The sequence below is a fragment of the Crotalus tigris genome, unplaced genomic scaffold (assembly GCF_016545835.1).
Source record: "Crotalus tigris isolate CLP2741 ecotype Arizona unplaced genomic scaffold, ASM1654583v1 scf7180000018725.1201236, whole genome shotgun sequence".
Lineage (NCBI taxonomy): Eukaryota > Metazoa > Chordata > Lepidosauria > Squamata > Viperidae > Crotalus > Crotalus tigris.
The window spans coordinates 164,998-309,176 of record NW_024097169.1 but is presented as its reverse complement, the minus strand read 5'-3'; positions in this window follow the sequence as shown (position 1 = coordinate 309,176).

Below are 144,179 nucleotides of genomic sequence, written 5' to 3'. Positions count from 1 at the left end.
GAGGCTGTCCATTCCCTGAACCCCATTCTGTGTTCGGGCTCGTGTGGGTTTCTGTACTTTCCCAAAACTCAGGTGTTCCCTGATTTGTGCTAGGGTTGTTGTAGTCGGGACTTGGTTCCCGACTAACTCTATGATGTTTGACCCCCTGTAGGATTTGAGAGGTAAGGTCAGGCACAACCTTGGGAATTGTGTGCCAGATTCTCGTGCGGGGAAATGTCTTGTTGAGATGCCCTCCGGGTATCCTCCGTTGCTGGAGCTGCTGGGATGTGTGTGAAAGTGAGTATGCCCCCGGGGTGACTCCCGGGTGAATGAGGCAGTGAGGCGTTGTGTGGAAGCTCCATGTAACTTTCTTTTCGGAGCAAATTGCATAAACCTATGGGACGAGCCGTTTGTGGCTCGCCTCATTGGAGATGGGCAGTAGTAGCTCTTAGCCCGTCCCTTTGCTCCAAAGGGTCCAGCTCCCCCCCTGGAAAAGACCCAGGAGTCTCATCTGAAAGGTCCCGCCTAGGGCGGAGTTGGTCGATGTGCCGACGCAGGACACGACCATTGTCCAGGGCTACCTCGTAGGAGAGAGGACCTGTGACCCTGGAAATAGAAGCGGGGACCCATGTATGACCAGGCCCGTAATTGCGAGCCCAAACCGGGCACCCACAAGTAGTTGTCTAGGTGCCCTAGGATGTGAGGTAGATGAAGGCAGTCTGTCCGGATGCAACCGGTCAAGCTTCGTAGTAAGTTTGCGCCCCCAGCGAAGTTCAGCTGGGCTTCTCCCTGTAGAAGTGGACGGTGTGGTGCGGTAAGAAAGGAGAAAGTCAGACAACCTGTGATGCCAGTCCCCATAGGTGAGTCTTTTCAAGGCGTCCTTTGTGATGCGGACCATGCGTTCAGCCATACCGTTGGTGGACGGGTGGAAGGGTGCAGACGTGGCATGACACATCATGTTAGCCTGTAAGAAAGCTTGGAATTCGGAGGAAGTAAATTGAGGGCCGTTGGTCGGACACAAAGGAATTCTGGCAGCAGGTGCCAGCAAAAAAATCCCCCTCCAGTACCGGAATAGTCTTTGCGTGGTGGTGGACTGGAGAAGGCACAACCTCAAGCCTTTTGAATGGCTGGTCAACAAGGACCAAGAAGAAACTGGCCTGAAAGGGTCCGCGTAGTCAATGTTCCACCCTAGAACCATGGGGACTGGTTTCATCCAAGCTATGACAGGAGCATTGGGGCATCTTGGCGGATCGTTGTCCCAGGTGGCATGCGTGTACCTTAGCCTCAATATCTTTATCTAAAGCAGGCCACACAAGTGGCTCGCGTGCAAGGAGCTATACGAACAATGCCAGGATGACCCTCGTGGAGGGATTCTACGACCCTAGTCCTCATTGAGGTGGGAATGACAACTCTGTTTCCCCAAAGCAGACAACCCTGAGAAAGGGACAGTTCGTTCCTTTTGGACCAGAAACTCTGAAACTCAGGACTAGGGCAGTGCTCAGGCCACCCGGACAGGACCCAGGAGCGGACACGTGAACGTGTGTGATCTGTACCCGTTTCAGCGGGAACATCCCTGGCACTAAGAGGGAGCTCGGGCAAGGCTTGGATTGATAGAATGTTGACAGCTGGCGCGGGGTCAGCTTCTACTACTGGCAGAGGCAACCTACTGAGGCCATCAGCATGGCCCATTTCTTTCCCAGGCTTGTGGCGTAATGAAAAATCATATGCAGACAAAAAAATAGACCACCTAAGCATTCTAGCGGAAATGATGTGGGGAGTCTGCTTACGTGTGGTAACCAGTCCCAGCAGAGGCTTATGGTCAGTGAAGACCGTGAAATGCCTGCCATATAGAAAATCGTGGAATTTTTTAATTCCAGCAACAACAGCCAGAGCCTCCCTGTCTATCTGAGCGTAGTTGCGCTCGGCAGAAGACAGTGTCCTGGAGTAGTATGCAATAGGAACCTGAGTTCCATCAGACCTGAGGTGACTCAGGACAGCTCCAACCCCGTAGGGGGACGCATCACAAGCGATGCACACAGGAAGAGACTCGTTGAAATGTGCAAGAACAATGTTAGAATGTGAGCAAGGCCTGGACTTCTTTAAAGCAAGCCTCATGCGCTTGTGACCACAGCCACACAGCCTGTTTGTCTAGTAGCCTGTGAAGAGGCTCAGCTACACTAGCTTTATGTGGAAGAAAAGAATTGTAGAAATTCAGGAGGCCTAGAAAGGCCTGAAGTTCGGCCTTAGACTGTGGCCTGGGTGCATCTAAAATAGCAGGTAGTTTGGATTCAGCAGGATGAATCCCAGCAGCATCAATTTTGAATCCCAGAAATTCAGTAGAAGGCACCCCACTCTGGCATTTGTCTTTTCTGAGCTTGAGGCCTGATTTCCTGAATCTTAACAGGACAGCCCTAAGCCTTTCAGCTAGAATGTGTGTGGAGTCTACTGCAATCAAGACATCGTCAAAGTAGGGGCAGACCCCTGGTATACCTCGTAGTGTGTTTTCCATAACGCTTTGGAAAATCCCAGGAGCGACATTCACTCCAAACTGTAGCCTTTTTACTTTTAAAGGCACCCTTCGGGTCACAATGCGTCTGAGATATGCAGCATCATCATCAACAGCAGATGTTGATATGCCTTGAGCTAGGTCAAGCTTGTTGCAAAAAACACGACCCCCTTGAGAGAGGCCAGAATGTGACTGACCACAGGAACAGGAGAGGCATGTTGCTGCAATGCCTTATTGAGTGTGCATTTGTAATCAGCACAAATGCGAATGTCCCCATTTGCCTTTAGAGGCGTGACAATGGGGGTCTCCCACGGGCTGGAATCAACAGGTTCTAGGATTCCCTGTTGGATTAGTTTGTCTAGTTCAGTGTCAATCTTACTTTGTAAAGCAAAAGGGACCCTTCTTGCTTTAATCCTAATGGGAGTGACAGTGGGGTCTAGCTTTAAGGACACAGGTGGTCCTTTGAATGTGCCCAGCTGGGGGCTGAAAACATCTGCAAATTCTTTGCAGACTTCCTGTAGGTCGAGTGTTTGAAGCTAGTGAGTCCTGTGACCGTGTATCCACAGGCCTCAACCAATTGAGTCCTATGAGAATCGTTCGTTCACCCCCTATAACTATTAAGGTCTATTGAGACCTTCAAAACTTCTTGTATGCACGTAAAGGTGTGGACTCCCCTTAACACACACTCTTGAGTTCTGAAGATCTGGTAATTACATATATCAGAAGACTTAACTTGCCTGAGACCCATTATGAACGAAATCTTCCTAAAGTATGCAATGAAATGATGGAAAGGGCAGACCCTGTGTCTAGTTCCATAGATAATGGAACCCCTTGTAGCTTCACGTTGAGTGACAGCTTTTTCTTCATGGGCTTGTGTGTGCCTGTCCTACAGATGCTTCTTCGCAAAGCGCAAAAACCTACCCTATTCTGGCTGGGGAATCTGGTACCCTTCAGGCGTTCTTCTTGGGGTTGTGCCTTTCGTCGGCCCAGGCACACAGCTGCAATGTGCCCTTGTTTACCGCATGCCCGGCAGGTAGTGGAGCGGAACTTGCAGTCGGATCTCCTGTGGCGACCTCCACAGCCGATGCACTTGAGCGGAGCCGAAGAGCTTCCCTTCTGGTTCTCTTCCCTCGCGGGGTGTAGACGGTCGACTTCCTCGTCCGGATCCTCCTCGGAGTTTCATCGGACGTCTTCCTGGTGCACGGACGCACCCTCTGCACTGTTTCTGATCGGCCGCATGTTTTGGACGGCGCCGCCTGCTGCTTCTTCTGCGGTGACTTCCCTTAAGGCGTCTTGGAAGGATAATTCTTCCTTTGCGAAAAGTCTCTGTTGTAGCTCGTGATGCCTTAACCCGCACACGAATCGGTCCCTCAGTCGTTCCTCGAGGTCCTTGAATTCGCAGGGCTTGGCGGCCTTCCGTAATGCAGCGATGTATTCCTTGGCTGACTCACCGGACCGTTGATCTCTTTGTTCGAAGGTGTGGCGCCATGAGATAACGGACACCCTGGGGTTGAAGTGCTCCTTCAGCAGCTTCTTCAGGTCTGCGTAGCTTACAGACTCTACTGGGACAGGTGCTGCAAGGTTTTCTGCGATTTCGAAGGCGTCTTGGCCGCAAACGCAAAGCAGGGTGGCGGCCTTCAAGCTATCTTCCCTCACTTGGTTTGCCTTGAAGTAGTTCTCCATTCTGGAGACGTAGGACTCCCACCGCTCTGGATGTGAGACGTCGAATTCCGAAAGCCTTCCGATTTTCGCCATCTTCGGATCTTCAGGAGACGGGTCTATCAGCCAGCCTACCACCGAATGCGCACCGGATTGGCGGGCAGCTGCCGAGTCGACGCCGTTCCTCTTTCGCCGCTCAGGACTCCTTGGGTAAGCTTACACTTCTTCCTTTCCAGGTAGTGCAAGGCATCCCATCCTCGTCGCCAGTGTTGAGTCCGTGGCGGGAAAACAGACACGAGAAGCAGCTGGAGTTCTCATTTTCATTTATTCAGCGTTCAGCTTACAGGAAGATGGCTTCAGCCTCGCCCAAACGCCTCGCAGCCTCTTATATAGGCAACTCCCGGGTAAATGGGTTACTTTTCCCGTGCCAGCACCCGCGCATGCGCACGGCGCTGGCGACAGCCTGTCTGGTCCCGGGCAGCTTTGCACCTGCCCGGGACTGCCTGCAAACGCCCGAGCCGTTTGCAAAGGCTCGGGACATAACACTAGTACTATAATCTGCAGAAATTAGTAAGAATTTGTGATGGTAATAGGAACATTGATGAATGGACACACTGTGATAACTTGATGTAATTGCTTTCCAGTACATGCAATAGAAGAGAAATGGGGAATGGAAAAGAGTTGGATTGGATGGTTTGGATTGCAAATTAAATATAGCTTTAAGATCAAGGGATGTGGCTTTCTTGCATGTGCCATTGAGTTCTAAGAACAAGTCGATAATCCATGAAGTTAAAAAAAAGCATATGAAACTTTGAATAAAAACTTTCTTTGCCTGTATCCCACATACCTTTAAACATCTTTGTTTACACATTATTTTTGAAATGATTGCTGATCAATTTATTAATTGTAATTTCTTGTTCCAACTCCCTGAGATCTTGTTTTCAAGACTATTCTTAATTGTGGGCATGTTTGGAATTCATTTTATCAATAAGGCTATTGCTTCTGCTGCTGTTTTTGTTTGTTCATTAGCCTTTTGGAGCTTATCCTTGGAAGGGAAAGGGAGGATAGATTGAACAAACAAGCTCTCCCTTTAAATAAAAACTGGGTCTCAGCTGGAGCTATTGAGGCAGTTCATTAATTAAAATCACCATTGGCTTCTTAATTTTTATAGAGCAACAGTGCAAAGTCTGCATTGCTGCTGCAAATGAATGGCTGTTGACCCAATAAATAATTGTGGTTTAGAATGCTGAAACCCTAGTAATCAAACAACACTTATACAATTCTGATTGGGATATTCTTACCATCTGAAGCCTGATATATGTGAAACAGAGATCATTTGGATTTTAGGATTGGAATTCCCTTGCTGTCTAAAACTAAAAAAAAAAAAATCATTACTTTTTTCAAGAGTACCCAGTCTCAGGAGGATGAAAGCAAGTTAAATTAAATTGAGGCAAGATGGAGAGTCCGTTGATAACTAGGAAACTAGATTTTGAGATCAAAGTTCAACCTGTTCTGGATGGCATTTGTAATCCCCTGAAACAGGAGGTCCATGGATACTAGATTCAAAGCTGGCAGCCATAAGTACACTCATGATTATTCTTGAATTATGGAGTTCTTTTACAACCAAGCTCAGGGAACATCAAGGACTCCACAGTTCAACTCTGAGCTACACATATTATCTTCTATTGCTTAAATCAGTCAGATTTGGTAACACCTTGATTACATACTTTACTATTATTATATACTTAATCTGGCACTATCCATGAAAAATGTCTGGAAGTTGCCGTTGGTGTAAATAAAAGCAATCAAGCTATTTCCATATGTTATTTCCATATGCAATGTACAGGAGTCAAGTATTACTTATATGGAAAAATATATATTGGCTACCAATTGTTTACGGGAACAAATTTTAAAAAACTAAGCTCAATACATAACTGCTCAAGAGGCATCCTTTCCTAAGTATTAAAACACCTGGAAGAGCCGTCTGATGATGGCCAGTTTGTTAAAAGCTTACCTGCTAAGTATGCAGAAGATGGATTTTTCCTGCGTCATTCTCAAGCTATGGAATACCTGCTATCAAGAGTTGCATCAAGGTCTCATATTGTCTTTGGTTAAGATCTGCAATTTTAGTATCACTTTTGCTAGTCCTTTAACTGTTTGTTCATTTTGGCTTAGACTTCTATATTTTTCCATTTTATATTTCTATCATTGTCATCCACTTTGAATACTCATTTGAGTAGAAAGAGAGATTATTTAAAAAAAATCAAAACATCATTATCTTCATCATAATCTTTTGGGAATTTAAGCATAACCATCATTTTGTCAAGCAAATTGCTTCAGTAATTGAGATTGCAGCATCTTTTTTTTTTTTTGAGCCATTGCTTTTCGATGTGAATGCCTGCTGAACTTTCTCTTTTCTTGTTTTTCAAATACAATAAGGAATAGCTTTTTATTGTCACTGGTGTTTTCTATATTTTCCCAGACACAGTGTCAAAAGTTAAGCCCAAAATAGTACAATTTCCTGCTCCAGAAACCTTCAGCCTTGATAATAATTTGGCTTGTCCCAATCAAAAGAAGTGATTTGTTGGCTTTTATCTGTTTCTAAAGCTCTTCTGTGTTGAGTGAATAGTGCTAGTGAGTTCAGTGCTTTATCGAACAGACAAGAGAACAGGATTGGTAAATCTGTTACTCCTGTTGAAAACAGCTCCAGGCATGACTAGGAGACAATCTTGGATATATTTGATGAACATGGTTTGTAAGGAGAGATTCTATTTATGTCAAAAGATCTGAAACCTAGAGAAACATTGAAATTATGTTGCCTACCTTTATGGTACCATAAAAGAGAATTTAGAAAAGATCTTCCAGTTTTTTAAAGAGAAAGTCTCACCTTAGTGATTAAGAGTGGAAATGGATGAGCTCTGAATAACTTACTGTCACTAATTAATATATAGGGGGAACTTCGAGGCTTTGTCTCCCTTCTAATTATGCATGTTTGCATGTATAATGTATGTATAGCCCTCCAGCTAGAGAACAGTCTCCTAAATCACAACACAAGTCTATCCTAATGTGAATTAGCTAATCACTACCTGTAGTTCAGTAACAATAATAATACTTATGAAAGATTCAATAGGGGGATATAAAAACCAAGTCCAGTCTAAACATCTGATGACTATAACCAACCATAACAACAAAAACAACAATAAGCTTTAAGAACAATTTATTACATGTAACCCTAAAACTTCAGCATCTGCATTTGTTATATGTAGAAATTATGAAAAATAAACATGTTTTCACTTAGAAAATTATGTATATTTACATCTATTTTTTCTCTATTCATGAAGAACTGTCAGGTGCAAGAAACCAGGAGCTAGGATAGAGTTCAAAAGTATTACAAGTTTATTTCATGCTACCTATATACAAGATTCTGATCTACTAGTGATGAAGTCAAATTGGTGATCGATAAGATTGGAATTCATGGGGGGGGGGGAGGGAGGAGGGCTGGACTTAGGTCCAGGTAGCAATTCCAAACTGATTTAACTCCACCCTTGGGTTCAGCCTAGTTATCTCCTACAAAAGACAAAAAAGCAGACCTATCTTTTAGAAATACACCAAAATAAATAGGCTGTACCTTTTAGATATTAATTTTAAATTGAAGTCCAATGGATAGGAGGCATCACTGGTAAATCTGATAACTGGGGGATAATTTGTATTGTAACAAACAGTTTCAGAAACCATTTCTTCAGTGACAAAGGAACTTCAAATTTCTAGTATCCTGAATAATAGATATTTTTTTCAAAAATCCTTTTCAAATAGGAGAGTTTTTCATGCAACCATGTTACTACTACTACTACTACTACTACTACTACTACTACTAATAATAATAATAATAATAATAATAATAATAATAATAATAATGTGTAGCATTGTATACTAAAAATCAGTGGCTAGAAAATTTATTCATTTGCAGGTTAATTACCTGAATGGCAATAAAACAAATTTCAAAACATACTATGGTGCTACTGTTTTCAACTTTGTAAGCTTTTGATTTAGAAAAACTATACATTAGAATAACATATCAGTCATTTTTTTAACAAAAGCCATAGATTTTGTTTTAAGACATTATGCTTACTTATAGACCATAACATTTTTTCCATTTTTTCCTGTTACTTCCAACAATAGAAATGTACCAGGAAGGAAAGTAAAAATGTAGTGATTATAACCTCAGTCATCAAGAAAAATGAGAAATTGGTATCTGAGTAAACCTTTAAAGATTTAATGAATTCAGAAAAAAAAATGCTTCCAGCATCAGGTGACCTTTTCTAAAAATGACAGGAGTCAGAACATTCTTTAAATTAAATGAATTGGGAGATGTCTGGGAAATCCCTTTAATAGGCCAGAGTGCCAGACTGACTACATTTGTCTGAACATTTGAGAGATTTAATTTGCAAAGGCTGACATTCTCAGGAGACAATGCCAGAGCTCTTCAAAAATATTAAAGGATTGCTTGTCATTTTGAATGGCTTAATTTATAGCTCAGCAACTGATGAACTTGACAGAATACTTAGCAGATCCCATATTTAATAAATAACTCAAGATGTAAACAAAGAGAGAGAGAACTACTTCTAAATTGTTTCTGCCAAATAATGCAGCAAATAACCAAGGACAGATCATAATAAGAATGAAGCATTATGTATAGATCTGAATTCATGCAATTAGTAAGTCCCTTTCCCCAACAATTAACAGTTTTAAAAAAAACTTTCCAGTTTACAAACCTCCCAGTAGTCAAGAGGAAGAAGGAAGAATTTACATTTTTGTCCAGAAATTTTGTTATGGGAAACATAACAAAAAGAGTCTTATGGGAAAGCCTCTCGGAAGTCTTGTAGTTGCAGCAGTCCTAAAAAGGAATCCATTTATCAATTCTTATTTAATGTTTATTCCTTCTATCATAGCTCTCTAAGAGAGTTACAATCATTTAAAAGACACAGTGTTAATAATAAGCAATATAAATGGTACAATATTTTTATAAAAAGAAAGAAGTAAGTTGCTGGTTTGTTATTGGCTCTACTCTGTGAAGGAGTTGAAATTGAAAGAACAGGCTATTGTTTGAACTCAGTGGCAATAGTGAACCCAGGTAACTGCTAAAAAAATGGGAGGACTCTAAACAGTATTGTCCATGACCATAACAATAGATAGGTATAAAATGCCACTTCCACAGATAAAAGACTGTCTGTGATTCCTTTATGATGCAGACGTGGTTGAAATAAATGTAAGAGTTGAAACTGACAATTTGCAGTTTGTGGTTTTCTGCTCTAATCATGGCTTTTCAGGTATTTTTATAAAACTATCTGCTCAAAGGCTATGTCCTAGAATCTCTGCCTACAAACCTCTTAAATCAAATATCATTCTGGATGAAGCCTCCCAGGTAAATAAGCTGTAACAAAAATTTCCTCTGTGCTATGTTCATACAACTTTTTAAATCTGAGTACTGAATTAATCTGAATCAATATCTTGAATCATACCCAAACAACGTAGGGTTATTATCCCTTAGGTTAAACTACCAGGTTAACTTCAGACTAGCAAAACTGAACACTGATAAGGCTAAGGTTGTTAGGTGAATACAATTTATTATTGATATGGTTATGTTAATTTGAAATCTGCCTGGTTATAAACTCACAAGGTTTATCAACCTTGGCATCATTAAGGTGGATGGAATTCTGGGAGTTGAAGTCCATCCATCTTAAATTTTCCAAGATTGAGAAACATTGGTATAGAGCACGGGTGTCAAACTCACCACGTCATGTGACGTGTCATGATGTATTTAACTTTTTTTACATTGCCAGAGCTGGGGTGGGTGCAGCCTCTGTATGATGCAACCGGCCCATGGGCTGGCAGTTTGACACCCCTGATATAGAGACATCTCAACATTGGACCATAATGAAAAGATACCTACACTATTAACTAGAATTCCAATTATTTAGGTGCTGACTTCTTCTCCTGTTAGGCAACACATTTCATTAAATACCACTTAAGAAACCAGTTGATTCATTAGCACATAATAAACATTTTGAAAATGAGCAGTTTGCTTTAATTTTAAAATATTTTTAAAGGGCTATCAAAATACACCGATATCTCAATATGATATTTAAAACCCCACATTTTGGCTGATTAAATTAACATAATATCTCTAAAATAAATTATCTGCTTGATTTTCAAAACAATAGATTCCTACAGAATGACACAGGACCTTTAAAGTGAAAGTTATCTATGATTATCAGGACATAATGGGCAAAATTTAAAAAAAAAACAAATTCCTAAATAGGCTCCTTTAGTATGAGCTAATGAACTAAGATTTCCCACCATAAAAGTCCTGCATTCAGTGAGTTGGAAAATGGTCTGATTCACTCAAAATTAGCTTGAATATGCCTAGTAGCCAAAATCTAAATCTTGATTCAGAAACCCAAAAGAGCAGCTGTGCAATCTCAGGAATGGAATAGATGCTTTAATAAGTAGAAAACTGATGCTACCTTTATCCCCTGGCCTTCAGATCCAAAGTATTGCACAGCTGAAATGCAAAAATGCTGTAGTGGTATGTGAGAAAGACCTTGAGAAAAATGCTGCCTAGGGAAAAGTCAAACAAGAGAGGACATAGAGTGGACATAATAAAGAAATAATCTGGATATTTTTTACTGTTTTTAATTGTTTTAAAATGTTGTTAGTGTTTTTAATTATAATATATTTTTAATTGAAAGCCACCCAGAATCATTGATTGAGATGGGCAACTATATAGAAATTGAATGAATGAAGAAATGAATGAGAGAATGAGTGAATTAATGAATAGTCCTCAGCTAGATAATGGGTGGACAAACAGGCTCAGAAGTGACCTCAGCACCACACTATTTTCTTATGCTATAAAGGAGATGAGAGATTTCTAGTTTCAGGCTTGGAAGATTTTCTTAATATAACCCTACAACAAAATAGATTTCACTCATCTAGTCATGTTTCCTGGTCTGCCTTGGAAGGCTGACATCAATTTTGCAACTTTTAAAGTACAAATCTCCCTCTGTTTCCTATAGCCTGAGAAGCTTCATCTCATCTCTCACATATCATTGTATCTTCATAGCTGCCATTGAAAATCAACAGATTATTCCCTCTTATTTGTGAAAAGATTTGAATGACCTCTGAATGTTTAAATGTTCATTCTGTGGACATGAGGCCTGCTAAACAGCAACAGATACATATATTTCCCCACTATGCCGTAGAAACTAGCTGACATAGCCAATGGGAAGAGCAGCAATTGGCTAGTTTTGTCATTGACAGATGGCTTGATTGTGCTAACTATTCTCATTGATGAGAGCATCACTTTGTTTGCTCAGTTAACAGAGTCTCAGTTACCAAGACTCTACTTTTACATCTCCCCCCCCCATTATCAGAAGACTACTTGATAATCTAGTAAATCTTCCCACAGCCCTCTTTTCTTTTAAATGATGTTTTGTGGGCTCTCCTAACCTGCAGAAAAAATATTGATGTATTTTACAAGAGTTCAAATGATGGAAATTCAAAATATTATATTTATAAAATAAGAAAAAAAGGTACTTATTTAGTTGATGCATCTTGTTTTGGATATTTCTAATTCAAGAGAAAAGCAACTGGAACACAAGAACAATCTGTACGCTACAAAAACTTGTTGGCATAATGTGAAGAGTGAAAATCTGGCAGCTACATGCCTTATTGTTTCATCTTGTCATTAGAGTAAGGGGTGGGGGTGGGGGAGATGAGGCGTCAAATGGGTTAGTTAGAGAAATTAAACTTCTCCAGTTCTGCAGATCTTTGTTGAGAAAAAGTTGTATGGAAACTTTTCAAGAACATTCTAACTGCTGTGAAGAAGATAGTAGACAGTTCTGAAAACAATGAGAATATGTTTACATGAACTGCGTGGATATCTGGGAGGATGGCTGGGAATGTCATTGTTATATGCTTTGGTTAGATGTCTTGGGATTTTAGAGTTAGTTTTCCTTCGTCTATACCATGCCATGAATTCAATAAACCAGTAAGAGTTTCAGAAATGAAAGAAATCCTGGACTTTATTTGGATATTCAAGCTGGAGATTGACACATAACCTTTAACTTTTGTGAAATGGTGCATCATAGGGCAACAATTTTTGAACCAAGGTACCACAAATGGGCTAATAACAGAATGCATCCAAAACCCAGTACCCATGATTCCCAACAGAATGAAATTTGGGCAAGCTGAAGCTGCTTTGGTACTACTGATTGCTGCTGTGCTGGTGCTGTAGTCATGTGATCTCCATTTTCAACATTTCATGAAAGTTTCCTGGCCAGTTTCACAGTCCCTTGACTCTCATGCACTCTTCGCAACTGATGTAGCAAATCTTGTACACATCTACATACCATTCCTGTCCACCACCCAGACACCCATTTGCATTATCCAGCAGCAACCACTTACTTGCCTACTGGTCTTGGGCTTGCAGTTTCCTGCTTGCCTCTCCACACTTTCTCTCTCCAAGCTTCTCATAAGCAAAGTGAATGGGTAAACTGGCAGTAATTCAGGAAAGGGAAAGGGAAAGGGAAAGGAAATGGGAAAGGGGAAGGGGAAGGGGAGGGGGGGAGGAGGAAAGGAAAGGAAAAGGAATGGTTTCTAGACCAAACTGGCTCATATAAAGACACTAGAAGGGGGATGTCTAATATAAACATCACCACTCCCCAAAAACATTTTATCTGTTGAAAACTACCCAGAGCTGTGCATTTGAAATGGGCAGCTATATAAATCAAACTTTTAAATAAATAACTACTGTTTTTTTCCCCTCACAATTATTGAAAACTAGTGCCTATTTTTGAGGCCACAGCACTTGCATGTCTGTGTGTTTACCCATCCGATTTCTCTCACCATTTTATCTTGGCATAGCAAACCCCAGCTGAATTGTTGCTGTGACAATGGATTGTATGTGGCATTCCCTGACTGAAAAGTTGGATTGCTGAGCCCAACCAATTAATCACTGGCTGAGTCGGAAAGCAGAAGGAGACAAAGGATTGTCAGCAGTGATGTTCCTTGAATATTTGTTTATTTATTGCTAGTGCAAAGTTCACAGTTACCTGTAAAAGAATTTGAAATCCATCTGGTTGATGTGGACATGTTAAGCATCTTGATTTATCTGACAAGGATTGTGTTAGCAGAACCAGAGCTGTAATATCTAGCAGATCTTTCCAGTTCAATATAGTACAGCTTGAGAGGCAAGTGCAGAGCTTTACAATCTGCCACCGATGTAATCAATAGTTATTGGCATACTATCAGTCCCGAAATTGTATGAATTAGTTTAGATCATTTTGGCTCATCTGAAACATTTGGACTTTACTTTAGACATCCCATTTTAATCCCCACTTTGTGCTACTGCATTCATTAGTTTGCTTAGCTGCCTTCTAATTTGAATGAAGTATTGGTACTGTTGAAAGGTCACTGAGGTAATAAAAACTGGTTTTATCGAAGTGCACCTGGTGAAATTCCTTTTTTCTTTAACAGTGTAAAACGGCTCTTTCATTTTACTGCAAGCATCAATGGAATAATGTACAGGTAGTCCTCGACTTACAACAATTCATTTAATGACCGTTCAAAGTTACAACAGCATTGAAAAAAGTGACTTATGACCGTTTTTCACAGTTACAACCTTTGTAGCATTTCCCCATGATCAAAATTCAAATACTTGGCAATTGGTTCATACTAACATCCATAGCTGTGTCCCAAGGTTATCCCTTTTCAAATCTTTTGACAAGCAAAGTCAATGGGGAAGCCAGATGGGTTAGTAAGTTATCAACCGCAATCGTTCACTTAGCAACTGTGGCAAGAAAGGTCATAAAATGGGGACAAAACCATTTAACAAATATCTCACTTAACAGCAGAAATTTTGGGCTCAATTGCGGTCATAAGTCCAGGACTACCTGTACCTTAATACTCTCTTACAGATGACACTATGGCTGAAGTAAGTTCTCCTTGATCTGAAATATTTCTCAGGACATTAATAGTTCATGATGTCTGACATTCAATTTTATTCTCTATAAAATTATTTACAGTTCATATGTCACTTCCCAAGCTATACTATACCTTCACCTTAGAGCACTCTTGTGAAGGAAGCACACTTGTGAAATGGAAATTGTCCCAAATTCTACACATAAAGGAAGCACCATTGAAAGTACACACTTCAGTATTTTATTTTTTTTATTTAAAACTATAAAGTGAACCTGTTCATGAATTATCCAGAATGTTTACTTTTGTAAATGTGATTCCTCTATATACTCTTATTTATTACAACATTGACTGGGGAAAAAAAGTAAAAGCTCTAAGGGAGGAAAATAATTCCCTTGTTGAAAGGATACCATGAGAAAAAAAGTTTGCAGAGGACTTCACTGAATATTCTTCATAGTCTTCAGAAGCCACAGATAAGCACTTATTTCACTGAGGTTTTAAGTTTATTTGAATTTTTAGCTAGTTTTTAAAACAGTTTTATACTGATCTGTAGTTTGCATCTTTTTTCCTCTGTCAGCCATTTTGAAAATCAAATAGATGGAGAGATGAACATATATATATAAATGAATATATAAATTAAAAATTATCCTTCCTTCAGATACTGGCCTGAATATTCTTTTCTTTCTACATCCAGATCCTGTTTGGGAGTTTGGCACTGAAACCAAATTTGATTTCTCCTGGTATCAAGCTAGCAAATTTTAAGACTTCACTCTGCCCTATACAGTTCTTATCTCTAAATATGAGATATTTTATCCCTTCTTTCTTCCTCCAATTTGATTTTCCCACTTCTGCAACTTAGCCACCCTTTAGAATGTTACATTTATGTGAAACGATTTTGAAACTCAAATTGCAAATGTTCATTTAAAAATATGTCCTAGTCCTAATGGAATTTAAGACCTTCCTGGAAAAAAAGTTTTTAAATAAAATTATAAAGAAGACTTCCAAATTTGCCTAAGTGTAAAAGTATCATGATATCTGATACATTCTGATACATCCATACATACAACTGATACATTCATTTTTTTTTACAACCCTGTCATCCCTTTTTATCAGGTTGGAGTCAAGGTGACTGAATGGAGCTGAGCATTTACTGGCAGGCTGCCCTTCCTGATACCTATTTGAAGTTCGCAGCAGATACTTACTGTTTGCGTCCTGATAGAGAAACTTCTATTGCTGCCTAGGATTGAACTCTCAGCTTCCTGAATGCGAAGGAAGCGTCTTCACTGCTAGGCCAACTGATATATCCAATACTACAGAAATATTTAACACAAGCATCTCACACACATACACACACACATAGATTAGTAGCATTTCATCAGCAACCCTTTAGTTCCATTGGTTGCTCTGTTATGATGCTGTGTCACCTTTTTTTTCATTTTATATTTTCTGCTATATATCTTTTAATGTTATATAGGGTTTTGGGGATTATCGTTTATTTGTTTGTTTTTGTTCCTGTACATCATTCAGCCTTAGAAATATAGTTAATATATAATAAATAAAACAACTATATCAGTTGCAGGCTCTAGATAACATTATTTGATTTACTGATTAAATGTAGTTATCATGCCATAAATGATGTTACTGTCCTTTTGTTTTAGTAGACTGTCATAAGTTGTCATGCAGAGGAAAATCTTTTGCATCAAAACAGTTTTACTGTTCATTGGGACTTTATACCTATCCAACTATTCATCTTAACAGATGATGTTTATTTTGACTATTTTCAGCCCAACACACTTCCAACAGAAAGTAAAGCCAAGCAATCTAACAAAATTCAGATAAAAAATAGCATTTTCTTAATAGCGAAGTGAGTTTCAGGTATATGCAGATTGTTGGAATCTGCTTTAATATTTCTGCTTGATACTGTGTATTGTAGCATTTGACAAAGTGTCAAAATAATCACAGAAGCTCACCAAAGTAAAGTTGACCTTTAAATACCTGGATGACCATATGTATCCAGTTCTCATTAAGCAATTTGTTTAATACACCTCCATCTAGATGTTTAAATTGAAGTATTGATTGCATAGTAATGCTCATTTAGACTAATAGGAACTCTACTGATTAAAAGTTGAAAATTGTTGGGCCTGAATTTTATCTATTGTTTTCTATATCTAATAAATTTTACCTACCATATTTTGGGCTGTTACTTTTCTACAGTTCATTATTATAAATATTAGTCCTTCTGAATTGTAATGCATTGCTAGGGATGTTTTAAAAGATATCTATACAATCTCTCATATGTGATCTTCTCCAGTTTAAATTATTTCACTTTTGTCATATAATTATGTAGATCAAGGAGGTGATGCTGTGTCATAAACAGCCCACATGAAATAAAATGACATAGCAAATGATGGATAACTTCCCAAGATTCCGAGCTAAGTTTGTTACAGAAAAACCAGGGTAAAAAGTTGAAGTTAAAATTTAATATGTTCAAACACATTCTCCTGCAAGATTAATCAATTAGTTCCTTGTCCTGTCAATCTGTTAAATATATTTTCACTGGGTAAAATTAATGTCGTTCTCTACAGAAAAGCTAAAGAGGGAGCTATTGACTAAGAAAGATGTGGTAATGTTGGAAATAAAAGCCTTCAGCAACATGGGATGAAAAGGCCTGAATATCTTACTGTTAGTGATCAATTAAGACTATTTACTTGGCTCTGTGAATGACTGGAATTCAGTGAACTACTCATGGCCAAAAAAAGGTGAAACTTTTGACATTAACATTTTACCTCCTTTAGGGAGTAACTTGTTTTTGTTTTTTGAGGGGGTTTGGCACTGGAGGGAAGAACTCTTAAATGAAAACCCACTGTTCTTTTGTTTACAGAAAAATGGTGGTTACAGGTGGTTGCTTAATCTTTTCAACAAATTTAAATTTCTTTCTGGCCTTTGATCTACTTACTTGCTCATAGATATCAAGATTAAATGTTAGTAAACATAAATGGGTATTGTCAGTGCTTTTTTTCTAAAATAAAAAATAAAATGGTGCTGGAACTCACACACATTATACAACCCGCCTTGCCTACCCTACAAGGTTCCATTCAAAAAAGGTGCCGGAACTCCGTTCTAGGCGTTCTATGAGAAAAAAAGCCCTGGGTATTATGGATAGAATCTTGTGGTGTTCTTATACTTGAAAAAATAAATATTGGAACAGAATTTAATCATTTTTAATTTTACTTCTTTAAAACCTAAGTGAAATATAACCCGTTCTTGGAGATTTAAAAATCACTCCTTAATCCTTTTGAACCCTCTATTTGTTGATTTACAGTAGTTGTGGATATTTCTGGTATTAGAATAGGAAATGTGTGACCTTGCTTATTCTCTTGGAGTTTTCAGTGCTTTTCACCACCATTGATAATGAGTTCTGCTTTGTTTTTTGTTTTGTTTTGTTTTTTTATAGACTCAATGAGTCTGGGAATTTATGAAATGGTTGGACTATTTTTACCTGCAGAGTCATTTCCAGAACTTAATAGTAAAGGATTATTTCTCAGCACCTTAATACATGATGCATGAGAGCCTGCAGGTTTCTCTCTTAACTATTTTTTAAAAGCAAATTACTAGTAGGTTCTTAAGTTCAAAGTCTGCACTCTCCTCTTGAAGGTTTGAATAAAAAGTAACATATAGCAGTTAATAAAAGTCAAAAGTCATAATTTGGGAGAGCTCTCAAACAGAAAGAGAAGGAAGGAAGGAAGGAAGGAAGGAAGGAAGGAAGGAAGGAAGGAAGGAAGGAAGGAAGGAAGGAAGGAAGTTTTTTTTGTTTCTCTGTTTAGATGTAGGAGGGAGGGAGGAGGAATAGGGAGGAACTCCTGCACCATCTTCCCAACCAACATTGCCTCCCCCATGCTTCCCTTGATCCACGCTATCCCCCTGTGAAACTTCTGTGACCTGTATAACACCTCTTGCACATCCCCGCACATCCTCCTAGAATAGAAACCCCCTTGCATCTTCCCCAACCCATGACACTACCACTGTACACTCTCACACATCCTTTCTGCTCTGCAACCTCCCTGTTCATACCTTACCCTGATCACCCTCCCTTTCCCCACACTGCCCCCACATTCTGTCAATATAGATGTTTATGTTAAAGCTAATATGTGCATTTATCTAAAATAACATTCTAAAAATAATTCAAATGTGAAGGCAATTTTAGTTCATGTCATCATTTTTGGATGGTGATTTTCCCGGACCAAATATTTATTTATAAATGACCATAACATAATTTAATGCAAAATATGTTCTAACACAAAAACACCAAATGTCATATATTATTAAATAATATGCTACATAAATATTCAATCATATATTATTCTGCACTTTGTTAATTATATATAATTAGAGAATATAACAGCATTCTCTAAATTGAGCAATGTTTTGTTTATGTTTAATAAAGATTTATCATGGGATAAATAATGTGCAATCATTATTTCATACTTTATTTCTTCAGTTGTTTGCATATTTCTATAATTATAATAAAAAAAGATTTGTAATTACTTGGTTTAGAATTCTGTTTTGTCTACATCATAGGAAGATTCAGGTTTATTTCATTTTCAGTTGTGGCAGATAGAAAGAACATTGGTGGCTAATGGTGCCCTTTCCAATTGCATGGACACAAGGTGACTTACAGTATCTATGTCATGAAGAAGAGAGATACATACTGTGCAGTAACAACCCAGGTCAGAGTGTGTGGTTTTTTTTTGGGGGGGGTGACAGTATTATTGGACATACATTATACATGGTTGTTATCTTCACTCTATCACAATATTGAGTGTGTCAAGTTGATGAACTCTATTAAAGTTCTCCTGCCAAGTATGATTACAAAATGAAGCTCTGTACAAAAAAATAATATTTTTATTATAAATCTTTTGGTCCATCAAGTTCTGGATACATAATTCGATTTGTCCACTTGAGATATCTGATTGGAGCAGATATCCCAAGTGGACAAATCAAATTATGTTCTTCAGCCTTTGCATTCAGCCATAACTTATTCTGATGTTACAGTTAGTTTCTCAGGGAAAGAAAACCTTACTATAGTAATCTGCTATAATAAGTGTGATGAACTTCTATAATCAGAAAAAAAAATAAAGAACAATGATGGTAATATATGTAGTATGAAAAAGTAAGCATTGTACTGACAGATAAGTCTCAGAACAAAATAACAAATGAAGAATGAATTTAAGGAAAAAATATATTTCCTTATTCACTATTCCTTTAGGTCAGAGGGTCTTCTGGCCCTTTTATGACTTGTGAACTTCAACTCACAGAATTCCTCAGCCAGCATGCCTCAGTTTGAAGACCCCTGCTTTAGGTAAAATACAGCCATGGAGAAAGGTCTACCCAGTTGCCAAGGTAAGAAAAAAAGCTGTTTCATTTTGAGAAAGCACAAACTAGCCAAACATGAATCTAATATGGGATTTTTTTTATTTTTTATTTTTTGCAATATATTGCAAAATCTAAAATTTGGGACAGTCTTTTTTAAAAATATCATTTTTTCCCACTTAAAATACTTCATTATTTGTTTGATTCACTTCTAGGCTTCTTTTCATTTATGTTCCTGAAAATATGAAATGTACTAGGCTTTAAGAAATACAGGGAAAGTATTTTTCTCCCCTAGAATAACCTCATAAAATCTAGTTCTGAAGATGAGAATTTATTTTCTAAGGATAAATCCTAAATGAAAAGTATTTAATTTTGACCATTAATTTCATTAATTTGAATTGTAGGTGCTTTAAATATTTTTACAGCTGTATTATTTTTTTTATTCAAAACTTAACTGTAATGGACTTTGTTCTAGTATGTAAAATGATTCACATGTAATCATAATGTTATTCCCATCTGTGGTAAGCATAGAAAGGTTGTAAGACTTAGTAAGCAAAGGAAATTAAAAACATGAATAGAATAGAATAACAGAATTGGAAGGAACCCTGGAGGTCTTCTAGTCCAACCCCCTACTTAGGCAGGAAACCCTATAACATTTCAAATAAATGGTTGTTCAATCTCTTTTTGAAAACTTTCAGTGTTGGGGCATTCACAGCTTCTGAAGGCAAGTTGTTCCACTGATTAATTATTCTAAATGTAGAACCTTATTTTTTTTTTACCATTGAATTTTGTTTTGTTAGATAACACCCAATATTCAAGTCTGTCAAGATCCTCTGTATCTTAAGCCTGTCTTCTGGAGTTTTGGCTATTCCTGCCAGCTTGGTGTCATCTGCAAATATGATGAGTTCCCCATCTATCCTCTTATCCAAATCATTGATAAAGATGTTGAAGAGTAGTAGGCCCAAAACAGAGCCTGGGGGTACCCAACTGCACACTTCCCTCCACGTTGATGCAGTTCCATTGAGGACCACACACTGAGTATGGCTGGTCAGCCAGCTATGAATCCATCCGGTGGTGATGCTGTCTAATCACATTTTTCTATCTTATCAAGTAGTAGGCTGTGATCTACTTTATCAAATGCCTTACTGAAGTGCAAGTAAATTATATCCACAGCATTCCTCTGATCCACTAATTTTGTCACCTGGTCAAAGAATGCAATAAGATTTGTCTGGCATGATCTATTTTTGACAAACCCATGTTGGCTTTTAGTAATGACTTTTGGTTTGCCTCTAGGTGTTCATTGCTTGATTATCTTTTCCAGAATCTTCCCAGATATTGATGTCAGGCTGATAGGTCTGTAGTTTCCTGGATCTATTATTTTTCCTTTCTTGAAGATGAACAAACATAAGATGAACAAACAGCTAAAACTAATTTACACCAATATTGTTCATTTTCTATCTCCATAGTTCTGTATGCTTCCAAATCATCCTTCATATATTGCTTTTTCTTCAAAATTCTTACCTGCCTCTTGAAAGATCTCATCAACTCCATCCAACTCTGGCTTTCTCTTTTTCTCAATTCATTCACTCTTCTTCAATTTTTTTAAACTTTGTTCAATGAAATGTTTGTGCTGATTACTCATTTCTGTATTCAGATGGTATTAATTCACCACCCATTTATTCTTGATTCTATATCTACCTGCTTCTACATACATGCCTCATAAGCAAACCCAGACCTACAGCAATCTATATTTCACCTGATATCCCCAGCTCTTACTTCAATAAAAAATAATGCTCAGGTAAACATGTCATTTCCACTTTCAACAAACATCTGTTCCTTGAGACAAAACCACTTACGGTACTATTTATTACATTTCTTCCAGCATTTGCACATCCTTTTCTCATTTTCGCAACATTATTAAAAATTCTATCTTAGCATATAAATTCATCCATTCTTTGTTTTGCAATATGCGTGTAACTTGCAATTGTTCTATCTATATTTCTTATGAAATAAAAGTATCTTGGTCTTTGAAATTCTAACTTGTAAATACTTACTCTTTTAATCATGTAATCTATATAAAATTTATAAGAAATTTTTTTTGTTCTTAGCCATCAATATAGTATCATTTATTTCATTCATGTTTTTAACTAACAATTTATGATTAATTTTACATTTCTAACAAAATTTGCACACCGTCATCCAATTTTCCCAATGTTATTAAAAATTCTACCTTAACACATAAATTAATCCAGTCTTTATTTTGCAATATATGTGTAACTTGCAATTGTTCAATCTATATTTCTTATGAAGTGGAAGTATCTTGGTCTTTGAAATACTAACTTGTAAATACTTCATTCTTTAATCATGTAATCTATATAAAGTTGTTGGAAGCTCTTTGGATTCTTAGCCAGCATATAGTATCATCCGCATATTAAAGTTCATTTATAAATTCATGTCTCTAACCAACATATTTATGTGCTGCTGTCCATATTTCTTACACATTTTTCCACAAATACTTAACAAAACAAGAGGACACCATACACTATTTTTTTACTCTCTACTCAAGGATGAACCATTTGATAAGCATTCTATTGATTCTCTCACATGTTTTACTTTCACCATATACCACTTTTATGACATTCACCAAGCAACCTTCGGATCAATAGACTTCCTTCTCAGATTTATACATTTCTACATATCTTCCTGAAGATAAAATAGGCTACACCTCAGCAAAACCACCCTGCATTCCCCAAGTTTTGCAGATTCCCAACTCTTGTACCTTACGCAAAATTCTAATAAACAATTCATACTCTACAATCTAGTACCCTACAGAGCACAACTTTGTGTTTATAATGGTGCCCTGACTTTAAAAGCTGTTCAGTCTATGTTCCTGAAAGCCATAATTTGTCTCCTTGCTCAAATTTAAATGTCCTTGTTTGGCTAGAGTTTGATTGCATGTCTCTTGAGGTCTGCCTGAGACTTTCTCATTTCAGGTTTTGCCTGAAACAAATCCTTTGGGTGATTCTCTGGTTCACCACACTCTATTGAAAAAGTTTTCCTTGACCCTAAGGAAATAATGAATTGATTCTGATCTGACGTATTGTTACCTCTCGTGCCTGACAATATTGCCTCTCAGCCTAGATAAATCTTTAATAAAACCTAAGCAGGGAAATTGGGATTTAGACCTAGAAAATGACAGGGCCAAAATTATCCATCTCTATTATACTGCAATCAGATTCAGAATGTTGCACTCCCCCCCCCCCCGAAAACACATCTCCAGCTCTTCCATTATTGCTATTCATTTGAGTATAATGTTTCGAGTATAACTATTATCAACCTAGGGATTCCTACATTCTAACAACCAAAATGATACCAATTTATTCTTCTGACATATATTTCACCCTTTGGTTCACAATTAAATCTATACTTTCATTTCCCTGACCTTAGCCGTGATGATGCAGTAGTTTGAAAGCAGTATTGCAGATTAACTCTGCCCACTGCCAGGAGTTCGATCCTGACTACCTCAAGGTTGACTCGGTCTTCCATTCTTCTGAGATCAATAAAATGAGAACTCAAATTGTTGGGGACAATATGCTGACACTGTAAACAGATTAGAAAGGGCTATAAAGTAGTATGAAGTGTTATATAAGTGATATTGCTACTGCTATTCATCAATTTTACTCTATAAGATCACACATTTTTTCATTCAGATTATTATCTCCCTCTTTTTTCTTAGTTTCACTAAACTGCAACATCTCTATTTCCCCTCTTGCTTTCATTTCATTAATTTATTTACAATCATTGCCATTTATTTTTCTTGTATTTCAAGTAGCAATATTTGACATGTTGTAGTTAACAACAGATAACCCTGCAGATATTGACTTCCCTCACCCATCATGAATTGGTCAGTCTAGGCTTTTATATAGGCTTTAATACAATTATAATGATATAATTATCTATTAGTTGGATAATAAAGATACAGGTTAGACTACCAGACTTAGTTATAGTGCAGCATTCTTAGCAGTGGTCCAAAAGCAGAATGCCATAAAACAATACAAGCCAAAGCTGGTGCTGCAAACTTTCTCTTGCTAATGCAACTAACTTCAACTATCTGCAAGCTCTAACTTCATCTTATCACAGCACTTAGGAAAAGAGCCAGCTCTTCCTGGATGATCAAGAACATGGGGCCTGGTCAATCTCCAGAGGACAGATGTTCCATATTTTGATCAGTAGAGTTGTTTCAATCCTGTTTAATTGAACAATATAACAAATACCACCAAAGCATAGCTTTCTGATACTACTAATCTGGAAATAATATAAAGACCTTCCTGTAAACCAGCCTCATGTTACCCACATTCCAACAGAAATGTCCTAGAGGGAGAGGTACGTAAGAAGCCAAGATAACAACACAAATTCCTATCCCTTTTGTATGTTACATCAACATTGTATGCATATATAATTGTGCAATCATGTTTTCAGTCTTCTGTTTTTTGGGCATCCCTATATGCCAGGATAGTGTAATAGTTAAGCTGCTGATTATAATTCTTAATCTATTTTTACTGGGTTTCTTTGAACCAATGATTTGTCTCAGTCCAACATATCTCACTGGGCTTTTCTTGTAAAGATCAAAAGAAGCAATATCCCAATTTAAGGCACCTTAAACTCTTGAAGGAAAAGCAAAATATCAATCAATTAATTACCCAATCAAATCAAATCAATAAATAAAATATTACCAACTAAGAAGTGCATGCAGTCCACCGATACACACTAAGGATGCATATAAAAATGATGGAAATGTCTCAGTAGGTTAAAGCTATCACACCTCTTAATAATATTAATGGATGGTAACATGTTGCAATTGTCTCTTTTAACGAGACAGCTACTAACCACATTAAAAAAGTGATCAATTTCACCAGTTTTGTTTGAATTGTCTGGTTCAAAAAGTGTTGATTGATTTTACTCAGGAATAGGCTAGCATGAGTTATTATCACATGCTTTGCAGACACTGTACAGTTTCACCCTAACAAAATTTCTGTGTAATATAGATAATATACTGACTTCTCATTAAAGAAATTCATGGTTTTAAAAAAAGATTTGTCATAAAATTAGAAAAAAAAAGAATACTCAGTAGAAGTAATAAATTCAGAGTGTGGGCTTCTTCACAAAAAAGCTAAAGTTAGACTAGAAATTTGAAATTATAACTTCATGTTAATATAACAGAGGTGTTTTAGTTACAAGTGTACCAAATATATAGTGTTCTGTAGATAACAATCAATCCTAATTTATACAACAATCTAATGACTTCAGGAATTTATGAATGTATTTAATATAGAAGATGCTAATTCAACAACCTATTTTGCATGTTTATAGTAGGTGTGCTGCAGAAGGGCATAACAAACAGATGGAGCTTCCTTGCATATAGAAGCTTTTCCAGTTTAATCAAAGCTATAGTATCTGAATTCCAAAGTTCAAAAATGGGATCTGTGCATAGAGCTAGGTTTAGGTTTTGTGTATTTCTTTGCTGCCAATTAGTTGTCTAGATTTTTGCATCTTAACATGGTGCACCTAAGTTTAATGCAACAGAGAAGTGGCTGATCTGCTTGCTTTTACATATAGATGCTAGTTTCCATCAATATGTAATGAGCTATATTTCATATGAGCCAATTATATTTAATGTATAATTTAAGAATTACGATTGTAATTGTAAAATTTAATACAATGTAACATTCCTTCCATGTTGCAAATCAAATAACAGATACACAATATGCCAGTTGGATTTACCTAATGTCCCAGCCCTAAAATCACGTCTTTTAAAGCCTTATGGAAGGATATCAGCTTTTGGACCATGGCAACCTACTATGTCAATAAAGAGACCCTGTCTCATATACACCATGTTGCAGTAATCCAAACAGCAAGTGATTAAGGTATAAGTGACCATGATGAAGGCTGCCCATTGAGAAATATGTGCAATTGGTACATAAGATGAACTTGTGTAATGGATTTAGTCAAGGATGCCACCTTCTGTTCAAGCACAGCCTGTAAATCCAAGAGAACCCCTATGTATACACCAACTTTAGCTGAGCGAGCTCAACCAATTTAAAGTTAAAAATGGAAAGTCTCATCTTGGGGAGACCTCAAAGTCCATAGCCACTCAATTTTACCAGAGTTGAGCCAAAATTTTACAAGCCCTACCCACTGAGAAAGAGCCATAATACAACACTTGGCCAACTTGAAACAGAAATGTAGAATTGGGTATTATTAGTATACTCATGTAGATGTTCAATAGAAGCAGAAATAAAAAAGAATCCTGCAGCATCATGCAAAGTCTAGAGCTAGCTCTATCCTCTCCCATCTATACCAAATGGAACCAGTCCTAGAGAAGGAAGGAGAACCACTATAGCACACATGTCACACTTTTAATCTTCTCAACTATCCAGAGAATATCATGATAGATGGTATCTAAAGATGCTAAAAAATCAAACACAAAACAGGAATGTAAGCTTTCCCTTGGAATTACTAGGGAATATAATGTGGTGTCTGCATTTGCTCTGCTAAGTTTGCCCCAAATCAAAAAGAAATAAAAAGCAAGGTTGGGCAACCCAATAAAACAAAAGGCATTGATGGTCTCATCTTATCCTTGATTATTAAAAAGAAATATCATAGAATTCTATGGATATATTATCAGCTACAGTAATTGAGTACAGGATTTCCATTTTAATATGGCCGAAATTGTTGCATAGGAGAGATACATTGTAGGTCTATGAAATGGAGAATTTTGCATGCACTAAACATCATTTAGATTTGATTCTATTTAAGAAATGTATTTAATAATTATATAGGATGCCCCAATCTGCCACACAAATGAGTAATTTTATTCATTTTAATTGTCCTATTTGTTTTAATCATCACTTTTTAAACGCTGTTTAAAAAGAGACATTAGATTGTTGTTTTTATTAAAAAATGCTTCATGCTTCTCTTGCCATGTCAGCTAGGCTTGAGGAAGAGTCTTTGACTCAAATTAAGTTCTAAAGCCAAATATAACAAATCAACATTATGATAACGGTGTTTATTTGTCCAGGATAGACAAACAGATGCAGAGAGACCTGGCAACACTTTTTGTGACAAGAGCGTCAGGGGCATGATGATCATCTCCTTCAAGGGAGACTTTTTCTTCTCCCTCTCCAACTCCTAGCAGCTTTTATATTTCTAGGAATAATTTACAGATCTACAAAAGGCAGGATTTAAGAAATAAATGCTGTGAAGGCCATCACAGCTCTAGAATTATGCGGGGTGGCGATGATAGCATGAGGGTGTTAATTTAGGAGGCACTAAAAAGCATTAAAATGTATAAATAACTTTGTAATTTGCTCATGGGGTAATTTCTTATGGTGTCAGCATTGACCATGGGTCCAGATACTGATTGTCACAGGTACTATCGATATACAGGACTAACAATATCTTTATCTTAGTATTCCGAGGCTGTATTGAACAGCATAGCATTATCGTTAAAGCTAGTGTCTTGACCCTTCAATGGCTTATTTATAACAGCCATTGCAAGGTTTAAAGGAATAGCATTTGGAATTCAGGCTGCCCATCTGTATTCTGCTGTCAAGTGTAGCTTTGTACTCTTGTGCTGAATGAATGCAAACTCATGCCACATACACTGCTGGTTCAAGTCTCTGGAGTACTTAAGATGACCATAAGCCAAAGCTGTTCTTCTGCTGTTAATTTCTCTATTTCCATGGCTCAGCCTTTGCCTGTTCTTTATTTCCCCTTCCAGAATTTCTGACTTCCAAAGCAAGAACCCAGCCACGCATTAAGTTTTAATGTTGGCTACAATTTGTGATTTTTGCTTTGGTGCCACATTCTTCTTTGTAACATTTTCTTTCCCCTTTCCCTGGTTGCTCTCGGGGAATGATACTGGAAGATTGGCTGTGACAGCAAAAGGAGCTATTCTTTAAGCAGCACTTTGCATGAAATACATTGCCATTTTAGCTAGGGGTGTGCAGGTTTCTTGTGTCCAGGGCTGCTGTAAATATTCCCTTGGGAGCTTGTCTAATTCAATAACATAGTAGTTGCCTCCCTGAAAAATGCGAGACTGTATTGTTTTCCAAATTGATCTATCTTTATTGGGCTTACAAACATTTAAACTCACTGCTGTCTCAACATAATCTTAATTGATCTAGGTAATCTTTCTCTGCTCTTAGCATTTTGGTTTTCTGTTTTAAAAAAGTAGCTTGAAAGATGGAAGGAAAAGGAAGCAAATGGAAGGAAATCTTTTTGAGTGAAGTGGCATAAGAAGGGCAGAGGCATCCTCAGAGGAGGACCCCCCCAAAAATCAAGATGGTTTCATGACCATGTGATTGAAAGCCTGCCACTGTTTATGTACATGACACTGTGACATATATACATAACATATTTGCTTCGGAAGAAAGGCCATGTGGTAGACCTCATCAGTTAAGGAACTTTGATTGGTGGGAACAAGGGGAAGAGCTTTTTCAGCTGTGGCTCCCACCCTCTGGAACATTGTGCCCCTTGAGATGAGATCTGCCCCACTCTGTTGGCTTTCCAGAAAGGCCTTAAAACCTGGCTTTGCTGACTGGGCCCAAAACCAATCAGTCCTAGAGGAGATCAACCCTGACTGCTCTTTAGAAGGCCAGATTCTGAAGCTGAAACTCAAGTACTTTGGCCACCTAATGAGAAGGAAGGACTCACTGGAGAAGATTGAAGGCAATAGAACAGTGGTTCTCAACCTTCCTAATGCCGCGACCCTTTAATACATTCCTCATGTTGTGGTGACCCCCAACCATAAAATTATTCCAGGGTCATGTGATCACCTTTTGCAACCTTTGCAGGCAAAGTTAGTGGGGAAACCAGATTCACTGAACAACCATGTTACTAATTTAATCTCTCTCCCTCTTTCTTTCTCTCACTCCCTCTCTTTCTCTCTTTCTCCCTTTCTCTTTCCCTCTCTCCCTTTCTTTCTCCCTCCCTCTCTCTTTCTCTCTCCCTCTTTCTCTCCCTCTTTCTCCCTTTCTTTCTCTCTCTCCCTGTCTCCCTGTCTTCCTTTCTCTCTCCCTCTCTCTCGTTCTCTTTCTCTCTCTCTCTCCATCTGTCTCCATCTTTTTCTCTCTCCCTCTTTCTCCCTCTCCTCTTTCTCTCTCTCCCTCTCTCTTTCTCTCTCTGCCTCTCTCTATTTCTCTTTCCCTCTTTCTCTCCCTCTCTCTATTTCTCTCCCCCTCTCAAAGATCCTTAAAATCCTTAAAAGTTATGCTTGGGTGGAAGACTTTTTCTTTTACAGATGGGGTGGGTGGGCCTGACATTCGCGGGCAGGCAGGACCCCACCTGCTGAGCTGCCGCCTCCCCATCACCCTCCACGCCAGCCGGCTCCCTTGCCAGACCTCCCAGCTGACAAGTGCAAGTTTGGGGGTTGCCAGCTGACGGGCGCAGAGTTTGGCACTGCAGCAGCCTCCCCTTCACCTTCCTCACTGGCCAAAGCGTTGCCGGACATTCGAGCTGAAGGGCACAGGTCCGGGGGTCGTCAGCTGATAGGCACAGGAAGCTCCCAGCCGCCTGCTTCTTAGGCTGGAGCAGTTGCCAGGGCTTGCATGGTCGCTGGCGGCAGGGAGCGAGTCAGCAGCCATTGGGGACCATGCCAGCGGTCCTGTGCCATTGAGGCTTGAGGCACAGAGGTGTGGTGCCATGGGAGGCAGCAGGACAGGGGGGAGGGATTACCTGCATCCTGCCAGCTGAACTCTGGAAGCCTGCCTGAATGAAGAATTTTAGGGGGTGTTGAAAGGGAGACAAACTGAGGGCTGTATTAAGAATATAGATGGCTGCGTAAGGAGAGTGGAAGGGAGACAAATTTGGGGTGGAGCGGAAAACACTGGGGAGGCATTAGGAAATAAATACCAAGGTACATGGTGCCTTGCAAGGGATTCCTGAGTGTTCCGTAATTGTTTTTCCTCTCTCCTCTGTGCGATAAAAACTTTTGCAGTGTAAATCTGAAACCAGGTGTTCCTGTGAGGTAGTGCAGGAGGTCCTTGGGAAAGGCAAAGACAAGCTTGGCGTTTCCTCTCTCCCAATCCCCTTCCTCTTCTTCACCCCCTTCCCCAGCCTGCCTGCAATCTTAGCTCGCGGCTCCGTGGCTTTTCTTTGCTTAGCCTAGCCAAGCTTTCTTCCGCCCAACCCATTTCCGGGAGCACCAAGGAGGTACAGCAGAAACACATGAATTGGTATTGTGGTGCTCTTGGGAAGCTGGTCATGCTTTGAACCTTAGGAGAGGAAGAGGATTCCCTTCCTCCTTCCCTCCCTTTCTTCCTGTCAAGCCCCCGTGGGCTCGACATGAACGGGCAGGGGAGGGGTCAAGGACAACGTGCGGGGTGGCAAAGGAGACCAGCGGCCAGCGCTGTTCTACCTGGTAGCATGGGTGTCAGCTCCGTGGGCATCCTGAACAACAGCTGAGCAGCTCCAACTTCTGGCCATCAAACAGCTGAGTCCTCCGGGAGGCAACATGAGGCCCTGAGGGGTATCGCAAGCTCACGGGGAAGGAAAAGAAGATGGAAGAGAGTGATGCTGCAACAGAGAGAGCGGCGTCTCAGTTCCTATGACCATCGGAAATATGTGTTTTCCGATGGTCTTAGTCAACCCCTGTGAAAGGGTCATTCGATCCCCAAAAGGGTCATGACCCACAGGTTGAGAACCATTGCAATAGAAGAAGGGGATGACAGAGAATGAGGTGGCTGGGTGGAGTCACTGAAGCAGTAGGAGTGAGCTTAAATGGACTCCAGAAGATGGTAGAGGACAGGAAGGCCTGGAGGAATGTTGTCCATGGGGTTACAATGGGTTGGACATGACTTCACAACGAATAACAACAAGGGGCATTTCACACTCAAGATGGTTAGTCGACTGAGAAGAAAATTCTACCTTCACCCTATTTATGTATCGATTCCTAGCTTATCCAGTTTTTTCCTATTTCTATTTCTGTTTTAATGATGCTGTAAGCCCTCCAGAGTTGCTCAACAGTGAAACGATTAGCATATAAATTTAAAAAACAAAATAACATAAGATAAAATAAAATAAAATTATATGTGTGTGCGCGTGCGTGAAATAGGGATGGGCTGTACACATGGCAAGAAGAACTGATGGCAGGTGGACTAAGGCAGTCATAAAATGGATCCCACTTGATAAAAAGCATCCACAAAAGAGACCTTAAACAAAATGCATGACATCAGAAAGTATTATGGGCCCAATTGACAAAAGAATGCTCAGGGCCACATAGGTTGGAAACATGTGGAAAAGGCCTTCATCCTGCAGTGGGTAGACAATGACTAAAATGATGATGGTGATGCATGTGTCTTTGTGTGTGTGTGTGTGAGAGAGAGAAAGTGAGTGTCTGTGCTTCGGTGTATATGTAGGCATGATCTGAAACTAGGACCTGATCAAGGAGAAGAGTAGCATTTGATTAAAAGCCATTCAGCCTGATTGTTCAGAGATTTCCTTCCCTTGAAGAGGCAACTCAGGTGAGCGCTCTTTAAATTGTTCCCTTCTATTTTTAGCACAGAGCAAATACATTATGCAGGTGATTAGGAAGCCAATTCTACTTAAACCATTCTAAAAAACAAGTCAAAGCAAATCAAAACTATAAAGATCTCCAGTTAGTTTGAGTGCATTGATTAATGCTTATTTGACAAGCTCTGATTTGACGGAGACCGCTTCTACATTAATATGTATAATGTTTTCATTTTTCCATTTAAATGTGTGATAAACGGATGAAGAATTGAATACTGGCTTATTATTTGAAATTCTTAATTATGGAAGATTTTTTTTCCCTTCATCTGTCATTTCAAAAAATGAAAAGCAGCCAATAATGCATCAAGGGTATCTATACCGCTCTGGTTCATGCACTTTCCTATCAACACCCTTAAATTATCATAGCTTAATAATAATATTTAGATTATATCAATCTTTTTATTGTTAAAATACAGTAGCCAGACTGTTTTCACACATGTGATTCGCTTCAGAAAAAAGAACATCTCAGATTTTAATGTGATTGTAGATAAAACAAAAGACCAAAAAGTATGGAGGCAAGGAAAGGAAACAAACAACAACAACAACAACAAAAACACTTCCCAAAACCTTTTTTGAGATGTGTACAGATCTTAGCTTACATGACATTTGGAGGGAAAGGAATTATGATAAGAGGGAATACACATACTTTTCTAATAAACATAGATCATGGACAAAGGATAGACATGCTATGATTAACAAAAGAATTAGCGTTGGAAATTCAAGAAATTGATATTGAAGCTAGCCTCTGGACAGACCATAATCCGATAAGTTTTCTCTTGAAAGGACAAAGAAGCAGGCCAAGATGGACTCTCCAAAGAGTGATTCTTAAAGAAAAAGAATTTAAGGAAAGAATGGAGAAAAAATGCACCTTTTCTTTCAAGCGAATGACAATGAGGATACATCCTTGCAGAACATTTGGGATACGGCAAAAGCATACATGAGGGGTGTAGCAATTTCGTACATGGCTAAGAGAAACAAAGAAAAAAACAACAACATAGGATGAGGCTTGAGGAAGAATACAAACAGGCCAAAACACAATTACAGAGAGATCCTGAAAACAAAGGATTGAACAACAAAATGGATTTAATTAAACATAAACTCTGTATAGAGGATTTGGAAAAGTTAGCACAAAAATTTACAGGCAGCTAAGCAAAATAACTTTGAGCACGTGAATAAACCGGGAAGATGGCTAGCATATAAACTAAGAAGGCAGAAAGAGAAGCAACGGATTATTAATTTGGAAGATGAGAAAAGAGAGATTCAGGGGGAGGAGACTATAAAAAGGGGAATCGCCCAAAGATACTATGAAAAACTATGTAAGAGAAATGAGGGGGAAATTGTAGAAAGGATAATAGAATACTTAGAGAAGGCAGACATACCGAAGATTCCAGAGGAAATAAAATCTATATTAAATGAGGAAATAAGAATGGCTGAAATAATCAGGGCTATAAATAAACAAAAGATCAATAAGGCATCTGGCCCAGATGGAATACCAGTGGAACTATATAAAGAACAACAAAGTGCACTCAATCAATACTTACTAGAAGTTTTCAATGCTGTATTAACCGATGCTAAAATACCTAAGTCCTGGTCAGAGGCAAATATAATATTGATTCCAAAAGAAGCGGAAAAAACACGGATACAAAATTATAGAACTATATCATTATTGAATTCTGATTATAAAATTTTTGCTTCAATAATGGCAGAAAGATTTAAAAAGTACCTAACTGATGTCATACATTCAGATCAAAATGGGTTTTTACCAAACAGACAGACTAAGCAGAATATAAGAATAATCTTAGACATTCTCGAATTTTATGAATCACATAGTGATCGTTAAATGGCACTTCTGTTCCTTGATGCACAGAAGGCTTTTGACAATGTCAATTGGCAATTTATGATCCAACAACTAAAATTAATGGATGTTGGGGAAAAAAAATTAAATGTGATAACTGCAATATATTCTGAACAAAAGGCCCAGATCATAATAAATGGAAAGGCCACTGATAAATTTAACATACAGAAAGGCACAAGACAAGGATGTCCTCTCTCGCCATTGTTATTTATATATACATTAGAAATTCTTGCCAGAGTAGTAAGACAAGAAGAGCAGATTAAAGGATTTAAGATTAAGAAAGAAACATACAAACTTCAAGCTTATGCAGATGACTTAGCATTTATATCAGAAGACCCAGAACAATCAGGGCAGAAACTATTCAAAATATTGGAAGAGTATGAGGATCTGGCAGGTTTGAAAATAAATAGAAACAAAACAAAGATTATTACAAAAAACATGACTAACATACAAAAAGGAAATCTTGAGGCAAAATTAGGTATACAAGTAGTTTCCAAATTAAAATATCTAGGAATAGTTATTTCTGCACGCTGCTCATCAATTAAAGAAGACAATTATGGCAAATTGGTAAAGAATATAAAAGTAGATTTAGACTGTTGGAAAAATTTACATCTCTCATTACTGGGGAGAATTTCTGCAGTGAAAATCAACATCTTACCTAAAATGATTTTCTTGTTTCAGAATATCCCAATTCAATCAGACAAGAAATTTTTCAAGGAGCTGAATAAATTAACCTTAGAATTTGTGTGGTCCGGTAAGAAGGCAAGAATAAAATTAAAGGCATTACATGATGCCAAAGAGAGGGGAGGTTTAGGTTTCCCAGATTGGGAGCTATATTACCAAGCAGCGGTAATATTAGAGACTGGATAACCTTAGAAAATAAAAGATGTTTACATTTAGAGGGTTATGACCTCCAGGAGGGTTGGCATGCTCACATATGGATGGGGCAAAGCAGAAACCACCAATATTTTTTAAGACATAAGGTCCGGCAAGAATTAATAAAAAGCTGGAATATAGTTAAATGTCAATATTACACAAAGATTCCGGCTTGGCTATCGCCATTGGAGGTGGTCACATATCCCAATCTGTATAGGAAAGACAAAGCTATTATATATAAAGACATCCTGGCAGAAGAAGGTTATTTAAAACAAAAACAAGAGCTAAAACAACAAGGAATAGACATGGAGTGGTGGTCTTATCTCCAGATACAAGCAAGATACATGAAGGATAAGCAAGAATGGGGTATTAACAGACAAGATACGGGGTTAGATAAAATACTGCTAGGCCTGGAGAAAAAACAAATAAAGAATATTTATAAACACCTTTGGAACCGGAATGTCTGTTGCTCAGCAAAAGTTGTTGAGTGAGTCATGCCGATTTTATGACCAATTTTATGACTATATTTGTTAGGTGAATTACACAAAGATTAAGTGAATCCAGCTTCCTCCATTAACTTTACTTGTCGGGACCTGACTGGGAAAATCACAAATGGCAATCACATGATCCCAGAGAGCTGCAACTGTTGTAAATATATGCAAGTTGCCAAGCATCCAGATTTTGTTCCTATTATTGTGGAGATGCTGGGTCATTCTATGTCAAGTCATCTGGGGGTCCCTGCTCGACCATCATGGATTTTGATGAAATTTTGTGTGAACATGCACACATGTCCCCAATGAACATTGGTAAAGTGTTACGTTTGCCGATGCAATACTTGCGGAGATACAGTCATTTGTTTGACCCCATACTGCAGCCTTCTATAGTATGACTCTGAGATTCCAGCAACTTTGAGACATAATATCTACAGCAATGTTTTGTTGAGAGAAACAAAACTTGGCCATCTTGTACAACTTTTTGTGCTCTATTAAACAAAATAATAAACACATTCTCGTGAGTTTAGATCTCCATTTAGATCAGTGGTTCTTAACCTTCCTAATGCCGCGACCCTTTAATATAGTTCCTCATGTTGTGATGACCCCCAACCATAAAAATTATTTTCGTTGCTACTTCATAACTGTAATTTTGCTTAAGAACCATGTTACTAATTTAATCTCTCTCTCCTTCTTTCTTTCTCTCTCCCTCTCTCTCTTTCTCTCCCTCCCTCTCTCTCTCCCTTTCTCTTTCTCCCTCTCTATTTCTCTCTCCCTCTCTCCCTCTCTTTCTCTCTCTCCCTCTCTTTCTCTTTCTCTCTCACTCCTCTCTTTCTTACCCCCTCTCTCCCTTCCTCTTTCTTTTTCTCCCTCTCTTTCTCCCTTTTTCTTTCTCCCTCTTTCTCCCTCTCTTTCTCTCCCTCTTTCTTTCTCTCTCCCTCTCCCTTTCTCTCTCCCTGTCTCTCCCTCTTTCTCCCTCTCTATTTCTCTCTCCTCTCTCCCTCTCTTTCTGTCTCTCTTCCTTTCTTTCTCTCCCTAACTCTCTCCCTTCCTCTTTCTCTTTCTCCCTCTTTCTTTCTCCCTTTCTTTCTCTCCCTCTCTTCCTCCTTCCCTCCCTCCCTCTCTCTTCAATTGGGGATCAATTTGAAGGTGCGGAGGGGAGTGGCTGAGGGCTGCCCGTGTGACCTTGAAGCAGCCACCTTTGGAAGTACCAATGCTGCTCCAGCCAGGCTTGAGCCAGGCAGAGTGGGCAATGGGAGAGGAGTGAGCTGATTGCCTTCCCAGGAGCCGGGACTCCGGTGCGCCTTCCCAGCCAGCAAGGCCTACGGTAGTGCTGGGATCACGCAGTTCCCCAGGAAAGGGACTCCCTGGCTGCACTTCTCAGGGGGTGGGGTGCCCGGGCACAGGGCCAATCATGAACCCCATGAGGGGGCAAGACTGCATAAGAGCCATACCCTTTCTGTGGGGGAGAGATACAATGAGGGAGCCAACCAATCACGGGACATAGATTCTGATGGCTGGCCGGCCTGAGCTGAGGACCCAGCGATTGCCTTGAGCCACTGTCATGGCCTGATGAGACCACACTGCACCCGACATGCAGCGCATAATGGCCAATGAGTGCCAGGTGTGGGGTGGTGCTGGAGAGGTGGCTATTGAGTGTGTGGTACCATTGTTGCTGTCAAGCCCTGTGGGCTCAACATTCCTATGAGGGAAGGGGCCCATGCAGCCAGCCACTGAAGCATACAGCGGGCCACCAGAAACACCACACAGGAAGAACAGCTGACTGCAGCCTACCGGGACTCCGGTGCACCCTAGGATGGCCCGACGGCGCCTGGTTAAAGCAGCTGACCAGCACTCCATTATGGCCGGCTCTGTAGGCGGTGGCAGGGATTCCCCCACAGTTTGTGGCTTCTGCTGCGGTGCCTGGATCGATTTCCCAGCATTGAAATGTTCGATCGGTATCCTGGTTGAAAAGCCCTGGGATAGAGGAGGGTGTCTCGGTTCCTAAGACCATCGGAAATATGTGTTTTCCAATGGTCTTAGGTGACACCTGTGAAAGGGTCATTCGACCCCAAAGAGGTCACAAACCACAGGTTGAGAACCGCTGATCTAGATAATTTGGAGCAAAGTTGGACAAAAATATTTTGGCTCAAAAAAAAGTTTAAAGTTTGACTTTTTATATCTCTGGAAGGAAAGGTATGATAAACGTAAAACTTTGTGCATAATAACTTAGGAACACAAGGGTTTCAAAATATAAAATTTCATTCTCCTACTGCTTTCCAATAGTTTACAAATTGAGTGTAAAATTGATGTTTTTTGTAAAAATGCCAAAATAGGGTATTTTCAGCCCACTTTTACAAAAAAAGACCTTCTGGAAACTGTTAAATCATTCTCATTAGTAACTGTGAGAACTGGTTGAAACTCAATTTTTCAATGCCATTGTAATTTCAAATGGTTGCTAAATGAATGGTTGTAAATTGAGGACTGCCTGTATGAAACCAAGAAACTAGATTTATTAAATGGAATATTTAAAGATTAATCATATTTTTAATCATGGTTAAAAAACAAAATTTTGGGGGAAGTAAATATGTATTAGCTTAGGAGGAACATGTATTTTAAGTAGTATACTATTTTTTAATTTTACTTTTTCTTTTTTTAGTCTTATTTATTCCTTAAGAAAGGTAAAAGTATTGGGATGGCTTACATGGGAAAAATAGACTTAAATGTTTAAATGTAATTAACTTTGAGAAAATCTTAACCTGTATGAATATCTTGAACATTGTGGGAAAAACAATATAAACAAGAACTGTAAACAGGATCTATGATGAGGCAACCAGAATGACTAGATAGAAAAGAAATATTATATTGGTGTGATTATTATTTGCAGAAATAGTAGAAAATTTTTATACCCAATTGTTATCTATCAAAACAACAAGAATTGTATTAACTTAAGATTGGCGAAAGAGAACATTATGGGAAAAAGAGGAAGTCAAGTAAAGCTATTATGTGAATTATAGATCATAGAAACCAACTGTTAGTGCATGTTTTTTAAATGTAAACCCAGACAACACACTGTTTACCAAATATTAAGGTGACTATGTTAAAAAATCAGTAAAATATATTATATAAAAAAAGAAACTCAATGTTTTCAATGCCATTGTAATTTCAAATGGTTGCTAAATGAATGGTTATAAATTAAGGGCTACCTGTATGAAACCAAGATTTTTCAACTAAGTTCTGTTGAAAAGTCCTTGGAAGCTCAGTTGTCATTTCATAATACACTACATCAAATTAATTTGTATATTGCACTAAACTGTTATTCACCATCTAGAAACATAAGAGTGTCACCAAATGAAGTTACAAAGCAAGGATTCAACTGGTGCAGCTCCATCTATCTTCTGCTCCCTGTATTGGTTACACAACTACCTTGTGCTTATGGACCTCATGGAACAGGGATGTCAAACTGCCGGCCCACAAGCCGGACACATCATGACAAAACCACACCCACCCCATTGCCAGCAATGGGGGAAAAGTTCCAACGTCGTGCGACGTCACATGACATTGCAAGTTTGACATGTCTGCCATGGAGAGAGAGAGCAAATGCCTTTAAAAGGAAGCACGGCTTCTACCAAGCTTGCCATCTTGATTTCTTTGACATCCTTTCCCTTAATAAATACTCTCAAATGTTCAGACTTTAGACTTGCAATATATTAAGCTGAAAAACACAGCAGCAGAAGACTGTGGATGGTATTTTTTATCAGTTGTTTGTTCCTGCTTTTCAAATTACCTTTCCATTCCTGAAACCCATTCTGCACCACCACTTACTAAGATCTCTGTATTGAGTAGCCCTACAACTTCCTATTTCAGGATCTCTACAGTGCTGGAATGGAGCAACTTTTCTTAGCAGATGAGGGCAAACTGCCACCATGTTTTGAAGATCCCGTTCATAACCTTTAATAATATATATGAAATATAGGATCCTGAAATCCCAGCATCATGATTCTGAATCCCGTCAGAGTGTTATAGGCATATTTCCTTTCCTATTATTTTAATAGCTTTATATAAAGTATCATATTAAAGCATGGGTTAAAAAGCCCTTCAGCAATAATTTTTTTCAGGCACATCTCTTCCCCGCCCTACTACCTCATTTACAGTTTTTGTAAAGCTAGTTTCTGATAAAATTCTTTCTTTCTCTCTTTCTTTCTTTCTTTCTTTCTTTCTTTCTTTCTTTCTTTCTTTCTTTCCTTCCTTCCTTCCTTCCTTCCTTCCTTCTTTCTTTCTCTTTCCTTCCTTTCTTCCTTCCTTTTTCCCCTTCTTTCCCTTCCTTCCTTTCTTCCTTCCTTCCTCCTTCCCTCCTTCTTTCTTTCTTTCTTTCTTTCTTTTTTTTCTTTCTCTCATTATTGGGAGCATGTCTTGAAAAACAATCCATGTGAAAGTTTGGGAGTTTGTGTTCTCCTACCGAACATACTGTTTTTATCACTGATCCATGATCAGTTACACTTTTGCTCTCCAGCAGTAATTACTCTCCAAGAAAGAATATTAACATGCCAGGTCATTTGCAGTAGCTGTAGCTTAAATGGCAATTAAGTATAGTAATTGGAACAGCAAGGCAGATTGAGTACGCTATAAAAGTCATTGTTTGGTCAACCAAGAAAGAGAACTCAGGCAGAACCGAATTAAGTCAATGCATCAAGTCAGAAAAGCTGCAGCCATCCTGCAAAACAAACCTCACCACATGCCTTAAAGCCTGTAATGGCATCATAAGTGAAGATTGGCAATCAAAGCAGAATTTTAGACATAAACCAATCAATCCGGATTCATTACTACCTTATTACCAGATTACTCCAAAACCAGAAACTTAGGAAACCGCTTAAGAAAGACCATTTACATTTGGTTGTTTGCAATAACCCCAGAATGAGGATGAATTACAAAATGCCTTTGGCAGAAATTTCAGAACAGTACACATGGCTGACGATGAACTTATACCCTAATTGCTCAGAGTCTCAGTCTCCCGATCCCTTTTTCAAACTACAGCAGCTTTCACCATGAGCTCAAGTGAAACTGTCATCTTGTTCTGAAGACAAAAAGAACAATTTTAAAATCCTGTCTACCTTTAGAGTGTTAAAACACTCTGATTCCCCCCATCAGCAGAAATGTGGCATTGTGCCTAGATTATAGCTCATCATATAATCTGGGCATAATCATTCTCAGTGTTCAAAATTGGCAAAAACTTCCTGCAGAGTATCCATAGGCAAATAATAATAATAATAATAATAATAATAATAATAATAATAATAATAATAATAATAATAATAACAACAACAACAACAACAACATTGGAAGGGACCTGGGAGGTCATCAAGTCCAACCCCCTGCTCAGGCAGATAACCCTATACCATTTCAGACAAATGACTCTCCAGTCTCTTCTTAAAAACTTCCAGTGTTGGAGCATTCACCACTTCTGGAACAGGTTGTTCCACTGGTCAGGAAGTTTCTCCTTAGTTCTAGGTTGTTTCTTTCTTTGGTCAGTTTCCATCCGTTGCTTCTTGTCCTGTCTTCAGGAGCCTTGGAGAATAGCTTGACTCCCTCTTCTTTGTGATAGCCCCTGAGATATTGGAACACTGCTATGATGTCCCCCCTTGTCCTTCTCTTCATTAAATAGACATACCCAATTCCAGCAGCCTTTCCTTATATGTTTTAGCCTCCAGTCCCCTGATCATCTTTGTTGTTGTGCTAGTTGATACTCTCCTCCATATGCTAATCTTCTTTGACTGGCAAAAAAGAGGGTTTTCCTGAGGCTTCAACCTTGAAACCCACACAAGCTATGGAGATGTTTATGAATAGCTTCTGTAATTTCCCTCAAGCTATTCTTTTGACACCTACTCACAGAATATAATAAATTACTTACCTAAGGCAAAGTATTGCAGCCATGATGCAATCAAAAGAAGAAGCTTCCCAGGTAATTAAATATTTTTGGCCAGTCTGTCTATTACTCTGACAATGAAGTGTTACCATAAAATATAGATAAGAAATGCTGTGATGTGTTATAAGCCATATTATCATTTTCAAAAAGATAATTCAAAGAAGCGAAGTGTGGATAGCGTTAATTTTATTTCTCTTTAAAGAAAGGCAAGAGAAGAAGGATGCATTATGTTGTGTTGCCTTTCAAAATGTGATAGAGAAACTGAAAAGTTTTCCTTCTACAACAATGTGGAGCACAAAAGTCCCTGGGTAAATCCATTCAGTCCTATAGCAGATTTTTGACTAAGAGAAGTAATACAAGAAAGGATTAATGTAGTATAATGCAGAGCAGTGCAGTGCCGTGTAGTATCTGTTCTGTTCTGTACTGTTCTGTTGTTTCATTGTTTCTAATCCTGATTGGCTTGTATAACTAATAGTGATCTACTACACATAAGAAGAGTTCCAGTTCATGTAAGAGAGCAGGATTTTTTGGTAGTTGTTAAAAGTGCTGACTTAGCAAACAGGCATGTAAGCCAGCTGGGTGACTTTGGATCAGTCACTCTTTCTCAGCCCAACCCACCTCTCCGGGTTATTGCTGTGGGAAGAAAAAGAGGAGGAAGGAGTATTAGTTATGTTTGCTGTCATGAGTGGGATATGCAAAGGTGAGATAAAATAATAAATAAATAAAATATTTGAAAAGAGAAGCAATTTCACTGAGTTCAGTGAGAGTAGTAGTAATGCTTGCATGAAAATGGTACTTGCCTCTCACCACTTTGACATAAAACAATGATACTGGCTGGAAAATCCAGTGTTAGCCAGAGATCAGAATCAACAAATGAGTGTACCTTCCAGACTGATGCTCGGGAAAGCAGCAGCAGCAGCAGCAGCAGAAATTTCCCAACTCTTCCTTTTTATTGGAACAGTGCACTAGCCTAAGTGGAGTCCTTGAATTATTCTTCTATCTCAAATATATGGAAGATGTTAATACATAATCAGCACTGAAGGAAAGATTCAACTGAAAATCCAATCATCTTCTTTATCTACTTTCATATTATCCTTTGTCTCAAGCTACAAATTGCCTTGTGTGCTGGGCTTGAGTTTATTTCTTGAGCCTTTGATATCTGTTTGTGGTAATACTACTGTAGATATAGAGGTGTGAAATGGAGTCAGAAGCTTGTTTCACATACAGTAATGTGAGCCGTTACCTCCTGCTTGCTGTGTTTTGCTGCTATGCGGGGAGGGGAGATGAGAAAGAGGATGTTTGGAGAATCAAAAGTGGAATCTGTACCAACTACAGACACTGCCCAAGGTCTTCCAGCTGGAAGAAGGAGGGAGCTGCATTCCAAGCCATGCTTGGACTGTCCATTGTGAAAACATCTTGCATGGACTTGATTGGTTACAGTGGGATGGGCAACAAGAGACAATGGGGGGGGGAATAGAATTTAAGGATTTTGGCATGTGATTCTCAGTTTTGACATACAATTTCAGATCATCATTACTGAATCAAATTTGGGCACAGAAAGCTGAGAAAACACGAAAAATGAGACCCAGAGGTCAATGCCATGATATCTATTCTGATCGTTGAAGATATTGTGAAAGATATTTTTTTCCCTGAGAACAGAAAATAGAATATTACCATTATAAAGAGAGTACAGCTATACTATGCTCATATTTTAATTAACTCAAAATCTCTGGTCAGAAGTGAACACACTATTTTGCATAGGAGAATAAGAAGAGAAGAAACAAGCTAGTTAACTCAGTCCAAGTCTAGGATGCTTGTTAAATGACAGCCTCCCTCCTCCCCAAAATTTTCAATTTTGTTTTCTCTTCAGTCTGTTAAAGACAAAGTGCATGTCTCAGAGCCCTGTGTCTACCCAGATAACTCTTGAGCACATGAATGAATGTACAGGTAGTCTTCAATGTATGACAACAACTGAGCCCAAAATTTCTGTTGTTAAGCAAGACAGTTATCAATTTTGCCACATTTTAGGATCTATTCTTAAGTGAATCACTGCAATTGTTAAATTAGTAACAGCATTGTTAAGTGAATCCCCATTGACTTTGCCATCACAAGTTCTCAAAAAGTGATAAAATGATGCCGGGATACTGCAACTGTCATAAATGCATGTAAATTATCAACTGTCCAAATTTTGATCACATGATCATAAGGATGCTGCAACGGTCCTAAGTGTGAAAAATGATCATGTCATTTTCAGTGCTGTTGTAATTTTGTATAGTCACTGAATGAATGGTTATAAATCAAGGATTACCTGCACTCTTAATTCTAGATCAGGTGTAATATTTGCTTGGCCTTCCCAAGACTTTCCAAATCTCATTTCTATTTAAGGCTAGATATTCAGACTTCAACATGGAGGGTGCAAATCACAGTCAATATATTGCATAAATGTATTGAATATGCTTCAGAATTAAAAACAATTCAACACATTTCACAAATCTTTAGAAATCCAGCACAGCAGAATTTAAAACACTAATTAGTTTCTTTAGTCTCAGAACTGATTTATGGATGCTGTATTTGTTCCAGAATTTAGTGTAATTCAGGAAAAAAAAAATTTGATTCTAAGCCATCTTAAGGAAGTAAGCAAATTAAGCCATGTTAATAGGATCTCCATATATACTATAGGCTTTTAGCTAATATAAAATCTGTGCATTCTAAGATAGGATTTAAACCCTTATAAACCTTTTTCTGAAAGTATGCCCCAGTGAATTTGGTGGGATTTTCTTTTGCATAGACTTGCATTGCTTTGCCACTGAGCCAGTCTTTGAAATGAACTATAATTGGGTTTTACTGGGTTAAAAAAAAAGACAATGAAAGAGAATTGATTATTGGTACACAAGTCAATTGAAGATCTAGATTAGTCTGAATAAAGTAAATGGACTCAGAACAGAGGGACAGAATTTCTATACAGCCAATTTCCATTATTTCCATAAACCTGAGTTCTTCAACCTGGGAATTGTTCAACTGTGAGGCTTAATTCTTAGATATCTCTAGCTTCTATGGTCATTACTAAGAATTCTGGAAGTTAAAGTTCATTCAGAAAAAGTGTATCCTGAAAGAAATAGTTATAATTTATTTCTAAATCTCATCAGTTTCCTCAAGAGTACAGATTAGGTAAGACCTGGCTCAAAAACAATAACTGTGAGAGGGACCTTGAAGTCCTAGTGGAAAAACACTTGACTATGAGCCAGCAATGTGCAGCAGCAGCAAAAAAAGCTAATACAATCCTGGGTTGTATAAATAGAGGCATAGAATCAAGATCACGTGAAGTATTAGTAATGGACTAATTAGTCAAACTCGCGACATCACGTGATGTCACACAATGTATCGGAACCTTTTCCCCATTGCCGGCAATGGGGTGGGTTTGGTTTCATTGTAACGCATTCAACCCATGGGTCGGCAGTTTGACACCTCTGTTTTTTAAGTAGTATTTATTGTAAGACCACATCTGGAATACTGCAACCAATTTTGGTCACCATACTACAAAAAAGATGTTGAGACTTTGGAAAAAGTTCAGAGAAGAGCAACTAAAATGATCAAAGGCCTGGAGACTAAAATATCTGAAGAATGGTTGCAGGACTTGGTTTTGGTTATCTAAAGAAAAAAAAAATTGGGACAACATGATAGCAGTATTCCAGTATTTGAGGGACTGTCACAAAGAAGAGGGGGTCAAATTATTCTCCAAACACCAGAGAGCAGGACAAGAAACAATGGTTGGAAACTGACCAAAGAGAGAAGCAACCTGGAATTAAGGAGAAACTTCCTAACAGTGAGGACAATTAACCAGTGGAACAGTTTGCTTTCAGAAATCATGGGCGCTCCATCACTGGAGGTCTTTAAGAAGACATTGGTCAGTCACTTGTCTGAAATGGTATAGTTCTCCTGCTTGAGCAGGGACTGGACTAGAAGACCTCCAAGGTCCCTTCCAGCTCCATTCCATTCCATTCCATTCCATTCCATTCTATTCTATTCTATTCTATTCTATTCTATTCTATTCTATTCTATTCTAGATTCTTCACAGCTCAGTCACATAACATAACCTCTGGGTTCTTAGAAAAAAATGTGTGAGGTTTATGTCATATCAAAAGATCAGAAAAGCACCAGGCCCAGATGGAGTAACTCCTTTGAAAGCCTGTGCTGAACAACTGATCCCCATCTTCACTTAGACTTTTAATAAATCACTGGAGATGTGTTATGTTCCTTCCTGCTTCAAATGCTTACTATCATCCTGGTTCCTAAAAAACTCTCCATCAGAAAGCTGAATGACTACAGACAGTTGCTCTGACATCTGTAGTTATGAAAATCTTTGAGAAGTTAGCACAATTAACAAAAATGCCCCACGGGGCTGTGTGCTTCCTCCATTGCTCTTCTCTCTATATATCAATGACCACATTTCTAGGGATCCCTCTGTTAAATTACCTAAGTTTGTAAATGATACACTAGTCATTAGCCTCATTTGTGACAGCGATGAGTCTGCATGTAGATGGGAGGTTGAACCCTTTGAACCCAGGCCCTTTGGTGCAGCTGGAACAATGCGGAGCTGAATATGTTTAAAACTATAGAGATGAGAGTGGAGGAGCCCTTCCATTCTACCATTTCTCACTATATTCGACAGCACAGTATCAACAGTTGAGTCCTTCACGTTTTGGGGTCATATAATTTTGCAGGACTTGAAATGGATATCTAACATTAGAACCATCATTAGAAAGGCACAACAAAGAATGTCCTTCCTGGTCAATTGAGAAAGTGCAGACTGCCCCAGGAGCTGTTGATACAGTTTTACAGAGGAATTATTAAGTCTATCATTTGTACTTCTATAACTGTCCAGTTTGGTATAACAACCAAATAGGACAGGTACAGATTCCATAGAAGAACTGTGTATTGCGTGGGTCAGAAGGAGAGCTGACAAGATATTTACAGATCTCTCTCATCCTTCGCATCCTGGACATTAATTGTTTCAACCCCTCCTCTCAGGACAGCACTATTGAGCATTGCATGCCAAAATGATAGACACAGGGACAGTTTTTTCCCTTCATTCTGCTGAACACCTAATTCTGCTGTCTAATGTCTATGTATATTTACCCTATGTAAGTTGGCTGTAATATCTTATTATCTTCTTTACTACCCTCTTATTGGGATGAAGATGATGATGATTCTGTTCCTTTGCATGTACACTGAGGGTTCTACACTGTAAACAAATTCCTTGTATGTCTAATCACACTTGGCCAAATAAAGTATAAGGTATTCAATATATTGTGAAAAATAAAATGAAATTAAGAATATATTTCAATATTTCAATTTTCAATAATTGATTTATTATTCATCTCTGAGATTTATGCACCAGCTTAAGACAGTCAGTTCAGTGTAGTGGTTAAGGCACCCTGAGTTTTAGTCCTGCTTCAATCACAAAGCCAGCTGGGTAACCTTGGGCCAGTCACTATATCTCAGCCCTAGGAAAGAGGCAATGACAAGCCACTTCTGAAAAAGAATTACCAAGAAAACAGCACGGACTAGTTTGGGCAGTTGCCAGCAGTCAATGCTGACTTAAAAGCACACAAATGCACAAAAATATGTCAGTTCAGTCTGTTATGACTTAGATTGTGCTAAATGTGTTGTGCTAAAGTTCTGTAATTGTTAAGTAGATTTGTTTGCCTACCTTCACTCTATATTTTTTAAAAAATACATTCAGTATTATTTCAAGGACCATTCTGTTGGCAATTGATCAGTTCTAAAATGTCATAAAAGAACTTTAAACAATATCCAGATGCAAAATAATAATACAATATTTCCCATCACCCACACCTGCGAACATCTGCCTTGTTGGTAGCTTTTGAAGAGGCTCTAAATGACCCATTCTAAAATTTAAACACACACACACACATACACACACAGATATAGATAGAGAGGGGGGGGGCTTTATTTTAATGTATTAGCCAAGTCAAAGGAAAGGTTGATAACCAAGTGACCAGGTACCCTTTTGCCCAAAAAGGTCAATTTGCTATCCTTATCATTTAAAAGCAGGCTACATTGAGATATCTTTCAAAATACTCAACCAAAGAGCTGGGAGATATGTTTATCAGCAAAAACAAAATAACTGTGTCTTTCTACCTACTTTAGTAGGCTAAAATATTGGAAATAAACGTTTTCTTTATTTTTTCCTTTTTTTCTCCCTTTAAAAAATCATCCTGTGCTGATTCATATATTCATTTCAGAGAGGTATTGCAACAGCACAGTTTAGGAAGCAGGATATATTTTAGTTCTAACAAAAGAAAAACAAAGGATTGAAATTATTGGTGGTTAGGTCTCCATGAATGAGCAAAATGGACATCACCCCCAGATTCATAGTGCATCGGTGTGCTTAGGAGGGTACTAACTTTTTGAGCGCACCTTAACTATGTTTCCTGGTAAAATACATGGGAAAAATCCCATTGGAGGAGAAAGCCACTTAGGGTTAGGTTTCAATGTATTCAGAGAGAAAAATGGAAATCACCAAAGAATTCATAGCTATGCTTAGGAGGGTTGACTTTCTGAGTCTGCCTTAACTAGTTTTTGTGGTTAAATACATGGAAAAATCTCACTGGGAGAGAAGCACGCTTAGGTTTAGGATTAGTTCTCCATGAATTCAGAGAGCAAAATACATTTTGAGAATAAAAGACATCGCCAATGGATTTGTAGTGCATCAGTATGCATACTTGAACAGTGACTTTTCAAGCCTGCCTTAGCTACCATTGGGGGAATTCCACTTAGGATTAGGAACAGTTCTCCTTGAATTCAGAGAGCAAAATGGACATTGGTAATAGATATATAGTACATCTGAATGCTTAGGAAGCCACTGACTTTTGACAACTTTGTTATTTATGTTTTCTGGTAAAATACATGGGAAAATCCCATTGGTGGAGAAACACACTTAGAGTTAGGGTTAGGTCTCCATGAATTGAGACAGCAAAATGGACATTACCAATTTATTCATAGTGCTTCGGTATGCATAGAAGGGTGTGACATTTGAAGCCTGCCTAATCTACATTTCCTGGTAAAACTCATGAGAAAATCCCATCGGCGGAAAACCCACTTATGGTTATTGTTAGGTCTCCTTGAATTCAGACAGCAAAATGGACATCACCAAGGACTCATAGCATATCAATATGCTTAGCAGGGCATTGACTTTTTGAGCATGGCTTGACTATGTTTTCTGGTAAAATACATTGGAAAATCCCATTGGGGGAGAAACCCATTCAAAAAAATAAAAAGACTTCCCTCTCCACATAACTTTTCATGGAGAAGAAGACATGCTAGAGAACATGCTGATACCTTTAATTGAAGGTCAGAATGAACTAAATTGTAGGAAGATCTTGTTAAAAGTGATGTTTTTTTCTGAATTGACATTGTTTCCTGCTGGCCAATAGGGCAAGAATATGACACAATTGTGCCATAATTAAACACAATGTGATTGGAGCCAAATATTTTGGGCTAGTAGGCACAGGTCGATTGCTGAAAATTAGTAGTACTAAAAATAATACAGTATGATGCCATCAGCATCCAAATTTGCCCATCTCCAGAAAGTAGATTAACATGATTTTGAGTTTTTCAGTGGTGTAGGAAAAGTGAATTAGCTCCCTTCATTTTCAATAAATGAGAGATTAAACCCTACTTGGCACATGCACATACATCCATTGTCTCAGATTTTTTTAAAAAAAATAGTAAAACTCCTCATTCTTCACACTTTAAATTGATAATTCTTTAACATCTGACTATGATTTTAATAATTGATAATAATTATTAATAATTAATTTTAATTGTTTTTATTTTTTGCCTTGTTTTATGTCTTACTGTTTCAGGCTGCCTTGAAGAAACAGAATGGTGGGGTATATATTCAAGGATTAATTCAATAGAGAGTCAATTAATAAATATATTCTCTGTGTGTGTGTGTGTGTGTATGTGTGTGCAGATTTGTGTTGTGTGATCATGTGAGACAGAGAGCAAAAGAAAGAAAAGACTCATTCCTGCAGGATTATGTAGTATAGGAATTGCACACTTAAGAACTGTATTTGACACAACAGGCATTCAGGTGTGAAAAATAAGGTACATAGCATATAGATGCCTAATAACATCTATGAGAAGTCACATTCACAGTCCCAGTCAGCAGATTAACATTTTAACAAGCTGCTGCTCCCAACGGGATTATATCCTTCCAATGGCTGAGAAAACACTTCAAGCTGTGATAAGCAATAAGAAAACCAGGAATGGAAATCTCTCCATGTTAGATCCTTTAATACTAAAGGCTTCATTGCACTTTATTTTAGAGTAATGCTCTTCATGCAAGATATCATTTATGAGAAAGATGGGAAGTGGAGGTAGGAATGAGGGCAGAGAGGAAGCAGGAAAAGCAGAGTTTGGGATATACCCGTTGTTAGCTATTCAGAAAAAAAGAAGACAGAGTTTGTTGTTGCCAAAATGATTTCATTTTACATCTTAAAGTGAAATTCCACATACAATCTGGATATGTGAAAGCCAGTTTGGTGTAGTAGTTACGGCACCAGGCTAGAAACAGGAAGATCATGAGTTTTAGGTATTAAACCACCTGATGACCTTGGGCCAGTTGTACTCTCTCAGCCCTAGGAAACAGATAATGGCCAACCACTTCCAAAACCTTGTCAAGAAAACTGCAAGAACCTTTCCAGGCAGTCATCAGGAAACTCAAAAGTACAAAATAAATAATTTCAAATAAATAAAAAAATAAATAAATCTTTTTAGAAGTTCTGGATAACTTGAATCTGGAGTCCTTAAAATGTTAGTCTCTGCACCATATGGTAATAGTAAGGCAGAAGACATTAGTACAGTAGAGGTAGACACTAATAGAAGACCCAAATAAAAGGAGGCAATCGTCACATTGAGTGGGAACATATGGAGAGAAAAGCCAGAATGCCACCATATTTTCATATTTACCCTATGAACATCTAAAATCTTCTTAACGTATCTGCAGCTATTATGAAAATAAAGATGTAGGTTTTTGTTATCCTTCCTCCCTTTTGCCTGAAGGGCTTCTAAGAGCTCTCCCTGGATCACTTTCACAATAGCCACCATATTAATGGTGGAGTAAAGAGTTCATAACTAAAGCTGAGGAAGAGGGAAAGTCTTTGGTAGAACTGCTTGATCTGGGCAGCAAAAATCCAGGCAACAAATAGAGGTTAGAAGAGGAAGAATTTCCTGTTGCTCTTTGCCGTTATTTGATGGTTGTCTAGATTGTTACAGATAGATCTGACCCCCCCCCTCGCTTTTGGTTCAAATTAGAAACAAACTTAATCAGTATTCCCAATCAGCACTTTAGATAAAATTCTATTAGCAGCAACACATGGTGCGCAATATAACATGGTCTTATGAGCATTGATGAGAAAAGTTTATGTGGTTTACGAGAATCACTTCCTAGTAATTATACAATCACAATAGGTATGTGCATCATACTTGCAGACATTCCATATAGGGGCCCACTGGAACTTATACCTTCCATTTCAATAGCTTAACTCAATACTAATCCACCTTTATTTTACTAGTTCTCTTTCTGCTACTTCATGCTGTTCTTTATATAGATAGTAACCTCACTATCAAATCACTTTTCTGACCTCCTTTGGCATTTTAGGGGTGAAGCCTTGCTAGTCCTACATGACTTTTATCAAAGATGACCTCTTAAAATTCATTAAGATAACTTGAAGTTCTTCTGTAGAAACTGTATGTGTCCACTCAATAGAATATCTATATTCTGGTGCTGGGCTTGCTGACTATGAATTCACTTTCATCTCAATCCTTTGAAGATTTACTAAGAAATCCTGGATGATTTTACTGAGACATGAAACCTCACCTGCAGATGTCTCATATCAGATCTGAATTGTGCCATTTTACAATTAAAAAAATGGAAATGTTACCGTTCTAAAACTAAAAAGGTGAGGCTGAAAGAAAAGCAATTCATTAATATACTGCTCTGTTCAAGGGCTCAATACATAATCTGAAATGTGTTATCTGATTATATGAACATCTGCATATGAACACCAATAATGTTTTAAAGTCTAATAGACTGGTTTTAGGATGTCCTGTTTTCTGCTCATTCATTAGATGAATCTAGAAAACACTTGCTAATTAAAGAACAGATAAGAATAAAGAACAGACCACTGTAATACTTCAAACTAAAGACTACTATTATTTTATATTTATGGGAGAAAAAAATGTTTAATTAGGTAAAGACTTTAATAAACATCAGATGCTGTTGCATAAGAAAGAAATGACTCATTCATTTGGAGAATTAAAAAGAACAGATTGATGTTTGAACAGGCAATCTTTCTTAAATTTTGAAGAAAATGACATCCATCCTTTAGCATAAGATTTACAGATTGCTGAGACAATGGAGTATCTTAAAGAGAGAAAAAGGAAAAAATGCATCAAAAAGGATGATAATTTTGATTGCCACATCACTGAGATAATGGAGAAATCTTATCAACATTCCTAAATGGATCAATGTTCATGAGACTAAGAATTTCATGATGATAAAGCATAAAAGAGTTTGTTTATGGAGATTCTCAGTCCAGAGCTGAAGAAGCTATTTTCAAAGAGAAAATAGAAAATCCGGTTGCCTCGTGAAAAAGCACCTTTGGGATAAGAGTTTGTTATAGTCACGGTTACAAAGGTAACTCAGAAATTGCTGTCCTATTGAAAGAAAGTTCCCAGGAATACCATATTCCTAGAAACATAGAAAACTGATGGCAGAAAAAGACCTAGTGGTCCATTAAATTTGCCTTTTGAAATTTCTGTTGTTGTTGTTGTTGTTTTGTTTTCTGCTGTTTTATTATTTTCTAATTATTATTTTTAACAAAATTGTTGGATGATGGACACGATTTTATCCCAAGCATGTTTAAACTTAGCTACTGATGATTGACTCACTACCTCCACTGGAAGTTGTTTCCAAGTTTATACTACTCTTTCTGTGAAGTGGTACTTTCTAACATTATTTTGAACTTCTCTGCTGTCAGTAAATTTAAAAATTTTCAATCTTGTCCCTACCTCCTGTCCCTTCTTTCCTCCAGGCTGTACATATTCAGTTCCTCCAATCTCTCCTGATATGTTTTGTCCCCCATATTTTGCACCATTTTTGTTGCCTGTCTCTGGACTCACTTAATCTTATCAATATCTTTGGAATGGGACACAGTGTTCCAAATGAGGTCTGACTAAAGCCCTATATCAGTGATGGCGAACCTTTTAGAGACTGAGTGCCAAACTGCAACCCAAAACCCACTTATGCATCACTGAGTGCCGGGTGGGTGTGGCCCATTGGGTGGCCATGGCCCATTAGGTGGGTGTGGCCCATTGGGTGGCCATGGCTGCAGTGGTAACAGCAGACTGGGTGGGACTAAAAAGTTCAATCAATCAATTCCAACTTTGCAAGATCTATTTTTTTCCCACGAGAAGTTGAAATTGACTGATTGAATTTTTTTTTTTTTTTTTTTTTTGCACACCACAGTGGAGGCCTAAAGCAAAAAGGTTTTATAAAACCCAGCTGAAGGCCTAGGACTGGGGTGGCGGCACATATGCCCACAGAGAGGGCTCTGAGTGCCGTCTCTGGCACCTGTGCCATAGGTTTGCCACCACTGCCCTATATAGAAGGATTAGGACCTCCTTTTTCCTGTTGGTGATCCCTCTAATGATGCATCCCAGAATTTTGTTTGCCTTCACAACTGTCTGGCCACACTGTTTACCCATTTTGTACTCATCTGTTAGGAGAAGACCTAAATTCTTTTCTTCTGTTGTTCTGTCTAATATTGTTGCCCCAATGCTGTATGCTGCCAGAGGATTCTTTTTTCCCAAGTTCTTCCATGATAGAAGTTGAATTCTGTTTTTCTAAATCTCATGTTTGCCTTAAATATTCAGAGCGTTTGATCTTTCTACAGCATAATCATGTTGTAGCTCACAAAGGCTTCACCTCTAATACAGTGACAATGCTGAATGTGTGTTTAAAGTACAGGTAATGCTCATTTAGTGAATGCCTCAGATAGCAACTATTCATAGCTATGATAGTGATGAACCACTGCCTGCATTACAATCTTTCTCTCAATCAGGTATTCACAACTACAGTCACTTATTATGCATTGTCCTGACCTATCTTTTTTCTTCTCCCCTTGTAGAGCAGAGAGAGTGCCTTAACAAGCAATCTCTTCCTGAACTGTTTTTTTTTCTCCATAGCACAGAGCATCCCTAAAAAGTACTAACTGCAAGTTAACAAGCTGAGCATTGTGACCTTAATTTGCCACCTCAGAGATGCTACTTCAAATTTCACAATGAAAGCTTTCATCTGCTTCCTAAGCAGCTCATGGCTCATAACTGCGAGCGCGCTAGCCAAACAGCCGATGCCAGCGCATTGCTTTCATTGTGTACCCGCTTATTCTTTTGACATCCCTTCCTCTCCAATGAGCCATTTTCTATGAGCTAGGCAGCCATATTCATTTGATTAATAAATAAAAATGAAATGAATGCATGTAAATGTAAATAGAAATATCAATTCTGATCTTTCTCATTATCATAGCTCCAAGGTAAGCATTACAAAAGGTGAGGGACCAGGGCAAAAGGGCTATAACATTTGTCATTTTACCCAGCTTTCTCCTTTGCCATTTGGAGTGTTTGAGATCATTTTCTTCTGATGCTAGAAAGCAAAGGAAAGCCCAAGTAACATCATAAGCACAGTCATGATCATGAGATGTTTCTGTCATGGTTCTGATAGATGAAACCCATCAAAAGAACTTTGAGGCAAAATTCTTCCTTAAAGAACACTTATTCGGGAAACAAAGTATCAGCCCTACATAGTTGAACCCAAAACTAAATCCCCCCCCCCAATAAACTGTCATAAAGCACATTCCCCAATTAGCTCAAAGCTCGGGCTTTCTCCTCAGCTCCTCAGCCTGCCAAAACATTATCAGCTTGTCCTTGGGTTCCCACAGAAGCGTTATTATTATGGCTAGCTGAACTTACATCCCAACCCCCCAACCCCCACCCCCGCTGCACTTGATTTCTAAAAGCAAGAAAAAGTATGTTAAAGGAGAAGAGAAAATGGCTGTGTTTTTATCAGTTGTCAGAGCAGGAACATCCAGTGTCTGCAGCGTTGACAGTTTCACTTAGTGACTGATTTGCTTAATGCCCAAGTTGCCTCTTCCAATTATGGTTGCTAAATGAGAATTACCTACATAGTATTCAGGAGTGCCTAGTAGACAGAACTAGTTGCTTAGAATGATAAAAGAGTTGTGGCACATGACATCACCACCCCCTTTTATATATATGTTGTGAGGGTGTATAGATATATGAAAAGAATGGAATTCTGCAGCACAATGTCACAATGCTGTCTTCATCATCCTGACTAAAGAAGCACGACTGCATTTACTGTATAATTTCACCTGTCAAGAACTGAAATAAAATACTGCAAGTGATGGCACAATTTTCAGACAGCAAGTGCTCCTTTCTACCTTTTAAAAAACTCCCTGAATTCTCATATGGCTCACCGAATCTTGCAAGATTTCAGAGATCTCATTTTAAAACCTTGGAGAAAGTTCTGCCATTCTAAAAGTCTCTTCTTGGGCCACGGATGCCGTCCAAGGATATCCTAAGCAATGTGGCACTTGAAGGTAATGAGCTGATAACTCTGGAATAATAAGCACATGAAATGGAAAAGTAAAAAAAAAATTGAAATAGAACAAAGAGCTGAATAAAACTGTTGGTGTTTGCTTTATTTATTAGACTACTTAGAAATGATTAGAAAAATCATTTAGAAACTACAGCCAACAGCAGTACAGTATATCATACAACTCATTGTATATATCTACATACACACTATTCACTTTACATTAGTAAGGGAAGGGATAGCAGCAGGGAGAAAGATGGAGAAGTCAAAGGAGTTGTGCTTGATTGGTCAGGGAAAGTTAGGCAGGAGAGAAAGAGGAGAATCCTTTTCCAATTTCTGTTCTTAATTTTCCTGCAGGCATCAGCCAGCTTTGTGTGAAGGTAGCACCTCAAAAGACTCGCTCCTGAGGAACAGGGTGGAGGGCTTGGTTCTCCAATTGACTGGTTTTCCTGCCATCTCAAGGATGGAAGGAAAGCAGATTGACAGAATGTATAGATGAGACCCAACAATCACTGCAAATCATTTGAATTCTCAACCAATAATGGAACATGCTCTGCATACAAAAGTATGTGGCCAATCAAAAACAAAAGTAAAACTGAATCGTGTGTGGCTGGGTCAGCCTTTTTATAGCCTGAATGTGCCATGTGGTTAATTCTAAAACTTGTAACTGACAAATGGAAGGATTTATGTTTTCCTGTGTGACTTGAACTAAAAGTCCTCGAGTCCCTTGTTATGCATATGGAGGGAGGAAAGGGACAATGAACATATTACAGGTTGCAGAACATTCTAGTCTTTCACACTTGTTCACAATGACTGGTTATAAATACAAATCAGGCAGTCAGAAATATAAGGAAACAAAACAAAAGGTAATCAGAAAAGTTGGAGGCCAATAAATGCTTCAGTTTTAAGGCCTTTCTACAGTGTTTAGGCAATTCAGAAGTAATGAAGAAACAAAGACAAGATGGAAATGATTTTAATAATGTCTCTGGCAGTGGTGACAAATGTTGAAAAAATGCTTGTATCATTTAACTATGATTCTTCAACTCATAATTAGATAACATGATTATTTCTACTAGCATTAGCACACTCAAAAGACTTGCCAGAAAAAGGCAAATCTATTCCTATAACTGATTCAGGCTTTTTCAAAGTAGTTCAAACTCGTAATAGAATCTAACTATATTGTTCTATCTGGTGTGATTTTTTTTTTTTTTTAAAAAAATGCAGAATCTGGCAAGGGCAATTACAAAACTGCTGGTAGACATACATTTCCTTACTTTTTCTCTTTCAAACATTATTCCCAACACAAAGGACTCTTTGAAAGACTTCTATAAAATAGTCAGTAATGCCTTGTTGTTGTTAATTGCGAAGTCGTGTCCGACCCATCGCGACCCCATGGACAAGGTTCCTCCAGGTCTTCCTGTCCTCTACCATCTTCTGGAGTCCATTTAAATTCACACCTACTGCTTCAGTGACTCCATCCAACCATCTCATTCTCTGTCGTCCCCTTCTTCTATTGCCCTCAATCTTTCTCAGCATTAGGCTCTTCTCCAGTGAATCCTTCCAGTAATGCCTATCAATATGTAAAAGGTTATTGGTGGAAGCCAAAGATTGCATTCTGCAATCAGAACTTATACCAACTTATATGAGACATGAAAGTAATAGTATCATGGTTTGGGAATACGTCACGGCCTTGGGACCTGTATGACTTACCATCATTGAAGGAATAATTAATTGTGCTTTGTGTCAAAGTATTCAACAGGAGAATATCAGCATCTGTCCATCAGCTGAAGGTGAACTATAAGTGTGCCATAAGATAATGTTCTCAAATATATAAGCAAGTCCACAAGAATGGATGAAAGAATAAATCCAATTTTTTTAAGCAAGTAGTTCATGCTAGAAAAACCTGAAATATTTCTATTGAAGCAATTGCCCATGGAGAAATAAGCAGAAATGTGACACTAATTCTGCACATCTATCTGATACATCACCAATTATGGTGAATGTTTTGTTGCAACTATTGCAGTTAAAGGTTGTACAATCAGTTATCAAATCTAAAGAGAGATTACTTTTCACACTTGTAAACTCCATCTGTGGGATGAATTGTTTATTAAACAAATGAAAAAAGCACTGTCACCCACATCATTTTTATAAATCAGCAAGATCCACATAAAATTTTGATTGATTGGAAAAGATAGGAAAAAAGTCAGAAAATCAGAGGAGTTGATTACTTTTTAACAAAATTGTATGATAGCCTGAATTATGGAATCTTTATGAGAAAATAGAGTTGAGAGCTGGTTCCTAAATGTGATAAGAGCAGCATATAATGAAAGTAAAATATCTTCTATGATGCAATTAAGAGCATGGATCTGAAATTTAATGATTCAGTGACAGTAATTCAGTAATGATTGCAGTAATTCATAGATGAGATAGATAAACAAACAAACAAATAAATAAATAAATAATAAAGCAAGTAAATGAATTTTTTGGCACTCTTGTAGATGTCTACTAACTTGTAAAATGGATGGAGAAATTTTAAGACATGCAAACACTGCTAGAAAAGTTAGTGATGGCAAGTGGTTTGTTACTAAAAGTGAATATTTGTTAAAGAAAGTAAAAAGTGTTGTATATAAGTGTGCTTCTACTTACTTTGTCATATGAAAGTGAGATTTGGATATGTTAGGAGAAACAAAAGTAGAATGCAATAAGAATGCATTCAACTCATTAACTAAATGTGTACATTAAAACAAGGAGAGATAGAATTGGTAATGAATAACTGATGAATGAATGTGGACTGAATCCTAAAGCAAATGGTCAAGACAAAAGAAATATATTGTGATGGCCTGTCCATAGACTGTGGAATTCCTGAATGAGAATCAAAGTGTAACTTGAAAACAGGTGTTCTACAAGTCAGGCCCCATAGACAATGTATTATCTAATAAGAGAAGAAAAGTTTAGGAAAACCCTCCTTCGTAGATTGTGGTGGTGTACAAACTTCACTCCAGCATCCTTCAGTCTCTTTAAATGTCAAATAAAGGCATTGTGAAGAAACTCCACTTATTGGGCTTTATTTAGATGGACAATATAAGCCAGTTTCAAAGTGATGGAATGATAGCTATAGAAAGCATTTCTTGCTAACCTCAACAACAGAGTAAGTTCAAAAAGCTCATCAAAAGTTTAAAAAATTCTCAAGCCCCCTGGAAATATGGTAGAAGATCAAAAGTTTCTTGCACTGTGAAAACAGTCTCTATTTTAGAGAAAATGCAAAGATCTTTCTGGTAGAGTATTGATGTAGGGAAACACACGTATTATTCAACTGCTTTTGGATCCATGCCCTTGCCTTATGTATTAGATTTCTTTTGTAGTGATTATGTATTCTTTTTGGGATGTGACTAAATTCTGCTCCTCAAAATTTAGCATTATATCAAGTTTGTAAAATGCATTAATACAGACAAGCATCTCATCCATATATGTCTTGGTAATCATATGGAACTTCTTCAGAAGTTCTAATTTATTCTTTTAATTTATTTCAAGGAGCTCATTGCTTGTCTTCCTTTATTTCTTTTAAAATAAACACAGACAAATCAGGTCAAATAGTACAATTTAAATTTTAGAACATTTTCAGCTCAATGAAATTTACATGAAGATCAAATAAAAGAGTATTCTTTTTTCCAAAATAAGTACAACATATTTATTACATTTGTAAAATGCCATTTTATGGAAGCATAATTACCAGACCAATATTTGATATTTATTATTAACCAGAACTAAGCTATATAAATCTAGCTTTTATCATGTATCCCCAAAGAGAGGAAAAGTCTTATAATTTACCATTATCCAGTTTTCATGTTGACAGATATTTAGTAGAATATGTATTGTATAATATAATTCATTCCGAGTTCATATTTCTTTAGGCATTTGAAAGCTCTAGCTGATTCATTACCTTCCCTTGTCTCATCCGTTTGTCCTTATAATGCACTCATGAAAAACAGACACATTTCCAGGGGGAAAAGTATAATGCTGTAAAATAGCTTTAAAGAAAATGAAACATAAATGAAAGCACACCATTATTGTTAGAATAATACTAGAAAAAGTTGCTACAGAGAATTTTATTGCTTATTTTCATTTCAGCTTAATTAGAATCAATTTTTTTAGTCTTTCCCCATCTACACTGGAGATTTTATTTATTTTCCTACCCTTCTCATGTCAAATGACTCTAGGCAGCTAAAATTATTAACAAATATAAATCATTAATAACTTAAGCTAATTTCTGAACATTCCATGCCTGGCAAAAAAAAAGCAGCTCCTATTTTTGGCAAGTGAATGCTCAAGAATGTGTTGATATATTTTAAATTACTTCCCTCCTACTGGGTGACAACCAAAGGACTTCCACAATAGTTTGTTAAGTGTTTCTTCAAGAAGAACTTTTTTTTTTTCCTATAGAGAATAGATTCAAGAGTCTGTGTCATTATCTGTCTAATCCAAGGGATTTTTTTTTTTTTTTGAAAGAGAGAAAAAAAGATAAAATGGGTATAGGAAAAAAGATCCCCACTCACAATCCTTTGATGTTCAATGCTACAACTCAGCCTCTTGCTGGCTATTCTACATTTATTGTTTGATTGGTTCCTCAGAATAGTTACTCAGAATATTGAGAACTGGCTGCATGCATTGATTGCCACTCAGATTGTGTCAACCCTGCTTGGTAGATCAGATCAGGAAATCAACTCCTTAGGAAGGTTAAATTATTTAATTGAGATTGGCTATAATGACAGAATCTTGCAAGTATGTTTATGCTGTCCTTCTTCCTCCTTTTTACTGTTCAGTGAATAAGGGAGTTGTTTACCTGAACAGCTTCTGATGTTAATTCTTCGTTCTGGAGCTGAAAAAAAAATGATTATTTTTTTGGCCTAGATAATGCATATCTCCATCAAGGTCATCTTCCTTACTCTATACCTATTGGCTAATAGTATTAGTAATAATAATATATTAAATTTAACTGTTGCTCAACTGCCAACTCTAACAGTAGAGCTGGGGCTCAAGGAGAAAAGAATTCTAACTCTGGTTTAATTACTGCCATGTAACTAGATGCTGACAACCTTAGATTTTCACACGGATGATCATATGGAAAATCCATCCATTTCAGGGGAGCTATTGAATCTTTATTAGTCTCTTTCCAAACTCATGTTTGCTCCTAATCTATCAAATCCTAAAAAGAAAGAGAGTAGTGAGGTTTATGACAAAGAAACCAGATTCTCATTTTTTTTAAAAAAAAAATAGAGGGGCTGCTATATTTTTACTGACAGATATCTGAAGAAGAACCATTTGCCATACCTATCATCGGTTTCCATCTTCAGAAACCCTGCTGTGAAATCTAATACCAAGAGACTTATGTAAGATTTGATCTTTTTAGTGGATACCTTCACTGGAAGCCTTCAAAGGAAGTTAGATTAGGCATTTAAGAGGGAATGGTTTTAAAAGATCTAACAAATATTCTTTGTTCTACTAAGCTTCTGATTACTTTTAACTGTTTGTTTTTTAAACTGATGAACTGTTTCTGAACTCTGTTTCATTGGTTTGTCTTGAGTGATTGTTGTTTTATCTGTATTACAATGTATAAATGACTGAATAAATGAATAAGCAAACAAACTGCATGAGTTTGGGGGTCAGTGCAAACTGAAGCAATAGCTTACCATGCTATGTACCGTATGAATACTTTGTTAACAAAACCCATCAATCTTTAGCTCCTGAACTGCTCCTTGGACACATATAGAGCACTGGTTTAAGCTGCACAGAAATACTGATGAAAATGGAGCAATCAATATCCTAAAAAGTATATTGGCAGATAGATTTTGACTCTTCAGCTTTTTGCACTATTCAAAGGTTGAGTTTTTGTTTTAGCTTTGTTTTGAAGGGTGGAACGTCACCATAATCAGCTTATAAATCTCTGGGCATCCTACCTTCTGCAAATATTTTGTCTATTCAAAAGAGAACTCTCAGATATTGTTAAAATGTTAATGTGTGCAGAACAGCTAAGAAAAGAAAGGACTATACCTATTTACCACTTTGTATTAAAATACTGAAAATTCCAGTTAAGTCAAGTCAGGAAACAAGTCAGAAAGATTACTGGAACTCTCCATTATCATAAAATATTATAACATACTTGAAATCCTAGGCTAGTTTTCTTGTATATACCCTTTTCACCCTCTCCCACCATTAAACCAAAAAGAATCAAGGCAGAATAATCTTGAGTTTCTTTCTCATTCTCTTCTCTTTCTCAGGGCTAAGTTAATGTTAATTTAACCATTCTTGCATTCCTTCTTCAAGACTGACTCTGTACTCATCTGTATTAATGAAGTCTTATTATTCAGCCGTTGAGAAAGTTGTATTTGTAAATGATTGCAGGTATTTCTTTCCTGTCCAACCAGAGACAAAGTAATATTTGTGAAATGTTAATACAACTTTACAACACCTTGGTAAGGCCACACTTGGAATACTGCATCCAGTTTGGGTCACCATGATATAAAAAAGATGTTGAGACTCTAGAAAGAGTACAGAGAAAAGCAACAAACATGATTGGGGGACTGGAAGCTAAAACGTATAAAGAACAGTTGCTGGAATTGGGTATGTCTAGTTTAATGAAGAGAAGGACAAGAGCTGACATGATAGCAGTGTACCAATATCTCAGAGGTTGCCACAAAGAAAAGGGAGTCAAGCTATTCTCCAAAGCACCTGAAGGCAGGACAAGAAGCAATGGATGGAAACTAATCAAGGAGTGAAGCAACCTAGAACTTTCCTGACAGTGCGAACAATTAATCAGTGGAACAACTTGCCTCCAGAAGTTGTGAATGCTCCAACACTGGACCTTTTTAAGAAGAGACTGGACAGCCATTTGTCTGAAATGGTATAGGATTTCCTGCCTGAGCAGGGGGTTGGACTAGAAGACCTCCAAGGTCCCTTCCAACTTTTGTATCATTGTTATTGTTATTGTTTGTAGAAAGTATTAATAGATCTAGTTTGGTGTAATGATTGAGGCACCAAACTAACCACCAAGAAACCAAGTGACTTTATGAAAGGTGACTTTGGGTTAGTCAGTCTTTCAACACTAGGAAGCAGGAAATGGCAGATTACTTCCTGAAAACCTTGGCAAAAATAGGGAAGGAACATCTTCAGAGCTAAAAAAGAAAGGGGTATCCCAAGTAATCAAGTTGCTGAAGTAAATGTATGGGTCATGATTTTTACTGTATTAAAAAAAAATACTGAAATAAGCACAACTACAACACTATGAAAAGAAATTCTAAAGTAATAGAGAGAGAAAAACAAATCAAGCAGAAGCCTTGTGTGCACAACAATATCCAACCTTTATATCCAGAAAGACATTTATTGATCAAGTTAATCTATTAGGGGGAAATGACCTATACTAAGAAATGATATAGCCAATTATTTGTGATTTTTAATTTAGAAAAATGGTGAGTAAGAGGGAACATACATATTATATATCTATAATATGGAAAAATGAATAGAGAGAAGTTATATTGTCCCCTCCATTTTTACTAAACCCCCCTGTTATCGTTCATTTGGTTAACATAAATGGTAGGGCAGTCAGGGGAGAAACAATTAATACAGTGTTAATGTGCAGAATTTACACCAGTATGTTTCACTTTAAAAAGATTAGGGAACTAAATGGTGGATAAGACTAGATATGATGACTGACTTTATATTATGTCATGTATCATAGATGGAATGCCACTCACTATCATGGAGGATGTTTGGGAGGATACCATTATCATGTTTTCATTTTCTGGAAATTAGTTCTGTTTTCTTTTTATACTTTATCTTAGCTAAATGAATGGATTATATTGGTTTTTGGGGTATTTTTCAAAAGTGACATCTAAATTATCTATTTCTTCTACCTATCCATTATCTGTTAAATATATGCTTAACTGATTTATACTGGGTATTTCACATTGCAATAGTCTGAGTTTTAAGAAAAGGGGAAAAAGAAAACACAGACAGGCAGAAGTAATAGAGAAATTATTGTAATATGTTTGAGTTGCTAGTGGTATTAGTCTTCTACACCACATCATTCTTGCAGATCTGGTAGCTATAAGGATCTTAAATTGTCTTATGATGTATAAGAAAGCTTTGGTGCCCTGTACAAGCCACAAGCTGTGATAATGTCATGGTGTACCAGGCATCACCTATCCCCTGCCCTTGATGCAGACACCAATGACTAATGTTTGATAAAAATTTGTCTTTTTTAAAAAAGAGAAATGGTGACAAGAAACCAGGTACCATTCCTCACTCTTTCTCTCATAATAGGGGAGAAATTTCAAAAGAACATTCAAAGTTTGTCTTTTTAATCATTAAGAAAGCCAAAATAAGAACTACAGTGCCAGGGGACGTTACTGCAATTCTTTCTGTCTTGATCTTGCAGTATCAAAATGACCAACCAATGTTTCCCTGGAGAACAGCAGCCAGGAGAAAATGAATCTGACTACCGAAGGAAACAATGTAATTACGTCCTTTGTGTATTAATGCTCCTCCATCCTACACAGTGTGAGGCATCACTATTCTTATCTTCATCTTAAATTGTGAAGGAAGACTCTTCTTTGGCTTTCTATCACCTCTGTGTTGCTCTTACAGCAAGGCCTGGTGACAGCATAATAACAGACAGGAGGGCTCAGCCAGGAACAAAGCCAGCCATAGATGGGAGAAGGATCCTGCCTACAAAACTGTGAGATACATCCCATGCCAGGCCCAATTTGTACAAACAGATTAATGTAGAAAGGATAAATATGTTAGCATAGTGATTGTATTTTATTAGAAGCAGTGTGCTGAAATGAGAAAAGGGTATAGTTATTTCTGGCTCCACAGTGCAGTCTTACAGAAGCATCTAGAACACAATTCTCAAAAATATTTTTTTCATGAACGTTAGAGCTAGACTATGCTTATCACTGGACTTTTAACTTTGGTTAAATTAGGTATTTATTTTTTTTATTATGGTTTGTTGCACAGTCAGTAAGATGTTCAGAATGATTTGGCATTTTTGTCTGTCTATTCAGACCTGGTATAGGTAGATGTGGAGGTTTGAAAGTTTTACAGATATCATCGCAGGATGTAAGGTGTTCTGACTAAAGCTGCCTTTTAATTAACTAATGGTAAATTTGTCAATGCCAATGGTGTTCAAGTGGTGTTCCAATTGTTTTGGGGTTGCACCAAGGCACCTATTAGTATTGATACTACTTTTGCTTTCTTTTACCACAGTTGTTTTATTTCTATTTGTAGGCCTTTGCATTTTGTTATCTTCTCCAGTTCTTTCTCTTCTATTCTGATGCCTCTATGTTCACTATTCAGACTTTTTTTGTCTTTCTTATTGACAATTGTTAGGTCTTTATAATAAAAGATTAGAAAGCAATATAGTTGCTAAAGAAAAGAAGGTACCTTTGGGTAAGCTCATTTCAAGACATTCACCAAAACTAAGCTGAGGACTTGGGGTATTGATCTTGTATTAATTCATTTTGTCCATCTTTCTTGTTCTCCCTATGAAGTTCACTTCTATTTGTCTCTGTCAGGAAATTCTCGCATGTCATAGTGCAGGTCCATTTCTCCTATGTAGTAATTTCTGCATGTATGTATATATATATATGTCTTCTGAGGTTTTCGCGGGTATTTGTATGTAGGTCTTTGGTTGTTCGGGTTTTCTCCCACGTAAAATTGGAAGTGTCTTGGCGACGTTTCGACGAAGTCCCATTCGTCATCTTCAGGCTGGTGCTTTCAAAGCACGAAGCTGAAAGCACCAGCCTGAAGATGACGAATGGGATTTTGTCGAAACGTCGCCAAGACATTTCCAATTTTACGTGGGAGAAAACCCGAACAACCAAAGATCTACATATATATATATATATATATATATATATATATATATATATATACACACACAATAGACCCTCACATTGATGGGCATCTGTGGGAAGACAAGGGAGCAAAACATGACACAGGCAGGATGGCTTTATCACACAAATGCCACAACGTAATCTACTTGCATCAGATAACCCAATGCATAATTGTGGCATTTGTATTTAGGTTTCACCTGTGGTGGACATTTTGGTACCATCAAAATTTGCTATGAAATCTACTGCTCAGAATCCCAACCCATCCCTCACCATATTTTCATTGAAAATGGGAAATAGGCATCTCCACTGCTTTTCAAGGGAAATCCAACAATTTATAAGTCTATATTGTACATAAGCAAGCAAATGAGATCTCATGTAAAAATGCCATTGATAAAATTCATTCTCTATGTGAAATTGGGCATGTTTTGAACTTAGCACTATTATCTCATACCCCAAGTTTAGGAAAACCAATGGACTGGATCTTCCAGAAGGCCACCATCAATTAACTTGATTAAGATTCCTCCTATTGGAAGGATATGACTCATATGGAGTCTATATCATGATTTCTGGCCATATCATATGAATGTTTAAGAAGAGACTAGACAGTCACTTGTCTGAGATGGTATAGGTTCTCCTGCTTGAGCAGGGGGCTGGACTAGAAGACCTCCAAGGTCCCTTCCAGCTCTATTCTATTCTAATTTTAATTCTACGTTTCAAACTTTGTCTATTGTTTCAACTTTCTACTCTAAATGGAGAAATTGAGGTATTTAGAATTCGTTGACATAGTTTATAAGCCTGTAGAAGCAGCCAATAAGCTTAAGTAAATAAAATAAATAATAGTGCTCACTGGGAAGGCAGTATTAGATAATAGCATACATAGATTCTAATTTGATCATAAAATTACCCTGGTGCATTCTGAACTAGCTGTCCTGACTAACATAGATACTTGCTAAACAAAAAGGATGATAAAGTCACATTATCCAAATCAAAGATAAAGCAAAACCTCTGTAAAACCTTTTATTCTTAGCGCAGCATACCACCCACCACACCACCCCCACCTCTGGCAAAGTGATTTAAAGAATACTTTCCCATAATCTCAAAGTAAATCATTCTCTTCCTCTCATCATGCATGTAATTTTCATGAGAAAAGAAATGAAACCTCCTAGCCAGGAGGCATAAAACTCAAGCTCTTACAAGCAGTTGTGCTTTGCCTGAACAGTTTCTGACCCTTCTGCAAATATATGCATTTTTAGAACATTTATGTGAAGAGATTCCACATCTTTCTTTTCTCCTCCTTTAATGGGTTCATTCTTATTCTTTAAGGGCTTATAAAAAAAGAGTATTTTCATTGTTTGTAAGTTCCTAGATTTTAGGGGGTGATTGATGGTGGAAGTCATATAGGTCAGCCCTTTTGGTTATGGAATTCCATAAGTAATTGCAGAGATGTGCACATTTTAAGTCTGATACAATCCTGGGAAAGCAAATGTATATGCCAGTTGTCTCTGACAAAAGAATTTAGATTATTTCATTTTATTTATCACATTTTCTACAAGGAGCTTAAAATAGCATGGAACATAGATAATGGGCTGCATTGTTTTCACAATCCCTGATTGTTGCTAATCAGAATTTGTCTTGGCCAAGAAAGCAAAGACCATGCATATACCATTTGTTTTATGACATTTTCATATTTGTGGTTGAATTTTACCTTTGTTTCTTCTGTCCACCTCACATTCTACATCTATTTACTGTAGATATTTTCAAATTAAGAATCTCATTACCATTTCTTATAATAAGATGAACTATTTTGTTCCCTTCATTTCCTGGTCTCTGCCACTCAAATTCTTCCAAAATGTGTGTTTGCTGCTTATTTATATTCCAAGGAGCTGCTGCAAAACTTTATTAAAAGATTAACATAACAAAAACACATTAAAACACTACATCATTGCCAGTATGCAAATGGCAACATTAAAGAGATGCACCTTAATGCCTTTTCTAAAATCTCATTCACTAGGGACCAGTTTTAGTTCTGAATGAAAAGTGCTAGGAGACATTTGTAAGACCAAGCCCCAGGGCTGTGTACAGCTATCTCCGAAGAGTTCCTCTTGCACAATTTAATGAGACAGATTTGTAGTCAGAGAGCTGGTTCCCCAAACAGTCTTAGAAGCATAGACCAATTCCATCAATTGAATCCAGGAAGCCCATAACATTGATGGTGGTCTTTCAATATTGGACTAATAGAATTCTAATATTATTAGCAATCTGATTTCTATGTCTTGCACCAAAGCTTCTGGTCAAGTAACACTGGAAATGTAGTCCTGTAAAACAATACAAGAAAAGCCTGACTGAACATGATGGCAATCATGTGTTTAGCTATAAAGAACAAGAGATTTTTTTTTTTTAATGGAAATAATTTGGGAGGAATTGCCAGTTTTACAGTTCATCAACTACCATTTATACTGTTTTCTGGGCAAACATAAGACTCTTACGAAATGCATTTGCTTCCCATCTTGTGTCCAACTAATATTTCTGTTCACTACATTTCTCTTCCCTTCAATATAAAATTTATGAGAAAGAACAAGATTGCAGATTATCATCTGCTTGTCTTTTTGTAAACCAACCTTCCCCAATATAGGTAGTATCCAAATGTTTGGACTACAACTCCTAGAATTATCGGCAATAGCTATGATGAGAGTTGGACACCCCCTTTCCAGCCCAACCAAGAAATAATCTAGGAACACCCCAACTAAATTGGGTCAACAGCAGCCTGAGGCTAAATGGCAAACACTTGACACACAATGAGGAACCAGCTAGCAACAATCAGGACACAACAATAAAGTAATTAACACCTTTCAGGCAGGATTAGCAAAGAAATTTAACCAACAATAGTCACTGACCAACAAATCAGAAAAGGCAAATTCAAACTCACCAATTAGAAATGATAAGTTTGTTACCAATCAGAAATGATAAAGTTTGTTACCAATCAGAAATGACAAGTTTGGAAACCACAAAAGGGTATAAAAACCCCTATTTAAAGATCACTCTGTCTAGCTAGCCGGGGACTCGAGCTGAATTGTCACTCAACGCTGATCCTCGAAATAAAACCTCTTTCTGGTAGCTGGCTTCACGATCTATTTCTTCTGCACTGCGCCGTCAAGAAGAATCCCGGCTGGAAGAACCGAACGGGGGAGTTCCTCCCAACAATCTGGCGACCTACGAAGGGACTTCCAGCTCACCCAGCCACCGGACCGGGCCCGGAAGAGTCATCACCCAGCCGGCAGCGGACACTTTGATCCGTGGGGAAGCCTCCTCGGACCCTGCCCGGTCGGCATCGGGTAGCAAAGGGAGTTTTTGAGTCTTACGCTCGAACAGCTACCAGGAAAGAGGGTAAGTGCCACCAAATTTAAATCTATTAGGTTAAAGGGTCTGGGGGGACGAAAGGAAGAATGCATGAGTGTGTGTGTGAGGCATCCTCCTCTTAGAATCAGCTGGAGCTCGCTCCCTCCGTGTGCCCTCTAGCCGCACCCCGACCTGCTGCTAGCTCCAGTGGAGCCGTGACCGGCGGAATTCGGGAAAGCAAGGGGGGGCATCGGAGCGTGAGACCTTCTGGTGAGAGAGGAGGACCGAGCGGGCAGAGAAAGAGAACCCTATTCTGGGCAAGCCAGGACCCCTTCTGCCAGTAAATATTAAAGCAGTAGCCCCGAGCGGAGGTGGCCGCTCACCTCCGAGAATCTGTATTAGGAGAAAGAAGTCTCGCAAGGAGACTTCGACTGTATTAGGGGAAAGAAGTCTCGCAAGGAGACTTCGACTGTATTAGGGGAAAGAAGTCTCGCAAGGAGACTTCGACTGTATTAGGAGAAAGAAGTCTTGCAAGGAGACTTCGACTGTATTAGGGGAAAGAAGTCTCGCAAGGAGACTTCGACTGTATTAGGGGAAAGAAGTCTCGCAAGGAGACTTCGACTGTTAGTACCCTTTAACATTGAAAGGAAAACCCCGTTATAAAAGAATGGGGAGATCCAATTCAAGGGCTGAAGTGGGTTTAAAACCCCATTATAAAAGGTTGGGGAGTTCCAATTCAAGGGCCGAAGTGGGTTTCCCAATTGAGAGCTTGCTCGAAGCCTGGGACAGGAATCAGCTTCCTGTCCAGGCTGGAATGAAGAAGAAGCGATTAGAGGAATTATGTAGGAAATGGGCTTTGCTTAAAGATGACCGCAGGAGACAAATTTGGCCCGAAGGTGGCACCCTAGAAATCAGAACACTAAAAGAACTTAGGTCAAGGATAGAGCCAACCCAACTACCCTACTGGTATTGCTGGGCCGAACTGTCCAGACAGAGGAACCCAACCCAAGTCAACTTGGACCCCCAGCCTCCCTTAGATAACCCTAAACCGACCTTCATGGCCCCCCTGTTAAACAGGCCCGTACCCGGGCGACAGAGGGGCCAGACTGAACACATTTTAACCCACACCCCTTTCTCTCCGTCTGATTTGGTCATTTGGAAGAAAGATACTCCCACCTTCCGAGCGGACCCTCAAACCGTTATAGAGACCATAAAGTCTATTGTAGACACTCACAATCCGTCTTGGGCAGACATGACCCAGCTGCTACACGTGTTTCTGACCAAAGACGAATTGATAAAACTTTTTGAAAAAACAGAAGAAATAGCCCGGCGTCCCGTAATACCCACGCCTGGGCAAAGAGCCCCTGCCAGGATAGCCTGGCCCCTCGACCGCCCAGATTGGGATTATAATAATCAGAACCACTGGGACGATTATACTAGGGCAAAAACCAACTTAATGGAAGCCCTACAGGAAATAGGAAAAAAGCCCCTCAATTGGGCTGAGTTCCAAAAGACCACACAGAGAGACAAAGAGACCCCTGATGCCTTCTGGGTCCGCCTCTTAGAGGCCGGAACCGCATATGCACACTTAGACATAGGCTGCTCAAAGGATAAGAACATTCTTGCAGCCGCTTTTGTTAACCAATCGGCAAGCGATATCCGGGGGCACTTCCAGAAGATAGTCTCCAACTGGTCCACCTTAGATATCTCAGAGTTGCGCAGGATTGCGAACTTTGTATTTGACCAGAGGGAAAGGCGAGAAGAAGAAGAGAGAGAAAGGAAGGAAGCGGAACGAGAAAGGGAGAAAGAGAAAAGACACAGAATGGAAAGGAGGGAGGATTTGCAAGCTTTTGCCATGATAAATAGGGAAAGTGGGAGCAGATATCGTAAACCTACCTCAAGGGAAGCAATGTGCCAGCGGTGCAAGACTGAGAGACAACCCTTTTGCCGGCATTGTTTCCATTGTGGTAGGGAAGGGCATCTTATGAGATACTGCAGGGGGGAACCGGAGAGGAACACCTGGAACCGTCACAAGCCAAGGCCCCCCTTCCCAAGGATGGCCCCTCATCGTCAGAATGAGGAAAGAGGCCAAAATATTCCCCAATGGGGACAGCCAGAACACGACCTAGCCTGACTAGAAATTGATTATAAGGCTACATTTCAGGGGTTAGCTATCCCCTTAAAGGGCGGCCCTGATGGGGAACCCCTGTTAACAATCACTGTAGGGGGAAAGACATATGAATGCCTCATTGATACCGGAGCAACCTCCTCCCTTCTCACAACGGCACCCTTTAAGGATTCAATAGTGCCTGGGGCCAAAGACAATGTAATGGGGGTTGGAGGAAAACTTATCCCAGTCGAATTTACAGATAACTTGAAGGTAGAAGTTGGCCCCTTCTCCTTAGAACACCCGTTTACTGTTTGTCCTCAATCCCCCTTATCCCTCCTAGGTAGGGATTTGCTTTGCAAACTTGGGGCAACTATTAAATGTACTGCAGAAGGGCTCCACTTAGACATCCCAGTCAAACGGGCACATTTTTCCATGGTTTGTTCAACTGGCAAGGAGATCCAGCTGCCTATGGATCTCCGAAGCTTGCCAGCCTCTCTGTGGGGTTGGGACCCTACCGAAGTGGGGCTGCTAAAAGCAGCTACCCCGGTTACGATCCAAGTTAAGCCAGGACCACCACCATGTATTCCCCAGTACAAGATACAACCGGAAGCGATAGAACCAATTCAAAAACTGATAACAGCATACCTAGAGCAGGGGGTGCTGCGTAAATGCACTTCCCCTTGCAACACCCCAATCTTTCCGGTTCGAAAGCCAAAGGTAGACAGTGAAGGGAACCCCATTTACCGCTTTGTACATGATATGAGAGCCGTGAACAATCATGTAATACCCAGAGCACCGGTAGTACCAAACCCAGCTACCATAATTACAGAAGTACCAGCGTCAGCCACCTATTTCACAGTAATTGATCTCTGTGCAGCCTTTTTCAGCATCCCTGTGGACCCTGCATCGCAATACCTCTTTGCCTTCACATGGGATAAGCAACAATACGCCTGGACTCGATTGCCGCAGGGCTATACGGAGTCTCCCACTTTGTTCTCACAGATTTTAAGGGAAGACCTAGCTTCCATCCTTCTACCATGCAAATCCACACTTATCCAATACGTTGATGACCTACTGGTAGCTTCCGAAGCTGAGGAGAGCTGTAGGGCAGATACCTACCACCTACTGAAATGTCTGGGGGAAAAGGGGCATAAAGCATCTCCTTTTAAATTACAGTACTTAAAAAGAGAAGTGTCCTATTTAGGGTATATTATTGCCCCTGGGGTCCGAAAGTTAGCACCCGAAAGAGTCGAGACCATCCTAAGAATGAAGCACCCACAAACAAAACGCCAGGTGCGTGCCCTGTTAGGGGTCTTAGGATTCTGCCGACCCTGGATACCAGCCTTTGGGGAATTAGCAAAACCTTTAGTCCAACTAACAAAAAAGGACCAACCTGATCCTATTGCATGGACAAAGGAATTGGCAAACACCCTAGAGAAAATAAAGCAGACCCTAGCCTCAGCCCCAGCTCTGGGTCTCCCTAACTATACGAAACCCTTTTTCCTTTTTATTCACGAATGCAAAGGCATAGGTTCAGGGGTGTTGGCGCAGAAGTTTGGTCCAAACCTTAGACCAGTAGCCTATTATTCAGTCCAGCTAGATCCGGTAGCTAGAGGAGCTGTTCCATGCCTGAGGGCAGTGGCCGCCACGGTAGAGCTAGTTAAGCGATGAAAGGACCTGGTTTTGGGATGCCCCCTCACTCTGAGGGTTCCCCATGATGTGTTTGCCATACTCTTAAAGTCGCAAACCCAGGCATTTACCCAACAACGCCTGGCCCAATACGAAGCAGAACTATTCACTTCGGAAAATATTTCCTTTGAGCGGTGCAACACGCTAAACCCAGCAACATTGTTACCAACTAACCTAACAGATAAAGCATTACATGACTGCCTGCACCTAGTCCAGGATGCTGAACTGCCACGTCCTGATTTAACAGATAATCCTCTCCCCAACCCAGACCTAGAGTTATTTACCGATGGCTCTTCCTACCTTCTGGATGGGACCCGCATAACGGGAGCAGCAGTCGTTTCTCTGCATGAGTCAGTCTGGGCTTCCCCCTTGCCTCCACATTACGGCGCTCAAGCAGCTGAACTCATTGCATTAAAAAAGGCATGCGAAATAGCCGAGAACCAGTCTGCCAATATATATACAGACTCCAGGTATGCTTTTGGAGTCTGCCATGCGACCGGTGCCCTTTGGAAACAGAGAGGGTTTTTTACGTCCAGCGGCCAGCCAATTGCTCACGCGGACCTCATATCTGATCTGTTGAAAGCTATCCGTCTACCCTCATTCCTAGCAGTCATCCATTGCAAAGCACACCAAAGGGACGATTCAAGGATCACAAAAGGGAACCACTTTGCTGACGTCACGGCTAAGTGGGCTGCCACTCAACCCCTGAAGGCATTCACCATGCTCCCCACGTTACAATTAAGACCAGTAACACAATACCAAGAATTGCTAGAACCTGGGGAAGAGAAATTATGGGAGGAAAAATGCGAGGCAATATATAAGGAAGGATTTTGGTGGGTCCCGGATGGAAGACCCATAGCCCCCAGACGTCTGCTATGGCTGATCTGTCAACAGTTACACTCTAAGGGGCACTGTGGGACACAGGCAATAGTAGATGCCATAAGGAGGGTGTGGTATGCCCCAGGAGTCTATAGTGAGGCCACTCGTATAGCTAAAACCTGTCAGGTATGCCAAGCAAATAATGCTTCCTCAAGAAAGGCCACACACACAGGGGGAAGACCATGGGCCCAACGCCCCTCTGAGAAACTCCAGCTGGATTACATTCAGCTCCCTAAAAGTAACGGCTACCAATACCTGCTAGTCTGCAGGGACCAGCTGACTCACTGGGTGGAGGCTTACCCATGCCGCCATGCCACAGCTCTGGAAACTGCCAGACACCTGCTAAAGGAACTTGTGCCCAGGTTTGGAATCCCAAGTGTTTTAGACATGGACAGGGGCACACACTTTGTGTCACAAGTAATCACGCATGTTCTCCAAGCATTGGGTATCAGGCAAGAACTGCATGCACCCGGACATCCCAGCTCCTCAGGGGGGGTGGAAAGACAAAATAGAGAATTAAAGACTCTCCTAGGCAAACTCTGTCAGGAAACCCACCTGCCCTGGCCCCAAGCATTACCCATAGCTTTGTTCCATCTGAGAACCCGACCAAGGCGAGACATAGGCATCTCCCCCTTCGAACTGCTATTTGGTCGACCACCTGACACACTCAAAGGCCTGGACCCCCAGTCCCTCTGCTTGGAGAAAGGGGAGGTAGTCTTATCATCCTATCTTACAGCTCTGCACCAGAGGCTCAGAGAACTGTGGAAGCAAAGCGCCCTGACGCAGACTTTACCGCTAGAAGAAAATCTACACCATTTTGAACCAGGGGATTGGATCTGGATAAAGTCATACAGCTGCAAGTCACCACTGCAACCAAAGTGGAATGGACCCTTTCAAGTTCTACTAACCACCCAGACAGCAATCAAGGTGGCTGAAAGGAATGCTTGGATCCACTGGACCCACATCAAGCCAGCAGTCATAGACCACAGCATTACACCTGAGACAACACCCAAGGTTCCACCCCTGAAGCTCAAGAAAAACCCCGAAACTGAAGAATGGACACTAAAAACGTTTTTTGAGATTGAAACAAATGGGGGAGGGAATTAAGTTTACCTTTGTTAGAATCTTATATGCAACTTGTATGATGTTTTTATATTTGAAATGTACTTCTGGGTTCATAGAACCAAAACTATTTCCGGAAAAGGGGAACGTGTGGGAGTATTTAGCGAAGGAAGTACTGAACACTACAGACTTTTGCCTTGCTGGAGGTAGGTCAGTGAAAGACATCTTAACCACATGCTTGATGGGGGTAGCAATAGCACCAAAAGCTATCACCAATGACACTAAGTTAAGGGGACACTCATTGATAGCCTCATACTATAACATTTTTGACTGGGGAACCAGTACAAACATAAAGGACAACAGCATGTACACATTACAAGTAGCAGCAGTAACCCAAGCAGCTACTTGTTTCACACTGACTGGATGCCACCAGCCTAAAGTCTCCAACTGCTACAACCTCACAAACACTGAACTGGTCTGCAACAACACCAAGGCCATCACCTTCTCATATGGCTATGTGAAACTTCCTACAGGATGGTTTCTATTATGTGGCCTGAGAGCTTATTCCTACCTGCCTGCAAATTCCACTGGGGGCCCTTGCACGTTAGGACAACTAACCATGCTGATGCCCTCCCTACAAAGGCGGCAAAGAAGGAGCTTCCACACATTACCTCCTGACTGCGATTTCAAAACCCCCCTTCTCACGAAAACTGAATATATTGCATTGGCTGTCTCTCTAGTGGGAGTGCCAGGGCTCGCAGCACGAAACTCAAGGAATATAAACAGCCTGGCATGTACCCTAGCTAAAAGTTTAAACACCACTTCCCATGCACTGGATGCCTTAAACAGAGAACTAAGGCAAATCAGAGAAGCCACCCTTGAAAATAGAGCAGCCATTGACTACCTATTATTGAGGCACAATCATGGCTGTGAAGAATTCAGAGGGCTCTGCTGCTTCAATTTATCCGACCAATCTGGGCTAATTGAACAAGATATCAAACATTTAAAAGAACTAGCACAAAACATTGGGCACAACCAGTCATCCTGGGACCTTTCCTGGCTCTTTTCATGGTTACCAGACTTCCATTGGTTGAAAATTCTTATTGGTAGTATAATCACAGTCATAATAGGTGGAGCCCTCCTTTGTTGCCTATGCCAATTAATTCCTTTAGGGTTAAAATGCCTAAAGATCTGCACAACTCCCATCAGGAGCAAGGGACAAAGCAAGAAAACATCTCTCATGATGTGCCAAATTGATCACCACTACCGTATATATGAACCAGTTGGGCTAATCACTGATACTCCAGTGATAGCCCAAAATGGGGGGATTGATGAGAGTTGGACACCCCCTCCCCAGCCCAACCAAGAAATAATCTAGGAACACCCCAACTAAATTGGGTCAACAGCAGCCTGAGGCTAAATGGCAAACACTTGACACACAATGAGGAACCAGCTAGCAACAATCAGGACACAACAATAAAGTAATTAACACCTTTCAGGCAGGATTAGCAAAGAAATTTAACCAACAATAGTCACTGACCAACAAATCAGAAAAGGCAAATTCAAACTCACCAATTAGAAATGATAAGTTTGTTACCAATCAGAAATGATAAAGTTTGTTACCAATCAGAAATGACAAGTTTGGAAACCACAAAAGGGTATAAAAACTCCTATTTAAAGATCACTCTGTCTAGCTAGCCGGGGACTCGAGCTGAATTGTCACTCAACACTGATCCTCGAAATAAAACCTCTTTCTGGTAGCTGGCTTCACGATCTATTTCTTCTGCACTGCGCCGTCAAGAAGAATCCCGGCTGGAAGAACCGAACGGGGGAGTTCCTCCCAACAGCTATGCTGGCTGAAAAATTCTGAAGTTTGCTTCACACATCTGAAGGATGAACAGATTCGAGGAAAGCTGAGCTAGCACAAAATTTAAGGATTGGTGAACCAAAAGAGTGGCCCACATAGCCTATATTTGTCCATTTTATCCTCAAATCAACCCTGGTGCTAAATTTGTCTGAAAGAAAATGAACCAAGTGAGAATGTGAATCTAGGCCACCATAATTATAACGTAAGAAATTATGCACTCTAATATCCCAAGGGATAGAAGAGTGATGGCGAACCTTTTAGAGACTGAGTGCACAAACTGCAACCCAAAACCCACTTATGCTTCGTCGAGTGCCAGGTGGGTGTGGCCCATTGGGTGGGCATGGCCCATTGGGTGGGTGTGGCCCATTGGGTGGGTGTGGCCCATTGGGTGGGTGTGGCTGCAGTGGTAACAGCAGACTGGGTGGGAGTAAAAAGTTCAATCAATCAATTCCAACTTTGCAAGATCTTTTTTTTTCCTGCGAGAAGTTGAAATTGAGTGATTGATTGAACCTTTTTTTTTTTTGCACACGGCGGTGGAGGCCTAAAGCAAAAAGGTTTTATAAAACCCAGCTGAAGGCCTAGGACTGGGGTGATGGTGCCCGTGCCCACAGACAGGGCTCTGAGTGCCGTTTCTGTCACCCGTGCCATAGGTTTGCCACCACTGGGATAGAACTTTGCAATCTAAAATTCAACAAAACTGAGAAATGAGATAAGAAGTGGGCCTAAATGGACAGACTGGGAGGTAATAGTCAAAGTACTTTAAATAAAACTATCACTAAAAACAATAAGAGGTTACTTAAAAGGAAAATGTATACTACAAAGAGTGTGCTACACCTTTGGATGTCTAAAATAATTCAAATTATAACATACTGTAGATCAGAGGTCCCCAACCTTTTGGCTACCAGGGACTGGTTCTGTGGAGAGAGGTTTTTCCACGGACCGGAGAATGCATGGTTTTGTGTGCTGCTTGCATCTCGCAGATGGGGCTCTGCTTGTTTGTGTGGACCAGTTGCTGGCATGCCGCAGCCTGGTACTGATCCATGGACCAGGGGTTGGGGACCCCTGCTGAATTGGGACATAATGAGAAAAGGATGAAGAGGTAAAAGAGAAAGATGGCATGAGATCCAACAAACTGGGAAGGGTTACTCAGTGCCAGGGATTGCAGTATTGTAACCCAATTCCTGATCAAAAGCAACTGAGGCTTTTAGCTTCACATAGAAAGGTTTCTTTCTGATTGTGCCTAAGATCTGACTCCAGTTAAGAGTCCTTCAATATGCCTGTGGGATAGCAGATCATCATCATCACCATCATCATCATCACCGTCACAGTAGCAACATAGATTGCCATAATGTGTAGTGAATGCTTTAAGACATGGGTGTCAAACTTGCCATGTCACGTGACATGTCCGGACGTATAGTGACTTTTTTTACATTGCTGGAGCTGCAGTGGCATGATGCAACTGGCCCGTAGGCCAGCGGTTTGACATCCCTGCTTTAAGAGAAACAAACTGCAGAATACACAAAGTGACAAAGTCCCTTCTCCCCATTCAGCCAACAGCCACTTGAAGCCAAGAGGCATAATAATAATAATAATAATAATAAAGTTGGAAGGGACCTTGGAGGTCATCTAGTCCAACCCCCTGCTCAGGCAGGAAACCCTATACCATTTCAGACAAATGGCTGTCCAGTCTCTTCTTAAAAACTTCCAGTGTTGGAGCATTCACCGCTTCTGGAGGCAGGTTGTTCCACTGGTTAATTGTTCCAACTGTCAGGAAGTTTCTCCTTAGTTCTAGGTTGCTCCTCTCCTTGATTAGTTTCCATCTTTCTTCTTGTCCTGCCTTCAGGCACCTTGAAAATAGCTTGACTCCCTCTTCTTTGTGGCAGCCCCTGAGATATTGGAATACTGCTATCATGTCCCCCCTCGTCCTTCTCTTCATTAAACTAGACATACCCAGTTCCATTAACCTTTCCTCATATGCTTTAGCCTCCAGTCCCCTAATCATCTTTGTCGCTCTTCTCTGTACTCTTTCTAGAGTCTCAACATATTTTTTACATCGTGGTGACCAAAACTGGATGCAGTATTCCAAGTGTGGCCTTACCAAGGCATTGTAAAGTGGTATTAATACTTCTAGTGATCTTGATTCTATCCCTCTGTTAATGCAGCCCAGCACAGTGTTAGCCTTTTTGGCAGCTGCAGCACACTGCTGGGTCATGTTTAAGTGATTGTCCACTAGGACTCCGAGGTCCCTCTCACAGTTACTACTATTGAGCAAGGTACCCCCTATACTATACCTGTACATTTGGTTTTTCTTGCCTAAATGTAGAACCTTACTTTTTTCACCATTAAATTTCATTTTGTTAGATAGTGCCAGTGTTCAAGTCTGTCCAGATCCTCCTGTATCCTAAGCCTGTCACATCACATCTGATTATTCCACCAAGAGCAGTCAAGAAGTGTTCTTGTGCCATATAATTCAAAAGACAGTAAATAAATAGTAGTTTATTAATAATACTGAAGAGGGAGAGTGAAGGCCACTTTACTTCTGCAGTGTAGCTTTCCTGCAGCATTCTTGAGTCAGCTATGCTATTCACACAAATGAGCTCTATATCCAATACAATTTTCCCAACAAAGAAGTTTGCTGAGAGTCACTTGATGTGCATTGATGCTTCTCCTCCAAACACCATTCCATCTGTGCACTCAAACCTGTATTACTTTTTTTGTTCCACTCCCTCAGGCATTCAAAATCTTCCTTTCTGAAATATTGCATTGACTATTCAAATTTACCAGCAACTGGACAAAAATAAATAGGTTACAGATTTCTCTGTTCAAAGCAGGGAGCGTTATTTATTTATCATATTTCTGCCTTGCTGCAATTTGATCACTCTTCGCTATTTTATTACATAAAATGTAAAACAATTTAAAATATCTATGATCAGTTTAAAAGCTCAAAGGGCTCTCCGCAATGTAAAAAACAGAAAATAAAAAATAGAAACAAACAAAAAATGGAAAAATAATAAAATAAAAAGCATTTGCATCATATAGATACCCATGAGATTTTCCTCTTTAAAGGTTTGGTCTTTAACAATTGATTAAAATAAAAAACAATTTTGAGAGGGTCAGTCTGATCTCAATTGAGAGGATGGTCCAAAGCAACAGCACTATCATAGAATAGCAACACCTTCCAATTTCATCCTCTGGAATGTGAGATTATATATAGTTTGTCCCTAGTTCTTCTAACTTGTCAGGCCAATGCTGATTGGAATAGGCATACAAAAAGTATTGAGCTATGGTGGCACAGTGGTTAGAATGCAGTATTGCAGGCAAACGCTGCCCACTGGTTGGAGTTCGATCTGACTCAGCCTTCCATCCTTCCGAGGTCAGTAAAATGAGTGCCCAGATTGTTGGGGGCAATATGCTGGCTCTATAAACTATTTAGAGAGAGCTGTAAAGCACAGTGAAGTGGTATATAAGTCTAAGTGCTATTGTTATTGAAAACAAGCCAGAAAGGGCTTTATAGGTTAAAATAAACACCTTAAATCAGGGGTGTCAAACTCAATTTCATTGTGGTTGCCCTTGGGGGTCTGGGTAGGTGTGGCCAGGGTGAGTGCAGCCTACTGGGTGGGCATGGATGGAGTGGGTGTGGCCTACTGGGTGGGCATGGCCAGCTCTACATTGTTCGCATCAAGGATGCCTGTGGGGGCCTGGGCAGGAGTGGGACAGATCTGAGGGTCTCTGGTAGAAGGGGGTGGGACCAGGGCAAGCACCAAGGCATGGTTCATTTCTTCATTCCTCACAAAGGGTGACACCTCCCCAGCATGCACCCAGGGGGCGAGGCTGATGCAGGGTCTGGCTCCTTGCTGTTTCCAGATAGTCTTGTGGAGCTAAGACTGAATGTGTTTCAGCATAGATGGCCACCACAAAATTGTACATTGGCTCCCGGCCGGCCTGGGCCAGGGCCAAGGCAGTGGGGACCATTCCCTCACTGTTTCCAGGATGGATTCGCGGGCCACATGAAACCACTTCATGGGCCGCATCCAGCCCCCGGGCCTTGTGTTTGACATGTCTGCCTTAAATTGTATCCAGAACCCTATCAGCAATCAATGCAGATTTTGCTTAATTTGTGTCTGTTCTCTACACTGAGAACAATTAAATATGCCTCCCCTCACCTTTTGGAAAATTTTCAGTTTTCAGATACCTTTTGACAACAGTCTCTAAATGCATTATCTACCTGGATAGTCATAAGGGCATAAGCCATTGTAGTCAGGACCTCCTGCACCAGATAGGCTGCAACCGGCATAGCTTGGTTAGAACATTTATTGATTCTTCTTTGCTGGTTGCCATAGAAGAACAAAGAATATCCTCTAGATATTCCGTCAGTTCGTAATAGTTGCCTAATTTGATAATGTTGATATAAGTTAATATTTTAACTTAAGAGATTCTTGCAACTAGGGAATATCTTCAAAGTTATTTTGGATGTCCTTCCATTTTTGTTTGATTTTTGTTGACTCAGTTGCTACCTATTCATTGATATTCTTTAGCATTCCAATTCAAGGTTGAGGCCAAAGATTTTTTAAATTACTTTCCTTCAATGTCTTTACAGATATCTTTGTAACACTGCTTTTTGTCTCTTCTAATAGCTCTCAGAAAATCTTTAACTAAGTTTCTTCTTGTGATCTTTGTCTTTTTTGGATTTGCCTTCTGTTCTTGGTAATTTCTGTAATTAGTTCTGACTTTCAGTTTCCTTTCTTCTGTTCCTCTATCTTTGACAGTCTATTTTCATATTCATCTTTAGCAATATCTGTAATACGTGTCACAGTTCTATTTTCCAAACAACCAAGTTAAGGATTTGAAACTGTTTCCTAATATTATTCTTTAAAATAATGGCTTTATGCTCAAGATTATATAATAGATATTGATTGGTTTTATTCTACTTTAACATGGAACTTGCACATGAGCAATTTTTCATAAGTTTCATTGCCAACTTCTTGCCACACCTTTGCCACATACCCTCCTGTTACCAATAATACAATTAATTTGATTTCTCTGTATTCCATACAGTGATGTCCATTTTTATAGAGTCATATTGGTTGTTCAAAGATTGTGTTAATAATGAAGAAATCAATGAATTGGCAAAACAGCATAAATTATTCTCTCATTTCATTCAGTTTCCTAGCTTATACATTGCAATTACATTTTCTTCATTAATATTTCCAATTTTGGCCAAACATAAAGCAAGCAGCATATCTTGCTTTAGGTTTGGAATAAATTGAACTTCGTTTTAAAAAAATACCTCACCAACCATTTCTTCTTCTGCATCAGCGGTTGGAGCATAAAATTGGATAATTATCGTATTAAAGGACTGTCCATAAAGTTTAATTGATATTATTCAGTCATTGATTCTACTGTAGTCAAGTATTGTTCTAGCTATATTCTTCTTAACTATAAAAGCAATACCATTCCTTCTTTGTTTTTTCATTCCTTGGGTAATAAACATTGTAACTTCATGACTAAAAGTGTCTAATTCCAGCTATTTTGATTAATGATGCCTAATATGTAATGTGTAGTTTATTATTGCAATTGACTATGTCAAACTTTCCCATGATTATGCTTCTTGAATTCCAAGTGTTCCACTTGTTTTCGGATTGCACCCAGGGCACCTATTGCTATCGGTACTACCTTTGCTTTCTTTTGCCAAAGTCATTATATTTCTATTTGCAGTTCTTTGTATTTTGTGATCTTCTCCAGTTCTTTCTCTTTTATTCTGCTGTTGCCAGGTATTGTCATGTCCACTATCCAGAGTTTATTTTTTATGACTTTCTCTATTTCATGGTCTCATCAGTTCTTGCTTTCTAGAAAATGCTATTTCTTGCAGATCTTCCGATGCACTATTGTTGCTACTTTGTCATGCCATTGTTTATTATTATCACAATTGTCTAATATTGCTGCCTATTTATTTTCTTTGGATAGTAAACAGAACTTCATAAGTTGGACTTTTGGGATTACATACTCTTGGTATTCATACTGGATGTTTTTCATTCATCTCTTCCAGGAACAGCCACCGCTACCTGAAATTGAAGGTCCAAATATATATGATGGGGAGTATTTCTAAAAAAAAAAAAAAAGCGGGCACAATTCAAATTATACATTTGAAAATTCATTAAAGAAATTTATCTCTCAAATTGTAATTAATTTACTAATTTATTGAAATTGAAATGTCATTTCCAATGATTTGCTGAGGACCACATATCAAGCATGTAAAAAATATGGAGAGCTGTAAAAAAGTGATGTTAGTTAAGAAGAAGAAGAGCAATTAATTAGATATATAGATTTAGAACAGCGGTTCTCAACCTGTGGGTCGGGACCCCATTTGGGGTCGAATGACCATTTCACGGGGGTCGCCAAACAATGCAGCCCGCCATTTTTTTCCCCTTTTCCTTAGTTGTGCTACTTCCTTTTATTCTATTGGCTTTTGAAAGCCAATAGAATAGACTCTCTTGAATAGAGCCTAATTCTATTGGCTTTCAAAAGCCAATAGGAATTGTCCAGGCTGTCTCTGCCCTGCTGAGCATGCCAAAAGTCCCATTCTGCAAACGGTGCTGCAAGTTGTCTGCAGCGAAGGCGAGCTGTCTGGAAGTTTCCACCCCTCCCTGCTGAGAAACTACTAAAAATGTAAGTAAAAGAGGGCCAGGGGTGGGAGGTGGGAGGCCGGCGGGCGCAGGGAGGGTTGCTGGCACGCATGGGGCCCGGCAGGTGCCTTACCTCCCTTGGGCTGGGCCAGCTGGTGGCCCAGCCAGTGGTCGGCCTGCGCCTCTCTGCCGCTTGCCAGCTACACCTTGGCCAGCACAGGGAGCGGCACCACGCATGCGCGGCGCTCCCAGGCAGGGAAAGTCCTCGACTTATGACCGGTTGGGTAGTCCTCGACTTACAACCAGTTGGGTAGTCCTCAGCTTACGACCGGTTGGGGGTCGCAGCATTAAAAAGGTTGAGAACCACTGATTTAGAAGAAGCCATATGTGCAAAGACTATTTTTGCCATCTATCTGATATGGAAACAGATCTATGCAAAAGTCTGTTTGGCAATCCAACCATATGAAATTAAATTCATATCCTGAGGTATGGTTGGTGGTGCAAATCGTGTTGTGTCCAGATCTTCAAATCTATATAGATCCTCATGAACTAATGATTCTCTTTTATAATGTGTGCACACGATATAAATGACTGAATTAAACAGATGGAGTACAAGGTAACAATGCTGCAATGGCAGGCAGCATGACGGCTGAAAGCAGAATAGCTGGTCCCCATTGATTCTGTCTGTTAACTGTGTTGAAACAGATTGTAGGGCATTTATTCCAAATAATTAATTTCATTGGTTTCTAGAGAGCACTTCATAGAACAACATTATTTTTTGCAAAATCTGACTCTAAAAGGTTCTGGTTGTGATTCAGAAGAACCATGTAAGGAAATCCCCAAATGTTTTGTCAAAAATTCCCAGTTTTATAGCTTTGCAGAGTTCGGAGAAGGCTGCAATTTCAATTAAAGAGCTGCTATGGGGAAAGTGAAGAAACAAGTCCCAAGTATCAAGAGATGCTCAAAGCTCTTTGATAAATTCTAAGAGATTCAAATTTATCTCTGCCATAAATTTCAAAGTCACTCCTTCAGAATTTCTTAACATCTACAATCAAAATGGAATGTCCTTTCTAGCAGAATCACAGAACTCTGTCTATTACCACCTGCCCAGCACTAGAATATCCATTTAGAATAGCCAGAAGCTCTGCATATGTTCTGATTGGTATGCTGTATAATTTCCTACAAGGAAAAAAAAAAAGATAACTGTGCCCAGTTGGAAACATAAACATGGGGATATAAGATATGCCTAAATCTTGGCACAGAATAACATACCTGCATTAATTCCATTTCTGCAGCTCTGCTGGATGATAGTCTGTTTGGGGTGCAGATTGCTAAGAACTTTATGTTGTTTTCAGGATGTAAATTCCTAATACTGTTTAACGTCTATGATTACTGTTAGTTAGGAAAGCTCAATTAACACTCCTTCTAGTCCTTTCTCCCCAAATGGGCATATAATTGAATGTTTCAGCATCCATTCATCTGAAGAGAAAAAAAGGGAGGAAAACATTTACAATGTAGGCCATCTTGTCCTTCTGCGATCTCAAAAATAGCTTTGAGAAGAGTCAGACTGTACAGATGATATATATTATATCTGCCTTCCTATTTTTAACTATGTTAGGATAAAAGGAAGGAATGAGGGTTGAGAAATTTTTTGTAGTGTACAAGTATCCATCACCTACCAACCCCCCCCCCATATGTTTCAATTGTAAATACATATAGAAACCTAGTTAATTGGATTTGGTGCAAAGGATTTGCCCACTTGGTACCTTTCACAAGTGTTAAGATTACAGTTCCCAAAATTATGGGCATCTTTGAAAAAGCCTATACTTACCACTGGGAGGACTACATTAAGTGTAGTCTAATGTATAGAGGTTTCTTCAACGAAGTTTGCTTCCATGTTTCTAGAAGCTATTCAAAAGGCTGTGTTTCTTGCCATTCAAATATGTTTTATTATTGATGGGAATTATTAGTTGCATAGGAATACAAAAGCTATCATAGACTTAAATTCAGGCTATTTCCAAATACAGGGAACAGAATCAAATTTAGATGTTGCAGTATTGTGGTGCAACCAGTCAGTTCAGTTCTTTCTATGTGCAAGAAATAGATTTAAGGGACTCTTTCTTGAGAAATGATAGTAATCATGCCATAGGTAAAGAAACAGATGCTTCTTTTATTCTCTCTACAGATACTTTCTTTTTCTGTATTTTTTTATTTTGTTAAAGAAGAATAATAAGGAAACCATTCCAATCATAGAGCCTAGTAATTTGATATTTCTTTTTCTACAAATGAAATCTCTACTATGCCTAGCTGCAGTTAAACTAGCAATAATGAATTTGGATACAGCCCATTTTTTTTGTCTACATTTCCAATGGATTTTCAAATTATTTTAGACTCTGTGGGGAAAAAGAAGAGGCATTAACAACTTTGTGAAGTACAGGGAGGTTAAACTCAGCTCCTTGAATAAATGACATCAAATGAAAATGAGACTGCCATAATAATAATAAAAAGAACCCTCAAGAGTGAGAAAAGGAGAGATAAATACGTAGTAGGGAAAAGACACATTAAAATTAAATGTCTATCATGGGTGGGTAAACCACAATACAGGCAGAAGTGTGGAATTGGCTGATGAGAATTCTAGCACAGTATTCCACAGACCATTACAGAAGAACATGTTTGATTTTAGGAGGTTACTATCCTAATTTGACCCCTTAGAGAATGATTGTCAAGCTTTATACTTGCCAGTGTACATAATTAATCACTGGATTTCCTCCCCCACCTTCCTCTTATAAGTCTCATTTATGCATAGGCATAATGTTTGAAAGCCATCTGCAGTAGAAGCCAAAAGCAATAGCAAAATAGACTCAAGGTTATGGTGGTGAGTCAGAGATAGGCTGCGGGGGAAAGTCTGAGAATGTTGCTTCAATTTATTTTTATCCCACAGTACTATACTATAGTTCATCTAGGTTTAAGAGAAACCCATATGGCGCAGCAGTACTGCAGGCCACTTTAGCTGACTGTGTTCAGCAGGTCAGCGGTTCAAATCTCACCGGCTCAAGGTTGACTCAGCCTTCCATCCTTCCGGGGTAGGTAAAATGAGGACCCAGATTGTTGGGGGCAATGTAAATATATATATATACATTGCTTACTGGTGTACACCGCTTAGAGAGTGCTTGCACTTAAAGTGGTATATAAGTCTCATAAATAATAATAATAATAATAATAATAATAATAATAATAATAAAGCTAGACATATCTAGAATTTAGCCTTCATGTCTTTTACACAAAAAATGTACTCCTGTTAACCATCCTTATGTAGCAGAACACCCTTTTTAAAGATGTTTTCTACATGAATTAAGCACATGTGTGAGGCATGGATTTTCTCCATTTAACATCCAACACCCAAATAAGCAGGGATTAACACCAGACAAACAATAAAGCAGAAAACAATGCCTTAATAAAGGGATTACCAAGGGAAAAAACCACACCCTTACCAAAAACTGACAGGGCCAGCTATTGTATGTAAACAGGGAGCAAATTCTGGTGAAGTTATCCTGCAAGGTCAAAATATAGCACTGAGGACCCAGCCAAGGAAGTGGCAGAAAAGATTATTTGTGTCTTATACTCTGAAAACAAACCATAACATCAAAAATAACATCAGCAACAATCATTAATTAAAAGATCATTGGAAAGACTTATAAATATAGGATGTGAAATTCTTATTTCTGAAGAATTATCAAAAGGCTTGTCATTTTGACTTTAATAAAAGTAAAACAGAAACAAAATAGGACCTATGTGAATATCACTGCAGTACTACACATACCATTGTGGCATTTTTCTATTGCTTAATAATATAAAAAGTGATCATTATATCATTCAAGTACACATTATTCATCACGATAAAGTAATACAGTTTTTTAGTTACTCACGTATTTTATTTAATCTCAGTAGTTTCCAAAGGGAAAAAAAATTGGAGCATGAAAGGCACAACAAGACTGCATTCCAATTCGTTTCCTTTTTAAATGGCTCCTTTTATTTCATTTATTTCATATTCCACTCATTAAAAGAAAATATGAGGTGTGAAGTAATAGTGATCAGAATCTACAACATGCCTAGGGGTCCTTTTACAGTTCTTCTATATTATATTAAAAATGTTCTTTCAATTCTCATCTATGTATTTAGTTTTATTTAAAAAAAAACTTTGTCCAAGTTTCTATCTTTTTGAGTTGAATTGTTCTGAGTTTATTATGATTAATTCCTGGCTGATAGCTGATTCAACTGTTAACATTAGCAGCATGATAGATGCCACCAAAGCAAAACAAAGAAATTACACCTAGAATCCCAAACTTCTAAGAATGTAGCTCTTGTATGTAGTCCCCTCTGCCAGTTTTTATTTCTAGTGATACTTCAGTTTAAAATGATATGGTTTAAAATACAAATTTGTGCAGCTTACAAAGTTCTATTTATTAATGAAGCAGTGTGGTGCAGACTTTTGAAGATTTTCATGAACCATTGCGTTTATTTGCAAAAGAAAGTCATTTACATTTGAACTATCTCTTCTTCCCTACACCTGAAAGAATAAATTGAGAAAGTTCTAATTGCTGCTTTGATTACCATTCCTTTAAAGGACTTCTTCACATCAAAGACTCTACTACAAATGCTTCCTTCCCAGGGAACATAACATTCAGGCAAAATAACTGGCTCTGTGGGAGAGTTTTGTAGATGCCACCTCCACAGGGGATCATGTAAAAAATCTTATGCTCATTACCAAAACTCTCTATATTAAAGTATTTGAAGTGGGGAGAAAAAGAAACTTAAAAATCACAAGAAATCTATACTATATCCATGTACACTATCCCCAGATATGTACATCTCAGCAGGGTACAGGGTTAAAAAATACCTAGTGTCTGCAGCTAGTTTTTATTTCAGATAACTCATCCTATTGCACATGAAGAGATTCTTTGAAATGTAACCCCATTTGTATTTTCACCAAACAACGTTTCAAGCTATTAAACCATGGCCAGAAGCCAGCATGTTTTGCTTATTTCAAAGTTTTGATGACCGAGATGTGCTTGCTTATACGAAAATGTAACTTTCTCAGTATAGATATAACTAAAGCATATACTTCAGCCCTATACTTGTGGTTTTATGAATGTTCCAATATTGCCAGCATATATTAGGGATTTGCATGCTTGAAAAATGATTTGGAAATGCTTTGGAGTTTGCATGAATTTGGCATCTGCCTATGGGTCATTAAAGCAACCTCATTTTTGCACAAACATGAAAAAAGATGTGACTGTTTGATGAATCAAATATTTTTTTTAAAAAAAAACCTGCATCTTTAATATGACTTACAATTCAGTAAGTGAGTTTTCAAATTCACACAGAGGACTGAAAAAAAGTCAGGCTGCCTTAATGAATAGAGAGATCCAAAGATTTTTTTTCCCCCAAGTCATTTTCTAAGAATGCACAGTCCCAGGTGTTGAGTCCGTGGCGGGAAAACAGACACGAGAAGCAGCTGGAGTTCTCAGTTTCTTTTATTCAGCGTTCAGCTTACAGGAAGATGGCTTCAGCCTCGCCCAAACGCCTCGCAGCCTCTTATATAGGCAACTCCCGGGTAAATGGGTTACTTTTCCCGCGCATGCGCACGGCGCTGGCGACAGCCTGTCTGGTCCCGGGCAGCTTTGCACCTGCCCGGGACTGCCTGCAAACGCCCGAGCCGTTTGCAAAGGCTCGGGACATAACACCAGGCAACCTTAATAAATCTAATACTTTTTCCTAAATTATCTAAACTGCTGAGATCAAATATCCTAATGATTTATCAACATCAGTCTCGACCATTTTTAAGAGTAATATAATTCAATTATTATTTGGATGTTCTCCAGATTCAGCTGACATAACAGTCTTAATATCAGCAAACATTACATTATTTTTTGGCAGACAAAAAGATAGACATATGAAGGAGTAGGCAGGACCTATTCCTTCATCACTCCTCTCTATAGAATATGCTGCTTCAAACAGTTGTCCCTGACTTCCATTTTATTTTGCTTTTAAAAGGCTACTGAAAGAAACCCAATCCCTTGAGTGAAGATCTGCTTTTAGGGACTTCATGGACTTGTATGGGTGCTTAGGTGTATATACACACACAAATATATATGCTTGTACAGGCGCGTGCTTATACATGTACATAAAAAGCAGAACCATTGTTTGCAGCTACAAACAGGGAACCAACAAGGGTATCTGTTCCTTCAACTCTCTCTGAACAAAGAGAGGGTAGGAGATCACCCAAGAAGTTCCCCATATGGTTGGTCTCCACTATGAGAACACAAGACAGCAGCAGTCCCTGGAAGTAGAGAATCGGGAGGTAAGGGAATTTGCCATAATTGCTCCAGTCGCAAATGGAAACTCTTTAAAGGATGCTAAGTTTCTACTTCCCTTGCTAACCACTTTTAGAAATTGCCCATAAACTACTTCAGAGAAACTGGACATCTTCAGAATGACAAGATTGCAAACACTAGGTGAGTAAAGATATATTTTTACAATCCTTAAGAATTTAAAATAAATGGCAAAAAGCAAAACATAGTTTTGGCTATAGAAAGATTTAAGCAGATCAAGCAATTCTGGGCAGCTTATAACAATCATAAAGGCAATAATAAACAAAAACAGAAACCTGGGCAGGCTTAGCTACACTCCTTCCATGCCTTCTATTCATACAATCCCAGTGCCTCAGTAAAAAGCCAGGTCTTAATGACTTTCCAAAAGGCTAGAAAAGTGGTGGCCTGTTTGAACCAGTAGCAGAAGGATGGAGAGAAATAGGGGGAGCCACAAAAAAGACATGCCTCCAAGGTTTTGTTAGATGGAAAAACTTCAGGGAGAGGACCTGGAGTGTGCCCATCCTATATGATCTAGTGGAATATGCAGATATTCTTAGGGAAAGGTGGCCCTGCAAATAATCAAGTCTGGTGCCATGTAGGGCTTTTAAGGTGAAACCTGAATTGCACCAGAAAGAAAACTGGAAGCCAATGCAGTTATAAAAAAAGGTGGAACATACCATACCACATGCCATCAGATGTGTCCACCTAGCTGATGTTAAAAAGGAGAGCTGAAAGACTTGAGTGCTGAGGAATTCCACATTACAGAGGCCTACAGCTTGACCTCTCCTCTCTTACCAATACTGACTGGACCTATCTACAGAGGAAGGAGGAGAACCTCTGCAAAAAAGTAATTACCACTCCCAACCCCTAGAGCTAGTCCAAATAGATACCATGGTTGAGAGCATCATAGCCACTCAGAGACCCAAGAGAGCCAGGAAGTTGCACTATCCCAGACCTACCAAAGGTTATCAGCAATGCCCAATACCATCCCAGCTGAATTCAGACTGAAAAGGCTCCAGATAATCTGCTTCATTTAGGGCCCTCTGTTGCTACACGCCAGACATCCTGTGTCACTTACTCTAGAAGTAAGGGATATTTGGGAACTTTTTTTTTTTTTTTTACAAAGGATAAATGGTCTCTCTTTGTCATGTTAAATGTTAGTTTTTGGTTTACAGTAGGATACCAGGACCACTTTATGCCTTTAAATATGGTTTTGCTTATAGCTAAGAGTTGAGATGTGAAATATTGAATTTTATATTCCACATAAATTTACCATTATGATTTTGTTTTTTAAAAAAAGTTTTATTGATTTTTTACAATAACAATCCTTAATGCCTGGTGTACAGCATGTTATCTTGGTTCATAAATTTAAAAAAAAACCACAATCAATAGTAGTTAATTAACAGTCAATAATAATTAATTTTTATACTTCCATAATTAGTATATTAATAGTATATTTCTTTGATCTTCTTTTCTCCCAATAGTATTCTCTTTTTTCAACCTTAAACAAATATAATATCATTTACAATGCATAAATGATTAAAAATGAACATTTTATTCCATGTTTGTACCAACAATAATAGCGCCCAAATGTGACTTTTTTTTCTTGTCCACTTGTGTTATTTTTATAAAAATCATCTTATTGGTTTATTATATATCATATTTTCCAAAATCTTGTTTAAGCTTAATTTCTCCTTAATATTTGAACAATTCTTATCAGTCATAATTTTCTCAGTATTTAACATCTAAATATTCAAATTTTCCGTTTAAATACATCATCCCAATGTTTTCATATTTTATATGTTATAAAAATACTATACTGCTTATCTATCTTATGACATCTACCTATAACATCTTTTCTGATCAGTTTATATTTCATTTATATTTGTAAAAGTTAATTTGTTAAATCACTATATATCCTTTTTTCAAAATTCTTATTTAAGCTTAATTCCCCTCAATATTTCAATCATTCCCTAATCCTAATTCTCTTCAAACTTAATTTTTCTTTGAAATTCAAAATTTTCATTCACATATATCAACCCAATATTTTTACATTTATATATTATCAAAAATACTATGTTACTTATATCTCTTATCCCTCTTATTGTAAGGCTCCTTTATATCCAAAGTTTTCTTTTCATTTAACCGTATTCAAACAAGTGTTTGCTCATGTAATACTCCATCTGGTAGGGTGAATAAAATCTCTTGAATCTGTCTCTGGCCTTCTTCTTTTGCCAAATAACTTTCCAAATTGATATTTTCCGCTTGCCAGGAAGTTCTTCCCAAACAATGATTCTCCTGGCAGTGTCCATTTTGTTAAATCTTCTTTCTTATCCTCAGTTTTATTTTGACATTCTAATGAATAAGGTCTTATAAGTTTTTTCCTGTTTGTATTAAATTATAATTCTCTTTATTTGTAGCTTCGCTGCTTAAGTCACTTTTTCTAGTTTATGTTCTATTATCTGATTTGTTTGTTCATTCTTTACTTTCATTTTCTCAGTATTTTTTGATTGTGAGTTTTGATTAGAAATGTGCTCATTTATGTCATCAAAGTTTGTTTAATCTCCTCATGGTTTTATTGCTATTTGTATCTGTCATAGCATTACATAAATTTCTTCTTGGAGAGTATTTGTCTTGTCTTGAAATGTTGCTAAAAATTCAAAAAAAATTTAACAGAAGGATAAAATTCACACCACAATTGTTTTTGTTAGGCATTATTGTTGATTGTGATGATAAAGAAATGATTTTAATGTTGAATTTAATAACAGCGGCAAGGCTGTTGATAGGGCAATACTGGAAGAAGGAGTTTTTGCCTACTTTAGAGGAATGGTTTCTTAAAGTTTCTTATTTATCTGAAATGGCAAAAATTTCAGCTTATTTGAAAGATCAATCACAAGAGAAATATTTTTGGGTGTGGAAAAAATGGGTGAATTTTATACAGCATAAATATGAAATTAAAAAGTATTATTGAGCTTTTGAATAATTTATGTTTAAGGTAATGATTAGAATTGTTGTTTTGTTTTGTTTTTATATATTGGAGTTAAAGTATTTAAAAATTTTGTTTTTTGAATGTATTTATAATTGTTTGAAGTTTATTTAAGTTGTAAGGTTTTTTCTAGTTTTTATTAACCCTGTATTCAGCTCTGGGAAGGAGGGGGGAGGGTGAAGGGAGGGAAGGGGGGAGAGGGGGATTATTTTATTGTAAAACTGTAAAAATTTTCAATAAAAAAATAAAATAAAAAATAAAGAAATGTTGCTGATGTGTCTTTGTCCTGTCAGGTTAAAGAGCTTCCCCCAGATCAAATGGAATGACCACCATCATTCTGTAATCACCGTTGAATTTCATTTTGTTAGATAGCGCCCAATGTTCAAGTCTGTCAAGATCTTTCTGTATCTTAAGCCTATCTTGTGGAATGTTGGTTATTCCTGCCAGCTTGGTATCATCTGCAAATTTGATAAGTTCCCCATCTATCCCCTCATCCAAAGTTGTTTTCTTAAGGTTTTTTTTCCTTTATATTTTCTTTTTTTTTCAACTTTTTTCTTTTTGCTTTCTTTTTTAGTTTGTACTATCTCTTATTGCTGTAACTAGAACTTTTAATAAAAAATATTAAAAAACCTACACAAATAGACTTTTATTGCCAGCCCTTTCTGATCACTCCAAAAGTGGAATATACAAATGGGATATACTTTGAATAAATAAGTAAACAATCTAAACCCCATGATACTTGAAAAACAATGTATCATTTTAAAAATGTACTGGTTATTTCTTCTCCGGTCCTTTAAAATAAAACAACATTGCTTTGAGAAAATAAATTCATTTTATCATCATTTAGATATGTCGTTTTCTTCCTTATGCAAACATCCTTGGCAATATCCTGTGACTGAGACATCAATGTGAGACATCAATGTCCTATTTTCACATAAAATTAGGAGAACTGATTGTCAGCAAAGAGGAATGAATTTTTACTGCCTGAACATGTCAAGAACAAATTTATGACTGGAATAAAAAGCTTTTCTTTGTAAATGTGCAAATTTGATTTCTTCTTATAAGGGCCTTCAATTTGTCCATCCTGCTGCTTTTTTTTTTAATTGAGCCAATATTTCCAACCTCTTTGTGCTCAATATAATTTCCACAGTTGAAATGAAAATCAACCCCTTCCCCCTTAGTTTTGGTTGCAAATATATTTTACTAATCACTGAAATGTTTTGTCAAGGTCTAAACAGAAATCAAAGCAATAAATGTAGGACTTCTGTTACATTACACAAATAATCTTTTGAATAGAAATAAAGTCATATTTTTTCCCACCAGAGAAAGAGAAAACAATTTTAATTTTAACAAACAATTTTAGTTTTGAGATAATTCCAGAAAGCCTTTTGCTTCCTGTATGCTCTTCATTTTGTTTTTATTAACAAAGTATACAATAATGCAAATGGAGTTTTACCTCTGTTGTGAAACACTAGGCAGAATAATAAGCAGGCTTGGTTCCATGAAGCATATTATCTTCCTCTGGCACTGATTAAATATGAAATACAGACAACATTATAGAGGCAAAGAAATCTATCTATCCCTCCCTCCCAGAATACTGAAATGTTACTGTTACCTCCCATAAAATGTTAGTTTTTAAGTCTTCATCTCAGATTAAAAAAAAATGGCAAACTAAACTAGCACTCTAACCTGGGTCTTTTGAGATGACAGTTTGACAGGCATCTACCTGGGATCAAACCTCTCTGTTTGCAGTGGGGCTTATGGCTCACTAAAATTGCACCAGCTTGTGCAATAAACAGAATAAATCACCATAGCAGTAATTTAATTAATAGGTCCCCACTAATTTAGAAGAGCTAATTATCTCACTCTCCTAGAATGTGTGTTATTCTCAACAAAGTCTTAATGAAGACATTTGCTCATCCCCATTGCCGTGTTATTTCTTGTATACATGGCTCCCTTCTACCTATCACCTGAATATTTAATAATTTCTAATTGTCCTGCTTCTTCATTAGCAAGAAAATGGGAAAATAAAATAAACTTTTATACGTTAGTATGGATTCTACATAGAGGGGAAAAAAATCTTCAATATTATTAGCCTTCTAATGAGGAGAAATGGATATTATTCCAAATGGGTGACTTTCTATCTTGTAAATTACATGCTGAGTAATTTATTTTTACTACTGCAGGATGCCCAAGCATAATGAACATCTCTCTCTCTTTCTTCTCTTCCTTTGTTACTTCAGCTTATTGTGCAGCTTTCCTTTCAGAAGAAAAGGAGCTGCTTCATTATCTGTATTATAAATCTGTTCATATTTATAAACCATGTTAAAATCCGGACATATTTCTTGTTATGTATCCAGGTACATATTGATTTTTTAGTCTATTCTTCTTATACTAGAAACATGTGATCTGTTTTCTCCAACAGCATTTTTTTTTTTTTTTAGTAAGAAACCAAGCCAATTAACATAAACACTGATTCAAGGCCTAAGGGGTTTGAATCTGAGTCACCCGTAGGTATAATTTCTTGGAAAATGTAGGCATTTAGGCTCTCCATTAAAAATGCAATTTCAGCATCTGAAATACTTACGTTGGGCCATCAGATTGGGGTGCTGTAAATGCTCATTTGGGGAGTATTAAAAAAGCACACTTCTGCATTTGGCAACATGACTGAGGTCACCTTTTTGTGGTCATCCAGTGAAGATAAATGTTTGAATTGGGAAGACAGCTCATTTGCACTCATGCCTAAGAATCCATTTTTTGAAACGGTTTAATATCTAATTAATTAGGAGAAGCCCCAAAAGACTCCTCTAAAAACACTAATGCATATTCCTGAGCTATTAGCCCTTTGAGGTAGGGACAGGCTGGGACACAGACTGCAAAGAAACACTAGAACTCTACTTAGTGGATATAGGCTGTAATAACAGAATCTTGAAAGCCTGACAGATTTTTATCTTCCCTCTTATACAATTAGAATTGATCACCCAAAGTGTATTTGTGTTTTTAGAGGAGTCCTTTGGGGCTCTTCCTAATTAATTAGATATTAAACCCTTTTCAAAAGAAAAAGAAAAAGATTCTTAGGCATGAGTACAAATGAGCCGTCTTCCCAATTTGAAAATTTATCAATTTAATTTTTTAAATAATATGTTCTTCCTTTCCAAGGCTTAATTTATGCTCTGCTAATAGCCACATTTCTCCTCCAAGGTCATCTCTGTGGTTCTCTACATCAGTTCAACAGAAATTTCGAGGATGTGGCTTGTATACATTACTGAGACCTAATTATAATAAAGCTCAACTAGTATGAAAGTTAATTCTATCTATCTATCTATCTATCTATCTATCTATCCATCCATCCATCCATCCATCCATCCATCCATCCATCCATCCATCTATCTATCTATCTATCTATCTATCTATCTATCTATCTATCTATCTATCTATCTATCTTCTCTATCCATCTATCCCATATCAACTTTTATTTAAAATTAAATTTGCAATAATTGCTTAATTGTACTAAATTCAATGAAATGTGTTAATCTCTCTCTCTCTCGCTCTCTCTCTTTTCTTTGTTGCTGCTGGCTGCCATTTTCTCATGCTGGCCTGGTGATGGAGTCTTTTTTTTTTTTTTTTACAAAAAAAATCTTCTCCAATGTCTAGGCTCCTTATTTCTCAGCTAGTTAGCTCAAAGTCTTACAGAATTAATGTGAGAGATACCAACAAAAATTAATAGCCTTCAAAAATCTGTTTCCAAAGACCTGATGAGTTTTGAATTGTAAAATGTTGAATATACACACCATACTTTTTTAAAACTTGGCTATAAATTCACAGATTTTCTGGAGGAATATTTAAACTAAACAGCGGGGACAGTGAGCTAATTGATACAAAACATCCCTGTCCCCAGCAATCTAAAAATTATAGGGCTGGAGCTTCCGGTGGGAGGCGACGGCGATGGCGGCTAGCTTTTAGCCGTCCAGCTGGGGAAGTGTCAGAGCCGCGGAGCGCAGCGCGCATCAGCTGGCCCGCGGCTCGGAAATCCCTTCCCGGGCAAAGGGAAGGGACAGAGAACGCAAGAGTAGAGGTAGAACCCCTGAACCCCCTCTGGATTTATTTCTAGAGGGGGTGAAAGGAGTGTTCCCTCGGAGCTCTTGCTGATCTCCGCCTCCCAGCTGTTTTTGCTTCCTAGGAAGCAAAAGAAACCGCCGCTTCTATCTCCGTGTTTACAGCATTTTGGTGAGTAATTTTTAAACGGACGGAGCAGTTTAAAGGATTTTTTGTTATATTTTAGGTGTTTATTTTTTTATCTTTTGATTTTTACTATTTTTCCTCCTTTTTTTTGTTATACTAGTGAAAGGATTTAAGATGGCGTTTTGAAACTGTCGGAGTTTTTTTTCCTTTCTCTTTTGTTTTACTTTCTCTTTCTAAGGATTGTTTTTTGCTTCTGCTTTTGCTTTTGGTTTAGAATTTTTTTCTTTTGAATTGTTTGCTCTTTTACTACTTATTCTTTGGATTTACTCTGGACTTTTAATGACTATAGTTTGTCTCTTTTTAAAAAAAATTTTTTTTTTTCTTTCCTCCTCCCTTTTTGGCTGGAGGGGAAAGGGAAGTGACAATTGTGCTTTTTAAAATGGCTTCAAAGAGGCAGCAGCCTTCCTCAGCACCTAAGGTTATTTCTTCTCCTATAACTTCCACTGCACAGCTACAACAACAATCTAAACATGTACCACCGGCTCAGCCACCACCCTCCCCTCCTCTACCTGGACTTTCAGTACAAGAGGTTAGAGGCATAATGGGAGAGATTGTAGTTCAAATGAGAGAGGAAATGAATCAATTTGTTTCACAGATTAAATCAGAAATTAAATCTGATCTCAAAGAAGAGATAACGGGGATAAAGTCTAAATTGCAAGAAAATAATAATGAACTACGACAAGATATATTGGCAGCTGTTTCAGGTTTGGCTACTGTGGTGGTTAAGCTCGACGCAAGGCTTGAGGAAGTGGAAGACAAAGTTGACTCTTTGGATGACAAAATTCAAGACGTGGAAAGGAAGGTGGACTCCTCACAAGAAGATATTTTGATGTTTCAGTACAGACAGATGGAGTATGCCCTGAGGATTAGAGGCCTCAAGGAAGATATCAATCAAGATTTGGTGGAGGTGGTCCTTACTGATCTGGCGCTGGCCTTGGATATGGATAAAGGAGAATTACAGAGAGAAGTGGAAAAAATTTATAGACTCAACTCCTGGATTGCTAAGCAGAAGAATTTGCCTAGAGATGTGGTGATTTACTTTACAAAGAAGTCCCTGCGGAATGAGATTATACAAGCCTTTTATAACAAAAGATTTCAGATTGCCGCCCAAGAGGTCATCATTCTAAAGGAAATCCCATCCAAAATTTTAAGAAGTAGAAAAGACTTTGCTTTTTTAACCAATGAGCTTAAAGCTAGATCGATGCCATTTAGATGGGAAATTCCGATGGGTATTGTTTTGAGCCATGCTGGGACACGCTACAGATTGAACACAGTTGATAAAGCTAGAGATTTTTATACTTCGGTCCTGGGTGCAGGCTCAACTTCATCTGGTCGGAAATCTTTGAGTGGTAAGGAAGCTGAGCAGCAATCTGAGGCATTAGATTTGGTTTCCGCAGGGATGATAGAAGCGGCAAAGCAACGCCAGACGGAGGCTAAAGAGCAGAGGATGACTCGTGCAGCCTATAAGCGTAAAGAGAAGGAGCAACGTAAAAAAGAGCCCAAAGAGAGTTCTCCTGGAAGTGCTTCACCGCCGGTGGGAGGAGCAAGACCCAAGAGTTATGCAACACACGCAGCTCTGTCAGATTTTGATGGTGTCTTCTCCAGGCTGCGTGCCAAGGGAGATGGCAAAGTTTTTGACCTGGAATGTTAATGGATTGAATTCTCCTCAGAAACGGAAAAAAATCTTTTATAACTAATTAAAGATTGTATGATTAGATGGGCGCAGAATTTTGGTGAGCCAGTTTCATTGGACACTTGGGAAACTATTTGGGTGAGAAATGTCAAATTTACTCAAGCACAGAACTTAAGGGAGAATTTTTATAAAATGTTTTATAGATGGCACCTTGATCCACAAAAAATGTCTTATATGTATCCTGACGTGCAACCCAAATGTTGGAGATGTGGTTATAAGGAGGCTTCCTATTATCATATTTGGTGGTCATGCAGAGAGATAAAAGCATTTTGGATTAAAATATGGTGGAATATCCAGAGAATTTTTAGAAGGAGGGTAAAATTTACTCCGCAATTATTTTTGTTAGGTATTGTTACAGATTGTGATACAAAGGAGGTTGTATTGATGTTAAACTTGATCACAGCCGCTAGGCTGTTAGTAGGACAATACTGGAAGAAGGAATCTTTGCCTACATTGCAGGAATGGTTTCTTAAAGTAGCTTATCTGGCAGAAATGGCAAAGATTTCGGCTTTCTTAAAGCAACAAACGCAAGAGAAGTTTTTTGCTGTTTGGGATAAATGGATAAAATTTATACAATTTAGATTGGGTATACAAAAATATTATATAGTTTTTTCATAAGTTTTATTTTCATATATATTATAGATAATTTTTTATATATATAAATATAAAGTTTTTAATTTAATTTTTATTTTTATTTTTTAAGCCTATATTCTGCTCTGGGAAGCTCGGGGGGGGGGGGAAGGGAGGGTTTTTTTTTGGGGGGGGGAGGGCTGGGGGATGGGGTTTTTTTTTTTATTATTTAATATATGTATTGTTTAGTTTTATTTTTCTGTATATGTTGTCTTTTGTTTTGTATTATTTTTCCTTTTTTGTAAAATTTATAAAACTTTCAATAAAAAAAAAAAAAATTATAGGGCTATCAGTGCATGTAACATAGATGTGTGTGTGGACAAGAACATCAACCTTACAAAATCAAGCAAAATCAAGCTCTTAATAGCGAGTGCCACACAAAGTGCACTAACCAAATAGGTGGTAAGACATTAGGGGAACTCAGGCACCACACAGGTTATGTAGGAAGTAAACACAGGGTTGGTCATAAAGGACTCAAATGTCTATACACAAATGCACAGAGTATGAACAGCAAACAGGGTGAACTAGAAATTCAGGTTAATGAGGCCAGATATGATATTGTTGCCATTACGGAAACATGGTGGGATGAAACCCACAAATAGGACACACAGCTAGAGAGATTTAAATTATTTAATAGAAACAGACCAAATAAAAGAGGAGGTGGAATTGCTCTTTATACAAGAAATAACTACATCTCTACAGAAATAGAGCACAACAATGATGAAAACTGTCCTGAATGCATATGGGTCAATATAAAAGGGGGGGGAGAACGACATTGTCATAGGTGTATACTTTAGGACACGCAACCAAACACAAGAAATAGATGAACTTTTTGCTAGTCAGCTAACTAAGATATGTAGGAAGCACATCAAAATAGTAATGGGGGATTTTAACTACCCTGACATCAACTGGGAAACAAACTCTGCACCAAGTGGAAGATCAAACAGATTCCTGATAAACCTAGCAGACAACTTTGTTTCCCAAAAAGTAGAGAAGGGAACTAGGGGATTAGCCATTTTGGACCTAATTCTCACTAACAGAGATGAAATGATAGGTGTTGAAGCCATAGGAACCTTGGAAGGAAGTGATCATGCAATATTGGAATTCAACATTATGGAAGCACAAGCAATAGAACACAGTCAAACTAGAGACTTGGACTTAAAGAGAGCTAATTTCAATAAACTTAGAGAGGGTTTGGGAAGGATTCCATGGATGAGAATCCTCCAGAGGAAAACAACTCAAGAGGCTTGGGAAATTTTGAAAAGTGAGATAATAAAAGCACAGTCTAGCACAATACCAACAAAGAGAAAAAATAACAGCTCTCAAAAGAAACCAGCATGGCTGCATAAAGAACTCTCTGATCAATTGAAAGATAAAAAGGACAAGTATAGAAAGTGGAAAGAGGGACATATAACTAGGTCAGAATATCAGCAAATAGCCTGAGCCTGCAAAGGCAAAGTGAGGAAAGTTAAGGCTCAAAATGAACTAAGGCTTGCAACCAAAGTAAAAAATAACAAAAAAACCCCATCCTTCAACATGTAAAAAACAAGAAAAAAGTGAAGGAAATGATTGGTCCATTAGTGGGTGAAAGTGGCAAGAAGGTGACAAGCAACAGGGAGAAAGCAGAACTATTTTACTCATTTTTCGCATCTGTCTTTACACAAAGGGAAAAAACAGACCAGCCTATCAAAAATAGTGCCATAAAAAACAGAATAGGCAAGAAAATGGTAAGTGAACACCTGTCCAGCCTAGATGAGTTCAAATCACCAGGACCAGATGGATTACACCCCAAGGTTCTCAAGGAACTGGCAGATGTGATCTCAGAACCACTGAACTAAATTTTTCAAAGATCCTGGAGCACTGGGGAACTACCAGAGGACTGGAAAAGAGTTGATGTAGTTCCCATCTTTAAAAAAGGGGGAAAGGGGGACCCAGGAAATTATAGACCTATCAGCCTGACCTCAATACCTGGGAAGATCCTGGAAAAGATAATCAAACAACAAATCAGCGAACACCTACAGTCAAATAAAATCATTACTAAAAGCCAACACAGGTTTGTCAAAAACAGATCATGCCAGACAAATCTTATAGCATTCTTTGACCAAGTGACAAAATTAGTGGACCAGAGGAATGCTGTGGATATAATTTACTTGGACTTCAGTAAGGCATTTGACAAAGTAGATCATAATCTACTACTCAATAAGATAGAAAAATGTGGGTTAGACAGCATCACCACCAGATGGATCTATAGCTGGCTGACCAGCCATACTCAGTGTGTGGTCCTCAATGGAACCACATCTACAGGGAGGGAAGTGTGTAGTGGGGTGCCCCGCGGCTCTGTTCTGGGCCCAGTGCTCTTCCTCAACGATCTGGACAAGGGGATAGATGGGGAACTCATCAAATTTGCAGACAACACCAAGCTGGCAGGAATAGCCAACACTCCAGAAGACAGACTTAGGCTACAGGAGGATCTGGACAGACTTGAACACTGGGCGCTATCTAACAAAATGAAATTCAATGGTGAAAAAAGTAAGGTTCTACATTTAGGCAAGAAAAACCAAATGTACAGGTATAGTATAAGCGGTACCTTGCTCAATAGTAGTAACTGTGAGAGGGATCTCGAAATCCTAGTGGACAATCATTTAAATATGAGCCAGCAGTGTGCTGCAGCTGCCAAAAATGCTAACAGTGCTAGGCTGCATTAACAGAGGGATAGAATCAAGATCACGTGAAGTATTAATATCACTTTACAATGCCTTGGTAAGGCCACACCTGGAATACTGCATCCAGTTTTGGTCACCACGATGTAAAAAAGATGTTGAGACTCTAGAAAGAGTACAGAGAAGAGCAACAAAGATGATTAGGGGACTGGAGACTAAAACATATAAGGAACAGTTGCTGGAATTGGGTATGTCTAGTTTAACGAAGAGAAGGAAGAGAGATTCAAGCTATTTTCCAAAGCGCCTGAAGGCAAGACAAGAAGCAACGGGTGGAAAATAACCAAAGAGAGAAGCAACCTAGAACTAAGGAGAAACTTCCTGACAATTAAAACAATTAACCAGTGGAACAAACTGCCTCCAGAAGCGGTGAATGCTCCAACACTGGAGGTTTTTAAGAAGAAACTGGACAGCCATTTGTCAGAAATGGTATAGGGTTTTCTACCTGAGCAGGGGGTTGGACTAGATGACCTCCAAGGTCCCTTCCAACTTTATCATTATTATTATTATATAAAAGAGAGAGATATGCCCTCAGCTTCCAGCCGGTCATGATGTGATCTACAGTTTGACGTGGGACCCCGAAGTCACACTGAAGGAAGGGATACCATGCCCTATTTCTAAAGAGAGTCATGGTGGACACCACGTGAGGTGCGAATCCTATTCTGGATTGTCCACTGCTGGCATGGTAGTTCAAAGCCTGGCATCTTTTTTTGTGTGATCATTTTGTCTTCCTATGACAAGGCATTCAGTGACCCATTTGGTTTTTGTTAGAGAATTTTAATTTCTCTATTGGTGAAAAATAAATCAGAAGCTCTCACAGTTGACTGCATTTAGCTGATTCAAAATAACTTCTTTATATTTATATCAAAATATTTACAGTACCATACATTCTTCTTTACAGCAACATAGCTCAATTGAAGACTTCTTACAGAGAGATACAGAGACAAACCTGAGACTGGAAATCCAGCTCCTAACTCAAATACTCTTTTGCACAGACTCAGTAGCACTTTCTTCACATTGGCTGACTGAGTTACCACATGAGTCTTCCTGCTCATGAATATTCTAACACTCTTCCCTTCATGACAGGAAGAGACATCAGACCTATTGACTTAATACATTCTCCATAGTGAACGCTTTTTACACCCATCCAATGTAACTTTGTAGGTGCAGCAGTAAAATGACTCAAAATGCTTATTGCGCAAGCTATGTCTGGTCTGGACCACTGTGATAGATATAACAAACTCCCTATTGCCAAGTGATATATCTCCTGATCACAGGTTTCACCTTTGTCTGCACTTTAAACTATTATAAATATCCGTACTCATGGGTGTGGGAGCAGTATTGCAATATTTCATATTATATTTCTCCAATAACTGCTCAATTTTTCTCCTTTGACTGAGAATATAACCACCTTTTTCATTTTTCTGTATCTCTACACCGAGATAATTTTTATTTCTCCCAAATTCTTTAATTCAAATTTTTTTCCTAATTTATCAGCAAATTCTTTGACTTGTGATGCATCCTTTGCGATGAAGCAAAGATCATCCACAAATGATAACAATAGACAATTCCCTCCTTGTAACTGTCCAGTATATATACAATTATCAGCTTTGCAACTTTTAAATTCAAGATCCTTTAAAACAGTATCTAAACAGATATTCCAGTTTCTGGCTGACTACTTCAGCCCATAAATAGCCTTGTTTAATTTATATACCAGTTTTGCAATTTCATATCCTGGTGCTTGGATCATATAAATTTCTTCCTCTAACTCAGCATTGAGGAATGCAGTTGTGATATCAAAGTGCCAGATTTTATGCTTATATGCCACTGCCAATGCCAATGCTAATCTTATACTCTCACTTTTCACAGTTGGCGCAAATACTTCATCATAGTGCACATTCTTTAATTGTGAAAAACTTTGTGCCACTAACCTGGCCTTGTGTTGTATATCATTATTTGGCAATATCTTTTTCTTATATACCCATTTACAAACCACAGCTTTGGCTCCCTGTGGCAAAGTCACTGATTTAAATACTTCATGGTCTCCCATGGATTTCATCTCTTTATCCATGGCCTCCTTCCATCTTTCTTGTTCAGCTTTTGGTAATGCCAACACTTCTTTATAACTTCTTGGCTCATACCACACATTGCAAACCTTTACCTTGCTTCAGGATACCTGTCAGGCGGAATTCCTTTGTTACATCGTTCTGACCTACATGGTATTAACTGCTCCTGTGTCTCATTTCTTTCTGGTTTCATGTCTTGTTCAGCTTCTCCTCCCTGAACATTGACATCTTCAATAATCATTTTTTATCATTAGATGAGTTATTGTCGTTAAATAGATCACCATCATTAAATGAGACATACCTAGAATTTGCATTAATTCTGTCCCAATTTTGTTCTGCAAAATTAGCAGACCTTGAAATTACAATTCTTTTACTTCCATCGTTAAAGCAATATCCTTTTGACCCTGGCTCATAGCCCACAAACCTGAGCTTTCTTGCCTTTTGCTGTCCCTTTCTTCTGATTGTTTTCGGAATATGTACCATGCAGTACTTCCAAAAATTCTAGCAAAAACTATACCTGCTATAATCATCAACAATTACCAGTGCATATTTTGCTCCTCCCAAACTGGCTTGCATAGGTCCCACCAGATCTGCATGGACCAGCTCTAGAACTCTTTTTGTTTGTCTTGTGCTACATTTACTAACTGGGAATGCCTTTGACTTTGATGCTTTGCATACTGCACAGTCCAAATATGTTTTGCATCCCTTCAAATTTAGCCCTTCTGCAAAATCTTGCATTTGCTGCAAAACTTTAAAGCTTGCATGGCCAAGTCTTCTATGTAGAAGATGAACACATGAATCATGCTCTGCAACATTCTTAAATATATGGGAACATCGAACCTTTTGTCCCTGCAATACATTTAGATTATCTTCCTTTATGCCTTCTGCACAAATATTCCCATTCCTTTTGATGAGACACTTCCCATTTATAAAAATGATCTCAAAACCTTGTTTGTCTAAATTAGACACACTTAACAAATTATGTTCCATCTCAGGTACACAAAACACATTGGTAAACTTTGATTCCAAATATGGAATTTTTACATCGCCTCTCCCGATGACTTTTGCTTTCTGGCCATTTGCCAAAGCCACAGTTTCTTGTGCTACTGGAACAAACCTGAAAAATAATTCAGAGTCATTAACAATTGTTTGACTTGCCCCACTATCTATTAGCCACTTGTCTCTGTTATTGATATAGCAAACTTTTGCAAACCAAAATGTTCCTTTTGCAAATCAGTCCTTTTTGGTTGCACAAATGTCCTTTGCTGCAAATTGTTCCTTTGCAAACAGTTCCTTTTCAGATAGTTGTTTGCTCCACAAATGTGGCAATTCTTTTCTTGCTTCGCTCTCTGCCTGCAAAATATTTCTTCTTCGGAGACTTGCAGTCTGGACCCCCTCGTCAGGAATTTCACCTCCTCGTGGCTGCTTCTAAAATGGCGCTTTTTTTGTTCATTAAGCAAACATGCCTTTAAAGCCTCAAAATTTAAGTCTTGCTCTTCTTTACACTCAAATATGGCAGAAACTGTGTCCCAGGTTTTATCTAAACTGTTCAACACCAATAAAACCTTCTGGGACTCAGGGAATTTAATCCCACATTGTTCTAAATCCAAAAATAAACTTTGCATTTTATTTAAATGCTGTTCCATAGATTCACCTGGTTGCAAAGAGGCCCTGTAAAGTTTTCTTGACAATTGCACTATGTTGCATGCAAAAACATTCACGTGCACAGGTCTCAACTTCAACCAAATCTCCTTTGCAGTCTTTAAGTTTGCAACATTTAGAAATTGTTCATAATCTAAATTCAAGATGAGATAAGCCATTGCTTGATCATGACTCTTCTGATCAGCAGCTGCAAATACTTGTGGTGGATTTTTTACAATAAACCACAGCTCTTTAGCTTTCAGCAAACATTCCATTTTTGCAGCCATATAATGTAATTCTTCTGGCCCAAACGAGGCACGCAGCTTTCCTTAAATTCCATTGCAGCCATTCTGCTAATTCTGCCTTGTTCTTATACTTTCTAAAGACAGACAATTTCTTCCAGCTTTAAATTACAATGCAGTCCTTAGTAAGCTCTGGGCCCATAACCTGTTAGAGAATTTTAATTTCTCTATTGGTGAAAAATAAATCAGAAGCTCTCACAGTTGACTGCATCTAGCTGATTCAAAATAACTTCTTTATATTTATATCAAAATATTTACAATACCATACATTCTTCTTTACAGCAACATAGCTCAATTGAAGACTTCTTACAGAGAGATACAGAGACAAACCTGAGACTGGAAATCCAGCTCTTAACTCAAATACTCTTTTGCACAGACTCAGTAGCACTTTCTTCACATTGGCTGACTGAGTTACCACATGAATCTTCCTGCTCATGAATATTCCAACAGTTGCTCGGACATTACCCCTGAATTGTATCTGAAGAGGGATGAAGAAAGGAGAGGAGAGAGAAAAGAGTAAAGGAGGGGAGAAGGAAGTAGGAAGGTTGGAGGAAGAGGAAAGGGGAGGAGAGTGGTGAAGGAGAGGAACAAGAGGGAAGTAGGGAAGAGAAGAAAGGGAAAAAGAAGGTAAAGAAGGAGAAGTGTGGATACGGTGAAAGGGGAAATGGGCGAGTAACACCAAAGTTATGTGTATGTATTTATTTCATTTTGTTAAAAGTATCTGTATGTGAGTGTGGAGGGAATGTATGTTAATATCTGATAAGTATTACGGTATATCTATGGGGGAGAGTTTGCAAAAATAAAAAATTATAAAAAAAAAGGAATATTCCAACAGTTTTGCATTGGGAATTGATGTCAAAGTTGTTGGGCAGATGTTGTGCAAATGCCCATGTGGGCTTCTTGGATTTGAGGCTTCCTGTTGATAAATGAGGGAGATTGCCATGCATTGGTAGGAGTGAGTTGTTTGTAATCTTTCTGTATTCTATCACTTGTGCATCCTGCCTTCATAAAACAAGCAGTGCTATATGGCTCAGAACGAGAACCCAGAAAGTGTTCAGTGTTCTTGTTCAGTTTCTGCATATTACACAGCCATCTGGTGATATTTTTATACTATGGAAATAAGCAATAGTACCACTACTATCTGCATACTGAGATGCTATTAAAATTCAGCTCAGAGGTTATTTAAGAAACTATTATGTGGTGGTGGACATGGTGGTGATATAGGAGGGGGGAGGAGGAGGAGGAGGAAGAGGAGGAGGAAGAGGAGGAGGAGGACAACGACGATGACAAATAGAAAGCTATCTCAAAAAAAATATCCGTGACTTTTCTTTGATTCTGACATATTGAAAATGTTTAATGTGACCTTGAGACTCTCTTTGAAAAGACACATTGCAACTCTTTCAAAAGCAATTGTTAAAAGTACAACTAGCATGATTTCCCAGCTTTGCTCTACTAGCCACAAAGAGATTTCAGCGGCAGCCAACATTGCTCTCTTCCGTATAGCTTATGTGCAAAGCAAAAATTATATATGAGCTTTTCAGAACATTCCAAACTAGTGCCTGGGAATGCATAGAACATTAGCTCCTTGCTGCTATTTAATTTTCAGCCTCAAAGAACTTGGGCATTTTCCTCTAGGCTCAGGCGAGAGCAGGAATCCAGGCCTAGACACAGTCGGCTGTTTTCTTAGCCTCGGAGATTTGTCTCAGCAATCTTAATGGGAAGTAAAGTGTGTGAGTGTGCCTGCAACTGTGTGTGGAGGAACTCTGCCATTCTTTTATATAAAAGGGGGATTGTCATCCTGTCTATGTGCCATGACATTTCTATTATTATTCAGTGAAGAATATGATGCATTTACATTACTAAATATAAGCAAGTGGGTTATGGTATTGTGACAACTAATCTGCTTTTCACTAAGCCTACCATGAACCTTCAAGCTCAGCTGTATTCTTTATTGCCTTTGTGTTTGTCATTGTTTGAGAAATGCAGGCTTTTCTGCCTACAGACAAGCAGTAGCTAATGGAACAAATCCAAGCATAGTAGATTGAATGGAGGGACCAAACAATAGGAAGAGCCATTGGGTTAAGAAGGCATTTTTGGGTGGCTGGGAAAGAAAAATCACCAATTAAGGCAGCTACTTTTTCTGCACCCTTTGGTCTGATAGAGGCTTCATGTTCCTTTCAGCTTCAGGCAAGCAGGAGTTCAAATGGTTGATTATTTCTATATTCTCAGTACATTTTAAGGAAAGACATCTGTACTGGCTGAATTTTTTTTTATCGTGCAGCTACTGAAGACAATAAAATAGGTCAGCATAGCACGGAATAAATCCTAGAGTATACCACTGGGATGCACAGGTTAGTACAGTGAGGGAGAGAAATGCCTTAAACCTACATCTTATATAGACAGGTAGAAGCAGAGATGGGTATTTTGAAAAATGGATTTAAAAAAGGGGGGGTTATATGCATGGATATTAACATGGGTAGTACATATTGGGTAAAAGCATAGTGATCTGAAAGGTTTTCATATCCTTTCTTTTGTCACAGTAAGATCTCTTCTCATTGAGATTTCAATTTGTAATAACTTTTCAGGTCTGTAAGGATGAGAAGATCTATTAGGATGATCTAGTTCCAGGGATTCATATATTCCTGAAGGCTCTGGAGGATTTTCTGTCTCTCAAATCTATAGTTGGTCATAAAAATTCAGTGATGATCAGGGTGGTTCATCTAATTGTTCCTGGATGGTTGCTGTAGAGACTGAACAGCTCCTGTAGAACTTGCCTTGAGAAGAAAACTTTCAGAATAACATGCTGAAAGAATAGAACTGCTGTTGAGGTGGATGAGAAATATCATAAGAAATATATTTTAATTAACATGAGTGCTGTGGTGTAAGCTTTAATTAATATTAAGCTTTAAGTAATAATAGGGCTTGGCTAAATAAAATGACCTGTGTGCTAATTCTATGAAGAAAACATTTCACAAGAAGTGTCAACTGAAAGCCACAGATGGTGTAAGATATTACCCATGTAGAGAGGTGTGGTAAGATAGTCATTTGTATGAACCTCTCCTTTTTTGTGTGTGTGTCCCCAAGATATAAACTTCTCCGTTTTAGTGTGTCAAAGATAGATAAGAGTCACCCTGAGTGCAAGGCGTGGGTGGCCAGATGTATAAGAATGACTCCCTGGGAGTAGCCTGAGGTTCAGAATCTGTCATGCAAATGCTCTGAACCATTGTACACAAATAAACCTACCCTTCGTGGTCTTGTCATCTGATGTAAGTATCATGGTTTTTCCACAACAATTATCTGGTGACCGCGGCAGGATGGCAAGGAGTCTTGGGGCTCTCTGGAGGGTCCACCCCGGTGCCAGGGGCCTGTAGTGTGTGGGGAACATCCCAGGCACCATCGGACCTTTATTTTGAGGGACTTCCTGTGGCACAGGGCTCCAGCTTCAGCAGTTGACCACTCCAAGAACCATCGGTGAAGGGTAAGGAGACCAGGCATCTTTCCAGCCAGCTAGAGGACAAAGGATTCGCCTGCAGGCAAGTATTGGATGGGAAAAAAGAATCTGACCTCCTTAATTGGAAATGGAGTAAGGGGCACACTTTCACCACCCCCCATGTGCCACTTACACAAATGCAGCTTTGCATGTGTAGTGGGGCTGTCTTAGAGTGTTTGCAGGAGTTTGGCTAGGAAGGGAGAGATTGGGACAGCTGCTGCTGGTTTTGGGTGTGGCAGGGGTGGATGAAGGGAAAGGATAGAAAAAGGGAAGGAAGGAAAGGGAAGCTGTGGCTGTTGGAGTTCATCAGGTGATGGTAAAGAGGGATTGGAGGTTTTAAGCTGACCCCTTTGTGTGGAGGAGGGGGAGAGAGAAAGAGAGAGAGAGGGAGTTGAATTTTATTGCTTTCCTTCCTGAGAAGGATATTTCAAATGGAGGCAAGAGAGAGTGAGAGAGAGGGAGTGGAATTTTATTGCTCTCCTTTGTAAAGAGGATATCTCAAACGGAGGTGAGAGAGAGTGTGTGGAAAGGAAGTAACTGGGGCTATAAGCCTGGGACTTTTAACAATAAAGATAAGGGGGGAGGGTTTTGACGCCGAGACCTGACTGAGAAGAAGCAACAGAAGAAGAGAAGAGACTGGTCATAGCTACTGTTGCTGTGAAGCCTGGAGGCTACCTGGACTGTGACTACTGCTGCTTGTACAAGTTTTAGACTCGGGGGGGGGGGGAGCCATTACTATAGCACACTGACTGCTTTTGTTTCTACCACTGCCTGGAGCCAGGGTTCTCCTCCACCCCACTTGATCTTGAACGGTCATTGAGGAATCATTAACTATTGCTGCTACAACAGCCTTGGCCGATTGGATACCATCACAGCATTGACTATTGGGGTTGGGGAGGCTGGTCATCTTTGTTCCTGGAAGCCCCTTCTTGATGACAAGAGCCTGCTACTTCCTAACTCTGCCTGAGCTCCAGTTAGAAGAGATACTTTACCAACCCCTAGAGAATACAGCGGCAGAGCTTGATGAAGGGGAGTGGGGCTGGGAGGGCCTGAGCTTTGGGGCCTCTAAGGAGGTAACGCTACACATGTTTGGACTCTTGTCCACTGATTGTTTGGCCCAGTTTCCAACTGCATGGACTGGGGGTTGGGAACCCCTGTTCTACATAACAGTAAAGAGATTAGAAATCTGGTCAGCACATAAAACCATATCATACATTCACAGATGTTACAACCCCTACCTAAAGAATTGGAGAAAAACCCTTCAGAATGCTATCTGAGTAGAAGCTGCCCAGATTTTGGGAGGAATCTCATTCCAAAGGGCAGTTTCCACCATATAGATGTTATGCTTCCTGGGTCTTAAATGAAGGGATCGAAACAAACTCACTCTGTCAATATGAATTGGACAAACAGATAGTACTGAGGACAGGTGATCCTTCAAATAGCCACATAAGAGGTGCAACTGGTGGATCAGATGAAATTGTGCAAAGATCCTCCTGGCTACAGTTACCAGATGAGGGAATAGAAAGGTAACTCATCAAATTTGCAGTTGACACAAGGCTGGCAGGAATAGCCAACACCTCAGAAGACAAGCTCAGGATACAAAAAGATCCTGACAGAGTTGAACAATTTGCCCTATCCAACAACATGAAATTTAATGTGGAGAAAACCAAACATTACAAAAAAGATGTTGAGACTTTGGAAAAAGTGCAAAGAAGAGCAACTAAGACGATTAAAGGCCTGGAGACTAAATCATACGAAGAATGGTTGAAGGATTAGGGTTTGGCTAGTCTAGAAAAAAGAAGGACTGGGGGGATGGGCATGATAGCAGTATTAGAGTATTTGAGAGGCTGCCACAAAGAAGAGGGGGTCAATTTATTTTCCAAAGCTCCAGAGGGCAGGGCAAGAAACAATGGATGGAAACTAATCAAGGACAGAAGCAACCTGGAATTAAGGAGAAACTTCCTCAGAGTGAGGGCAATTAACCAGTGGAACAGCTTTGCCTCCAGATGGTTCATCTCTGGGGTTTTAAGAAGAGACTGGACATTCACTAGTCTGAAATGATATAGAGTCTCCTGCTTGAGCAGGGGGCTGGACTAGAAGGCCTCCAAGGCCTGAATGGTCTCACTGAGTGGTTGGTAAGTACTAATATGTTCTTTCTTTTCTGTTAAATCAACAGGGAAGAAGGCATTGCTACATTTTAAAGTGCTTTGTTTTACCATTGCATCTTTCAGTTTTCAATATCCAGTATCTTTTAATACAGGTAATCCTCAACTTACAATAGTTTGTTTAATGACGTTTGAAGTTACAATGGCACTGAAAAAAATGACTTATGACTGTTTTTCACACTTGCAACCATTGCAGCATCCCCGTGGTCGTTTTGATTAAATTTCAGATGTTTGGCAACTGACTCATATTTATGACAGTTACAGTTTCCTGGGGTCATGTGTTCACCTTTATGACTGCCTGGAAAGCAAAATCAATGGGAATGCCAGATTCACTTAACAACACTTAACTAACTTAACTGCAGTGATTTACTTACCAGCTGTGGCAAGAAAGCTCGTAAAAAGGGGCAAAATTCATTTAACAACTATTTTGCTTAGGAAGAGAAATTTGGGGCTCAATTGTGATCGTAATTTAAGTACCATCTGTATCCAATCCATGAATACAGTAATTAAAATTATGTTTGAGGTAGCTCTTGTTCTTTAAACTGGCTTTAGTTTTAGTCAGTGAAGCTCAGTGTTGCTCACATGATCAGTTGAAATAAACAATCTCATCATCATTTTAACTGTTCCACGTAATAGCAGTTTCCCATATTGCTTCTTATTCATTTTATTCCTTGTTTGAGCATTTACTGAAAAAAAAAAAATGAAGTGTGGGAAATGAGATAAAGACACTTGAAATAAATAAATCTTCCTATTCTTCTATACACAAAAGATATGAGCAAATGTATAATGTAAATATGTAAGTTTTCTCTGGATGAATCAATCACATTTTTATCCTTCTAAAAAGTTTTAATCTTTTTCTCTATTTCATGGGTAATAAAATGAATAAAAATTGAGCAAATATCTTGGCAGAAACAGCTGGACTCTTGTCTCTAAAGGTCTTCTGCACCATGCAAAGCATGAAAAATCAAGGAGAATTGGAAGCCAAGTAAATTTGACAAAACTCAAGGAAGATCCCTTCAATTGGCAGAGTAGTCTTGTCCTTTGTGTTACAGGATAAAAATAAGGTAATATCCTCTAAAGAGCCAAAAGGGGCTGAAGCTACAAAAGAAGCCAGCTGAATGGCAAGAGACAACAGAACCATGAACATAAGCTAGAACAGTGGTTCTCAACCTTTTCAAAGCCGCAACCAACAACCGGTTGTAAGTCAAGGACTACCCAAAACCGGTTGTAAGTCGAGGACTTTCCCTGCCTGGGAGTACCGCGCATGCGTGGTGCCACCCCCTGCGCTGGCCAAGGCCTAGCTGGCAAGGGGCAGTGACGGCACAGGGTGACCACCGGCTGGTCCAGCCCAAGGCAGGTAAGCGCTGCCCCGCTAGTCTTACCTTGGCCACTGCCCATTTGGGGCGGTGGCAGGCAGGCCCAGGCACTCCTGGGAAGCCACGGCAAGTAGCAGCGATGGCACAGGGCGACCACCGGCTGGGCCACCAGCTAGCCCAGCCCAAGGCAGGTAAGGCACCCACTGGGCCCCATGCACACCAGCAACCCTCCCTGTGCCTGCCACTGTCCCGCTAGCCTTACCTTGGCTACCGCCCATTTGGGGCGGCAGCAGGAAGGCCCAGGCACTCCTGGGTGGCCACGGCAAGCAGCAGTGACGATGCAGGGTGACCACCGGCCTGTGCCACCAGCTGGCCCAGCCCAAGGCAGGTAAGGCACCCACTGGGCCCCACGCACACCAGCAACCCTCCCTGCACTCACCAGCCTCCCACCTCCCACCCCTGGCCCTCTTTTACTTACTTTTAGTAGTTGCTCAGCAGGAAGGGAAGCTTTCCTTGCAGCACCATTTGCAGACTGGGGCTTTTGGCAGTCTCAGCAGGGCAGAGACAGCCTGGACAATTCCTATTGGCTTTTGAAAGCCAATAGAATTAGACTCTATTCAAGAGAGTCTATTCTATTGGTTTTCAAAAGCTAATAGATTCTATTGGCTTTCGAACGCCAATAGAATAGAGTCTCTTGAATAGAGTCTATTCTATTGGCTTTCAAAAGCCAATAGAATAAGAGGGAGTAGCACAGCTAAAGAAAAGGGGGAAACATGGTGCACAGCCTTGTTTGGCAACCCCCGTGAAATGGTCGTTCGACCCCAAATGGGGTCGCAACCCACAGGTTGAGAACCGCTGAGCTAGAATAACACCATCTTAAATAACTTACTGGAAGGTGAGCTGTCTTTGACCTGTTACTTCTGTCAAGCATCATTAATCCCAACTGCCCCTAGACAGGCTTGAAATAAGTAAATTGTTCAATGTAATTTTCTAAATGTATATTTGACAGAGAACTCAGGCATCCCCATGATCTAATGATTTAGTAACGTGCATGCTCACAAACATTATAACGATGCTGATGAATGAAGCCTAAAGTTTTCTATCAAGCTGAGAAGCACATTTGTTCCTTCAGGTGAAGTCAAAAGAGTGAAGCTTCCATGACTTCTTTGATTGTCTTGCTTTGCTGTTGTGGAAAGGAAAGGCACAACAAAAGCACTTATCAAAATTAAATAATATCCTATTCACAAATGATCCTAGCCCCAGGCCTGCTGAAAGAATGATCTTTTTAAAGGTTGCAACCACTGAGCAATCTCTGTCATCTCCATTATGGGGAGAAAGAGATGGAATCTCTTGTACAGATTCATCTTGAAGCCAATTGAATGTGAAGAAAATCCACTGCAACTATCCCACATATTAAATAATTCCACAGAGATGTCCAGGACATAACTAGACAGTGTTATCTCCTTTTCTGAACTAATGGCAGGAAATGTATAGTTGAGCCACTAAGACATAGGCAGGAACCACATTTTGTTGTTCACTGGCATTTTAGGCAAATGTATTCCTGAATACCAGAAGAAATAGAACCAAATGGATACTGTGGCAAGGGGAAGTGCTGACTGCAAGGAAGTGACTAGATCTGTGCCAAAATAGTGGGATAATAATAATAATAATAATAATAATAATAATAATAATAATAATAATAATAATAAAAAAATAAAAATAATAAAAATAAAAATAATAAATAAAAAAAGTTAGAAGGAACCTTGGAGGTCATCTAGTCCAGCCCTATACCAGGAAACCCTATACCATTTCAGACAAATGTCTGCCCAGTCTCTTCTTATAAGCTTCCAGTGTTGGAGCATTCACAGCTTCTGGACGCAGGTTGTTCCACTGATTAATTGTTCTAACTGTCAGGAAATTTCTCCTTAGTTCTCTCTTTGGTTAGTTTCCATCCATTGCTTCTTGTCTTGCCTTCAGATGCTTTGGAGAATAGCTTGACTTCCTCTTCTTTGTGACAGCCCCTGAGACATTGGAACACTGCTATCATTTTTTTTAGGGAAAGCAGATGGCTCAGCACAAGATCAAGAGCATGGACTGTAGGCAGCACAGGGGAAAATGATAGAATGTACCTGTAAGGTTAACATGTATTATACAGAGTATAAAAAAAGAAAAAGAAAGTAGAGAAAAAGAAGGGAGTTATATTTTAAGATTGCTACTGGAGAGGACATCAGCTGGTTAATCTAAATTGAAGTAGAGGAATAACCCAGCCTGCCAAGACCAAAGATTCCAGCCCTGAGACAAGGAGAAAGACCAGTAGAAAAAGCTTGAAGTAGCTTGTGAGAGTGTGGAAAGACTGGGTTCAGTGTTCAGAGATTTAGGTGGTGGACAATGGAACTTTGTAAGTTAAGCTTTTTTGTTTGGCATCAGAAAGCCAGGACAAAACGTATATCAGATCAGTAATTGAGATAAGGAGAAAAAGAAGACATAATTAATCATAAGCAGAAAATGGAAAAAAGAAAAGAGACTTTAGGGGGAAGAAAACTAAATAGGTAAAGACTAGATTTCTTATATGTTTTATACCAGGGGTATAATAAACTTGGAGTCTACCACTTGGCCCTTTTATGACTTGTGGACTTCAACTCCCAGAATTCCTCAGCCAGGCATGAAAGGGTCAAGTCATGAAAGGGTCAAGTTTGAAGACCCCTATTTTATACTATTCTGTACAAATTACCTCATTAGTATAGTATCCCTCCTTTAACTACTATGTTTATGTCTATCAGCTCCTATCCTGGCCCACTCTCTGATAAATACCTTTCCCTACTGTAGGAAATTCGTCAATCAAGTGACAGAATGAGTTTGGAGAAAGCTTTTGTAATACATCATGGCACATATTAATAAGTTACCAGGATCTTGACAATCCATCTTGCTTCAAGGTTGAAGCAAAAGGAAAGTTTAATTAGTTAAACTATATCTGTGTTTGGCAATGAGCTGGGTAAGACCTCTAGATTTGATTCATCTTCCTTATTAAGATAGTTGCTATAGGTGCAATCTGAGTAACTGAATTTAACTAAGTGGTAGACTCCAACAAAGCTGTCTTCAGGGAAGGTTGAAAAGTCAAGATGGCTGCCCTGATTGCATCAAAATCCTATTCCTTTTAACATATGATGCATAAAATACATCTAAGCAAGGGATAGGACTTTGATCATGTGGTCATGCCTGCCATCTTGAACTTTCTGGCATACCTCTCCTTACAGATGCTCCTGAACTCAGGGCATTTTACTGCATTTTATTTCTTGGATTTTTTTTTTAGTATCAGTGTTCCAAGTTAATAAAAAAGAGGGCTAATAAACATTCCAAAATAGCTAAGATCATTTATGGCATCTTTTCTGGGGAAAGGGTGGGATTCTTTTGTTTGAATATTTTTTAAAAAAAATATTGCAATGAATGTTTCATAGACAGATTATTTGAGAGGGTGGGGAGGGCTCAGGCCCAAGGCTCCTGTATTACAAGGCTGTTCCAGGATTAAAATAAGTTAAAAGACAAGTTAATTGCATGGTTCCCTTCTTCTGAGAAAGAAATGACTGTGGGTTTCTATGACAACTACTTGCAATGTGGCCTATTAATGCAGAAACAAATAATGAGGCAGATCCCTTTGAGATAAAATATACAAGTAGGCTTTTAAAAGATATATTGTGTGCTTGACTTTTTACATGAAGTCTGATCTCATGATGAAAAGAAAACTCCAACTGGGTTTTCATCTGAAGAAGCAGAAAGCAGAAGGCAAAGAAATATTAAAATCAGTATTAGTATCATATAGTCACTCAGCTTGTTTTACTTCTGCTCATTTCCTTATGTCACTCACATATATATCTTTCCTTAAGTAAACCAGTTTCTTATGAGATTGGAAGCTTTCTTAATGGGAAGTGTAACTAACATAGAAAGAACTAGGAAGTAAGGTTTCTTTGGGCTCTGCTTAGATACATAGTAAAACAGTTGTTCTTGGCAGTGTTTTTTTTGTAAAAAAAAAAAAAAGTGCTAGAACTCACACACGTTATACAACTTGCCTTGCCTACCCTACAAGGTTACATCCAAAAAAGGTGCCGGAACTCTGTTCTGGGCGTTCCATGACAAAAAAAGCCCTGGTTCTTGGAGATATTAAATAAACTTTGAACTGAGGTTATTTTGAAGCACAATTACCGCAGTGTTCTCATGATGGATTATTCTTAGTAACTTTACAATAACAGCCAATAAACAGTGTGATATTTGCTTGTCCTTCTCCTCTTTGCTTCTATTTTGGCTTCTAGTAAGAGAACAATGTTCTCATTTGGTGGCTCTGTGTTAAGTGGGAAATCAGTAGCCATTGGGATTCCTCAGGCATTTCTCTTGGGGGCAGTGTTAGTCAATATTTTTATTACACATTTTTTCTGTGTACTGCAGAAGGCTGAATTAGGAGTTTCTAGGTGTAGATTCCAAACATACAGTTCTATGACTCTCTAGTCTAGTATATCTGTGCCATAATACCTTGAAGGTAAGGAGGAGAGCCTGACCTGAATCATGCTCCTACACTCCCCAATTCCTGTCCAGGAATCAAAAGGCTGAGTGTGCCAATATCAGCTTAGGATGCAGCCAATCCCATTCCCTACAGGCAACCAACAGCCACTATCAACAAAATGGTGAAGTGTATCAGATTCTGCAGAAAAGCTATCACATTTTGTTATGTTTTTATGGGGAAAACACTACTATAAAAACCTGAATAACTATGAGTGCCTTAAGATTGTATTCTTTTGGGGATGTAATGAAGATGAAACAGAAAATTGAGGTCATGTCCAAAAGCCCCTTACCCAAACTCATCATCCAGAGAAAATAAAGTATTAGCTCAGTTATAAATCCATTAGACCAAGGAATGCTTGGGCTAAGGGATGTTGTAAGCAATAATGCAATAGTAAATAAGTTAAGAACAAAAAAATATTAATGAGGGCAGCTAATGAAAAAAAACAAATAGCTATGGAAATGCAAGGTTTTTAGATAATAGCTAGAGCAGTGGTTCTCAACCTATGGGTCGTGACCCCATTTGGGGTCGAACGACCATTTCACGGGGGTCGCCAAATAAGGTTGTCTGCCATTTTTCCCCCTTTTTTTTAGCTGTGCTACTCCTTCTTATTCTATTGGGTTTTGAAAGCCAATAGAATAGACTCTATTCAAGAGATTCTATTCTATTGGTGTTCGAAAGCCAATAGAATCTATTGGCTTTCAAAAGCCAATAGAATAGACTCTGTTGAATAGAGTCTAATTCTATTGGCTTTCAAAAGCCAACAGGAATTGTCCAGGCTGTCTCTGCCCTGCTGAGCCCACCAAAACCACAGTCTGCAAACGGTGCTACAAGGTGAACTTTCTGGAAAGCTTCCTTCCCTGCTGAGCAACTACTAAAAGTAAGTAAAAGAGGGCCAGGGTGGGAGATGGGAGGCCGGCGGGCACAGGGAGGGTTGCTGGCCCATGTGGGGCCTGGCAGATGTCTTACCTCCCTTGGGCTGGGCAAGCTGGTGGCCCAGCCAGTGGTTGCCCTGTGCCTCGCTGCGGCAAATCTAGAAGGACGCGAGATGGAGAGCAGAGGGGGGGGGGAGAGGTTCGACTTCCACGGGAATGGAAAGAAGTAAAATTGCCTCTTTCTTTCCTTGCACGCTTCTTTCCCCTCCCCCCATTTTGGGATAAAAACAGATCGACTCAATGTTACACAGACGTAACGTACTCTTTCCACACAGGTTCACATATTTTGTTGCATTTCAAGCGCACTAATCTCTCTCTCCCTCTCCCCCCCCTCTCTCCCTCTCCCCCCCTTTCTCTCCCTCCCTCCCTCCCTCTCTCTCTCTCTCTCTGTCTCGCGCAGCCCACCAGAGTCCTCTTCTCCTCACCCACCTGCGGTAGCTATTTTTTTAGAGGAGAGTTAGCGCACCCACATCCCTGCCGGTATGCTCTGCAAAAGAAAAAAAAAGCTCACTCACTTTGCCCGTGCAATGCCTCAAAGTTCTTCTCCTCCTCTCTTAGTCCATCCTCTTTGCCTGAGCAGCCTGACCATAGCAGCGCTACTGCCACTGTTCATACTTCTGATCTCTGTATACTTGGTGCTGTCTTTGGGAAAGCTTTTTTTTTTTTGCCAGAAACAGACGGAATGGAAGTTTAATGCTGACTTGAGGGAGGGGAGGAGGGGGTGGGGTGGGGGGGCATGGAGGGGAATAGAAAGAAGCGGTGAAACAGCAAATGCAGGTTTACCATAGGAAAGAGAGGGGTATTGAATTACAAACTCTGAGCAGAAACTTTGGACCGAGAACCAGCCAGTGCTTATTTATGTTGCTTCCAATGCGCTGAGAGGAGAGTTGACTTTGAAAAGAATGCTGGATGGGATTGATTGGGAACATTTAACGACACTTACATGCAGTAAAATGTTTCAGCAGGGCGACATCAGGAGCCAAGGCGAACTTTATTCCTTTAAGCTCACTGGGCAGAATCCATATCTTCTTGAGGCCAAGGACAGTGCTCCCATGGATGGAAAACTGGGAGGGGGGATTCATTTAATATATTCTGGCATAAACTTGCCTGGGTATACTTTTCTTCTTGCAGAGCTACAAGCGAATGGAATGGAATGGAATGGAATGGAATGGAATGGAATGGAATGGAGTGGAGTGGAGTGGAATGGAGTGGAATAGAGTGGAATGGAGTAGAGTGGAATGGGATAGAGTGGAATGGAATGGAATGGAATGGAATGGAATAGAATAGATGGAGTGGAGTGGAATGGAATGGAATGGAACGGAACGGAACAGAACAGAACAGAATAGAATAGATGGAGCGGAGTTGAGTGGAGTGAAGTGGAATAGAATAGAATAGAATAGAATAGAATAGAATAGAATAGATGGAGTGGAGTGGAGTGGAATGGAATGGAATGGAATGGAATAGAATAGAACAGAACCTTGGAGGTCTTCCAGTCCAGCCCCTGCTCATGCAGGAGAACTTATACCATCTCAGAGAAGTGGATGTCCAGTCTCTTCTTAAAAATCTCCAGTGATGGAGTGCTCACAATTTCTGGAGGCAAGCTGTTCCACTGGTTAATTGTCCTCGCTGTCAGGAAGTTTCTCCTTAATTCCAGGTTGCTTCTGTCTTTCATCAGTTTCCAACCGTTGTTTCTTGTCCTTCCCTCTGGTGCTCTGGTGAACAACCTGACCCTCTCTTCCTTGTGGCAGCCCCTCAGATATTGGAATACTGCTATCATGTCTCCTCTATTTCTTCTTTTCTTTAGACTAGCCAAACCTAAGTCCCACCACTGTTCTTCACATGTTTTAGTCTCCAGGCCTTTGATCATCTTAGTCGATCTTCTCTGATTTTTTTCCAAAATCTCAACATCTTTTTTGTGATATGGTGACCAAAATTGGCTGCAATATTCCAGATGTGGTCTTACTAGGATTTTATAAAGCGGTGCCTCTGTTTATACAACCAAGGATTGTATTAGCTTTTTTGGTTGCAGCTGCACACTGCTGGCTCATGGTCAAGTGATTGTCCACTAGGACTCCAAAGTCCCTCTCACAGTTATTTTTATTAAGCCAGGTCTCACCCAATCTGTACTTGTACCTTTGGTTTTTTTCTGCCTAAATGTAAGACTTTACTTTTCTCCACATTGAAACTCATTTTGTTGGATAGGGCCCATTGTTCAAGTTTATCAAGATCTTTTTGGTTCCTGAATTTGTCTTCTGGGGTGTTGGCTACTCCTGTCAATTTGGTAGCTGTAAATTTGATGAATTTCCCTTCAGTTCCCTCATCTAACTGCCCCGAGAATTTCTGATCTGGTGAAAAATAAGCAACCTCAACCTTCACACTGATGTTGGCTTTTTACACATACTCTTGAAAAATGTAGCAATGTAGTTTACTGTTATATTAAGACTGTTACCCATGCTACACCATGCTTCAAGACAAAATTTTGTTTTTTTGTAATTAAAAATAAATATTTAACAATATATAATTACATATTGTTTTTGTGATTAATCACTATGCTTTAATTATGTTCAATGCAAATACATCCTGCATATCAGATATTTACATTGCGATTCATAACAGTAGCAAAATTACAGTTATGAAATAGAAACAAAAATAATTTTATGGTTGGGGGGTCACCACAACATGAGGAACTGTATTATGGGGTGCGGCATTAGAAAGGTTAAGAACCTGAGCTAGAGAAATGTTTAGGTATGTTTTCAACTCTTTGTTTTAGCTCAAGGGTCCCCTTCTCCTCAGAATCATTATCTATTCTTTCTCAGCTCATTACCACACACATTGACATGCATATTCTACAACCAATGAACCAGAAGCTAATTATATTATGTGTTGCATACATTTCTAAAGAGAGACTCTAACCCACCTCTTCTTTAGGTTTATCATTGCCTCTGGTACTGAAACTAGTTTGTGCTTCAGTGAAGGTGTGCTGATCTCTGGTTTAAATGAACTCCAAATCCTCTCACAAGAACAATATGAAAAACACAGTAGAAAAAAAGGGCTTGCTGATTATGAAAAGAGGAAACGTGGCATGAACCATGCATGTCCTCATCTCCTCCTTCTCTTTTATATGGCCCCACTGTTACCTGAAGGATTTTGCTGTGGATTAAATAGTGGCATGGAATTTGTTAGGTGTGATAAAGTTGGCCAGGCCAAGCAACACCAATCTCTCAGGACCAAAAGAAGCAGGACTATCTGAGCCAGTGGTCAAGCACCAACTGTACAGCTCTGCAGATACCAGAAGCTGCAGCAGCAAGAAGTTTAGCAGTGGAAGCACTGTAGGAGATATTGAGAATGGACTTAAAGAATAGCAAGAAGAGCCTCTATCAAGATAGCCCTAAGAAATTAAGAACAAATGTCCTATAAGTCAGAAAAGCACAGTGAGACCCTAGATCAGGGGTCTTCAAACTTGGCCCTTTTATGGCTGAGGAATTCTGAGAGATGAAATCTACAAGTCATAAAAGGACCACGTTTGAAGACCCCTGGCCTAGATCAAGACAATAACTTGGGGAAAAAAGCATCTCAGACAAGCCTTTCTCTAATTCACCTAAAGTTAAAGGGAGGAATGAGAAAAGCACATTCAGACTTGCAAGATTCTGCTAATAAAGTGCAATACAACTACAATAAAAGTGGTTTTTACTTAAATGGCATTGGTTACTTAGTTTGGTCTAACTTGTAGGACTGACCTCAATTTTGCAAGTCTTTAAATTCCCATAAAAATAAAAATAAATAAAAAGGAAGCTAGCGATTGTAGTGAATATGTGAAGCTCAGAGTTGACATTGTTGCAATTCTCCATGCTTTGTTTTGGAATTGCAGATGTTTAATTATCCTGCTTAGTAATATCATCAGTGCAGGAATGCTGAAGAATCATGCTTAGTAGGTTTTATACATCCTTCAGTCTTGCCTGATCTATGTTTACGTTGGAATGGGGCGGATGTTGTTTTGTAACTAATTGATTCATTGTTGGTAGAAAATTAACTTGACTGATAAGGTCAAGGTTAAGGGATCATCCCTCTTTGGGGAAGCCATTTCTTCAAATGCCTGCCATATGGAATATTCTCCTTTAAGAAATCAGGATGTCCCCAATCCCACTGGCCTTTGTTAAGGCCCTAAAGACCTGACTCTCTGCTCATGCCCAGAACTCCATGTGTGTGAAGGGACCATCTCCTGCCTGTGTTAACAATTGATGATTATATTTTACTGAACTGCTATATATTTTAGTTTTTGTACTTGTCACTGTAATTGTTTTTACTTTTAATACAGTTCGCAACCCAGAGTCACTTGTTGAGATGGACAGCTATACAAATTGAATGAATGAATGAATGAATGAATGAATGAATGAATGAATGAATGAATGAGGTGGTGTTTGGATGTTATTTTTGTGTTGGTTGCTTCCTGCGAAATTGGTGATGTTGATAGCTACATGAAGCCTCAATGGGACAGTGTTGTTCTTTTCCTTTTGACTTTTGAACAGTCATTATTTTGTTGTTGTTGTTAGATTGGTAACGAGATACTTTTAATTTACCTAGGTGTTAATAGATAGCTATGTGAGGGGGAAAATGTTGTATGTTGGGCTGATGTGCGCATTGATTAGGTCTTCTAATAGATATACAAATAGAAGTCTGTGCATCTTTTGATCATTGCTTAGTTGGTGTGCCACCTATTAACATTTCAAGACTAAAGGGGAGTATTAGGGAGTCACACCATCATTATGTTTTCTGGTAAGTATATATTTCATCATTAGTCACATTCATTTTCTGACTCACCAGTCATTTTATTAGAGGTCATAATATGCTCCCCAATCTCAACATCCACTCATTGTTCTCAAAAGTTGGAGGGACCCCACTAAACTCTGTTCTTCATAGAGACAGTGGCATAAGATTCCATAAATAACCCTGTTGTTTTTTTTATTCTACTGTAGGAAGAATGAAGGATGGGAAGGTTGATAGTCAGCAATGGGGTGCCTAAAGTCATACAATCACCACATGGTTTCATCTGGCCTCCAGTTGTATTTATTTGCTTATTTCAATTCTGTTTGGAAAGAAAAACAGAACTCAGGAACCTTTGTAGAGATCAATTTAGATTTCTAATATGAAATAGCCAACCCTTTATCTGCAATTTATTGCTTGAAAGGGAGAGAAAAAGGCATTTAGAAAAAAGAATGTCAGAAAAAAGAATGTATATTTACATTCACTTTTGATTCAGCCTCACTCAATACTGGTTCTTCAACATATTACCCATGAGGAAATCTAATCTTTTGGAGAATACAGCTGTCCACATTCTTATGCTCCATCCCCAATAATCCTCATTAGCAGACTTCAAATCCAAAATATATCTGTAAATTAAACACATCTGCATAAATTTCCCTGTTTGGGACAGTATATTCTGCAATGTTTCCTAATTGTGCAGTTATTGAAGTTTACAGTAGTCACCGTAAAAGAAAAATAACACAGGTCACAAGTAAGCTTTACCTAAGATTTGCTGCCAGAAAAGTAAAATATTGCTATCTGAGTCTTCTTTACTTTTGAAAGCCGTTATCATGAGGTAATTAAAATCTCAGATAATGGCTTGAAGATACATGTTGTCGCAAATTTGCTGCCACTAAACTGCTCTGGATCTTGAAATTGTGGACAGGAATCTGATCAAAGATGGATGTTTCTTTGAATTGCACAGAAGACAGACAGTTTGAATCATTTTTAATAGTATGTTCACAAAATTGAATTATTTGGCAATACCACATATTGTGTCTTTGATCACATAACCCAGATGTCCACATAACCCTCTGTATAATTCTGAAGCTTATCTTAAGAATGTTGTTTCTCTATATAAAGCAAGCATTTAAAAATATATATATCTTATAGCGCTTTTCAGTTCAGTGATGGAAACTGAACATCAAGATGATCAAGATGTTGCTTCTCACTCTTTGTGCCACTATTCAAATCACCCCACATGTTAAAATTATTTAACAGGAATTTGTGGCATGGGTTATTTTTTAAAGGTGAGAGCGTTGAATTGGGGATTTTGTGAATACTCATACCTCCAAGGATAGTTACTTCATACTTACATTTGGTGCCAAACGCTTCATCAAACTTCTAAACATGAACACCAGAATTTTTCCTGCATTTTTTATTTTTATATATTCATTTGGCCAATTTATATGGCTGCAAAAACTCATCTGAAGTAACTGAGCAGAGTACAATAAAACCAAGAATTAAAACATTTCCCAATCCCATATATACTTTTTTTCTTATTGACAGGCCCTAGTATGTGCTGGTTGGGACAAATAGTTCTAACATCATTTTCTTGAGCACAGATTCTCCTCAGGGCTGAGTTCTGTCTGCTGTTGTTCACCCTGTTGATCTATGACTGTTGTGCAAGGTTTATCACCAACCACATTGTGAAGTATACAGATGATACAACAGCAATGGGCCTTATTCAAGATGACAATGAGGGTGCTGACTTCAAGGAAGTAGAAGGTGTGGTGAACTAGTATAATAAAAACAGCCTAGTTTTAAATATTGGAAAAACTAAAGAGATCATTGTCAATTTCAGAAAAGACAAGCACAGCCACACTTTTCTGTGTATTAATGATTCACCTGTGGAGATGGTTAGCAGCATCAAATTTCTGGGTGTGCAGCTAATGAATAAGCTGGCTTGGTCTCTCAACAGCAAGACACTGGTGAAGCGGGCACAGCAGCACCTGCATTTTCTACATCACATGAGAAAAATACATCTTCCTTCCCCTATCCTTACCACTTTCTAGAGAGGAATGATTGAGAACATCCTGTCATATTGCATTACAGTCTGGTTTGAAAGCATTACTGCTTCAGACAGAAAGGCAGTGCAGAGAGTGGTGAGGATAGCAGAAAAGGTTATTGCTAGTTCACTCCCTTCTATCCAGAACACAGCATATAAGCATTACTTGAGCAGGGTCTGCAGGATTGTCTGGGACACTACACATCCTCTTCATGACCTGTTTTCCTTGTTATTTTTTGGGAGAAGGCTTCTTGGTATACAAAGCAGAAAATCCAGTTTCAGTCATACTTTTGTTCCATGCAGTATCAACCTTGTGAACTCTCAAGCTTCCTCTTTTCACTATGTATTCAAGATGGTCGGTGATTAATATTTATATTTATTTATATGTAAAGGTGTAGGTATATACATATGTTGTATATAGCATGTTTATATGTATGTTATGTATGTGTACACTTTTGAGAGCAGGCAACAGAATTTCATTTTTAATGTGCCAGTGTGCCCACAGTAAAAAAATGACAATAAAGGTTATCTTATCTTATCTATCTTATTTTTATGCTTTGTGGAAAGATCAGTCATATTTTGGTCACTAGTGCTATTTACTGGGTGCTAACTTCATATTTAGTTTTTTATAAGAATACTGTATATGAAAAGAGATTTACTGCAGTCTGTCCACATGCTATAGAAGAAACTACTAATATCTCATAAATTCATGACAGATCTGAAATGGAAAACCTATTCATGTATCATTATTTATTCAGTTGAATCTCCTCCCCATATGCTAACACTCTGTTGTCTTTTGCTACTCCTATTCTCTCTCTCTCTGTGTGTGTGTATGTTTGTGTTTATGTGAAAAATAAAAATTTCTAAGTGTTTTCACTTCAGTCTTTCAGCTGCAACATTCATTGTCTGTAGGTATTCTTCAATCAATCTTAACTCCTACAAAAAATATGTCATTCAATCAACTTCAGTGTTAATTATATATTTGCTTGATTTAGTAAAATAAAATTCATGCTTTCAGTCCCTTGGGTGCTAGAGGATGAATACTTTTCTGAGATCAAGATGAGGTAGCGTGCCAGAGCCTGTCTTTTCTCTTGGTTCCGCATAATTGCCTTTCCCATATAGAAAGTAAAATAAATCAGATCTATGCTTTTTCTAAGAACATTCAAACTTTATTTGTTATACTTTCTGATAAATAGAACTGCACACAGAACCATTGTCTAGTCAATATGAAGTTAATGTTTGGGGACAAATTGTCATTCCCTTGATGTTGAAGAACTGCAAGTCCCATTAATCACCAAGATGATTAATGCTGAGGAATGTTGGGACTTACAATATGACACCATGAGGGACCTAGGTCAGCCTATGTCTAAGTGTGGAGGTATTTCTGGATGCTCCCCTTGACCTCTTTGTCAATGTCTCTGTGTGGAAGATTTACAGAAGTATTATGGCAGTATGTAAATGCATTTCCATGCTGCCATAATATATCTACAAAGCTGATACTGTAGTACAGGGCTGTGTACTGATTCTTATAACAATCAAGCCACATTATCAAGGCATTATTTTGGGGATTTGGATCACATTTCAGAAACAACAGCCACACAATCACCTCCCTTTCCATTCCTATTTTGTTCTCAACTCAAGTTTGTGGCAATTAGAATGCCAGCCCTTTGGTTACAGGAAAGATCACCGCTCTGGAGCAGAGAACATGTTCTGGTTACAAAAGGTTGTAACCCCTGGCACTTGCATCATTGGAAGTTTGAACATTCTTACTGTGTTTGTGAGTGTCCCTGGGAGCATGAAAACAGGAATCGACCCAATCAGTGATTAGTGAAGCAACTTTCATAATATAAGAGAAATAAGTTTTATTTACAAGGAAATATATTATAAATATATTTAACCTAAGATGTATTTTAGCAAGGGAGGGAAGGAGTGGACGAGTGAGTGAGTGAGTGAGTGAGTGAGTGAGTGAGTGAGTGAGGAAAGAAAGAAGGAAGGCAGGAAGGCAGGAAGGAAGGAAGGAAGGAAGGAAGGAAGGAAGGAAGGAAGGAAGGAAGGAGCAAAAAGAATTTTTAAAAATAGAAGAAATTCCTGATTTCTTTTGCAGCAAATATGAGAAGAGGATTGGACTTCTATGGTCCCTTTCAAATTTTCTTACTGTGTTTCTGAGCATTCCTGGGAACATGAAAACAGGAATCTCACCAGAGCAGTGATTAGTAAAGCAACTTTCATAATATAACAGAAATAAATTTCATTTACAAGGAAATATATTACAAAGGTATTTACCCTAAGATATATTTTAGCAAGCAGGCAGCTGTCATATTTGCTTTATAAAATAAATGAGCAAAGAAACTATACAGTTACTTCTGCTACACTTTATTTTTAGGTAAGATTAGTTTGCATGCAATAGTAAGGAAAAATTTTAAAGCTTGATTGAAAGATCTGGACCACGTATGTAGGAGATAGTGTGGTGAAGAATATGCTTTTAGGAAATGGCAATAAATAGAATGAAATGCTCATGAAGAAGAAGTGCATAAAAATGATTCTTTTTTTAAAAAAAAGATGCCTAAAACTGACAAAGAAAAGATATCAATTTAGATTGCTGTGTTATATACTGAAGTCAGAGAATAGAAAATGACAAACCATTTTGAAAATAACCAAATACACCTTACCCCTTGTTTTAAATAATGATTTAATACATAATTTGAAGACATTAGCTTTATTTATATTTTTGTATCATTTTTATTAATATTTTACCAGCACAAACAAAGAAATGAAGGGAGGCAGGGAGGGAGGGAGGGAGGGAGGGAGGGAGGGAGGGAGGGAAGGAAGGAAGGAAGGAAGGAAGGAAGGAAGGAAGGAAGGAAGGAAGGAAGGAAGGAAGGAGCAAAAGGCCAAAAAGAATTAAAAAAAAAACAGAAAGAAGCTCCTGATTTTTCTTGCAGCAAATATGAGAAGGAGGTTGTACTAAAAGACCTTCAAGGTCCCTTCCAACACAATTATTCTATGAATACATTAAAAAAAATTCTCTCACACGTTATGATTAAAAACTCACTTTTTTCTATTATTCAATTTTCTTTTCTCACCATCAAAGCCACAAGTCATGTGCATTGTTTTCTGTTTCATGTCCATAAGGATTTACAAACAATCATAAATGTAGATATTATTATTTTTATCTAATGAAAGAAGTTAAATTAATCTTTGCTGCAATTTCCAAGACCTTCACTAACCATTTATGTACTGTGGATAGGGTCTACCCTTTCACTTTTAACCATATAATAGTTTCACTGGAGTTGTTGTATAAATTAAAGCAAATATTTTTATCCAAAATGTTTTGGCTTTTTTACGGGTCTACCAAACATAATAAAAAGTTCCTTCATGTTGTTCACATTTCTATCAAAGATTCAAAGTACTCTAAAATATTCTAAACAATATCTCTGCTGACAAATACCACATCCATACATTCTCTTGTAAAAATTATTTTTAAGACTAAAATAAAATGTAAATTTCCATACTTTCAACCACATATTTGCCCATTGGACCAAATGTATATTATAGCCATTTTTAAGCCCATTTTTATCACATTTTCCTTTACTTGTTCTTCTTCAACCTCAAAAGAAGATTATTAAGATTATTATTAAATCTTCTTTTGATTTCATTGTACAAAGCTCTTGAGAAAATTCTTATTGATTGTTTGGAAAATGGAAGTTATAGTTTAATTTTACAATAAGAGTTGAATTTGAGTTTTCAGAATATCTTTTGCAAGAAAAATCAGAAGTCACCTTTTTTCACCTTTTAGTTTCTTTCTACAGTTTCTACTTTTTTGTATACCTCTCTCTCTCTCTTTTTCTCTCTCTGTCTCTCTGTCTCTCTCTGTCTCTGTCTCTCTCTGTCTCTCTCTGTCTCTATCTCATATATTAGAAATAATGCTAAAGATAAAAGAATGACTCCTGGGTGTGTGCATGTTGAGAAATAAAATGCCCTCTTGAGTTACAGAGGTGGAGAGGTGGGAAAATGAAAGCTAGTGCGCATGTGGATAGGTGGAATGAAGACAAATTGGATGATTGTCTAATGATTGATACAGGTACAACGATTGGCCGGTTAGGACCTGTTACAAGATCCAGGAGCCAGGCGCAGGTGCTGGCCTGATTATAAATATCTCTCCCATTGATTCTTTTGTACCCTGATGATGTTGACAGGAGCCAACGAAAGCTAGGTCTGCTTTTTTAAAAAACTTTTAAATGTTTTATATTTAAACTTTTAGCGTTTTATAAAACTTTTAATGTTTTACTTCTTCCTGGTGCTCACGTTTTATTTCTCTCTCTCTCTCTCTCTCTCTCTCTCTCTCTCTCTATATATATATATATATATATATATATATATATATATATATATATGTCTTTGGTTGTTCGGGTTTTCTCCCGCGTAAAATTGGAAGTGTCTTGGCAACGTTTCGACGAAGTCCCATTCGTCATCTTCAGGCTGGTGTTTTCAGCTTCGTGCTTTGAGCAGCAATGTGTGGTCTTAGCTGTTTCTTCCTTTTAACTGCCAGTGGGGGTATGAACTGATTGGGTGGGAGCTTGGCTGTGTTCTGATTGGGTGGAGGTGTGTTCTGAATGGTTAGGGGCTTGGCTGTGCTCTGATTGGCTGGGGGAGTGTTCTGTTTGGTTGTGCTCAGGTTAGTCTGAGTTGCAGAGGGGTTTAAGATTTTGGGGTTAGGGAGTCGTTTGTCAATAAGGGCAGGTTTCCAAATGGCTGGTAGGCGGGAGGTATCATCTCGCTTGTTCATGCTGTGTGGGCGTTTTTCTATCTCGATGGCTTCTCTGATTATTCTGTTATTAAAATGTTCACTTTTGGCAATGGTTCTGGTATTTTTAAAGTCAATTTCATGTCCTGTGGCTTTAAGGTGTTGGACCAGGGAAGATGTTGGTTCCTCTTTTTTGACTGAGTTCTTATGTTCTTCAATGCGTGCACTTATTCTTCTGTTGGTTTGTCCGATGTATGTGGTGGGACAAGTGGTGCATGGGATTTCGTATACTCCTTGATTTTCTAATTCAATTTTATCTTTGGGGTTTCTAAGGATGGTGGATATTTTTCTGTTTGTGCAGAATGCTGTTTTGATGTTGTGTTTATGGAGGATCTTACTGATTCTGTCTGTGGTGCCTTTTATGTATGGGAGGAGGGCTTTGCCGTTTTCTTGTTCTTTGTCTTGGATTTTAGTGGGGGTTTCTTTTTGGATTAGGTTTGTAATCTTATTTCTATGGAATCCATTGGATGTTAGTACATTGGTGAGAGTGTGTAGTTCGGGTTTTAGGTGTTGTTCGTCAGCTAAGCGTTTTGTTCTGGAGATGAGTGTCTTGGCTACAGAGTTGATCTGTGCTGGGTGGTGGTGTGAGAGAGCGTGCAGATAGCGGTTTGTGTGTGTTTTCTTCTGGTAGATGGTGTGTCCTAGGGAGCCATTGGATTTCTTGTAGACTAAGACATCCAGGAAGGGAAGTTGGTCTTAGTCTACAAGAAATCCAATGGCTCCCTAGGACACACCATCTACCAGAAGAAAACACACACAAACCGCTATCTGCACGCTCTCTCACACCACCACCCAGCACAGATCAACTCTGTAGCCAAGACACTCATCTCCAGAACAAAACGCTTAGCTGACGAACAACACCTAAAACCCGAACTACACACTCTCACCAATGTACTAACATCCAATGGATTCCATAGAAATAAGATTACAAACCTAATCCAAAAAGAAACCCCCACTAAAATCCAAGACAAAGAACAAGAAAACGGCAAAGCCCTCCTCCCATACATAAAAGGCACCACAGACAGAATCAGTAAGATCCTCCATAAACACAACATCAAAACAGCATTCTGCACAAACAGAAAAATATCCACCATCCTTAGAAACCCCAAAGATAAAATTGAATTAGAAAATCAAGGAGTATACGAAATCCCATGCACCACTTGTCCCACCACATACATCGGACAAACCAACAGAAGAATAAGTGCACGCATTGAAGAACATAAGAACTCAGTCAAAAAAGAGGAACCAACATCTTCCCTGGTCCAACACCTTAAAGCCACAGGACACGAAATTGACTTTAAAAATACCAGAACCATTGCCAAAAGTGAACATTTTAATAACAGAATAATCAGAGAAGCCATCGAGATAGAAAAACGCCCACACAGCATGAACAAGCGAGATGATACCTCCCGCCTACCAGCCATTTGGAAACCTGCCCTTATTGACAAACGACTCCCTAACCCAAAATCTTAAACCCCTCTGCAACTCAGACTAACCTGAGCACAACCAAACAGAACACTCCCCCAGCCAATCAGAGCACAGCCAAGCCCCTAACCATTCAGAACACACCTCCACCCAATCAGAACACAGCCAAGCTCCCACCCAATCAGTTCATACCCTCACTGGCAGTTAAAAGGAAGAAACAGCTAAAACCACACATTGCTGCTCAAAGCAAGAAGCTAAAAACACCAGCCTGAAGATGACGAATGTGACTTCGTCGAAACGTTGCCAAGACACTTCCAATTTTACGCGGGAGAAAACCCGAACAACCAAAGACCTATATACAAATACCCGCGAAAAACCTCAGAAAACATATATATATATATATATTGCTAACAAAGAATAAAGAGAGAACTGGTATAGCTATTTCGAGTTCCTTTAACTCTCTTCAGCCAGACTTACTCTTCTGAGATTCGAACCTGGGCTTATCTGCATGTTAGGCAGTTGATATATATATATATATATATATATATATATATATATATATATATATATATATATATATATTGCATGTTAGGCAGTTATTTTATATATATATAGATATATTGACAAGTTATAAAGCTAAAAATTCAACTCTTGGGTATGTCCATGATAAAACCAATAAATGTCGATCACCAAGAGGAAAGTAGTAAAAGTAGTAAAAAATTTAATGAGCCGAGCTTTCGTTGGGCCCACCCAACATCATCAGGGCTTTAAAAGTAGTCACTGGGAAAGAGCCTTTATACGATGTTAGCAGCCTGTATCCGGCTTCTAGAATGTGTTATTGGACCCAGCTGATTGTGCTGTATCTCAGATACATTGCCTACATCAATGCATGATGTTATCCCATATCTCCTCCGTGTTTTACCATAAGTGTTCTCCTTGTTAACCCCAGGAACAGAGGGAGTTCTTTTTCCTTTACATGCCGGTGGCGATTGCCCCCCTCCCCCCTCATCCTCATGTGTGTAACACCATACTTTTTTTGGGGGGTGCAGTTCTTCCTTGATCTTACTGTCAAATTCCTCCATCCCTTGCAATCATGATCCGAATGTGCTGCCTCCTTTTTGCTATGCATTCCCCTATCCACAGATGCCACCCCCATCTGATCGTTATCCAATCTCCCAGCCCCCTTGTCATGTCCATCTGAGTGTTTCTTTATTACACAGTTGGTGGTGCGATGACGACCAACATGCAAATGGCTAGCCTCCTGTTTGCTCTCGCCCGCCGGGGAGCTTCTTCGCTTCTGGCGATCGATGACTAATTTGGCATCCTGGCAATGGGGGGGGGGGCGACTCCGATGTCACGCTCCCAGCGCCAAGCATGTTGGGCGCGTGTTTCTGCAACAATTCGCAAGATCTTTATAGACCCCATCTCCCATTACAAATGTTCCATTCCATTTGTCGGTAGCAATCTCTTCCTCCCCCTGGCCATGGGAGCCATCCTCCTTCGTAAATTGGGAATCCCTTTCCCTCTTCTGACGGGATCGAGTCATCATAATATGTTTACCCGATTTACTATCTGGGGAGGTTTTTAGGGAGGTTTGTCGAGATTGTTGGTCCATCATGGAGCAGGCGGATATAGCCAATGGGGGGGGTATAGGAGCCCATATCAATCCAGTCGTGTAATAAAGCGGCAGCAGTGTTCCTCTCCCGACCTGGGCACAACCCATACATCAATCCTCTCCAGAGATTGATTGAGGGGCCGGTTCATGTGCCAAGTTCTTAACGTTTGCTGTTCTGGGCACATATCTACATGTCGGAAATATATATATTTCCCTCTCTGACCATTCGTTTTTGTTAGCTTTTATCTTTATGTTATATTGAGAATATTCTAATATATCTTGATAGGTTAACAATTTATGTTTATTTACCATTTCTCATCATTATGCTTATAAAAGCAACAAAGGTGATCTTGAGCATAACTTGTATTACTACTTATCCATACCCTAAGAAGTCTAACAGAATGATTTTAAAAGTCTACGGTCACCTTAACTTTATCATGCCATAAGTATCCGTGCCATCCATAGCTCAAATCATGACCTTCTAAATTCAATAACCTTCTATTTCACATTAACTTTATTTATAGAGACTTCCTTTGGCTGCTGCCACTAAATGGATTGGAGATAATGTCAGAAGCCATGCTCTATATGCTTCCAGTACTTTCTTTATAGTACAGCCACCCTATTAAACTAGGATTTAAAACTTGGAAACTGGGTTTTGCAAGAACCCCAGTGAATTCTTCCCAGTTGCTGTACACTTTTCTCTTTAAATAAATGTGATACATATAGCAAGAGAGTTGAGAGAGACAGAGAGAGGAAGAGAGAGAGAGATACATTTCATTCCTATTACAAATTGGGGGCTTTAATTGATCAGTTTCTAAACCTCTCCAATAAATATAATAGAAAAGTTACCTTAATTTACTATTAATATTATGCATGTTGTTTTACCAAAATTAATGATTAATGCAGAAAAACACTTTTAGCATGGACATAGAATAAATGATTAAAGAAGACAAAAACCCATTAGTAATCGGTTTCTTGTCTCTAAAGCAGGTGCTTGTACTTTTAGCATTCATCCTTTTTCCCTGTACATGTATTCACTCACACACACACCACCACACATAGTGCACATCAGCCTCTTTCCAGATATGCCTTTGAAACTTGTGTCTGCTGCAGGCTTGCTGAACAACAAAAATTCCTCTTTTTCTATCTGGTCTATTTTTCCTCAGAATTTTCTCCTTCCTTGCTCTGATCTCCTTCTGTTTCTTTGTCTCCAGTAGTTTTTTCAGCAACTCTGGCTTCAGTTCCTGCTTCTTCTGCCAGTGGCTTTTGGGGTGTTCTGTTTGCTGCCTAAAAAAATTCAGTTCCTTTTGGATCCTTGGTTGTTCCTCTTCTCCCTCAGTATACTTTGGTACTTTTTAGTTCCTTGTTCTCTCCTCCTCCCCCTACCATGTTTTTTCTTTGTTTAATTCTGTTTCTGAGGTGTGCATCCTTCTCCACTGGAACAGTAGCTTTTGAGGTCCCATTTCTTCCTTGTCTTTGTTCTGTCTGCAGTAACAGTCTTTCTTCCTCTGTTCCATCTCAGAGTTTTATGCCCGCTTATTTCCTCAACAATTGCAACTTCCTGTGCCCTTGCATTTGTGAAATATATCACTCTTTGTTCAAGTTCTTGCTTCTCAAAGGCAGAGAAGGTTGACAGATATCTGGGTTAAGTGCAGATACTGTGATGGAATGTAGCAGGGAGGTGGTTTTCCACGATGGAGGGATGCACACAAGAGGAGGAAACACTCCGATAATATGGGTTAGAGAAAGAGGGTGAAGACAGTCCCTCTCTTATAGTCCCCAGTGTTATAGATGCAGATAGTAGAATCCTCAGTCTGGCAAGATTTTATCTGTAGGAATGAAACAATACAGAGTCACCACATGTCATTCTTAGTTTGGGGTCTGACAGATACAGAAATTCAGTAACTAGGAGAGTGACAGAACCATCCCCCAACCCTTCTCACCTTCCTGAACAGGGTGGTGTGCATGAAGCCACTTTCATTTGAATGCATGTGTATGTGCCACACAATTGCCACTTAGCAAGGAGAAGTTAATTACAATGCAGTGTTGCAGGCTAATTCTGTCGACTGCCAGGAGTTTGATCCTAATGAAGCTCAAGGTTGACTCAGCCTTCCATCCTTCCAAGGTCAGTAAAATGAGGAGCCAGATTGTTGGGGGCTGTAGGCTGACTCTGTAAACCGCTTAGACAGTGCTGTAAAGCACTATGGAGCGATTTATAAGTCTAAGTGCTATTTTTATTGCTAATGTCCCTGAATATATGGAAGATATTATTTGCTTTTATGCTAGCCAAAAACAGCTCCCTTCTCCACAGATATTAACATGGGTTACAGAATCATCACAGGTGGATGGACCCCCTGAAGTTAAGCTAGCATGGATTAATGTGTCTGTCATTTTGTCTATCTATCCATATATATTACAGTTCACAACATACCTTCTAAATGTGCATATTTCTTATTCAATGACAGCACCACTTTCATATTTAATGATGGAATCACTTGCATCCCAGGAGAACCAGGGAAGATCTAGTCTGAGATTTTTTTTTTTAAATTACATTTCTGCAAGTGATTTATGTTCCACATGAGCAGCTTCTGACCACATTCAGCCCCTGTAATGGGCTGAGAGAATAACCCTGAGGAAGAAGATCTGCAGCCAAGACAAAGGTCAGAGAAGAGTAAAGGCAGGGGGAGGGAAGACACATTCAGAGTTGCAGGATTCTGTTACTATAACTCTATAATAAAAGCAGTTTTAGAAGTCATGACTTTAGTGTTCAAGTCTGGTCTGTCTCATAGGGCTGACCGCCTCTGGCCCTCATTTTGCTTTTATAAATATGTTCTTCTACTTCTTATTCCAATAATATGGTCAACTTTATTTCTATATACTCCATCTGGTCATTTTCATGTAATTAGATGTTATTTGGGTTGTGGAAAGACTATATTAGCCCTGAAGAAATCATTGGACTGGCAGAAATTAATAAGTGATTTCCTCTCTTCATTTCAATTTGCTAAGTCATACGATCTGTTTTAATATTACCAATATTGACATTCCAGTCTCCAACTACAAGCAGCACATCTTGCTTACAGTATGTGATCTGTCCATTCAAACTGAACTTGACTATAAAACTCACCAGCCTCCTCTTCTTTTTTTTTTTGTATTAGTGGTTGGAGTATAAATTTACATAATTGTCATATTAAAGAGTTGTCTATGAAGTCTATTTGAAATGATTTCATCATAGATTGTCTTGTATCCAGATGTAATCTTTATTAAATTCTTCCTAACTATGAAAGCAACACTGTTTCCTCTATCCTTGCCTGTGGCTCTACATAATGAACAGTATGATCAAAATAAACGTGTTCGATTCTGTTTCAATTCACCTCAGATGTCAATCTATAGTAATTTCATTTCATCGTTCACTCACTTTCACTATCTGTATTTCCCATATGGGAAAAGAAAATGAAACCGCAAAGGCGGAATTACAGTGGAACATGAAATGTAAGAAGTGTGCACATGGAAATCCTCAACACAGTGATTAGAGCCTAAAACATATGACGAATGGTTGCAGGAATTGGGTATATCTAGTTTAACAAAGAGAAAGATTAGGGGTGACATGATAGCTGCCCTCCAATATTGGAAAGGCTGTCACAAATAACAGGGGGGTACAACCTATTCTACAAACACCTGAGGGCAAGACAAGAAGTAATGGATGGAAACTTATCAAAGAGCGATCCATCCTAAAATTAAAGAAAAATTTCTACAATTAATTAGTGGAACAGCTTGCCTTCAGAAGTTGTGGCTGCTTCATCACTGGAGATGTTAAGAAGAGATTGGACAGCCATTTGTCTGGAAGGCATAGGGTCTCCTGTTTGGGCAGGGCATTGGACTAGAAGACCTTCAAGATCTCTTCTAACTCTGTTATTTTGTATTCTGCAGGTCCCAAAGACATCCAATCTTCAGTTTGTCCCTTCTTCAGTCAACTGTTCAGAGCTATCTGATCTGAGATCCTTTACCCATCTATCCATTCATCCATCCATTCACTTTTATCCCACTTTATTATTGTTATAAATAATTCAAGGTGGCAAATTTACTAATACGCCTTCCTCCTTCTCCTATTTTCCCCACAACAGCAACCTTTGAGGTAAGTTGGGCTCAGAGACCAAAAGTCTACATGCTTGTCATACATTGGTAGCACTCTTTGCTCATCCTTTCCAGGAATGCCACCACTCAACAAAGGCAGCATAGCAAAATATTAAGGGATAAATAGGTCTATGGTTCAAGTATGTGAAATGAAAATATGAAAAACTGTGGCAACATTAAATGTGAGCATGCACTTTCTCCTCAGGTCAGCATTTTATGTTCTGAGTATGAGGTCAAAAATACTTATTGATTTAATTAATTGATTAAAAATCAATTTATCCTGTTGCCCTTTGTTGTTGTTGTTAATTGCGAAGTCGTGTCCGACCCGTCGCGACCCCATGGACAATGTTCCTCCAGGTCTTCCTGTCCTCTACCATCTTCTGGAGTCCATTTAAATTCACACCTACTGCTTCAGTGACTCCATCCAGCCATCTCATTCTCTGTCGTCCCCTTCTTCTATTGCCCTCAATCTTTCCCAACATTAGGCTCTTCTCCAGTGAATCCTTCCTTCTCATTAGGTGGCCAAAGTACTTGAGTTTCAACTTCAGGATCTGGCCTTCTAAAGAGCAGTCGGGGTTGATCTCTTCTAGGACTGACCGGTTTGAACGCCTTGCAGTCCAAGGGACTCGCAGGAGTCTTCTCCAGCACCATAGTTCAAAGGCCTCAATTCTTTTGCGTTCAGCCTTTCTTATGGTCCAACTTTCACAGCCATACATTGCAACTGGGAAAACCATGGCCTGGACTATACGCACTTTTGTTGGCAGGGTGATGTCTCTGCTTTTTAGAATGCTGTCTAGATTTGCCATAGCTTTCCTCCCCAGGAGCAAGCGTCTTTTAATTTCTTGGCTGCAGTCCCCATCTGAGGTGATCTTGGAGCCCAGAAAAATAAAATCTGTCACTACCTCCATTTCTTCCCCATCTATTTGCCAGGAATTGAGAGGGCCGGATGCCATGATTTTGGTTTTCTTAATGTTGAGTTTCAAGCCAACTTTTGCACTCTCCTTCTTCACCCGCATCAAGAGGCTCTTTAGTTCCTCTTCACTTTCTGCCATTAGAGTGGTATCATCTGCATATCTTAGGTTGTTGATATTTCTCCCGGCAATCTTAATTCCAACTTTTGATTCATCTAGCCCTGCCTTTCTCATGATGTGCTCTGCATATAAGTTAAATAGGCAGGGCGACAGTATACAGCCTTGCCGGACTCCTTTTCCAATTTTGAACCAATCAGTGGTTCCGTGTTCGGTTCTCACTGTTGCTTCTTGACCCGCATATAGGTTTCTCAGGAGACAAATGAGATGGTCTGGTACTCCCATCTCTTTAAGAACTTGCCACAATTTGTTGTGATCCACACAATCAAATGCATAGTCAATGAAGCAGAAGTAGATGTTTTTCTGGAACTCCCTAGCTTTCTCCATGATCCAGCGTATGTTGGCAATTTGATCTCTAGTTCCTCTGCCTCTTCGAAATCCTGCCTGTACTTCTGGTAGTTCTCGATCCACATACTGCTGGAGTCTAGCTTGTAGGATTTTAAGCATAACTTTACTAGCATGTGAAATGAGTGCAATGGTGCGATAGTTGCCCTTTAGTTATGTATAATAATTGTGTCTCCCACTTTAACAACATGTAGATAAAGCAGTCCATGAATTTGCAAGCTATTTTTTTTCCATTTCTATATTTGCTTAAGATAAAGACTCAAGCTTATCTCCTAACTTATGAACTTTTCTAAGTAGAGGTAAGACACCGCATTTTTTACTTCATAGTCCAACCTACGGGATTTTTTAGTGGTCACTGAAGTCCTAACTAGTTCCAGTCTTGCTTAACTCTCTCAGGAACAATCAGTGTTGCCTAGAAGCAATTGTTTTAAAATATTTAGGAAGAGTTCTTTTCCTTTTTTGTTTTATTTTATTTTAATTTAAATTAGTGTTGCTGTAGTTCAAAAAGAAATTCATGTATGTATATTGATTTGTCCTATATACTCAGTGGATTACATTTTGCTTGTTTGCTGGCTTCCAGGAATGAAGAACAATATTCAAAATTGGATATTTGATGCCTTAATTTCCAAGAAATAACATCAGATTTATACTTTCATGTTAATCCTTGTGGAAAATTTACATGGTATCTTTCTTTTTAAAGTTCTCCTTTCTTGCCAAAATCAATTATGTCTAATAATGTTATTACTTTGGAAATTGGACAGTAATCTGAAATGCCTTTGTTTACAATCAATAAATCAGGGTTATATTACTAGAAAGTGAATACTTTTTTTTCCATCTCCTGCTTTTCACATGACAGAAACAGTAGTCGCACAAAACTAATTCTAAATTGTTTATTTTTTATCAGCCTCTTTATTGCAGAAAAAAAGCCTTCTCGCTGCAATTTAGATATGATGGCCTAAGGCTGTTAGACACTGTTTTGTAATTTTCCATCCACACCACCCTAGTCCCAAAGGAAAGATCAAACACTACTGTTACAATTTGTCATCCTCTGTAATTCTATGAAAACCCCAGCATCTTCCACATGACTTTTGTTTGGAAACAAAGCTAAGCTGGATCAACTCATGGTGCGAAACAGACCCTTCTTAAATTACAGGAAGTGTTGTCAAATTACTTCCTATTAGTTGAAACTGTACTAACAGGCATTGCCAAGGAAAGAATAAAGAATGGACTATTTCTGCTCTGCAATATTTTTATAAGCCCATTCATTTAATTGAATATTTTAGTTTCTATTTTCAAAAGTTTATGTGTGTGCATACACATGAGATAGAATAACAGAATAGAATAATAACTTTATTGTCACTTTGAATGTACACTAATCGGCATACATTAAAATGAAATTTTGTTGCATACAGCTCTCAAAGGGTCACCACCTCCGAGATACTCTACATAAATATGACATAAATAAATACAGAATTATCCATATACCCTCATATATTATATGACACAGAGAAACAACAGTCTAGTTCGGGTTATATATACATGTGCATGGCGAGAAAAATGAATCTTGTGAGTTTACCAGATGGATAGCATAGGGAACAAAGCTATTACAGAATTGGGTAGTCCTGCTAGAAATACTTCAAAACCTCCTCCCAGAGGGGAGCAATAGAAACAGACCATAAAGTGGGTGAGTGGGGTCTCTAGCAATGCTTTGAGCTCTAAGCACATACCGCTTGTAAGAAGCATCCTGAATATCAAGGAGCGATCTTCCTAGAATCTTCTCGGCTGTCCTTACCAGACAGTCTATGCTTTTTCAACTCTACTATAACACTAACAGTCAAGTGACTCAGTACCCATCAAGACATTCATTTAAGTAAATACTGTAAACCAATGATCCTAACAGTCCAGACTTAAATATTTATTAACACAATAAGTAGATGTACATGACATATAAAATTTGAATAGATCAGTGATGCTCACATTGAAACAATATCTAGCCTTTAGCATATCAGGCCAATGTAAATCAGTGGCAGGGAGGATTTCTGTGGAATAAAGTGATCCATAGTAGTCTGACTGTAGTTAGGTAGTCAACTTACAACTTATCTGTGAGATGGACGGCATCAAAAGTTAATAATAATAACAATAATAACCAAAATAAACTCTTCTATGGGGAAATTGTGGGTGCTCCATCACTGGAAATTTTTAAGAAGAGACTGGACAATCATCTATCTGAGATGGTGTAGGTTTTCCTGCTTGAGCAGGGGGCTGGACTAGAAGACCTCCAAGGTCCTTTCTAGCTCTGTTCTATTCTAGAGAGTGCAAAAAAGCCTTGGGAGGAGGATCAGGATCAGGAATCCACCAACTATCCCATGTGATACACACCTCCCAATACCAATGAAATAAGTTATCTTGAGAGAAAATGCATTTCAGAGATAGCAGCAGCTATTATTATCTTCTATCCTGAAATAATGTTTGCCCAGTAAGGATCTGAAGTTCAAAGTGTGTGAGTTTACCATCATGCAGCTCTTACCGGTAGTGTTTTTTGAAAAATGAATAAATGAAACTTTTCTTTACAACTGTAGCTTGAATCCCGAATAAAATAAAAAGGAGAGGACGGTGAAAATAGAGTAGCAAACAGCACTGATGTGAGCAACTGCAGGAACAACATTTGCTTATGTTAAACATCTTTGCCTGCCTTTATATAATCATGAATCCCCTTCTGCAAATGAAGCTGAAGCCTTTTATTGATGGTGCTTCACAGTCACTGGCAGCCAGTCATCAGTTCACATCTTCACAGAAGCACTCCTGGGGGAGAGGAAGGTGTTCTTAAGAAAAACACTCAATATTTGGAAGGTTTCTTTGATCCAGACAAATAAGCAAAGAGGCACAGAGGCACCCTTCTTCCTCCCATTACCAAGCAGTCATTGTCAAGTGACAAAAGGAAGAAAAATATCACTATATTAAAAAAAAATTAATGGGGGTGGGAGTGAAGAGGAGGGGTCGATGGAGAACAAGATCAAGTTGAGCCCATGGTTGTAAGATTAGAAAAAGGAACAGCGAATATCACCAATTCATAAAATATGACATTTTAATCAAGCCTCAAGCTGTTTTCTAATTACATTTGACTGCACTTAAAAGGAAAACTGGGGGTGTCAGGTTAGTGTAGAAACAAGCAGAAAATTGTCCTTTGTACATCATTGATTATTATGAATATGATGGTGTCAAATTAACCAGAAAAAGATATGATGGCAAAACCTTCTAAAAGTCCTATTTCCAATTTTCTTTTCAATTTCATCTTGAACTAACTTTGGCCACTAATTTATTAGATGTTTTTTTCCCCTGCCTTATGTGTTTTTCTTTCTCTCTCTTTCTCTCTCTTTCTCTCTCTCTCTCTCTCTCTCTCTCTCTCTCTCTCTCTCTCTCTCTCTCTCTCTCACACACACACACACACACACACACACACACTATATATATATATATATATATATATATATATATATATATATATATATATATATTCATTCATTCTGCTAAAAACATCAGAGACCATTAAGTTACCGAAGCATGAAATCAACTCGAAATTATTATTTTAATTCTAGGAGCTTATGCATAACAATATAAACACAGTGCCAAATAAACATTTATCAGAGTATTAGCAAGTATGCAATGCACTAATGCAACATTTTTTTCCAGTTTGTAAGCACAACTGCATAATATTACTCAAGATACACATTCAGAAGCAAATAATTCCTAATCCTAACAGAGAGATTTAAGGGGATGGGGAGGGAGTAGTGAGAGTGATGTTCAGTATAGTTGCCATTGCCTTATCCTGGGTTATTGAGCTCTCTTAAAAATGAAGTTGGACACATCAGCTAGTTGATCACTGTGTACTCTATAATTTTCTAAGGTGCTCCCTTCTGATCTGATGAATCAAGGAGCTTATCATTCTAAAGAAGTCTGACTATCAGGAAATGACACCAAGACACAGCAAATTTCCAGATTTTCCTATAATTCTATTCTTATAAACAATGTTTCCCCAGTTTTAAACTGGGGAAGGAGAGAATTGGAAAGCAGCATAATTTTAAAATATTAGCAACTGCAGGGATTTGTTATGGAAAAATCCGTACAGATTTCCTTCCTCTCTGCTTGTATTCCATCATTTGTACCACTTTCCACTCCCTCTCAATTATAGTCTTTCAAACAAGTTGGGGGGACTGGGTCAGACCTGCCCCAAATCTAACTCTTGGAAAGAATGATCCTAAGCTCGATTTGGTTGAAGCAATAGATACTTTTACTAGAGTAGAATGGTTGCAAGGCAGGTAAGGCAGGATTTCAGAAATTCCCATGCAAAGCACCAAATTTTTTCTTCCCTTCTGGTCCATGCTCCTTAGTCAGCCACCAGTGTCCACTAGCAAGGCACTTGGATGTTTGGGGAACTGCTTGATGGTGGGCAGTCCATCTGCTTATTCTTAGGCTGGTTATCCTGTCATTTTCCCCATCCCTCCTGGCTCCTCTTTTCTGTTCTCACCCTGGGTCTAATTCACATTCCATAGCTCCCTCCCCCCTGTCCTTTGATGTCAAGATGACGGCAGAAGCTCAGTCCAAGTCCTGGAAGACTTGACAGGCTGTTGAACAGGATGAAACCAGGGTTGGGGTTGGGGTTCAGTTTGCTCTGAAGAGGGCTGCTGTTATGTCCCGAGCCTTGCAAACGGCTCGGGCGTTTGCAGGCAGTCCCAGGCAGGTGCAAAGCTGCCCGGGACCAGACAGACTGTCGCCAGCGCCGTGCGCATGCGCGGGTGCTGGCGCGGGAAAAGTAACCCATTTACCCGGGAGTTGCCTATATAAGAGGCTGCGAGGCGTTTGGGCGAGGCTGAAGCCATCTTCCTGTAAGCTGAACGCTGAATAAATGAAACTGAGAACTCCAGCTGCTTCTCGTGTCTGTTTTCCCGCCACGGACTCAACACTGGCGACGAGGATGGGATGCCTTGCACTACCTGGAAAGGAAGAAGTGTAAGCTTACCCAAGGAGTCCTGAGCGGCGAAAGAGGAACGGCGTCGACTCGGCAGCTGCCCACCAATCCGGTGCGCATTCGGGGGTAGGCTGGCTGATAGACCCGTCTCCTGAAGATCCGAAGATGGCAAAAATCGGAAGGCTTTCGGAATTCGATGTCTCACATCCAGAGCGGTGGGAGTCCTACGTATCCAGAATGGAGAACTACTTCAAGGCAAACCAAGTGAGGGAAGATAGCTTGAAGGCGGCCACCCTGCTTTGCGTTTGCGGCCAAGACGCCTTCGAAATCGCAGAAAACCTTGCAGCACCTGTCCCAGTAGAGTCTGTAAGCTACGCAGACCTGAAGAAGCTGCTGAAGGAGCACTTCCACCCCAAGGTGTCCGTTATCTCATGGCGCCACACCTTCGAACAAAGGGATCAACGGTCCGGTGAGTCAGCCAAGGAATACATCGCCGCGTTACGGAAGGCCGCCAAGCCCTGCGAGTTCAAGGACCTCGAGGAACGACTGAGGGACCGATTCGTGTGCGGGTTAAGGCATCGCGAGCTACAACAGAGACTTTTCGCAAAGGAAGAATTATCCTTCCAAGACGCCTTAAGGGAAGTCACCGCAGAAGAAGCAGCAGGCAGCGCCGTCAAAAAACATGCGGCCGATCAGAAACAGTGCAGAGGGTGCGTCCGTGCACCAGGAAGACGTCCGACGAAACTCCGAGGAGGATCCGGACGAGGAAGTCGACCGTCTACACCCCGCGAAGGAAGAGAACCAGAAGGGAAGCTCTTCGGCTCCGCTCAAGTGCATCGGCTGTGGAGGTCGCCACAGGAGAACGACTGCAAGTTCCGCTCCGCTACCTGCCGGGCATGCGGTAAACAAGGGCACATTGCAGCTGTGTGCCTGGGCCGACGAAAGGCACAACCCCAAGAAGAACGCCTGAAGGGTACCAGATTCCCCAGCCAGAATAGGGTAGGTTTTTGCGCTTCGCGAAGAAGCATCTGTAGAACAGGCACACACAAGCCCATGAAGAAAAAGCTGTCACTCAACGTGAAGCTACAAGGGGTTCCATTATCTATGGAACTAGACACAGGGTCTGCCCTGTCCATCATTTCATTGCATACATTTAGGAAGATTTGTTCCAGAAGTGGGTCTAAGGCCAAGTTAAGGCCTTCTGATATTGTATTAACAGATTTTCAGAACTCAAGAGTGTGTGTTAAGGGGGAGGCCACCCTTAACGTGCAATACAAGAGTTTTGAAGGTCCACTAGACTTATTAGTAGTAGGGGGTGAACGAACGAGTCTCATAGGACTCGATTGGTTTGAGGCCCTGGGGATACACGTCACAGGACTCAATAGCTTACAAACACTCGACCTACAGGAAGTCTGCAAAGAATTTGCAGATGTTTTCAGCCCCCAGCTGGGCACATTCAAAGGACCACCTGTGTCCTTAAAGCTAGACCCCACTGTCACTCCCATTAGGATTAAAGCAAGAAGGGTCCCTTTTGCTTTAAAAAGTAAGATTGACACTGAACTAGACAAACTAATCCAACAGGGAATCCTAGAACCTGTTGATTCCAGCCCGTGGGAGACCCCCATTGTCACGCCTCTAAAGGCAAATGGGGACATTCGCATTTGTGCTGATTACAAATGCACACTCAATAAGGCATTGCAGCAACATGCCTATCCTGTTCCTGTGGTCAGTCACATCCTGGCCTCTCTCAAGGGGGGGCGTGTTTTTGCAAAGCTTGACCTAGCTCAAGCATATCAACAGCTGCCTGTTGATGATGATGCTGCCATAGCTCAGACCATTGTGACCCACAGGGGAGCCTTTAAAGTAAAAAGGCTACAGTTTGGAGTAAATGTCGCTCCTGGGATTTTCCAAAGCGTAATGGAAAACACACTACGAGGTATACCAGGGGTCTGCCCCTACTTTGACGATGTCTTGATTGCAGGAGACTCCACACACATTCTAGCTGAAAGGCTTAGGGCTGTCCTGTTAAGATTCAGGAAATCAGGCCTCAAGCTCAGAAAAGACAAATGCCAGATTGGGGTGCCTTCTACTGAATTTCTGGGATTCAAAATTGATGCTGCTGGGATTCATCCTGCTGAATCCAAACTAACTGCTATTTTAGAAGCACCCAGGCCAAAGTCTAAGGCCGAACTTCAGGCCTTCCTAGGCCTCCTGAATTTCTACAATTCTTTTCTTCCACATAAAGCTAGTGTAGCTGAGCCTCTTCACAGGCTACTAGACAAACAGGCTGTGTGGCTGTGGTCACAAGCGCATGAGGCTTGCTTTAAAGAAGTCAAGGCCTTGCTCACTTCTAACAGTGTTCTTGCACATTTCAACGAGTCTCTCCCTGTGTGCATCGCTTGTGATGCGTCCCCCTACGGGGTTGGAGCTGTCCTGAGTCACCTCAGGTCTGATGGAACTCAGGTTCCTATTGCATACTACTCCAGAACACTGTCTTCTGCCGAGCGCAACTACGCTCAGATAGACAGGGA